General features: G+C 41.8%; 5 protein-coding genes and 2 long non-coding RNA genes across 11 annotated transcripts in view; 5 read left to right on the top strand and 2 right to left on the bottom strand.

The window, feature by feature from the left end:
- LOC138953501 (patched domain-containing protein 3-like) overlaps positions 1-10,707 on the top strand; it is a 74,517-nt gene extending 63,810 nt beyond the window's left edge. The window contains exons 14-16 of the mRNA XM_070325339.1: positions 2,461-2,606; positions 6,216-6,499; positions 7,972-10,707. Of these exons, the coding sequence (XP_070181440.1) occupies positions 2,461-2,606; positions 6,216-6,499; positions 7,972-8,333 (792 nt within the window). The 3' untranslated portion in view covers positions 8,334-10,707. The remainder of the gene's footprint in view (positions 1-2,460; positions 2,607-6,215; positions 6,500-7,971) is intronic.
- Positions 10,708-34,958: 24,251 nt separating this feature from the next.
- Positions 34,959-41,037, bottom strand: LOC138953507 (uncharacterized). Of its 3 annotated transcripts, XR_011451555.1 has the most exons (7): positions 40,246-41,037; positions 39,353-39,801; positions 38,469-38,864; positions 37,854-37,916; positions 37,411-37,508; positions 36,176-36,253; positions 34,959-35,202 (listed from the first exon to the last, which is right to left on the bottom strand). It is a non-coding gene; the product is annotated as an uncharacterized lncRNA (long non-coding RNA). The 3 variants fall into 3 exon arrangements; XR_011451556.1 differs by lacking the exon at positions 40,246-41,037 and having other exon boundaries at positions 34,961-35,202; positions 37,854-37,901; positions 39,353-39,719; XR_011451554.1 differs by lacking the exons at positions 38,469-38,864; positions 39,353-39,801; positions 40,246-41,037 and having other exon boundaries at positions 34,975-35,202; positions 37,854-38,045.
- Positions 41,038-62,501: 21,464 nt separating this feature from the next.
- On the top strand, positions 62,502-67,952 carry LOC138953510 (uncharacterized). Its single transcript, XM_070325343.1, has 3 exons — positions 62,502-62,712; positions 63,904-64,126; positions 65,180-67,952. Exons 1-3 carry the CDS (start codon positions 62,554-62,556, stop codon positions 65,317-65,319), a joined length of 522 nt encoding a protein of 173 aa, XP_070181444.1. The 5' UTR covers positions 62,502-62,553; the 3' UTR covers positions 65,320-67,952.
- Positions 67,953-68,268: 316 nt separating this feature from the next.
- LOC138953511 (large ribosomal subunit protein uL11m-like) lies at positions 68,269-70,926 on the bottom strand. The gene is made up of 4 exons (XM_070325344.1): positions 70,755-70,926; positions 69,738-69,833; positions 69,421-69,514; positions 68,269-69,017 (listed from the first exon to the last, which is right to left on the bottom strand). The coding sequence occupies exons 1-4, from the start codon at positions 70,893-70,895 to the stop codon at positions 68,755-68,757; spliced, it is 594 nt and encodes a 197-aa protein (XP_070181445.1). The 5' UTR covers positions 70,896-70,926; the 3' UTR covers positions 68,269-68,754.
- Positions 70,927-75,368: 4,442 nt separating this feature from the next.
- On the top strand, positions 75,369-104,603 carry LOC138953513 (splicing factor 3B subunit 2-like). Of its 2 annotated transcripts, XM_070325347.1 has the most exons (23): positions 75,370-75,512; positions 77,620-77,670; positions 78,139-78,160; positions 79,515-79,666; positions 80,033-80,230; positions 80,752-80,872; positions 84,653-85,914; positions 86,328-86,457; positions 87,122-87,249; positions 87,701-87,819; positions 88,288-88,366; positions 88,804-88,932; positions 89,585-89,668; positions 89,946-90,020; positions 90,521-90,673; positions 91,089-91,238; positions 92,860-92,949; positions 93,658-93,765; positions 99,807-99,914; positions 100,153-100,286; positions 100,820-101,018; positions 101,656-101,850; positions 102,614-104,603. In XM_070325347.1, the coding sequence occupies exons 2-23, from the start codon at positions 77,665-77,667 to the stop codon at positions 102,677-102,679; spliced, it is 3,708 nt and encodes a 1,235-aa protein (XP_070181448.1). In that variant the 5' UTR covers positions 75,370-75,512; positions 77,620-77,664; the 3' UTR covers positions 102,680-104,603. The 2 variants fall into 2 exon arrangements, with proteins under 2 accessions (XP_070181449.1, XP_070181448.1); XM_070325348.1 differs by lacking the exon at positions 101,656-101,850 and having other exon boundaries at positions 75,369-75,512.
- Positions 104,604-124,170: 19,567 nt separating this feature from the next.
- The window catches only part of LOC138953516 (uncharacterized), a 58,527-nt gene continuing 50,614 nt past the window's right edge, over positions 124,171-132,083 (top strand). Inside the window, exon 1 of the mRNA XM_070325350.1 lies at positions 124,171-124,409. Within this exon, the coding sequence (XP_070181451.1) occupies positions 124,319-124,409 (91 nt within the window). The 5' untranslated portion in view covers positions 124,171-124,318. The remainder of the gene's footprint in view (positions 124,410-132,083) is intronic.
- LOC138953192 (uncharacterized) overlaps positions 127,920-132,083 on the top strand; it is a 5,604-nt gene continuing 1,440 nt past the window's right edge. The window contains exons 1-3 of one of the 2 annotated variants that reach the window (XR_011451506.1): positions 127,920-128,014; positions 128,705-128,797; positions 130,747-130,837. This is a non-coding gene — a long non-coding RNA (uncharacterized lncRNA). Of the gene's footprint in view, positions 128,015-128,704; positions 128,798-130,343; positions 130,407-130,746; positions 130,838-132,083 lie in introns of those variants that run through there. The other variant, XR_011451507.1, reaches the window with a different exon arrangement.

A 132,083-nucleotide genomic window follows, 5' to 3' on the forward strand; every position in this document is an offset into this window, starting at 1 on the left:
AACAGTAAGAATTATACGAATTCATGAAATAAAATTTTCTTTCATTTTGGTCTGTTGTGTGAAGGCTTGCTACCCCGGCTTTGACCGACTCTCTGAGATAGTAAACATTATTCAAATACATTCAAATAAAAATGTCACTTTTCATCTTTTGTGTGAAGGGTACACCAGGCTGATTTCCTGCACCATGGATCTAGAGGAGGCCAGACAGTCTGCTTCTCATTCCAGCTGTGTAGCGTTTTTTTTCTGCTCGTGAAGTGTATCGCCACATTGCCAAAGCCATTGGCCAAGAGAAGTCACCCTGTCTGCCCATTTTGCATAGCCTTACAGGCTGTGACACTATGTCATTCTTCAATGGTATTGGGGAAACAGAAGGCTTGGGAAGTATGGGAAGCATTTGAAGACGTCAGGGGTGTCGTTTGGGTCGGCCCTTCGGCCAATCGCCGATTTTATTTTTACTTTGGCCGAAACTTTCATGTCCCTATCGGCCAAATATCCGAAGAGTATTCGTCTAAATCGGCCAAAGTTTGTCCAGTTTTTTGTATTGGTCAGGCTTTGATTGCTAAAACTGCTTGATTGATTGATTGATTGATTGATTTTACAGACACACAGTCAAGCTTGTAATTTCTCTTTTAGAGATGAATAAAGATTATTGTATTGTATTGTATTGTATTGCCGATGTACTTAGTCAACTGACTGGCGTTTATTTCCTTCGTGAATACCAAAAACGAAACATCAATGTTTTGAACGGAAACCATTGCAAAAAAATATAGATGCCAGAGTGGTTTCCCTTGCGTTCGCCGGTTCGCGATAGTTTATCAGTCAGTCAGTGCTTTCGATTTGGATTTGAACATCATGTCGCAACCGAAAAAGAAATAAACTAAATTGGCCAAGGTTTGCTACCCTTTGCCAAGGTAAGTGATTCCGGACAAAATGACAGGAACACCACGAATGTGGACAGTGTCAGTGTGAGTGGTAGTAGTGTAGCAGACGACATAGCAGACGATAGTCACCGCGAATCAAAATCTGCTGAGCCAGAGAATGAAAAGCATCCTCCAAATCGTGGTTTTCAAGCAAGATGGCTCACCCTACACGGTCTTTTATTGTCATGTTTCCCAAGGTTTGTCAAGATTTGCACAAGATTGGAAGAGGTTTACTTTCAAGAAATTAAAGTTAAAGGTTTGAAAAAGTTTCAGGTGTCTGATGTAATTAAATCAGCAACATATAATCCAGGGGGTGTTACAGGGGTCCCCCCCCCCCCCCCCCCCCCCGAGGCTATCTGAATTTTTTTTCCTTTTTCTGTCTGTAAAGCCGGGGGAAGAGTTAATTGTCTAGTTGTCACAGTATGCGACACGTCTTCCTTCTAACCATACTATATGATGTCGAGAGCGAATATCAGTGAAGATAAATTGCCATTATCTAATACTAACGTTAAAAGAAATAATGAGTGGCTGCTGACACCAGTTGATCATGTTTAAAATCAAGGATAAGCCACAAATTGTTTATAAAATAGCTAACATTCTTCAGCTTCAGGGGAGCTTTGCCCCAAAGACCCCCCAACGGGACCCTGGACCCCAGGTTGTACCCCCCCCCCCCCCCCCCCCCTCTGGCTTAACTGCTCCACCCCTGTAATCTGTGTTCCTAAGACAATGATTGTATGTATTGGTGTTCCCCTCTTGAGTCTTGTGCTACAATGACAATGTTGCGGTGACTTTGTATGAGCCAAAATAATAGCCGAACATTTTCCAAGATGTCCTAAAGCTTTCTGACAGTTTCGGCCAAATGTCCCAACATGAAAATGTTTGGCAACACCCCTGAGACGTCAGTGAAACGTTCTTCAGGTTGTCTGCTCCTCTTTGTAAGCTGAGTACCACTGACAGGGCAGCACAATAGCTTTTTGGTGTACATCTGTAGGACAAAACCAGCAACGTACTGGGTGTGAACAGTGCTAGACGATACCTCTTCAGAAAAAAGAGCTGCCAAATTGACCATAATCCCCTTACAAGTGAGGTGCTGCTGCAGGACATAATTGAGAAGAGCCATCTACCGAGAACTCATGAAGTGTGCCTGCAAGAAGAGGTGTACAACAAAACGCTGCAAATGCTGCAAAGAAGGACTGCAAGGCACTGCTCTCTGCAAATGTGCTTGCATGCCTGTGAAAACTGTCAGCATCTAAACTGTGCAAAAATATTATTGCACTCATTTTCATACCCCAACTCACGGGTAGGAAAAATGTGTAAAGCAGTTCTTAGTGTATGATGTCATTGCTAGGTTTAGCTGAAGGTCAAGGTCATGTAAAGGTCAAGGTCAAGCATGTGAGTCGTATGGGCTTTGCCCTTCTTGTTCCAAATTTGGTGTTTGTTGCGTGATTTGAATGATTTTGCAACATACACGCCACACTATATTGCAGCCAACAAACGTCTCTGAATTTACATTGCTAATGTTCAACATGTTGTTTAACAGACTATAGGGACAGCGGTAGCAGTGATGTTCCTAGTGACGGCGGCGATGTTGCCACAGCTTCTAATGGTGTCCCTCGTCACGCTCAACATCATCTTCATCATCACCTGCGTCTTCGGCTTCATGTACTTTCTCGACCTCACCTTTAGGTGAGTTTTCCTGAGCACTGCTCATCAACGAACAAACCACCCGGTTGGGATGCTATATGTACAGCATAACATATCACAAACAGGGGTTGGGGGGGGGGACCACATACACACTATATTCAATGGCTTGCACTCAGCATTACTAATTGCTATGGAACCTCGATCTCTTCCAAAGCCTCGTGCGATCTTTGACGTCAAGGCAAAGAGACGTCATACTAGAGAGAATATCGTGACGTGTTAGTTCTAAACATTCTTCCAAAGGAAAGGCATACAGGCACGTTTCATGATATTGAGGATTGCAGTTTCCCCCTCACACACAATATTCCAAAATAATAAATAGTCAAACAGGGGCCAAAAAACAGTTTGCACCAAGAGTTCAACTTTTTATCTATCCAAAACAGTAAAAAAAATTATATGAACATTCGTATTTCCAAGATGATTGGCGTTCCAAGACGCTATATCCTAAAAACCCCAAAACATGCTTTTACAACTTCAGTGCATAATAACTGCCCAAAGGTGCTGTTTAAAGCAACCATTGATAATAATTTTTAACATACTCCTTGAACACATTAATAAAAACGGTTAACTTGCAAATAAAGGGACAGTATTGATCAGAACAATGGTAAGATAAAGGACGCTACTTATATTTTGTACATTTTTTTATCTTTATCGTTTCCTGTAGACCTCAGAAGTTCTAACCAGCTTAAGAAATCATTCTAAAATCGAAAAACAAACATCTATACAGTTTGTACGCAAAGTAGATTGATATTTGACACAGTCACACAGACATACGTGGGCTATGGGGCAACCCTACCCCCTAAATTTGAAAACGGGGTCAATTTCTTAACTGCATGCATTCAGCAAAACAATCCCTAAAAATTTATTTTTTTCACAAATGAACTTATGACTTTAGAAAAGCATTCAAAAATGCATATATACAACGCTTTTTCTTTGGTCCCAATTCAAGGGGGTGTGCTATTCTCAGGTAACACTGTGAACGCTCAAATGAGACTTGGTCACATGTCAAAATAGCAATCCCCCCTGTTGTTCATGGTTCGTTGGTGGGATTTTTTTTTATCTGAGCCATTGGCAAGCATGAAATGTCATCAACATTAGGAAAGACATAGTATCTCCCATTGTCTTTTGCGCGCAAACACTTCACACAGATCTCCTCTCGATCTGGCCCATCGGGGAAATGGGTTGACTTGGGGATGATCACCGCCCTGTATCTCTCCACCTTTCCATCCATGCTGACAAAGTCAGCGGTCACAAAGTCCCCAACTTGAATGTCTCACTGTGGGACAAACCTGGTTTTCACGATTGGCACCACGCGGCATCCAGTGGCGTGTTGTGGGTAGACGTCCATTGATTTTGATAATAATTTTTATATTTTTAATTTTCAGACCTTGTTTTTAATCCGAATATAACATATTTATATGTTTTTGGAATCAGAAAATGATGACGAATAAGATGAACGTACATTTAGATCGTTTTATAAAAAAATAATTTTAATTACAATTTTCAGATTTTTAATGACCAAAGTCATAAACTAATATTTACGCCACCAAGCTGAAATGCAATACCGAAGTCCGGCCTTTGTCGAAGATTGCTTGGCCAAAATTTCAATCAATTTGATTGAAAAATGAGGGTGTGACAGTGCCGCCTCAACTTTTTAAAAAAAGCCGGATATGACGTCATGAAAGACATTTATCGAAAAACTGAAAAAAAACGTCCGGGGATATCATACCCAGTAACTCTCATGTCAAATTTCATAAAGATCGGTCCAGTAGTTTACTCTCAATCGCTCTACACACACACACGCACACACACACACACACACACACTCACACACACACACACAGACACACATACACCACGACCCTCGTCTCGATTCCCCCTCTATGTTAAACATTTAGTCAAAACTTGACTAAATGTAAAAAGAAAAAGAAAATTCAAAAAAATGGGATAGCGGCGAAACGGGATTGCGCCAAAATGGGATGCGGTAGTAAAATGACGCTTGGCTTGTTAAATGTCGCCAAAATGGGACGGCGGCAAAACGGGATTGCACGTAAATGGGATATTGCGCGAATTATAAACGAAGGAGTAGGCCCTAAGTTTCTCGTACGAGATGTTTATTGGGAGTAAATATTTGGGGAGTAAAAATTTAGTTCCTTGTGAGTTCTTTTTTCGTACAAGATTTTTACTGGAAGTTTACTCCGTCCGAGTCAATTTTTCGTGGAGTAAAACTTTTGTGTTACATCGGTTCATGACCGTTGTGGTAACGAGCGCACATTGTTGTCTCTATATATTGTGTTCCTACGAATCGAAAGTACGATCGCCAAGCCAGTCTGTCATTGAAGGCAACGTTCGATATTTCCGTCTGTCAGCGTTGCCAACGTTCGACAGATTTTACTACTGTTACTCACAAACTTTCAATTTACACAATGAAATGCCAATAACATGTACACACAAGAATGGGAGACGAAGGGAAAACCTACTAGCGATTGAAATTATGCAAACGAACTCACAAATCCCTCACTTTCCGAATGCAAACGCTGCAAATCCGTATGCGTGCGTCGCTGTGCCGAACGTTGGGTTGACGAACGTTGCTGACAGACGCAACAAAACTTGATCAAAAGGCACTAAAAACGATTAAATGTTTTACTCACTGGGTATCGCATTCCTCTTTTTCTTCCTGCAGACGATATGAAGCGGTTGAAACGTCGTTTCCGATTAAAGGCTCGGTTATTTCCGTTAAAAACGAAGTTTGCCGAACGTGTGATTCAGTCTACAGACACCGGTCGGATCACAACAAAAATGTTCATTCTTTGCGATTTTGTGATACTGTTGATGATTCACCTGCTTTCCAGTGAAGAACATCAATAAAATGATGTTCACAAGCAAGAATAACAGACAAAAGCACGCGATGTGTAAAATTAGGCTTTGCTTTGCAAACAAAGCACGTGTTTTTTTTACTGACAGACACTTTCGGTGGTGATTGAAAATTTTTCCAGAAACGGTTTTATGCTCCCATTTGATATTGTTTCCCTATTTTCTCTAGTCAGAGACTAACCTTGTGTATTAATTGAATTAATAACCCCATTATCATAAGTTTTGTGTGTTATTTTCGTGTCTGTTGAATCACACTTTGAGATGGGGTCATGTGACAGAAGGAAATGGTGTCTGTCAGGATTCACACGTTCGCTTCGAAAAACGCGCTCAAATAATTGCTCAAACACAAACATTTTAGCTTTTATTTATTTTTTTGTATTGCAAATATCATACTTACTCATGCCAAGCAGAAAAAATGATGAAAATCAACACAGTAAGCAAGTAATTTGAAGGCAAAGTTTACACACATCAAAGAGTCTCATTACCGTGAAACATGCCCACAGCAAGCGCAAAAGTGTTTCCTGAATGACGTTTGTCTCGGTGACTTTGACATCATGAGCATTGGAAGAATCAGGCCCCATACCAGCCTAGTTTGACATGACCTCATTTACATGAAATACCCACAAGTGATTGAACAATATCGTTATCTCATGGGTAATCTGTCTCACGAGTGTAGGATTACAATTGTATCCCCCCCCCCCCCCCCCTTATGATTTCCAGCGGCATTTCTATGATCCACATTTTGATGAGCGTGGGATTCTCCGTGGACTTCTCGGCCCACATCTGCGCGGCCTACCTCATGTCCGACGACACCCATCGCGAGGACCGAGCCCGCTACGCCCTCGTGCACGCCTCCGGGCCCATCTTCAACGGCGGGATGTCGTCCCTGGTGGGTGTGTCCATGCTGATGCTCTCCGAGTCCTACTTCTTCATCTCCTTCTTCAAGATCATGAGCATGGTCATCGTGGCTGGGGCCGTCAACTCCGTCTTCTTCATGCCTATAGGTGGGCGAAAAATTATTTTAAAAAATTCGATTTTGATTTTAACGTTGGAAAGTATTTTTAATAGGCAGTTACTAATTAGAGTCATATATAGTTGTGTTAGTGTTAGTTACATATTCACAGAACGCCAGTGTGCATTTTTTTTCTTTTTTTTTCTTCGTAAAATAAAGATTATTTTGAAGTATGTAACGGTATGAGTATTTTTATACGACTTTTCTTATCAAATGACATTTTGTAATACGTATGGATGGATGTGCCTGCATCGTTACTATCGGGTATGTATGGGCTGTGAAAAAGTGAATTAATATTCTTTTTTTTATTGAGACAAACTTTCCACACCTGCTCCTCGTCCACGTCTTTTAAGTCACACCCCTCGCTAGTGACTGGGCTATATAATGTCAAGTGGACAAGACAAGTGTGCCTCAAGAAAAGCAAGAGTATTCACTCTTTCACAACCCATACAAGTAAATTTCTGAACACTGTAAAATCGGTGAGTTTTTGCCGAGTAAGATTTGAAAGGGATAATTTAGAGCTGTTCCAGGCTGTGACACAGGATTTCTTCACTGTAAACATACACATGCAAAAATGAAAAGAAAAAAAAAATCCTGCCCCGCTTCTTGTGGAGAGTGGGATTTTTATTTTATTTTACAAAAATGATGTAGCAGAGTTTCCCCGATACGCTGTCACAAATGTATTATGAATGCATTTCGAATACCTTATGACGCATTTTGTTCCAGTTATCTGCAGAAATATAATTATGCTTAAGTTAAGTTTTCACTCCCCATACCACTTTTGCGGAAATGCAGTGTTGTCATAATTTAACGTTTTTTTAGTCACTTGAGAAAAAGTGACTCTATGTAATCGGTCAGTGTTAGTCTGTCCGGCCGGCCGTCCGGCCGGCCGGCCGGCCGTCCGTAGACACCACCTTAACGTTGGACTTTTCTCGGAAACTATCAAAGCGATCGGGCTCATATTTTGTTTAGTCGTGACCTCCAATGACCTCTACACTTTAACGATGGTTTCGTTGACCTTTGACCTTTTTCAAGGTCACAGGTCAGCGTCAAAGGAAAAATTAGACATTTTATATCTTTGACAAAGTTCATCGGATGTGATTGAAACTTTGTAGGATTATTCTTTACATCAAAGTATTTACATCTGTAGCCTTTTACGAACGTTATCAGAAAAACAAGGGAGATAACTAGCCTTTTCTGTTCGGCAACACACAACTTAACGTTGGGCTTTTCTCGGAAACTATAAAAGTGACCGGGCTCAAATTTTATGTGAACGTGACTCATTGTGTTGTGAATAGCAATTTCTTCCTGTCCATCTGATGCCTCATATAATATTCAGAACTGCAAAAGTGACTCGATCGAGCGTTTGCTCTTCTTGTCTTCAGTTTCGTTTGTGTGTTCTTTTCTTCACGTACCCTCGTAAGATTAATCGAAATAACATTTTGACTTGACTTGCCTATTTAGTGCTGTCTTGGATCGGACCCGAGAATCCCGACCAAGGTTCAAGGAGAGACTCCAGCTGCATCCCTCAACTGCCTCCCAACGTGGAAATCCTCGATCGCGAGGTGGAGAAGAGCGCACAAGAGGAGGAGCAGGAGGAAAAGAAAGGCCCCAAAGAAGATGCTAGCGGGTCGACTGGGAATGCGAAAGGGGACGCAGGGAGTAACAGCGCCGATGCGGGAAGAGGGAAGAAGAACAGAGTAGACGTCGAGGAAGGCGAGCCTGAGCAGCACGATGACTTCCAGCCAGAGAGTAACGACAGTGCTGTGGAAACAGGCTTGACCTCACCAAGGAAACAATCTTCTGGTTCTGCGCCCAGATCCTGAAAACCTCGAGTGTCATTGACTTTGCAAACGGAAAAGACAGCAGTAATGCCCCTTTGAGTATCGTATTCCAACAAGGGTGAATAGCGCTGCAGCTGCAGAAAGAAAAGACAGCAATAACAACGTCTTCCAGTTAATGTGAACTTTACTGCAGTACCAAACAGAAAAACACACCAATGATACCACTTCGCGCAGCGTCTTCCTGCAAGTGTGAACTTTACTGCAGTACCAAACAGACAAGACACCAATGATACCTCTTGGCGCAGCGTCTTGCAACAAGTGTGAACTGAACTGCAGTACCAAACAGAAAAGACACTAATGATACCACTCCGCGCAGCGTCTTTCAGCAAATGTGAACTTTACTGCAGTATCAAACAAAAAAGACACCAATGCTACCTCTTGGCGCAGTGTCTTTCAGCAAGTGTGAACTTAAGGCTGGAGTATACACCTGAGGCCATATTTTAAAGTGGTTAGGCAGTTTTAAAGGTTTGTTTTTATGTTAGTTCAGTGTTTTGTTTATCAGGAAAAAACAAAACAAGTCGCGTAAGGCGAAATAACTACATTTAGTCAAGCTGTGGAACTCACAAAATGAAACTGAACGTAGTCCGCCTCTAGTGCAAAAGGCAGTGAAAGTGACGAGCCTGTTTGGCGTGGTAGCGGTTGCGCTGTGCTTCATAGCACGCTTTACTGTACCTCTTTTCGTTTTAACTTTGTGAGCGTGTTTTTTATCCAAACATATCATATCTATATGTTTTTGGAATCAGGAACCGACAAGGAATAAGATGAAAGTGTTTTTAAATTGATTTCAAAAAAAATTTTGATCATAATTTTTATATCTTTAATTTTCAGAGCTTGTTTTTAATCCAAATATAACATATTTATATGTTTTTGGAATCAGGGAATGATGAAGAATAAGATGAACGTAAATTTGGATCGTTTTATAAAAAAATTTCTTTTTTACAATTTTCCGATTTTTAATGACCAAAGTCATAAATTAATTTTTAAGCCACCAAGCTGAAATGCAATACCGATGTCCAGCCTTCGTCGAAGATTGCTGGGCCAAAATTTCAATCAATTTGATTGAAAACTGAGGGTGTGACAGTGCCGCCTCAACTTTTACAAAAAGCCGGATATGACGTCATCAAAGGTATTTATCGCAAAAAAGAAAAAAACGTCCGGGGATATCATTCCCAGGAACTCTCATGTCAAATTTCATAAAGATCGGTCCAGTAGTTTGGTCTGAATCGCTCTACACGCACGCACGCACACACACACATACACACACACACACACCACGACCCTCGTCTCGATTCCCCCCTCTATGTTAAAATATTTAGTCAAAACTTGACTAAATGTAATGAATAGAGCTTGTCGCGCAAAATTTTGAGATAACGACTGAAGTTTGAGCATAGGTATGAGATGTTTTCACGCAAACCCTACTGAAGAATTAACCATATCCACATATCGAGGCTCTGGGAGTTACTTCCCTTGTTTTAGGAAGCAAGCTTGGGGACAATGTAAAACGGATGATAGGTATCCTGAACGCTGTGTTGGCGTGAAATTCATCCCATTTGTGAAACCGGGAAAGCATCTGTACCATCTAGATCGCTGCCTTCGCTGGATAAAAGCCTGCAATCGCCCAGCTTACCAGTTGAACGTCAACACAATCAAGTCGTACACGTACATTTGCAGCAAGGTCAGATCTCGCACGACTTTGATTCAAGGCCTATTGCTAATTTTTTGATGGTTTGGTCTCAGTGTCACAAAAATATGACGATCTAATCAATCACTGATTTAAAAAATAAGTATGTTGCCCTATATCCATTGACATTCTTAGTGAAATAGATCTATTTGAAATAGTATTTCACTGCCCCGACCGGCGAACTTGTTGCCGGCTGTATTGAGCTTGTGTGTTCGTGTAGGCTTACTCAAAAAGTCAAAATCACAGTCGTCTCCGAAACAAGCAATAATCAGAGTTGGGGGGAAAACATTTCGTTTGTTCAGTTTTGTTTTGTTCTTGATAGTTTGTTTATCTCACACACACACACACACACACACACACACACACACACACACACACACACACACACACACACATACACAAACACACGCACACACATTGCACGTACGCGCACATACACACACCTACTGAGATATGCCTAACATACACGCACGCTTGCAAACACACACATAATACGCAAACGCAGTTTAATTTCCTCAATACAAGGCGAAAGGCACACACACACACCACACAAATAAACACACACACGCAGTCCCACACACACACACACACAACCCTCACACACACAAATAAACACACACACGCAGTCAACCCCCCCCCCCCACACACACACACACACACACAACCCTCACACACACAAATAAACACACACACGCAGTCCACCCCCCCCCACACACACACACACAACCCTCACACACACAAATAAACACACACACGCAGTCCACCCACCCCCCCCACACACACACACACACACAACCCTCTCGGACACACACACCCGCCCAACCCCAGCGTCCAACTCAACTTTCACCAACAACCATACCCTACTCTCACTATCGCTCTCTCTCTCTCTCTCTCTCTCTCTCTCTCTCTCTCTCTCTCTCTCTCTCTCTCTCTCTCTCTCTCTCTCTCACACACACACACACACACACACACACAAGCTCACGCAAGCACAGCCACACACACACACAGCACGCGCATACACACACAATGACACACATCACACACAGCACGCGCATATACACACACACTGACACACATCACACACACACACCCACACACACCTTTCGCAGTTCGCTCACAGTTCTTCTCTTTTCCATCGTCGCCATCTTCGAAGCTTGCTTCGCTTTTCAGGGGAGATAACCCGTTTATCACATTCGCTGCTGACTTGTGGGTCAAGGCTATTTGTGATATTGTATTGTGAATATGTAAACAAAAAAACAATCGGATGATCACAAACTGAAGAAGAGGAATAGGGAAGCAAAATAGAACACCAAACATAGTGATTTTACAGGTGAATTTGGAAAAAACCCACTTATGTATCCATTTTTGAAGCATGGAACACAGTCAAACATAAATTAAAAGTGTTAAAGTGGTTACAGTGTTCAGAAATAGTGTTAAATAACAAGTTGAGTTATCCCTCTTCACCAATTTTAAAAGAAATACACCTCTTGTCGCGCACAATTTTGAACTGTGATGCTTTTACTACCTCCACCCCCTACTCATTTTTGACTCACATGCGAAGCAAAAGTGAGTCTATGTACTCACCCGAGTCGTCCGTCCATCCGTCCGTCCGTCCGGACGTCCGGACGTCCGGAAAACTTTAACGTTGGATATTTCTTGGACACTATTCAGTCTATCAGTACCAAATTTGGCAAGATGGTGTATGATGACAAGGCCCCAAAAAACATACATAGCATCTTGACCTTGCTTCAAGGTCAAGGTCGCAGGGGCCATAAATGTTGCCTAAAAAACAGCTATTTTTCACATTTTCCCCATTTTCTCTGAAGTTTTTGAGATTGAATACCTCACCTACATATGATATATAGGGCAAAGTAAGCCCCATCTTTTGATACCAGTTTGGTTTACCTTGCTTCAAGGTCAAGGTCACAGGAGCTCTTCAAAGTTGGATTGTATACATATTTTGAAGTGACCTTGACCCTGAACTATGGAAGATAACTGTTTCAAACTTAAAAATTATGTGGGGCACATGTTATGCTTTCATCATGAGACACATTTGGTCACATATGATCAAGGTCAAGGTCACTTTGACCCTTATGAAATGTGACCAAAATAAGGTAGTGAACCACTAAAAGTGACCATATCTCATGGTAGAAAGAGCCAATAAGCACCATTGTACTTCCTATGTCTTGAATTAACAGCTTTGTGTTGCATGACCTTGGATGACCTTGACCTTGGGTCAAGGTCACATGTATTTTGGTAGGAAAAATGTGTAAAGCAGTTCTTAGTGTATGATGTCATTGCTAGGTTTAGTTACCCTAAAGGTCGAGGTCAAGCATGTGAGTCGTATGGGCTTTGCCCTTCTTGTTCAGAAAAGAGTGCATATAATCTTCCAAATAGACAAGCAAGGTAGTCAGATGATCATAAACTTCAGAACAGAAATAGGGAAGCAAAAAAGAACATCCAACAGAGTGATTTAACTGTTGAATTCAGAAAAACACACACTTTTTTTCCTCATTTTTGAAGCTGAATTAGAAGTTTGGAAGACAGAACAAATAAATTAAAAGTGCTAAAGTGGTTACAGTGGTTACAGTGTTCAGAAATAGTGTTAGATACCAAGTTGAGTTTTCGCTCTTTATCACAGTTAAAAGAAACACACCTCTTGTCGCGTACAATCTTAAACTGTGATCCTTTTACTACCCCCGCCCCCTACCCATTTGAACACAAAAGAGTGCATATTCTCTTCCAATTAGAAAAATAAGTAATTTTAAGCAACTGGACATTTTTAAAATACATCTTTTCTGTCAGTCCAAGGATTGCTTAGTCCTTTAAAAACAAACAGACTAGGATTTAACGCACCCATTTTCAGAAAAAGTTAACATGATAATTGATATATCAGACTTTTTTTATGCAATTACTACTGAAGATTCCAGACCAGGTAAAACAATCATTTTATATCCTTTGTCACATTTTTTAAATTTGTTTTATAAATCTATCTATAGCGAGTCTTGTCTCTTTGTGTCATTTAGTTATTTTCAAGAATTCTATCCTGGCAAAAAAAATAAAAAAATTGTTTTATTGTTATTATTGCCATTAGCTGTGTCACTCGAATTTCTTTGTCAGACTGAAACTTAGCTGTTGCGAAAAAGTCTGCTGTGTGTGTCTGGGTCCAAAGCAACTTTCACATTCTCAACTTTCACGTTACTCACACAAGTATACAATTCTACCCACAGAGGCGTTCGGGGATGGGGGTCTCGCACTCGGGCGAATCACACCACAAAATACAAAGTATACCGTACACAGACTTTTCTATTGAACCAAAAAGCAAATTAAATCATGAATAAATCAATCAAGCAAAACTTCCACACAATGACACACTCACTCTCGGTTCACACTGCGCCCTGGGCGTGCACACTTGGCAGCACGTATACCGTTCCGACGCCGTTTGTCTTCCTGCAAGTCCAGCACAGGCACACGATTGTCCAAGAATCACAATAATCCTCGTGAATGTCACAGCAGGCATAGTAAGGTTACGTAGAAAAGTCCAAAAGGGTGCGTAAATGGTGGTAATCCGGCACACACACACACACACACACACACACTCCGGTTTGGTAAGTTACCTGATAAATAATGTAGCCTGTAGAGTTTAACGGGGAGACTGATCAGACAGGAAGAGCAATATTTTCACATTTCCGATGTTCAGCGATAAACTTGTTTTCTTTGAGAGTTCGATCTTCGTGCGATTCTGGCGCGTTGTCACCAAGAACGTTAAAAAAAACAGAATATCATCATGATGCCTCTCTAAAAAAAAAAAAAAAAAAACAGGTCTAGGAGCTCTTCATCTAAAGTCAGTCAGTATTAACCTCCTCAACACAATCCTCATCGTCCCATAGGGATTTCTGCCGCCAAAGAACATGTGGTTCTCAACTCACAAGACCGATTTGTCGTCTTCTATTGCGAAATTCAGATCTACCCCAACTACGTGCATTGATCTGAGCAATAAAATGTAGATGCGATCATCTGCAAACATCTCTTCAACACAATCTGCATCTTGTCCCATCGTGATTTCTGTCGGCAAAGAACATGTGGTTCTCAACTCACAAGACCGATTTGTCATCTTCCAGTGTGAAATTCAGATCTGCCCCAAGTACGTGCAATAAAATGTAGAAGCGATAATCTGGAAAAACATCTGTTCGCGTGAACGCTGCCACGTTGTCATCAGTCCGATGTCTTTTATCCAGAGCAGGGATGAACACACTTTTTCATAAGCAGTTTGTTATGTTTATCCGCAGACTGCTTTCCATTTATTTACTTGTCGTCTGTTTTAGATTGACTCGTAGGGTTCTTCAGCCATGCAAGAAGAAGTGCTTGTTTACTGACACGTTCTCACGCACGACATGTCGTAAATGCAAGTTCTAACGATTGTTTTTTTTGTTGCACTGATAGAGAATGTTGATAGTTGTAAACTTCTGCCATTTCCTAATATTTATTTCATTATTTTGCATACGGATATGGCTAATAAGTGGATAATCTGTTACCACACGAAACGCGTTTTAAATCCGGGAAGGGAGGCTACTCCAGCGTACTTTCAGGTGTATCCTACAGCCTTAACTGCAGTATCAAACAGACAAGACACCAATGATACCTCTTGGCGCAGTGTCTTCCAGCAAGTGTGAACTTAATTGCTGTATAAAACAGACAAGACACCAATGATACCTCTTGGTGCAGTGTCTTTCAGCAAGTGTGAACTAAACTGCAGTATCAAACAGAAACAAGTCGCGTAAGGCGAAAATACAACATTTAGTCAAGTAGCTGTCGAACTCACAGAATGAAACGGAACGCAATGCAACGCAACAAGACCGTATAGGTCCAATTCATTCTTCTTACTCGGCGTGACGTTATCAAATGGATCGGCTAGCTTTAGCCCTAAGGGGCACAACTCCGCTCATACTCTCTTCGCGCATATTGGATGCCGTCTTTGTTAGTTTTCTTCATTGCACTCTTGTTCTTTTTGCGTATTTCACTGTGTATGCAGACATGGAAAGGCGCGAGCGCCGTAACCAACAGCGAAAACGGCCACACGACCACTCAGCGAACCAAAACAGAATCCCTAAGCTGCCTAAACGACAATAGTCAATCTATTGTCCCGACCCTACAACCCGGTCTGCCCTCGGGCGGACCACCCTCATCTTCCAAAAAAGGGATGAATTGTCTCGTTGCTAAACCAAACAAACAACTATTACACCCTCCCTCCAATGAACCTGTACGCATAGTACACATACGGGGAATATAACCCGTTAATATACGACCACAGTACATTTAGTACAACATGATACATCCTAGTACACACCATGGAGGAAAAATCCCACCATAAATCATACATAAATGATTATCTTTATTGTTTTTCTCTCAACAAACAAATACACGAATCACCGAGCCTTATATAAGCCTCAGTCACTGTGAGGACATTTGGGTAATAAACCACCAGTACGTGCAAGTACATCCTAAAAAGGGAAATGAATAATAGTCATCTATAAATGATTATTCTCAATTGAGAATCAAAATAATGAGGATATGGGTTTGAATAGTTGTCCCCTGACGAGGCTACCTTTCAGTTTCCCCAGAACACCTCTCTAAAACCACAAAGAAGCTATCCTAGCAATTTGAAACTGTAAATATTGCCGAAAAGTACTACAATTGGGAGAGGTACTTAGGGATCTCTGGGCTGCCTACTGCATTTGCCGGGTTTGGCAGACCCTTGATTTTTACCCCCTATGCCACACAACGTGTCATTTTCACTTTTGTCGAGTCGCCACCCAACGCTCAAGCACTGTCAGAGATCGTGCAAGGCATCCAACATGGCGGCGGATGACCAATTCCAGAGAGTTACGACCCGTGATTCTCATACCGCGCGCGCCGAGTAGAAATGCTGTTGATAACTTGAGTTTCTGCAATGGGCCTATACTCGTAGCATCGTCAGTCCACCGCTCATGGCAAAGGCAGTGAAATTGACAAGAAGAGCGGGGTAGTAGTTGCGCTGAGAAGGATAGCACACTTTTCTACACCTCTCTTCGTTTTAACTTTCTGAGCGTGTTTTTAATCCAAACATATCATATCTATATGTTTTTGGAATCAGGAACCGACAAGGAATAAGATGAAAGTGTTTTTAAATTGATTTTGAAAATTTAATTTTGATAATAATTTTTATATATTTAATTTTCAGAGCTTGTTTTTAATCCAAATATAACATATTTATATGTTTTTGGAATCAGCAAATGATGGAGAATAAGATGAACATAAATTTGGATCGTTTTATAAAAACATTTTTTTTTTTTACAATTTTCAGATTTTTAATGACCAAAGTCATTAATTAATTTTTAAGCCACCAAGCTGAAATGCAATACCGAAGTCCGGGCTTCATCGAACATTACTTGACCAAAATTTCAACCAATTTGGTTGAAAAATGAGAGCGTGACAGTGCCGCCTCAACTTTCACGAAAAGCCGGATATGACGTCATCAAAGACATTTATCAAAAAAACGAAAAAAACGTTCGGGGATATCATACCCAGGAACTCTCATGTCAAATTTCATAAAGATCGGTCCAGTAGTTTAGTATGAATCGCTCTACACACACACACACAGACACACACACACACGCACGCGCGCACGCACATACACAACGACCTTCGTCTCGATTCCCCCCTCTACGTTAAAACATTTTGTCAAAACTTGACTAAATGCAATAAAAACATGAATAAAATAGGTTGTGAAAAATCACTAAAACAAAAAATAACACTACATGTAGCCTACTGATGGACTGAGAAAACAAAATCAGGGGTTGTATTTCTTGAAGAGGTGCTTGAATGCTTGGGGTGACTGAGAGTGGCGGATGCGAAAGGGGAGAGAATTCCATTGTGTGGGTGCGCAGAAAGTAAAAGAGCGTTGTCCGTATGTTTTGGTTTTGGTGTGTGGAATGGTTAAAGCTATGGAAAGCCGTTTGGCTCATAACCATTACGCGTGTAATAAAACATAAATACACGCGTAATAAATGACTGATACACGTGTATTTATTTCTTATTGCACGTGTAATTTATCTTTTTTCTCATGCTATGGAATAGCATAATGATTAAATACACGTGTAATAAATATTTCATACTCGTGTAAGAAATGATTAAATACACGCGTAATTAACATTTCATGCGCGTGTAAGAAATATTTAAATACACGTGTAATTATTTATTACACGTGTATTTAAATATTTTTTACACGCGCATGAAATGATTATTACGCGTGTATTAATTATTTCTTACACGCGCATGAAATATTTCTTACGCGTGTATTAAATATTTCTTACACGCGCATGAAATATTTATTACGCGTGTATTTAATCATTTCGTACACGTGTAAGACATGATTAAATACACGTGTAATACATTTTTCATACACGCGTAAGAAATGAATAAATACGCGTGTAATAAATATTTCATACAAGCATTAAAAATGCAGGAGTCACGTGGTTAAGCGACTTAAAAACTCGGACTGGGAATCCACATGAAAAACACTCTATGCGTCTTCATCGCCTCGCTTTGCACGCTTACAGCTCAAGATGGCGGAAGCGGCAAACGTCAATGTCACCTTAGAAGGTTTGCGAGAACAATTTAACGCCTTTGCCCAGGCTCGCACAGCATTGGAAAGGTAAGTTATTTGTATTAGGCCAAAAAAGAAAAGAGGTCTGTTTACGGTAACATAGACCAAAAAAATAGGGTCGGTAGGTCGGGATTTTTTTTCTTTTTTTTTTCCCCAAAAAACCATATTTTTACGTTATTTTGCCAAAAAAACCAAGACTTTTTTTTTTTTTCCCCCAAATGCCAAAAAAAAGTCTAGGGTCGCGCGAAAAAACTAGGGTCGGTCGGGTTACCGTAAACAGACCTATTTTTTTTTTTGGCCTTATCAGATGAAGTCGGTTGTTGTGCGCGCGAACCGGAAGTAGAATAGACGAGAGTTGTTGCTTTGCATGTCGTATATTTTCCGATTCAAGTTTTAAGTTTATTACGGGTGTATGTAATGATTAAATACACGTGTATTTAAATAATTTCCTACACGTGTATTTAATCATTTCTTACACGCGTATATACTATTTCCTGCACGTGTATTTAATCATTTCTTACACGCGCATGAAATATTTATTACACGCGTATTTAATCATTTCTTACACGCGCATGAACTATTTATTACACGCGTATTTAATCATTTCTTACACGTGTATGAATTATTTATTACACGCGTAAAAATGATTATTACACGTGCATTAATCATTTATTACACGTGTATCAATTATTTATTACACGTGTATTTATGTTTTATTACGCGTGTAATGGTTATGAGCCAAACGGCTTTCCATATAAAGCGGGGCTCACACACGGGCGGAGCAAGAGCGGAGTGGAGCAAGGAAATTGTCTCTAATCTCCACCTGCCCTCTCACACACACGCTCCGATCCTGCTCCGGTAGGGGATTCCCCTATGATATGACATAGTTTCTCTACTCGCGCTGCCCGTTATTTGACACAGACATCAACACGGTGATCGCTGCACTAAATTCACGTGCAAACTGTAGTGACTCCAATGTGTTAGCAAGTGGTGACCCATTTTGTGGTTATTCGGCAAACTTGCACGCAAAAGAGCACGGTTTTAAAACACAGTCTAGTTGAATCGCCGCGCAAGATCTAGATAGGCTTCTTTCGATGCCGAACGATTGTAAAGAAAATTGTACAGCCTGATTCCACAGACATTCATGGTACTCCAGTTGCTCGATGAAATCGAACGTCTCTTCATCGGTCATCGGGGGCGCCATGTTTTCGATCAGTTACCTTGGGGGAACAAGGGAAGCAACCCACATATTATTTCCGGAGAAAGTGATGAGTGCGCTGATTGGCTGCACCGCTGCACCGGAGCCAAAAAATAGAAACGTGTCCTATTCCTTGGCCTTGCTCCGCACCGCACACACCACTTTCTCCACTCCTGCAACGGAAGTTGCGTCATCTCTCCGCCTGGTGCAGCATACTCCACCCTTGCTCCGCTTGCTCCGCCTGTGTGTGAGCCCCCCTTAAGGATGCGACAGTCAGAAGAGGCACGGAGTTGTCTTGCTGGAGAATAGGCGGTGAGGAGTTCAGAGAAGTAAGCAGGAGACGAGCCAGAAAAGAAGTTAAAGCTGTGGTCTATTTATGACTTTCCGGGGCTACGAGGTTAAAAAGACAAGGAGGAAAATCATGTACAGAATTCTGTACAGCAAACGCTACCCGAAACCCCACCTATACGGCGTGTATGACCTTGAGAGCTTCAGTCAACGCTTGAATTTTGCAGGGATAACATCCGGTTTGCTCTCTCAAGGCAGATCACATTTTATCTTCAAGAGAGACCAAGGGGAAAAGTAAACGACCCGGCGAAGATTCGAATTCTCGACCTCGAGACTTTGTGTCTGATGTCCTAATCACTAGGCTACTGCGCCAATTGAGAAAAAGAAGGAAAAACATTGATATGAATTCATGTTATGTTATTCTTGAAGCAGCATGATTTATATATCTATCCGCCCACTGTTCAGAAGTGAATACACGTATAACTATTTCTTTGATGTCTGTTATCAGCTTCACAGAGCTTTGGAGAGATTCAAATACTCTTCTTGTCATTTTTCTTGCATGTTGTAAATAGAGATATCGCAGCTATTTGCAAGGCGCGAATGTCGTGTAGCATGACGATGTAAATATGTATTGCGATTCCGTGAAACATGTTTGCAAATAAAGGCAAATTTGAAGGGCAATTGTTACGTTTTTGCAACGCATGAATTGTAGTTCAAGCGTAGAATAATATAAAAGTATTAATTTTTCCATCTTTGACAACACTGGTGGAGTGGCCTAGCGGTTAAGACATCGACCCCGACATTTCGAGGACCCGAGGCCTTGAGTTCGAATCCCTGCCAAGTCGTTTATTTTTTCTGCTCGATCCTTCTTGACAAGTATGCCCAGCTCTGAGAGAGCAAACCGGATGTTACCACTGCAAAATTCAAGCGGTGACTGAGGCTCTCAAGGTCATACACGCCGTATAGATGGGGTTTCGGGTAGCGTTTGCTGTACAGAATTCTGTAACTGATTTTCACCTTATCTTTTCAAACTCGTTGCCCCGGATAGTCATAAATAGACCACAGCTTTAAAGCAGAGGGTGGACAGTTTGTAGTCAATGCGGGCTTGAATAGGTAACCAGTGCAGTGTGTGAAGAAGTGGTGTTGCGTGATCTCGTTTTCGTGCTTTGAGAATGAGGCGTGCTGCCGAGTTTTTGACTTTGTGTAGTTTATGAAGGAGGTACAGAGGACAGCCAGAGAGAAGAGAGTTGCAGTAGTCAAGTTTAGAAAGAACAAAGGCACAGACAAGAGTGTTAGTTGTTTGAGAAGAGAGTGTGTGGCGAATGGTGCTGATCTTACGAAGCTCAAAATAAGTAAAGCTGCTCTACAGACTAAAGATATATGTTTGTTAAGGGTCATGTCAGATGAAAGGGTGAATCCAAGGTTTCTAGCTGATGGTGAGAAAAGAATGTCGGTGTTGCCTATTTGAACAGAAACAGGTTGGGGAGAGGGAAATGTAGTGTTCTTCTTTTTGCACAGTAAGACTTCAGTCTTATCATCATTCAGCTTAAGTTTGTTATCGACCATCCAAGATTCTCACAACCTTCCTTGAAGACAGCAAATGATAAAACAACAAGCTTACGCCGATACACGCTACTGAGTAAGCAATCTAAACAGATTATGATTGTAATAATTACAAATATCACGATCGGTGGACGGTCGTCATGACAGTGTCGGACAACAATTTTGCCTTGTCACTTCTGAGACTTGCCACAGACAAAAACAAGCCATAAAAACCAGATTTTTCAAAGTTAGAAAACAACTCTGCTGTCCAGTTGCTAGCCGACAAGGACAAATAACCACACAACTGTGTTCACTCCACCAACGCCACCCCCCCCCCCCCTTACCCCATTGCCGTTTCTCCCCCTTCCGTGTAAGGTGCACTCCCCCCCCCCCCCCCCCCCACTCTCTCTATTACAAACACACACGCACTTATAATGATGAAAAAAGAATTCTTTTATGATTAAAGAATGTTGTAACAAGCTGTCAATTTATTATTCAGATATTAAAAGTTAGGTCTAGCGCAAAAACGCACCACGGTCCAAAAACATTCTGATAATCATCGATCCACGGATATCGACAGTTTACATCAATAGAAGGGAAGTAACTCATTTTTGACCTGAGTTCAGGATGGGTCCAAAAAGTGTTCGAGACAATCTGCAAAATTAATTCTTTAAAAATTGCTCGCTCTTTACGTATAGGGCACCTAGGATGTTCCCGTTTGGTGAGCGTTCAAATGGAAGGGTGTTTGTACTGTGTGTAAAAGCCTGACAGTATGTGTGATGGTTTACGGGAGGCTTACTGTCCGGGCGTGATTTCCGGTATCATATTCATAACAGCCGTCCCGGCCAGCATTAAAACGAGGCGCCATTGTTGTTGATGAGAAGTCCACGAAAATAAATTCTTTGAAAATTTCTCAAGCTCGACAGAAAGCAGCCAGGATGTTCCCGTTCGGTGAGCGTTCAAATGGAAGTATGCTTGTACTGTATGTAGACGCTCGGGTAGCTCTGTGATGGTTTACGGGAGGCTTACTGTGCCTTTAATACAACTGATCTTTTGTAAACTAATATTTGATTTGCATCACTGATTTTCTTGTGTGGGTGTTCCACATACACACAAACACACACTAACACACACACACATTAACACACACACATTAACACACACATGCAAATAAGACTAACAAAGAACAACCTTTATTTTAACCCCCCAAAACAGAGGTATCAGACATAAATATTATTAAAGCAACAAACTAAAGACACACGCACATACACACACACTCACCAATGACACACTCTCTCTCTCCCCCTCTCTCTCTCTCTCTCTCTCTCTCTCTCTCTCTCTCTCTCTCTCTCTCTCTCTCTCTCTCTCTCTCTATCTCTGTCAGTATGGTCTAAGGGAACTCTCTCTCTCTCTCTCTCTCTCTCTCTCTCTCTCTCTCTCTCTCTCTCTCTCTCTCTCTCTCTCTCTCTCTCTCTCTCTCACTCTCTGGCTCAGTATGGTTTGAAACAGTTTTGCGTGACTTAACTTTCACACAACCAATGATATTGGTCATGTACAGCCCATACTTTCTAAAGAAGATTCAACATGAAAACTATGCATCTACACAACCCACGCCATCAGAAAAAAGATAAACTCATTGGGCAAAAAAAAAAAAAAAATAGGTGTGGTTACGGTAACATAGCCAAAAAAAATAGGGTAGGTAGGTAGGCAATCACTTTTTTTTTTTTAACTTTTTTTTCTAATGTGTACAAATTAAACCTACTTGACAGGGAAATAAGTGTGCGACTCGGGCGCTTTCGCTTTCATTGCGTTTTTTGCACTCGTTTTTTTTTTGGTTTTTGACTCACATGCGAAGCAAAAGTGAGTCTATGTACTCACCCGAGTCGTCCGTCCGTCCGTCCGGACGTCCGGACGTCCGGAAAACTTTAACGTTGGATATTTCTTGGACACTATTCAGTCTATCAGTACCAAATTTGGCAAGATGGTGTATGATGACAAGGCCCCAAAAAACATACATAGCATCTTGACCTTGCTTCAAGGTCAAGGTCGCAGGGGCCATAAATGTTGCCTAAAAAACAGCTATTTTTCACATTTTTCCCATTTTCTCTGAAGTTTTTGAGATTGAATACCTCACCTACATATGACATATAGGGCAAAGTAAGCCCCATCTTTTGATACCAGTTTGGTTTACCTTGCTTCAAGGTCAAGGTCACAGGAGCTCTTCAAAGTTGGATTGTATACATATTTTGAAGTGACCTTGACCCTGAACTATGGAAGATAACTGTTTCAAACTTAAAAATTATGTGGGGCACATGTTATGCTTTCATCATGAGACACATTTGGTCACATATGATCAAGGTCAAGGTCACTTTGACCCTTATGAAATGTGACCAAAATAAGGTAGTGAACCACTAAAAGTGACCATATCTCATGGTAGAAAGAGCCAATAAGCACCATTGTACTTCCTATGTCTTGAATTAACAGCTTTGTGTTGCATGACCTTGGATGACCTTGACCTTGGGTCAAGGTCACATGTATTTTGGTAGGAAAAATGTGTAAAGCAGTTCTTAGTGTATGATGTCATTGCTAGGTTTAGTTACCCTAAAGGTCGAGGTCAAGCATGTGAGTCGTAAGGGCTTTGCCCTTCTTGTTTTTTTTTTGACAAATGTAATAAAAAGTTATAGGATCGGTCCCTAAAAATAGGGTAGGTCGGGTTACCGTAACCACACCTTTTTTTTTTTTTAGGCCTTACCGCCTCTTTCCAAAGTAAATGACGTACACAGTTTTGCGTCACTTAACCTTCACAGTACCATACTCATGAACGGCCCATACACTGGGCGAAAAGTCTTGTTTTGGCACTATAACGTGGCATATAACATGAAACATGAAGTTAACTGAATTTTGTGGCATTATACCTGTGCGATTCACATCAAGTTAGACAACATACGCCATTTTCGGTGCATTTTCGTCGATTGAACAACAACATTAATTAATTATGCTTAAGTTTGGAGCACGATATTGTGACTTTGTCAGAAACTTGGTTGTGTGACTCGATATCAAACGACAGTTTATGCCTCAAAGGATTTCATCCCCCAGTGCGTCTTGATAGGCCAGATGGATATGGAGGGGTAGCTGTTTATGTGAAAAACGATTTTATTTGCAAACCAAGGCCTGATTTGTTAATTCCAGGCCTTGAAGCAGTCTGGGTAGAAACTAAATTATTGCAAGAAACTGTGCTGGTTGGTTCATTTTACCGACCACCAGACTCTCGGATTGATTATTGGCACTTGGTTGACGAATCTGTAAAGCAAGTAATGAGAACACCACATAAATTTCTAATTCTTGGAGACTTTAACGAAGATTTTTTGAATAATCCATCTCCCCACTTTCTTAATTTAATACAAAAAAACAATCTGCACCAGCTCGTTACTGAACCCACACGTATTACAGAAACTAAATCCTCATGCATCGATCTGATCCTGACCACGAGTATAAACTTAATCAGTGAAGTTGTAGTGTTACCCCCCATTTGTAGTGACCATTCTGTGCCATGTGTAAAATTAACGTCACAGAGATTAAAAAAAGGTCAGTTCAAAAGGACTATATATAATTATGCCAAGTTAGATGTTGATACATTTTTGTTTGAATTGAACAAAATTGATCTTTTGAACACAGTTTTAAATGCGTCCATTGACGAAGCTGCTGCCTTGTTTTCTGAACATTTATTCCGTGTTGCAAAAACATGTATGCCTGTTAAGATAATAACAGTACGTGAAGATGATGCCCCATGGATGACTGAACATATTTTACAATTACGAAACGCAAAAAATTGTATACATTAAGTTGCTAAGCGCTTAAATACACCTGAGCAGTGGGCATTATTCCGCCTGACTAGAAATCAGTATACAGATGAAATTCGTAAAAGAAAAAGAGATTATTTTCTAGAACTTGATGAGAGGATAAATTGTAAACAGAACTTCGGAAGCAAAAATTGGTGGCAACTTGTTAATTCCTTCTTGAAGAAAAAAGGTCTTGCATGTAACGAAATTCCACCGCTAGAAGATAATGGAAAAATTATTGATAACATTTGTGAACAAGAAGGGCAAAGCCCATACGACTCACATGCTTTACACATTTTTCCTACCAAAATACATGTGACCTTGACCCAAGGTCAAGGTCATCCAAGGTCATGCAACACAAAGCTGTTAATTCAAGACATAGGAAGTACAATGGTGCTTATTGGCTCTTTCTACCATGAGATATGGTCACTTTTAGTGGTTCACTACCTTATTTTGGTCACATTTCATAAGGGTCAAAGTGACCTTGACCTTGATCATATGTGACCAAATGTGTCTCATGATGAAAGCATAACATGTGCCCCACATAATTTTTAAGTTTGAAACAGTTATCTTCTATAGTTCAGGGTCAAGGTCACTTCAAAATATGTATACAATCCAACTTTGAAGAGCTCCTGTGACCTTGACCTTGAAGCAAGGTAAACCAAACTGGTATCAAAAGATGGGGCTTACTTTGCCCTATATATCATATATAGGTGAGGTATTCAATCTCAAAAACTTCAGAGAAAATGGGAAAAATGTGAAAAATAGCTGTTTTTTAGGCAACATTTATGGCCCCTGCGACCTTGACCTTGAAGCAAGGTCAAGATGCTATGTATGTTTTTTGGGGCCTTGTCACCATACACCATCTTGCCAAATTTGGTACTGATAGACTGAATAGTGTCCAAGAAATATCCAACGTTAAAGTTTTCCGGACGGACGGACGGACGACTCGGGTGAGTACATAGACTCACTTTTGCTTCGCATGTGAGTCAAAAAACGATTTTGTTTAATAATTATTTTGAAAGCCAGTCTAAAGTTGAAAATCCAGACGATCCCCTGCCCGAGGCAAATTGGTGTAATACATCTTTATCGACTTTTGAATTAACAGAAGCTGAAGTTGTCCAAGTGTTAAGGAATTTAAATTTATCCAAGGCCGTGGGCCCTGACGGAATACATAATAAATTGCTTGTAGATGGATTACCTGTTATCGTTCCACCGCTTACAGTTCTCTTTAACAGATCCTTGTCTGAGGGTGTTTTTCCAGTTGTCTGGAAAACTGCTCACATTACGCCCATGTTTAAGATAGGCGATAGGAGTGCTTGTTCCAACTACCGTCCAATCTCTTTGCTGAGTTGTATTGGGAAGGTGCTTGAAAAATGTATACAAATCCGTGTGTTTGGTTATTTGAAAAATTATGATTTGATTACACACTGCCAATCTGGTTTTATTGCTGGTGATTCGACTGTTTATCAACTATTGAGTATATATGATGATTTTTGTGTTGCACTTGATAAAAACATTATGTCACAGGCAATATTTTTTTATGTATCCAAAGCTTTTGATAAAGTCTGGCATCGCGGTCTGCTCCACAAGCTTGAGGCGATAGGTATAAGAGGTCCCTTGCTTGTTTGGTTTGAACATTACTTGAGCGATCGCAGACAAGCAGTAGTATTGAAAGGAACCAAATCAAGTTATGCTACCCCTTCTGCTGGTGTCCCTCAGGGTTCTGTCTTAGGACCTCTTTTATTTCTCATTTATATTAACGATATTGGTGTTGGTCTTGAATCAGTGTTGAAACTCTTTGCAGACGATACGAGTATGTATTTAAGTTTAGATAACGATGATGTACGAGCAGAGATTTTGAATTCTGATTTGGATAAAATTCGCACATGGGCTTCTAAATGGAAAGTCACTTTTAATTGTCAAAAGACAGAATTGTTGGACATTTGTAGGCAACAAAATGTTTTACTTCCACCATTGTATTTCGAAGATGCACACTTAGTTGATGTTGAAAATCACAAGCACCTTGGCGTCATTCTACAAGGTAATTGTAAATGGGATTCCCACATAAAAAGTCTAATTGCTAAATGTAGAAAGTCAATTGCGTGTTTTGGTTTATTCAAGCATCGTTTAAACAGAAAATCACTTGAAGTTATATATAAATCCTTTATGTTACCATTGTTTGATTATGCGGACGTTATCTGGGATAACTGTACACAGTGTTTGGCAGACGAGTTGGAGACATTGCATCTCGATGCAATCCGAATCATTGTAGGTGCAGTACGTGGCACAAGCCACCAAAAACTGTATAACGAATCGGGTTTCGTGCCCCTGAAAGAAAGGCGACGTCGTCATAAACTTTTGCTGTATTATAAAATTGTAAATCGTTTAACCCCAGAATATTTATATTCCAAACTGCCGGTCCTGGTTTCCGATGTAAATCCTTACCACAGACGACGCCCTCTTGAACGTAAGTTTCCATTGTGCAGAAGTGAGTTATATAAATCTTCATTTTTTCCTTCAACGACAGCTTTGTGGAATAATCTTCCAGAAAATATACAACAAACGCAGTCAGTTGGTGAATTTAAAAGGTATTTGACCGATGGAGATGTTGTTGTTCCACCGTATTATTATTTAGGCAACCGCCAGGGACAGGTACTTCACAGCAGGTTGAGATTAAACATGAGCGATTTGCAACAAGACTTAGTTAACCGACACCTCTCTGATAATTTAGAATGTACGTGTGGAGCATGCCCGGAAGATTCTGAACATTTCTTATTACACTGTCCAAAATTTAAAGAACATAGAACCATTTTATTCAATAGTCTGCCAACACACGTTCTGGACTGCAAAACACTCTTGTTTGGAAATACTGATTTAACTATATCTTTGAACACGAAAATATTCTCTGTTGTACAAGACTATGTTATGTTAACTAATCGCTTCGGCTGATATTATATTAACTGTGCAATTGATGTAGCCAGGCATTCTCTCCCTCCCTCTCTCTCTCTCCCTCTCTCTCTCTCTCTCTCTCTCTCTCTCTCTCTCTCTCTCTCTCTCTCTCTCTCTCTCTCTCTCTCTCTCTCTCTCTCTCTCTCTCTCTCTCTCTCTCTCTCTCTTTACCCTATTTGTATAAAATATAATTAAAGATTATCAAGATAAGTGTTGAAGCTATCACTTGTTCGCCATGTTTTGCTATCTGAATGTGTATTGATTATAAGTTCAAGAACGTGTCCATAAGCAATCTGCTTGTTAACGTTCTCAATGTTGTTATTGTTTGAAACGTGTGTATGAGAATTTGAATAAACACGCTTAAACCAAGTTTGGAGCTCATTCCGTCAATCAATTTCACGACAAATGTTCTTGGGCTTGCTTACATGGACTTGTATCAAAAATAAGTCAAGAATACCACTAGATTCTGAGCGGCTATGATTGAATTTAACAGGCGTGGCCTAGCTACCCGGAACCGGGGTTAGAATGAGAACAGCTAAGCCATGTGAAGAAAATCAACGTAAGTATACGACACTTCTTCCACAAATGAAGCCTCTTACCTAGTCATACAGAAATAAAGTCGAGTACTTCGTCAGCCACAATGTAAAGCTTTCCCCTCTCCACGGGTCACCGTCATGAACTAGCCGGAAGTCGCCTGTGACACGAACGAACGCTGTCTGCAAGGGGTCATTTGATTGGAAATTAATTATTCATGACGCGACTTCCTTCCCTGTTTTGTAAAGTACCTTTTGATTGAGACTAAGTTTCATCCAACACAGTCCCAACACTAAATGTTTTTGTGAAAATTGTTAAGCAAAGGTTTTTGATCGAAAAGTAAAATGCCATTGTAAATGTGGCCATTTCTGCGAAAAGGGACCTTGTTGACAAATTTATCGATTTTGAGTTTTGGATTTTATTTGACAGACTGTTATATTTAGAACGTGATGTGAGAATTTCAGACCTTCAAATTTATTTTTCACGGAGTTATGACCCTTTTTTGGAGAAAAATGACTTAAAATGACCAAACTTTTAAAAACAAACTTTTGCCGGGAAATAGTAAGTTCAATCATCTGCCGTTATTACTGGTATGGTTTTAGGTCAAAATAATGTTTCATTCCAGAGTTATTGCCCTTTTTGTAACGTTACCCTAATTTTTACTTTTTCGTCTTTTTCTATCATTCTCTCCTCCCATGCAGAAGAAACAAGTCGCGTAAGGCGAAATTACTACATTTAGTCAAGCTGTGGAACTCACAGAATGAAACTGAACGCACTGCATTTTTTTCACAATCACCGTAGTCCGCCGCGAGTGCAAAAGGCAGTGAAAGTGACGAGCCTGTTTAGCGCGGTAGCGGTTGCGCTGTGCTGCATTGCACACTTTACTGTACCTCTCTTCGTTTTAACTTTCTGAGCGTGTTTTTAATCCAAACATATCATATCTATATGTTTTTGGAATCAGGAACCGACAAGGAATAAGATAAAATTGTTTTTAAAACGATTTCGTAAACTTAATTTTAATCATAATTTTTATATTTTTAATTTTCAGAGCTTGTTTTTAATCCGAATATAACATATTTATATGTTTTTGGAATCAGAACATGATGAAGAATAAAATAAAAGTAATTTTCAATCGTTGTATAAAAAAATATTTTTAATTACAATTTTCAGATTTTTAATGACCAAAGTCATAAATTAATTTTTAAGCCTCCATGCTGAAATGCAATACTGAAGTCCGGCCTTTGTCGAAGATTGCTTGGCCAAAATTTCAATCAATTTGATTGAAAAATGAAGGTGTGACAGTGCCGCCTCAACTTTTACAAAAAGCCGGATATGACGTCATAAAAGACATTTATCGAAATAAAAAATAAAAAATCTGGGGATTTTATACCCAGGAACTCTCATGTCAAATTTCATAAAGATCGGTCCAGTAGTTTAGTCTGAATCGCTCTACACACACACACACGCACAGACACACACACACATACACCACGACCCTCGTCTCGATTCCCCCTCTATGTAAAAACAATCAGCCATATGATTTTTTTTCTCGAATATTTCTTCTTCTTTCATACTACCTCTCCCCCCGCCATGTTCTATTCTTTCTTCACCCACGCACATACAAACACAAACTATTTGAGGCTGTCTGCTGAAAACAATACACACACACTTGTCGACTTGAAGTTGTGGTACTTCTAAATTTCATAACAAGGATTAATTGTTCAGTTTCCTTGGTAAATACAGCTTCCAGTTGTAGAAAGTAACATATGGTGCTGTGTGTCCTAGCACACGTGGGTCTGTCAGTCTGTCCATCACTTCACTGAATTGAAAATGTCATCCGTGCACTCTGCTATCGAACGTCTCCCTTTACTTTCAACAAACTGAAATGCCAATCAGGGTCGAACTTGATGTGGCCGACGATCAAGACATTTTCAAAATGGATTTGTGCTGTTCATTCACACACAAAACTGCATGCCTAAGTATTGATGCACCATGCCGAAGACTGAAGTTGCTACCCTCCTCTGTACCCCTGCCTCATTCGCAAGGTAGACGATTTGCTTCTCTGAAACAAAGGCAACCACAGAGTTGATCAACATATTATTTACTAACCACTATTTGCACAGCTCAAGTCTGGTTTTGGGTACCTGTCCACTTGCCATTTCTAAGCTGGTATGGTAGGGTGACATTATCGAAAATGTAGTGTGTGTGTGTGTGTGTGCGTGTGTGTGTGTGTGTGTGTGTGTGTGTGTCTGTGTGTGTCTCTGTGTGTCTCTGTGTGTCTGTGTGTCTGTGTGTGTGCTTCTTTGTTGGAGAAAACAGCACATAAACACAAATATAACTGTATTGCTCCCCCTTTTTTTTTTAAAGTACTGACAAATTGTAAAGTATTAATATGTCTTTACCTACTGAGCAAAGTCCCAAGGGTAAACCATGCTGATTTCCTTGGAACTGGAACCGGCTGGACATTGCTGTTGCCCCATTCTGTCGAACACCTGCTTTGTGGCCAGGCACTTCTGTCTTTTGTTGTTGCACTGTCCGGTGAATTGCTGGACTTGTTTGTTGTTCCACGCCAGCAAACTGAGACTGAGAGAAAGAGGAACATTGGTTAAATAAAAAAAAAGAGGAGTTTAAAAACATACTACACGTACACACATACCACCACCATCATCATCATCATCATCATCATCATCATCATCATCATCATCATCATCATCATCAAAATCATCATTGTCATTATCATCTCTCTTCCTCTATCTACCCCTCTTTCTCTCTCTCTCTCTCTCTCTCTCTCTCTCTCTCACACACACACACACACACACACACACACACACACACATACAGAAACCCTCACACAACACACACACACACACAAGCTGCGCGCGCGCGCACACACCAGTGGCGGATCAGTTGATTTTATGGGGGGGGTTTCCAAAAGTATATTGTGAAGATATGGGTGTGAAGGCGCGAAGCGCCGAGCCGACGGCGCGAAGCGCCTAGCTTGCTAGGGGGGTCCGGGGGCATGCCCCCCCGGAAAATTTTGAAAAAAAGGATGCAAAATGGTGCAAGCTGGTGCATTCTGAGGATGATCATTACTAGTTCCAGGCAGCAGATTTTGTCACTGATTAATACCCAACAAATTGAAACTCAACCCAAAAAAACACACAAAAATATTTTTATTTTTTGGCTGGGGGGGGGTTTCCGGAAACCCCAGAAACCCCCCCCTCGTCCGCCCCTGCACACACACACAAAACACACACTGCAGTCTATATGGTAACTTACCTGAAATTGTAGCCTGTCATAGATCTAAGTGGAGACAGCAAACGGTAAGAGCAACAGGTTCTCATTTACGATGTCCGGGCATTCAAACGATCAGGAAGAGGAAGACCTTGCTTCGCAATAGGCCTATGCTCTTGGAGAACTCTTTAACCGATTAGTAGTGTGCGTTGTCATCGTGAACCTTTACAACACCATCGTGATCAAAGTAGATCTGCTTCGACTTCGGAGTCACAAAATAATGTCCGGGCGAAGTGCAACAAAATTATTCTGAATTAACAGCATTGACCTCGTCAACAAAATCGTTGTCTTATCCCAAAGTGACTTCTGTCAGGAGAACATTCCGTGTTCAACTGAGAAGACTGACTTGCCCTTCCACTATCAGAATTCACAGCTGCAAAGAACAGAATGCCCCAGTCAGTAACCACTGATCTAAATATCAGTAACTTTAGCAAGGGAAGCAACTAAAGATGTAAACGGGGAGTAACTGTTCTTCATCGGGCAACTGCATTTGTCGTCTGCTTTTTCGTACAGTGCTACGGTCGCGTGAAAGTCAGATCTACCTGAACTATGCGTATAGATCCGTCTAGTGAAATGTAGCTGTGTGATGATTTGGCTACATCACTTTGCTGAATGTGCTTCCAGATGAAAGTTTATATTAAGCTTACTGTCAAACATTAAAAAAAAAAATAGGTAAGTTGTTTTAACTTGACCAAAACTAGCGACGAAAATTTTTTTCTCGAAGCACAACAAAACACTCTGTCGGCATTTTCGGCATCATCGCAGTCAACTTGTCATCGGTTCGATGTGTTTTTCCTGAGGAGGAATGAACATAAACATTTGTAGAAGTTTGTAATGTTGATCCCAAGACTATTTTCCATTACTTTAAATTGCTGTTCATTGTACTATCGCTGATAATTCATTGAACATTTTAGAAATTCAACTTGAAGTGGGCATCAGTCAGCACAGCAAAGTTTGTTTACATTTTGCTCTAACTTTGACCCCGCGTTTCTTCAATCAGAGGCTTAGCTCAACAAGGTCCCTTTTCGCAGAAATGGCCACAAATAATTATTACGGTAAACTTGCAAAGGATTGGTGCTTATATAGACACTTTTTTCATTGATGCCATAGGATAATTGTATTGATTGATTTCGTATGAACATTTTTGAATGTGATACCCCCTGACCCATTTATTCATAACATGTTATACAGTACTTGTATGCCGATAATTAAACCCCATGTATACTTGGAGGCTAAAGTGTGACCACCGTCCCCACCTACCCTCCCTCCCCTCCCCTCCCCCAACCTCAGCCCCCCCCCCCCCCCCGCCCTCCATTTCCCCTGTCTTTCCAACAACCCACCCTACTGTCTATGTCTGTGTCTTGTCTAGGTATGTGCGTGTGTATGCGCTAAGACAGCCATACGTTATGTTGATAAACTCTGTGTATGCTGTTTGTTATGTTGTGTTTATATATATATAAAAGAAATAAAATTTAAAAAAAAAAAAGTTTCATCCAACTTTATCTGTCGACAGCCAAGACATAGGCCCCGCCCACCTCGTGACGAGTGCCTGTGATGCTTCTCTTCTCACACACGTGCGCGAGCATAATTAATAGTCTTGGTCAGATGCTCGTCACTGATTTTACGCCCAGACTAAATCCTCTGACGTCATCTTAAATATGCCACACATGTGTTACGTCACGTCAAAGTTCTGTCTGGAAGTTTGCTCAATATGGAGTCTATGCGAACAACTTCAGCAGACCTTATTTGTATCAGTTTATTGGCAACATACCGGAGACTACCGGACTATTATTTGTAGAATTAGGACAGGGTATATTTCTGGTTCAAACATGAGCCGACATGGAAGACGTCACCTCCCGAGAAGCCATGTTTTCCCCCTTCTTTGTCTTCTCCACATTTTCACTGCTGCGCAAGGTTACGGTACGGAAAGAAGTTTTGTAGTGTTTGTGCGAAAACGCATTGTAATGTTGCGTCGCCCAAAACAAATAACGGTTTTGGGTGTGACGAAAAAAAGAACAGGGCCGGAGTGCTATGTAAATTATTAGCAATTCTTCCAAATCAATTAAAAAAATATGACACTACCAGACTGTTCCCGCATATTGACTCATTGAGCCAGAATGTTTTGTATATATATGTAAAGTCGTCTCCGCTTAGCTCGTCCCTCTCGGGACCGAAAAATTCGCGACGAGCTAACCGGCCGACGAGCTAAGCAGCGGACGAGGTAAACGGAGTCCAATTTCCCTGGGGGATATGCTGCGACGAGCTATCCGGCGAATTCGTCCAGACCAATATTAAAAGCACATAAACACTTGTAAACGGGTGTATCAGGTTCTGAGATAACTATCAATCTAGTAGATCATCCTCGAATAGCCCTTTGTTCACAACATGACATTTTACCGTGTCTACAAACCAGAAGTAATCCTTTCATCACCATGGAGTAGGAGCTATGATGTGCAATGGTCAAATGACGAATTTCTGTTCATAGACTCGCTAAGATGTTGATAGAGTTTATATTCGTTTTGCATATTGGGTTTGTAACATGTGTTACTATGAAAATAACAGAGAGATAGGCAGAAGAGAGAGAGAGAGAGAGAGAGAGAGAGAGAGAGAGAGAGAGAGAGAGAGAGAGAGAGAGAGAGAGAGAGAGAGAGAGAGAGAGAGATGTAAACCATGAAACAGAAAGCACATTTCTTGGGATTTTTTTTATTAAATCCAAAAATAAGCAGTCCAATGAGAAGAATTTTAAATGAAAAACCAAGTAAACACGGCGCCAGAAAAAAGTTAAACACACACAAACACACACGCAAAAAAGCACTAACTCATTTGCGTGCTTACATACACACACACACAAAACACACACACACCATTTTCAAAAACATGCACATCAACAAAAAATCTGCGCAACAAAACCATAACATTATTCTAATTAGTCATACAAAGAAAGTTTTGTGTGTACATTGTACCTACTAATAAGTAGGAGAAAATTGAAACAAAGTAGCAAAATCAGATAAACAGCGCATGTTTTCTTCTTTGACATTCAATTCGAAAAGTCTGGCAGTTTATGGAACGTTCTTTTGTTACTGTCATCCTGTCAGAAGACGTCATCGCTGACGACACAATGTCGTTATGATGAGCTATCCGGCGTAAATGACGTCACACCATGCCTTGGGACTGGAAAGTTTGGTCGAGCAAAGCGGCGGACGAGCTAACCAGCTTAATTTTACAGATACAAAGAAGGACGTCAGCCCGGGGAAAAAATATGGCGACGAGCTAAACGGCGGACGAGCTAAGCGGGGTCGAGCTAAGTGGAGTCGAGTGTAGTTGGGTCATATCCAAGGATTCCGTGACCGTTGAGAGCAAAGGTCCGTTTCTCGATGGATTTGACTTCTGTGAAGGTTAAATAAAAAATTTAGAATGGGTGTACCTCGCGAAAGTGTGGGCATAACTAAATATAAAAAGGACGATATAGATTGTTAAATAAAAGGATCTGTGCTTTAGCATTCTGTCTCATCGTCATTGTAACTGTTGCACTTCACACACACACACACAAACACACACAAACACACACACACACACACACACACAAACACAAACACACACACACATACACACACACACACACACACACACACACACACACACACACACTTTTGCTCCAGTTACAATCATGTACTTCGTAAGGCTTTATTCAAGTTTGTCTCTTGTTCTTAAACATCCGAATTCAAAGCACACGTCTGAGCTGAGAATATATACTCGAATGTCTGCCGCCATTCAATGTGAAATGATGTTGATTTGTGATCCAAACACTTCCGAAAAATGCTGGTTCGTGTGTCTTCAGTCAACCGGCGCCGCATCATCACAACTCCACCCCTGCCTGCCTGCAAAAATACAAACATAGATGGTGACACACAGTGCACACAAAATTCAACCCAATTTTTGTTTTTATAATTTCTACATCCGTTGACCGAATTAGTTATTATTTGGTGTTTATTAACTACAGCTTATGCATGACGAAGGTCAACACAGTTGTGAGTTTACATGTTAAATGGAGGGGTACTTTGGAACACTTTTGAAAGAAGCTAAAAAATCGAACCATGAAACCTACAAACAGGAAACTTCGTGGAATGGTGATGAACAAAGTGAAATTCATGCACAACAACCATGAAGATATTCGCCGAACACGATTGACCGGAAAAATGACCCCTTCATGGTAGAGTCACACTTGCGCAAAATTAACCGATGACAGGAACGCAATCCTTTATGGGGATGCCCTCCTCCTGCCTGTAATGGCTGTACTCAAGTCACTGATTGTCTAAGGTTGTTTATGGTATACTACGTCCTTCAAATAACCCCAAAAATATCAATCTTGAAGAATTAAATCGGGTTCGTTAGTCTACCGCTCCATTTTAAACCTCGAACTGTTGAGTTCATCCCCGAATTTGGATTCTTTTTCGAAAGACAACCAAAGTCAGACCATTTCACCTACAAAATAGCATCTTTCGGGACTAGTCATGCCGAAGCTGAAATTAATGTACACCAAGTATGAAGTATACGAAATACCCTTACTTTCTTGCAGACACCTCAGTTAGCTAGCATGCATGCAACTGACTCAAGAAGTCTCACTGGGGAGTTGGAAACTGTGTCGTCTTCAGCCGATTAATAAATTACAATATATCAGTAAACACACACACACACACACACACACACACACACACACACACCGACACACACACACAGAATTACAGTCAGCATTGCACAAAATAAAGATGAATTTTCTTATGCATAATGCCAAAGAAGGCAAATTAGTCTGATTTTTGAATTTAAACGAATGATGCAAACAGCGCTACACACCTTGTTCATATCCTGTTCTGCAATGTGGGCTGGCGTATATGTTTAATTAGCCCATTGTACATATCCTAGCGGTAAAAACTGTAAGAGATCAAAATCAGATAACATTAGGAAAATGATACCGCTTGCAGAAACAAATCACAAGAATGCATACTTCTTTCATTTTAGCCAGTCTGAAAAATTCATGTTCGCCAGTGTAAAAACTTACATGACATTTCCACGAACAGCTTCTATACAAAAGTATGCCCTAGCATTGGGAACTTCGTGGGACTCGAGAAAGGAAAAGAAATAATAGCTTAGAAACTATTCGGTGTTGTGTTGTTATCCTGCAATTGAATAGATGAAAAATCCATGCGTCCTTAAAAGGCACAGTCCTTTCCATGCAAACGATTTGGCTCAACCCAAACCTGGCGATGCTTTTACGTAGAATAAGACTTCCCCTTTCCCAAGACACATGACAAAATTCAACAGCCTGAATCAGTGAATGCTTTGTGTGCACCACAAATTGTTATCCTTTATTTTTTTTTGCGAATTCACTTCATTAAAAAAAAACTTGTAAAAAAAAACAAATTCACCAAATTCCAGCTGAGCAGAACTGCTTTCACAATAAGGACTGGGCCTTTAAAGGTACGTTCCTCATCATATTACCCAGTATATCAGACACCACATTGTCATGTTTGTCCAGGTTTTTACATGGAAAAAATAAAACTTTATTTTAACATGGGCACATACGTCTGACTTCTTTTGGTGGAGATTGGAGGATGTGCGATTCATTTCCTACTAGGCACTGGTGTCAACATGTGAAATTCATGAAGCGAAATGTTTTCACTATACACAGAACATAACCAGGCTATCAAATGTGTGGTCTATGTTCAAGTCAGAATGATGCCCTCATTTTTGTTTTAATTTGAGAGATCTGTGATGTCTGACATTTTGGTTCAAAATGTAAGGAATTTATACTTAAGCTCTAATGAGTAAAATTTGTCTTGTCAAAAACCAAAAGCATATTCCTTCCTCTACATGCAAGACTTTCTTTTATCTGTGCATCTTCATTTAGTACAGCAAACAAACAAAAACATCACACTCTGCATAGCGAAACAACTTGCAAAGAAAACCTCACAATCTTTATTGGGAGAAAGCCCCTGACTGTTGCAATGTTTTATGCATTAAAAAAACCACTGAAACTGTGTGTTTGAATTCTTCAGTTTGATCAGCTATATATGTGTTTAAAAAGTTACCTTGATCATTCTGACATGCTGTGGCTCAAATCACATCTCAGACAATGTTGTAGACTCCATAGATCTATAGACGTTGAGGCGCATGGAAGAACTGCATTCTGTGGAAACACAAAACATATACACAGAGGAAGAACAAGTCACAACAACTTTTAGCAGCAGCAACAGTATATATATATGATTTTATTAGTGTGGTGTTCGTGATCTAATGAGTTGGGGGGGGTGGACGGGGGGGGGGGGGGGGGGGGGGGGGCGGTGGGTGGGGGTGGATGTGAGAAGGCTAGTTGGGGAACCGGGGGAGGTTTGATATTAGTCAGCATTGTCATTTAAATGTAATGACTGGTACAATGTTTAATGTATTTGGAAGACAACAACACAGTACACTGCAATGTATAATGTGAACCAACTTCTGCATGACAAAGATCAGGTAAACAAACAAAAGTTACCTGTTTCATTCTGGAAACCTTTTGGTCCCATCACATCTCAGGCGTAAACTATATGGACACATACTGTAGTGATTAAAACAAAAACAGGCATTTTAATGGACAAAACGAATTATGTGGATAGGAAAAACAGTAAGAAGAACAGGCGCAGCAAAAAAGTCAATAATCTTACTCCAAATAACACTATCACAGATTCAGTAACTGAACCCCAGTTAAGTGTTAGTGATTCAAATGACTGAATTTAAAACAGGGAGAGAGAGATTGTGAATATATTTGTGTGTGTGTGTGTGTGTGTGTGTGTGTGTGTGTGTGTGTGTGTGTGTGTGTGTGTGTGTGTGTGTGTGTGTGTGTACAGGGTAAATGCAGAGCCATTGATTGGAAACAAAACCTTGTTACTGTTAAATATCAACAGTTATACAACATAAGAGGCAATGGAAAAGTTGGATATGGATATGAAAATATATGTTGCAGGTGGAAGAGGAGAGGGGTCTTTGTTGCTTGCAGTTAATAAGCAACTAAGGCCAGCTGTTGTTCTGGGTGTAACCTTGTAATGTTTAAGCAAACATGTTTGTGGATCACCTTCTGCATTTAGATCTGTTTGAGCATTTGCAAAGTTACCTTGATCATTGTGGCATCCTCTTGATCCCATCATATCTGAGACTATGGCCTGTAGACTCCATGGTCAAACACTGGAGTGATAACAAGGTCATTCTGAAAAATTGAACATAATTATGCAGAGAGGGGGCAAGGATAGGGGGGTGGGGGCAGGGTTGAAGGTTGGTTACAGTGCTAGTTGGACATGAGAGTGTTATGAGGTGAGGATGGTGCTGATATTAATAAGCATAATCAGTTAAAGTTCACAACTATCTTGATCTTCACAGACATGAATTGCATAATGAATCCACAAGCATGTACCTTTATTTTTGCCCTTGGGTTATAGGTGGAAGGAAATGTTGAGTGGTAAACACAAGTTGTATTGATCACTGTGTCAGCCTGTGGTCAGTCCCCTTTGATCTGCAGATTGCATCAGCATAAACAAACACAACGTCATCATCGTAAACAGCCTGAATGGTCAATCATGAATCTAAGAATACAAACACTGGATCTAATTTGAGAGTCTGCAAACGAGTCAGTTTGAAGATTCAATGAAAATCTGGCAGTCAATGAAGCAGATAGATCTGGCCTTGCGCTTGTGTTTGCAAGCAGATACATCCCTTATCTTAACGTTATCAATCAACAGATTGATATTTTGCCTGACGATTTTCCTGCCGATGAGCAAAACAAACAATGAAAATCACAGAAGTGGTATGATTTTGAAGACGAAATTCAGTCATACAAACAAACTCAACAGAAAGAATCTAGCTAACTACCGTACAGCTTTCGACAAAATCAACGCATTTGCATGCCTTAGTCATTCCTGCTTTGATTCCAATAATTCTACATGATCGTACTGCACAAAAAATACGAAAACGAGCTGATCGAAATGAGTAACACTGCCTCACCTGCTATGATTGTACTGTGAAAGCGAAGGTCGTCTGCGATTCGAGATTTCAAAGTCGAACAGCGGCGTTTCTGCACTCTCAGCGGTTATCTTGCTTGGAAATGTGAAAAGCATGACTTGAAATCGAACGGAAGGCACCATTCTACCTTTTCGTTTGGGCGTTGTTTTTGTAAAATCTCCGAAAATGTCATTTCGAAAAAGGCGGTCGCCATTTTTTTGGGTGCCAACTTCTTTGAGTGGGGCTGCTAGCTAGCTGGTCCAAACGGGAGCCTCCCATTCGGTACGCAACCCTGTGAAAAAAGCTTCGTGCACCCCGACCGGGAGGGAGCGGACCGACTTGGGCAAATCTCCCATTGGTTGTCACCCACTTTGGCTTCGTGCACCTCAGCCCAGCTCACTGTTCCTGTTACCAGTTCAACCTCTTTTCCACATTGCCGACAGATTTTTAATCTGAAAAAGTCATGTAGGCAGGCCTAGATACATGTTTTCAAAATGGGAATTTATAAGTTGTAAACAGTTAACGAAATAGTCCGCTTCTGTCACGTACTCCCCACGAACACCACCATGTGGGGCAGCCAGATCCAGATAGAATCAACAAACAAGTAGATCTAAAACTCAAAGTAAAAACATCAAACTCAAACTCAAACTCAAAGAGAAAAACAACCAGACGGCCCAATGGTCACTGTAATTGTATCAGATTCAGATTCTCACAATGGTATAAACTTTGCAAATCTCAAAAATAGTCGGATACTAGTGACAGTGATAGTGAAAAAGAGTTGTGGCAGCTGTACTCCTCACTCGATAGTCGATGACTTGGCAGTCACAGTTGCAAATCACTCGATAACTCCTGAGCGAATCTGGATACGATAACATGGAAAACTCTTGAAGGCTTACTTCTCAGTCCAGATCCGTCTTCTGCTCTCTGAATTATGGTTAAACTCTCTTGGTGGGTTCCTTTCGTGATGTTGTAGACCGCTTTTTGGCAATCTCCCGTGCTCTTTCTTGTGAGTTCGCTCGTTGAAAATCAGTTACTAGTGCTCTCCCTTGATTTACTTCGGAGTGGTCTCCTCTTCGATTTTTAAGGGACATAACTCTCGTGCGAACCCTTTATTCGTATCGAAAGTAGCCGGCTCAGTTTGTTTTTGTTTTTGTTTGGTCTTGTGTTTGATGACTTTGCTAGTCCAATATTTTATGTATATATACTCAACCTTCGTTTTGCGTTTTTGTTGCAGCTGAGTGCATTTACAGTTCAAAAATCCTCCTATGGTAGTAAAACAAACCCAAAACTACCCAACGACCACATCTGTGAAGCTCGACATTTTCTTGTTCACGCGAGTGCATAAATTAACCTAGTTATTACGTGGTGTTTGGTCGGAGTTCGATTCAACTGAGTGATTCCGGCCTCCATTTTGTTTTACACAAACTCATGATGATGTCTGACATAGTTTGCTAGTGACGTGTCCTTTTGTACATGATGTGGTGATCTACCTGATCTAAATTTAGATCCAAAAATAGGTCAAGACCAGCCGGGTCCGAGTACGAAATTAATTCGTAAAAAAATCGCAGTTCTTGACTCTTTGGGTGCAAGTCAATGAAACTTGGTAGTTCTTCTAACGGATATATAGCTGCCTGAGGTATGACTAAAATCCCCAGGGGCTCCGTGCACCTGGATTTGACAAGTTCAATACTTTTAAATGTTTTTACTAGTTATTTACTTTTATGAGTTACTGTTCCTTTTACGGGTACTGCTCTGTTCATTTCAGCATGTGCATAGATATGCAACGCACACAAGTGTGTGTGTGTGTGTGTGTGTAGGTGGTTTTACCGACAAATGGGGACGATTGTCACTGGAGAGCAGTCAAATGGGGACGCTTCATTTGTCGGCCCGTGCGACCCCATTTGACTGGATTTGAGCAGATTGAGCGACCCCATTTGACTGCTTCCTAGCATCCCTGTGGACAAACGGACTGGATTTTCACACAGATTCATACACATATTTTAGCTCTGCACTTTTTGGTCTGCTCAACTAAACCATGTGATTTTTATCATGTGACTTCAAATGACTTTACAGTAACTGCTTTCATCAGAATTCAGTTTCTATTCAAATGCAGTCAAACTAAAACATTTATTTGAATTAAAAAAAAACAAAAGTTATTGCATTTAATATATTTTATTCAGAATATTTTGAAAGAGTTCTGATTATTTGATCACGGTTTTTTTTGTATTAAAACAAAAACAAACACAGAAACATATACATTCCTGTAAAAAAAAAAATGATTACAATTATTTTGTTATGAGATTTATTTTAGGTTAATTCGAAGTGTTGTGTCTTTGTCATTTGTTGGTTTGTGCAGTGCAGTTGTTTTGTCAGTTATTCTTCTCTTCATTTGTTCTATCGTCTTTCTTCTTCTTTTTTGTGTGTGTATTTTTGTGTTTTTGTGCCTGAAGAAGACCCTTAGGTCGAAACGTCGCTGTTATTCGTTCCGTGTTCGTCATTTTAACGTGAGTACATTGCTTTTTGGTCTCTTTATTGTTCCCTCTCACGTCCAGTCGCCATTGTTTAATACATGTTTTAATGTGTTTTGTATAATCCGGAAGCAGGAGTTTAAAACCTATGTATATATTAAGGGAAAAGTCTGGGTTGTGGCACTCGATCACTAGGTGGGGCACTGCCCTTCGCTCCCTGTTACCCGAGTTCCAATCCTCGTGGTAAGGCGTCCGCCCCGTGATCGGGAGGTCGTGGGTTCGAACCCCGGCCGGGTCATACCTAAGACTTTAAAATTGGCAATCTAGTGGCTGCTCCGCCTGGCGTCTGGCATTATGGGGTTAGTGCTAGGACTGGTTGGTCAGGTGTCAGAATAATGTGACTGGGTGAGACATGAAGCCTGTGCTGCGACTTCTGTCTTGTGTGTGGCGCACGTTATATGTCAAAAGCAGCACCGCCCTGATATGGCCCTTCGTGGTCGGCTGGGCGTTAAGCAAACAAACAAACAAACCCGAGTGCCAACAACAATAGAATGAGCATCAGAAGTGAAGATAAAGAGGGAATTTTTTTCTCTGCGCGCGCGCCAGCAAGCAGGATGTCTCAGAACTGAAGCGGTAATAGTATGATCTAATTACAGGCGATGGGTTTATGGGTCACGTGATTATATATATGAAGTCTTCTATCGCGCACGTATCTCCAGACTCGGACTCAAGGCGCAGGAATCTATTTATGCCGTGTGAGATGGAATTTTTTACACAATACATCATGCATTCACATCGACCAGCAGATCGCAGCCATTTCGGCGCATATCCTACTTTTCACGGCCTATTATTCCAAGTCACACGGGTATTTTGGTGGACATTGTTTTATCTATGCCTATACAATTTTGCCAGGAAAGACCCTTTTGTCAATCGTGGGATCTTTAACGTGCACACCCCAATGTAGTGTACACGAAGGGACCTCGGTTTTTCGTCTCATCCGAAAGACTAGCACTTGAACCCACCACCTAGGTTAGGAAAGGGGGGAGAAAATTGCTAACGCCCTGACCCAGGGTCGAACTCGCAACCTCTCGCTTCCGAGCGCAAGTGCGTTACCACTCGGCCAACCAGTCCACGTGATGTGGGGGCGGAGCCAAACATTGGTTGATACTTACTGTGTTGACATTAGTTCATTGGCCCCGCCCCAACATCATATGACTTACTAATCCATGGGCTATCATTGGTTCATGTTTTTGGCGCTAAACTATCTGACAGGTAAAGAACTATTTTGATGTGACACGTTATTACTTGGTGCAAATACGCGCAGTGTTTAAAACCACTTGGCGGACAGAACTGTGCATTCTCACAATTCGACACTTACTACATCCATAATAACCACACCGTTGATCAATCGCTGAGAAATGGCACAAATGACAGTTGGGGAAAACATTCAGAAGTTGGAATGATCTTACTGAACGGCTGGCAGACTTTTCCAGAAAGAACGATTTGGTGTACGTGGTCAAATACAGTCGTGCTGTTCAACTTGCGAACAAGAATTCAAAACAGCCCTTTCCAGACGAACTGAAGTATGCATACGCAAAACTTGTGTGCAAGTACTCAGGAAAAGGACGACTCACAGGCCGAGGTGCGAAGAGGAGCAATGGGTAAGCGGATTAATATTTAGTTGCTATACTTCTTATGCGTTCTTGTCACAGATAGTAACTTGTATGAATGTTTAATTTTAATATTATTATTTTTTTTTTTTTTAGGTTTACAATGTTTCAACATTCATTCCAGTATCGACTGACATTTTAACGAGTGCGGAAAGTCTGTCTGTCTGTCTGTCTGTCTGTCTGTCTGTCTGTCTCTGTCTCTGTCTCTCTCTCTCTCTCTCTCTCTCTCTCTCTCTCTCTCTCTCTCTCTGCGCGCACTTCTTCTTCTTCTTCTTTGTCGGACAGATTTTTCACACAAATGACCAGGAAACCGGATTACGTAAGCCGTGTCAGCTGTACCCTTTGTAAAAGTCAGCGTAGCTCGAGAACGGCATTGAAATATTTTCGGTGTTCTTTACCTTGCCCAAGAAGCAGAGCATAAGAGTATACGTCACACACTCGAGTCAAGGACGTCGTAAAATGGCCCTCGGTCAAGTTTTCACCGAGAACCATTTTATGATGTCCTTAACAATTATGTGTCAGTCGGCTTAGAATATGCGCGCAGGTTTCAAAGTTTTGATCCATTCGATTATCTCAACAGACATCCTTTGATTGTAAAGTTGAATGCGGGCACATGATGGTTGAAAATACTTAACTTGAAAGTTTCCCGCTGTGGTAGATTTTTATGGTGGTTGTCACACAGGCAGCGACGGCTTTACTGGTCGGACCCAGTTGTGCGTTACCTCGCTTTTGCCTTTAATGACTGACTGACTGGCTGACTTTGGGGATTAACGTCCTCTGAGGTAACTAGGATCTATTTGGGAACATTTACCGTGATACTGTAAGAGGAGCAAGAAAAGAAAAGAAAAATGATGATGATGATGATGATGATGATGATGATGATGATGATGATGATGATGATGATGATGATGATAGAAAGAGAGAAAGAAAGAGAATAGTGAGAGAGAGGGGAGAGAGAGAAAGAGAGGGGGAGAGAGAGGGAGAGAGGGAGAGAGAGAGAGGGGGAGAGAGAGAGAGGAGAGAGAGAGAGAGAGAGAGAGAGAGAGAGAGAGAGAGAGAGAGAGAGAGAGAGAGAGAGAGAGAGATATTTAGAACCGACTCCAGACGATGGGAAATGCTGTAAAGATACATTTGACGTAAAGCGAGTGACGCAATTTCACTAGATTTTTTCGAACTTTGATCATTTAGATTCCAAGTGAGCGGGTCGGCATTGCACACTCAGAGGATGGGCGGTGCTTTGCTATTCCGTGAAGCACCCACCGACAAAACTAGCTTTTCTGTACTTTTTTTTTTAGATAAAGAGAGTATTATCTCGCAGCATTTGAAGTGTCATTCTTTAGAATAAATCACGTTGGTATTGTTGATTTAAATTTGTACTTTGTCTTGTCAATGTTTTTCTTGATAAACAAAAAGGGTCCCTGCTTGAACGTTATAACATTTAGAGGGTCACCTAGAATCCGTCCTGATTGGTCAAAAAGCCATATGAGGCACTGAACTGGTACTAAAATAAAATAATGTGCTGACAAATTTAAGCTTCTTTTTTAATACAGTAACAGGATAGATTTCTCCCCCGAAAACTACAGAAAATTGGCCATTTTGACCTCCATAATGTAACATCTTACAAGTAAGTGTAGTTGGACCTGTCTTTAACGACAGTTTGAAACGAGTTGTTATCGCAATTAAAGAAAGCCGCCGTTGGCTACTCGGGTGGTGTCTTATCGCTTTCAAGAGTATGTCAAGAGGTGTGTATGGGGTGCGCTCAAGCGCAGAAGACAACGTGATTGCATTCGGCTAACTCAGAGCCGTCCCGCCCGCCTGGTACGTTTAGCAGTCGGTATAACGAGATGGTAGTGTATGAATTTTATTTATTGGTGATGTAGAGATAGTACAATGTCATTAAAAAAAATAAATTCAAAACAAACATGAGTTTAAAGGTTGTGAAAGACAGGTTGTGAACGTTAGTTTGACCGAAACTGGCAGCCGCAAACACATAATAACATGACAATATTATGATAGATTCTGGATAAATAATGTATTATAATGTGCATCTTGTAGGTGATTGTGCTTTTAATAATTTTCAGATTTGTTTTCCCTGTTAATGCTGATGCCACAGTACTAGTTGATTTTTATAGGGAGAAAATGGTTTTGTTTTAAAATGTTCATTATGTACATTGCTTTGTAATTTTGTTAACACATTAATTTTGTGAAACGCCCAGAACCATGTCAGGATTTGCAATACATAACAAAACTTTATTATTGTTTTATCTTTTTATATTTAGTCAAGTTTTGACTAAATATTTTAACATCGAGGGGGAATCGAAACGAGGGTCGTGGTGTATGTGCGTGTGTGCATGTGTGTGTGTGTGTAGAGCGATTCAGACTAAACTACTGGACCGATCTTTATGAAATTTGACATGAGAGTTCCTGGGTATGAAATCCCCGAACATTTTTTTCATTTTTTTGATAAATGTCTTTGATGACGTCATATCCGGCTTTTTGTGAAAGTTGAGGCGGCACTGTCACGCCCTCATTTTTCAACCAAATTGGTTGACATTTTGGTCAAGTAATCTTCGACGAAGCCCGGACTTCGGTATTGCATTTCAGCTTGGTGGCTTAAAAATTAATTAATGACTTTGGTCATTAAAAATCGGAAAATTGTAAAAAAAAAATAAAAATGTATAAAACGATCCAAATTAACGTTCATCTTATTTTCCATCATTTGCTGATTCCAAAAACATATAAATATGTTATATTCGGATTAAAAACAAGCTCTGAAAAATAAATATATAAAAATTATTATCAAAATTAAATTGTCCAAATCAAATTAAAAATACTTTCATCTTATTCCTTGTCGGTTCCTGATTCCAAAAACATATAGATATGATATGTTTGGATTAAAAACACGCTCAGAAAGTTAAAACAAAGAGAGGTACAGAAAAGCGTGCTATCTTTCTTAGCGCAACTACTACCCCGCTCTTCTTGTCAATTTCACTGCCTTTGCCATGAGCGGTGGACTGACGATGCTACGAGTATACGGTCTTGCTGAAAAATGGCATTGCGTTTAGTTTCATTCTGTGAGTTCGACAGCTACTCGACTAAATATTGTATTTTCGCCTTACGCGACTTGTTTATGATTACTATTACCATTATCAGTATATAAGAGGGACCACGGTTATACCCAAACTGCAATTTAAACAAAATTAATGTTGAAGAAATCAAAAATACATCGAACACATTTCACGCTTTGATTTAACTTGTGTTTCCAGCTCGTCACAGACACAGCCTAAGTGCGAAGGCCTGTCTTGAAGCAGAAACGCTTTTGGTGTTCTAGTCGCTTCACACTTTAAGTCAAGTGTCATTCAGTCCGTCTCTCACAATATCACACCTATCCGCGAAAATAGGCAATAGGCCATGATGGGCCATATGTCAGGGAACAGAAGTAGCTCGCTGACTGTCTGATTTTTTTCCCGAGATTTTATTACCTCTCTGGGCCATAAGATGTGGACTACCTTGGGATGGGAGAATAAAGTAATCTAATATATTCCTTGACTTTGGGGTAGCGCGACTCTGTTGCAGCTAACTTTCATGTGGGAGAAATAGGCCCTGTCGGAGAACAGAAGTAGCTCGCTGAGTGTCTGATTTTTTCCGAGCTTTTATTACCTCTCTGGGCCATACGATGTGGACTACCTTGTGGTTTGTTTGTTGTTTGTTACGTGTAAGGATTACCCACATGACAAGCAAACAATACATAATTCGTTTGATCTTATCGAGGTTATCGTTCCGAATAAGTTGTTGTATATACTGTAAACATTCCACTTTTAAACACATTTTTAAAACACCTGTTGTGAACACTGAATGAATTACTCTTTTACAAAAATAACACATGAATAACACACACTAAATAATGTTTACCATTTGTGCTACTTTTACCAGTTGAATTAAACAAACTTCACCAACAAAGTATTGCGACAAATTACGCACCCGAATTAAGGCATTAATTCCCATGTCATTTTGTTCAATTTGTCTATGCTACTACCCGTAGTACATGTAGTATGTAGTCAAAATAGTCGGAAAGTTTCAAAGCAAACTAACAAGTCCTTGCTGACATACAGCGCTTTTTCGCATAATGCCCCTCGTAATTAACGCAAAAAACTCCCGTTTTTGACCGCACATACGATCGACACCTGCATCAGAAGGAATAGCATAGAACACAAAATATGCGAGCGTGTGAATTCGTGATTTGTAAAAATGTAAAACAATCGCCCCGCGATTTACAAATCACGTAAATGCGCCGGATATTTTCTTGTCATCTCCAAAGTCAAGGGATCTATTAAATGTTTTCAATAAGGAATCAGAAAGGCCATATACATTCCGCTCCGCGCATATCTATTAAAATCCTTCGGCAACAAATTATTGCGACAAATTACGCACCCAAATTAAGGCATTAATTCCTATGTCATTTCGTTCAATTTGTCTATGTACTACCCGTAGTAGCTTACATGTAGTATGTAGGCAAAATATTCGGAAAGTTTCAAAGCAAACTAACAAGTCCTTGCTGACATACAGCGCTTTTTGGCATAATGCCCTTAGTAATTGACGCAAAAACTCCTGTTTTTGATCGTAAATGCGATCGACACCTGCATCAGAAGGAATCCCGTCGCGATATAACCTTCGTGGTTGAAAACGACGTTAAACACCAAATAAAGAAAGAATCAGAAGGAATAGCATAGAAGACGTAATATGCGAGCGTGTTAACCCGTGATTCGTAAAAATGTAAAACAATCGCCCCGCGATTTACAAATCACGTAAATACGCCCGATATTTTCTTGTCATCTCCAAATTAAGTCAAGGGATCTATTAAATGTTTTGATTCTTATTTCATTACTTTTTTGTCCCATCGCTGGGATATTCGGGTCAATTCCCCCCAATGGAAGGCTAGCAGGAACAAAGTCGCGCTTCCTCCAAGTACAAGCACTTGTTGACGTTTATATTGAGTCTTAACATTTGCAGCTTATTACAAACAAAAACCATGGACAGTTGTATCAAATAGTAAATCAGTGTTTGTGTATTTATTAGGTTGGAGCAAGGGGAGAGCCAGTCCTCCTGTGGTGGCAGCGAGGAGAAAGATTGACCTGGTGGAAAAGTTTGCTAAACCGGAACTACCCTCTTCCACAGCAGAAACATCAGCTTTACCACCTTCTGACCAACCATAAGAAGATACAGCTACTTTGCCAGAAGATACAGATACTTTGCCATCTTCTGACCCATCACAAGCAGACATGGATGCTGGTACTGTGCAACGTCACTCTGCTGACATGTGTTGGGATTTTGTCAACATTGATCAGCTCAATCTATTGCTGAAAGGTCTATTCTGTACTAAATGCTTGTCTGATAGCAATCTGATTATGAAAGAAGGTGATGCATCAGCCCAAGGATTTGCACAGGCCCTGCATCTGGAGTGCATATGAGTGTCCATTCAAGTCTGCACTTGTTTACTCTTCCCCTGGTGTTTGCAACTCGTCGGGTGGTAAAGTTGCATTTAAAATAATCCGCTTATGACCTTGTTGGTACATGAACTTGGAAAGGGACATTCAGCTTTACAGAAAATTGCTGCAGTGTTAGGATTGAGCACAGAAATACTGTAATTAAAATGTTGCAACGTTTGAATGGCTTGATAGCTTTGTTCCATTTGTGTGTATATATGTAATGTTGTTATATATATGTAATGTTGTTGATGATTTGTGAAGCATCATTTCTATGCAATGGAATAAGAAATCGGTGCATCCGTTGGGTTTTTGATGAGTCTGACAGTTTGGTTCTGATCAATATTTTCATATCAGCACAAACACAGATAATTGACTTTTTTAATGTTTTCATATATGATATTTTTTTAATGAAAAAAATCAGATAATTTGATTATCAAATCATTTCCCCTTCATAGTTAAAGTGTTATTCTGATTAAAAAAAACCACCCCATCAATTCAAGCTCTACTGTGGTACTAGTTTACCGAGGTACTAGTGGGACTCTTTTACATGCTGTTTTCTCTACATGTAATTTGAACAAAATGTGGTAATTAAAATGTTGAATGGCTAGATAGATTTGTTCCAATTTTGTATATGTTGTTTATGATTTGTGAAGCACCATTTCTGTGCATGGAATAAGAGTACAGTGGATTCCTTGTGTTTTTATGAGTCTGACAGTTTCGTTTTGATTCATATCTGCACTAACATAGATGAGTTTTCAAATGATGTTTAAAAAAAAGTCCGGATAATTTGATCGTCAAATCATTTCCCAATCATAGTAAAGTTATTATTCTTATAAAAACATATCAATTCAGGCTGCACTGTGCTACTAGTTTATTGAGGTACTGGTTGGAATCTTTCCAATGCTGTTTTCTCTGAATGTAATTTTCAGACAAACATCTGTAATTAAAATGTTGCAACTTTTGAATGGCTTGATGAATTTGTTTCACTTTTGTTTATGTTGTTTATGATTTGTAAAGCGTCAGTTTTGTGTATGGAATAAGAGTTCAGTGCATTGGTTGGGTTTTTATGAGTCTGACAGTTTGGTTCTGATTCATGTTTTCATATCGGTACAAACAAAGATGGTTGTTTTCATATGATGTATATAAAAAAAATCCTGATAATTTGATTGTCAAATCCTTTTCCCTACATAGTTGTCATGGTATCATACATGGCTCGCCGAGACTACAATACGTTTGATCTATTCACGTGTCACGTGTTTCCGCCCAGCACTTCCGGGGAGCTAGCACATGGCGGCTAGAAGACATGTTAGAATCCTGATGAGTTGAAATTAAAGTTCTAAACTTGAACGGACCCGTTTCAGTATTTATGAGTGCATGGACAGCATGACATCATGACATGGTGGCAGCGACGGGATTAATCTTTGAGTGATTAGCGTGCGACATATCACAGAAAGACCAAGATGCCAGGATTCAAACCACCAGAAAATTTTGACTTTCGACAGCCAGCCGGGTGGCAAGCGTGGAGAGAGAGATTTGCTAGATTTCGTCTCGCGTCAAAACTCAACAAGGAGGACGGAGATGTACAGGTTAGCAGTTTTATTTACGCAATGGGGGCACAAGCGGAGAGCATTTTTAAACAATTTGCTCTGACAGCAGAACAACAGAAAAGTTTTGACATTGTGGCGCAACGGTTTGACACCCACTTCACCCCCAAACGAAATCTCATTCACGAGAGAGCGTTGTTCCACCAGAGAAGCCAACAACAAGGTGAAACTATCGAAGAATATGTTCGTGACCTGTTCAAGCTAGCAGAATTCACCGAGTTCCCTGACAGGGATAACACCATACGAGACAGAGTTGTCTTAGGTGTTACAGATCAGAACTTGTCTCAAAAGCTTCAGCTCGAACCAGACCTAGATTTGGACAAGGCAGTGACGATGGCTCGCCAGCACGAGCAAGTAAAGGCACAGATGGCAGAGCAGCGTGGCGTCAGCAGCAACGTGGACGAAGTCAACAAATCCAGTGTTGGCGGCAGCAGTTTCCAGAGAGGAAGAGGCCGTAACCATGGTCACCGAGGCGGCGCTCAAGGTTTCTCCGGCCATCGCGGCAGCAGCTCAAGTCATCGCGGCGGCAGCTCAAGTCAGCGCGGCGGCAGCACAAGTCAGCGCGGCGGCAGACAGTCAGGCCAACGTTCGTGCTACAAGTGTGGTAACAGTCCACACGAAAGAGGTACAGTCTGTCCAGCAATGGGGAAAACTTGTCGAGCCTGTGGTAAATCTAACCATTTTCAGTCTGTGTGCCGGTCCAAGCAAACACTGGACAATCTCACTAACTCTGAACAGGGCGAGAAGTTCTTTTTGGGTAGTCTAGAAACCACAGAAAACGAACCACCATGGAGAGTTTCCCTTAGCATAGGAAATAGGGTGGTCAATTTCAAAATAGACACAGGGGCTGATGTATCTGTCATTTCGGAATCTGAGTTCAAAAAGATGAGTCCAAGACCCAAACTTCACACTAGTCATGCCAAACTAGAGTCCCCGGGAGGTCCTGTTGAGAACATGGGTCAGTTTGTAGCGCAAACAAGCTTTAAGGGAAAGCGTACAACCTTCAGAGTTTACGTTTTGAGAGGGGAAACAGATAGTCTCCTCAGCAGGAGCACAGCTTTGAAGCTAGGTCTAGTTAAGAGGCTAGATGAAATGAACAACTTAGCATTTGGGGACATAGGCGTCCCAGTCAAATGTGATCCAATCAAGATCGTTCTGAATGAAGACGCAGAACCGTACAGCATTTCAGTTCCGAGACGCGTTCCGATTCCGTTGTTACCAAAAGTTGAGAGAGAACTTCAACGCATGCTTTCGGATGGCATCATAGAAAAGGTCACCGAACCGACAGACTGGTGTGCACCGATCGTGCCAGTATTGAAAAAGAATGGAAACGTTCGCATCTGTGTTGATTTGAAGCGTTTGAATCGGTCGGTCAAGCGGGAGCGCTACACACTTCCAACGTTGGAAGACATGACACACAAACTCGCAGGGGCGAAAGTTTTTACAAAACTCGATGCGACTTCCGGTTTCTGGCAAATTCCTCTACAGGAAGAGTCAGCAAAACTGACAACGTTCATGACGCCATTTGGAAGGTTTTACTTCAAACGGTTGCCGTTCGGGATTTCACTTGCACCCGAAATCTTCCAAAGAACCATGGAAGACATGCTTCAAGGCATAGACGGAGTCGTTTGCTTCATGGATGATGTCGTTGTCAGTGGCGACTCTGAGGCAGAGCATGATGAACGTCTCAGGCAGGTTCTAGAGCGCGTAAGACAGGCGGGGCTCAAGCTGAACAAAGAAAAGTGTGAGTTTCGGAAAACGAAGCTTGACTTTCTGGGTCACACGATCAGCCAAGACGGCATTCAACCTGATCTGTCAAAGGTCAAGGCTATCATAGAGATGACAGAGCCTCAAGACGTGAGCGAGTTGCGTCGGTTTCTCGGGATGGTTAACTACCTCGGTCGGTTCATTCCAAACCTCGCGGACATACTTAAGCCACTGAACGCGCTTCTTCACAAAGATACACAGTGGATCTGGGATAGTGAACAGCGACAGGCGTTCGAGCAGGTGAAAAAGAGTATCACAAACGCACCAACGCTGGCGTTCTACGAGTTAGGTCGCGAAACAGTCGTGTGTTCAGATGCAAGCAGCTATGGCTTAGGCGGAGTCCTATACCAAGTGTATGAAGGCGAACTCAAACCTGTCGCGTTTTGTTCGCGAACACTCACATCAGCAGAATGCAAATACGCGCAGATCGAAAAAGAATGTCTTGCTGGGGTCTACGCGTGTGAAAAATTTCAAAGGTATCTTACAGGGTTACCGGAATTCAAGCTGATTACAGATCACAGACCTTTGGTTCCGCTGATTAACAAAAAGGATCTCACAGACACTCCTTTGCGGTGTCAGCGTATGTTGATGCGACTGATGCGTCACAACGTTGTCGCGGAATATGAACCAGGGAAAAATCTGGTTGTCGCCGATGCTCTGTCCAGATCTCCACTGGCAGAGACAGAGAGTCCAGAACAGAACACACTTGAAACAGATGTTCAAGTACATGTAGACGCGGTTCGCGCATCGTGGTCGGTCTCAGATGAAAAGCTAGAAGCTCTCAGAAAAGCAACACAAGAAGACGTTACGCTTCAAACAGCGTTAGAGTACACGCGATCGGGCTGGCCGCAATACAAAGAAGACGTGAAACTTGCGGCTCGTGAGTTTTACAGTGTCAAAGATGAACTGAGCGATCATGATGGATTACTAGTCAGAGGGTCAAGGATAGTAATCCCATTCTCCCACAGAAAAGATATTCTGGGCAAAATTCATGACGGGCATCAGGGCATTCAAAAATGCAGAGAAAGGGCAAACCAGTGTGTTTGGTGGTCAGGCATGGGTCAGGAAATCAAGGAAATGGTGGGGAGGTGTAGACATTGCTTAGAAAGCAAACCAACACAGCGAAAGGAACCTTTGATTACTTCAAAGTTACCTGAGTACCCATTTCAGAAAGTAGGGGTAGATCTACTAGCATTCAGGGGAGAGAACTACCTGTCATACGTAGACTACTACTCTCGCTTCATTGAGATTGAGCAGTTGTCCAGGGAAACAGCAGAAGAAGTGATCGGCAAGCTGAAAGACTTGTTCTCCAGACACGGGGTTCCAGAAATTGTGGTGTCGGACAATGGTACCCAATTCACGTCGGAAAAGTTTCAAGACTTCAGACACTCGTGGGGCTTCACGCACGTGACAAGCAGTCCACGGTATCCCCAGAGCAATGGTGAGGCGGAACGATCTGTGCAGACGTCCAAAACAATCTTGAAACAAAGCGATGTTGCCTTAGCCTTGCTATCCTACAGGGCTACCCCAATCCCATCACTTGGTGCAAGCCCAGCCGAGTTGGCGTTTGGGCGACAGCTTAGAACTCGTCTCCCAAGTCTCCCCAAATCCCTCATACCCCAAACACCTGTGGCGAAGGATTTCAAAGAACGGGACAGACAAGCAAAGCAGCAACAAAAAGAGAACTATGACCGTAGACACGGTGTCCAGTCTCTTCCCACCCTCGAGCCGGGTGAGACTGTCAAAATAAAGATCGACGGCGAAGACGGATGGCGACAGTCCGGACGTGTAGTTGAGCAGTGTGCCACTAGATCGTACGTGGTTCAAACACCGACAGGTAGACTGAGACGAAACAGACGACACCTTCGTCGGGCTCCAACTGGCGAAGAGGTGCAGATTCGAGATGAAACTGTTCCAAAATCTCCTGCGGCAGGTGATTCTGGCGGCGCAGAGACTGTTGAACTTGAACTGCCAGATCCTCCAGATGTTGAAACTTCTCCTGTTCGTACCAGGAGTGGCAGGGAAGTCAAACTTCCACTACGGTTTCAGTGAAAACATTTGTTTCCATACTACGCGAAAGAGTCAGTGTAGTCACTTCTAGTCACATTCACTTTGGTGTGAAGTTCTGGTGCTTTTGTTTAAGTTTTAAGTCAGAGACACTGATGAGAGACTCAGTGCCCTGTTTGAGTCATTGTGTAGTTAAGTGTGCAAAAGGAACTTGCTTACATAACAAGAAATACTTTTAATTTCTGTCGTTAGAAATGTTAAACTTAATTAAAGTAAAAATATTCAACTTAAAAAGAAAAGTGTCCATTTAAAGAAAGGGGGATGTCATGGTATCATACATGGCTCGCCGAGACTACAATACGTTTGATCTATTCACGTGTCACGTGTTTCCGCCCAGCACTTCCGGGGAGCTAGCACATGGCGGCTAGAAGACATGTTAGAATCCTGATGAGTTGAAATTAAAGTTCTAAACTTGAACGGACCCGTTTCAGTATTTATGAGTGCATGGACAGCATGACATCATGACAATAGTAAAGTGGTCATTCTGATAAAAACATATGAATTCAGGGTGCACTGTGCTACTTGTTTTTTTATGTACTTGTTCGAATCTTTAAAATGCTGTTTTCTCTGAATGTAATTTTCAGACAAAACGTTACAATTAAAATGTTGCAACTTTTGACAGATTTGATGGATTTGTTCAGTTTTTGGCTCACGTAAGTGTAGCCTATGCGATGCTAACTTTTGTCTGTCTGTGCGTGCGTGCGTATGTATGTGTGTATGTCTGTGGTAGAAACTTTAACATTTGAAGACGTCATATTACATTGACGTAACATTATGACGTACGAGGGTTAGACGTCACGCGATGGAATTACTGAAAGTCTCGGTGATTGTTATTTTGAGCGGGCCGAGACTATTTGGCAGTCGTGTCCATGTAAGTAGGCTACATGCAGACAGACAGATCTAGATCTAGTGTCTCGCTTTCTTGCACAGTTTCACCTATGCTCTTTCTGTGTGTGTGTGTGTGTGTGTGTGTGTGTGTGTGTGTGTGTGTGTGTGTGTGTGTGTGTGTGTGTGTGTGTGTGTGTGTACTGTGTGTGTGTATGTGTGACGGAGTGATTGAGTTTGTGTTACTGTTTGTCGATTTCTTAGGTGAGCCTTGATGGCTTCGCCTCTTGTTGTATATGTTGTTTATGAGTTGTACAGCATCAGTTCTGTGTATGGAATAAGAGTTCAGTGCATTGGTTGGGTTTTTATGAGTACTGATTCATAATTTCTTATCCGGACTGAACAAATAACTGAAAATGCTAAATCAAAAACATATTTTGCTTTGAATTCATTTTCCATGCACAGAATTATTAAACACACACATGTCGCTGCAAAGAAGAAACATTGGATCAAAACATGCACTGGTTCACAAACTGCAACATTTAAAAAAAATAAGCACATTTTATGATGTTTTTCTCAGTTTTTGGTGAATAAAACCCAAAAAATTTGCTTTTCACTCAAAATTTAAAAGGGTTTCCCTTAATTAAGTTATTATGCTTGCAAAAATCAAACAAGCAGCAAACTGTTTCAAACAGAAAAGAAAAAAAGTGTTTGCCTACCCTGTCTCCCCTTAACGACCGCCTGTCTTAAACGACCACTTCTCGTTGGTCCCTTGGGTGATCGTTATAGACAAGTTCGACTGTGGAATTGTAGCCAAGTGGCGTACCCAGTCTTTTTGTGTAATTATCTCCTGCCCGACCCAGTTGCCTCCCCTGTCTATTATCTTCCCCTGACCCAAGTTGTGTCTCCCGCTAGGATTATTGTGTGTTGTAGGTGTGTAGGAAGGCTGGTTTCTTATTGGTTGATTGTTTGAACGGGTGCGCGCGTGACTCAGAATGATAGCGTGGGCTAGAATAGTACCCGGTGTGATTTCATAGTGAGAGGTCGTGTGTCAGTGTGCGTATCGGCTTGGATTTGTGCTGTTTAACGTTTGATTGAACGATTACTGTGTTAATGTAAGGAGTCTAGCCGAGCCATTATAACGTTTATTTTGCCAAAGGAGTGATTCGAGGATTGTTTAGAGAGACTTTGTGTGTGTGAGAAACGTTTTAGAGCTGGTTTTATATCAGCGAAGTGACTTTCGACCGGGATCGTAATTCAGTTCCGACGAGTTGTGTGCGGCTGTATAGTGAGGAAGGAACTACACTGCTTTCTGATGTGCTTTTTGGTGTACGTTAATTAAAAGTCACGTTATCGCAACCTCTGTCTTGGCGTCTCATTTATGCTTCCTGGCCTATTTCCCCCCCCCCCCTTCCACTCCACCCTATCACAGAATTATAAGCGGGATTATGCTGTACGATTGCACACAACACGTTTATCATTGACCCACCTTATATCTTTCTTTTTGATGAGGCAGAAGTAGACAACGGCAAGGACGATGACCACAACGAAGACGCATCCCACGATGGATGCCACCCAGACCACTAAGTCCGAGCTCTCCTTGGGTACGGCTGGAAAAAAACATCTGATCACAGACATCGCCAGGCTTTTATATACAGTACATACACTCTTCCGTTTGAACCCTTACTGCCAGGGAACACCCTCGGTGATCTCCATAGAGAGCAAGCATTTTTCAAAATGTTATTTCGAGTGGACGTTTATAGATGTGAATCGGAAGACTCGTCATGGCGCGCTGGACCTCACTGTTTATATCTAGAGAATAGACAGATAGGTGTTCAGCTTGTGAGACAAACATTGTTAAAACATGAAAGTCTTCTTCTATCACCAAGACAAAGTCAGTACAATTCGAAGTTTTGAGATGCGTGCTTCGCCGAACTACCATGCACCATTTAACCGTTTGCTTCGAGCTCTTCTCGCATACACCTACGGCATATACAGACATACAGACAGACAGACACACAGGCAGACACACACACACACACACACACACACACACACACACACACACACACACAAATAGGTTGAATCACTTCAGTTCAGTTCCATGGGATAAAAAATCTCCTCTACTAGAATACAAACCAAATATCAACATCATCCGGACCGCTTTTTGTGCTGAGTGGAAATTGCTTGGCTAATGTATTTTGCAGGTTACAAAATCAATTTAGCCCAAAAAAGGAGCAAAAAGTAGAAGAAAAAAGAATGCCTGCTGTCACAAGCGCCTGTTGTATGGGCGAGATGCGGTGAGTCTTTATCCCAGCGAAGCTGGAGGTATCCCACGAACGCCATACTGTAATCGACTTGAGAAATGTTCACACCGATAATACATGACAAAGAAGGATTCGTTGTGCCCGATTATGGGCTACAGTTGGAGATGGAAGTTCACCAAAAATTGGGACCATACTAACAAAAATACGGTGGGTAAAATTGGCGCCCCCATTTTTTGAGCAAACGCCATGCCACCCAAGGCCGCTTTGGACGGGTAGAAATTCTGTACTTTCCAAGTCTATTTCTGTGTGGTTGTTCAAGACTATGGATAAAGCTCGCGTGAGAAGATTACGTCACGGTCAAAAGTTTTTGACGTCAATTAATGCATCATGACGTCATGCCTCCCTGTAGTCTTTTTTCTCTCGCGCGGTGTGTGTGTGTGAATGTGTGTGTGTTCATTTTGTGCACATGTGTTAGTGTGTGTGTGTGTGTGTGTGTGTGCGCGTGCATGAGTCTGTACTCGTGTGTGTGTGTGTGTGTGTGTGTGTGTGTGTGTGTGTGTGTGTGTGTGTGTGTGTGTGTGTAAGAAAGACTGAGAGAGAGGGAGAAAGAGTGTGTGTGTGTGTGTGAATGTGTGTGTGCATGAATTTGTGTGTATGTTTGTGTGTGTATGAGTGTGTATATGTGTTTGTTTGTAAAGGTGTGTGTGTCCGTCTGTCTATGTGCGTATTTGTTCGTTTGTTTGCCTTAACGCCCAGCCGACCACGAAGGGCCATAATTATCAGGGCGGTGCTGCTTTGAGATATAACGTGCGCCACACACAAGGCAGAAGTCACAGGTTTCATGTTTCACCCAGTCACATTATTCTGACACCGGACCAACCAGTCCTAGAATGCACTAACCCCATAATGCCAGATGCCAGGCGGAGCAGCCACTAGATTGCCAATTTTAAAGTCTTAGGTATGACCCGGCCTGGGTTCTAACCCACGACCTCCCGATCACGGGGCGGACGCCTTACCACTAGGCCAACCGTGTGCGTATAAGTGTGTGTTTTGTGTGTATGAGATTTGTGTGAGTCAATGTGTGTGTGTGTGTGTGTCTGTGTGAGTGTGTGAGTGCCTGTTTGTATAAGAGAGAAAGAGAGAGAGTGGGTGGGTGGGAGTGTGTTTGTGCGTGTGCGTAAGTGTATGTGTGTGTGTGTATGTGTGTTTGTTTGTAAAGGTGTGTATGTCCGTCTGTCTATGTGTGCGTATGGGGGTGTGTTTTGTGTGTATGAAGTGTGTGTGAGAGAGTGAGTGAGTGCGTGTGAGTGAGTGTGTATTTTTGTACGTGTGTAACTTGAGGTATGTGTGTGTGTGTGTTCAGTCGTGTGTGTGTGTGTTCAAGTTGAGAGAGAGAGAGAGAGAGAGAGAGAAAGAGAAAGAGAGAGAGGTTTGTCTTTCGCTGGGGTATGCAGTGCCTTGGCGTTGCACATCTACTTAATTTGTAATATATGTATCGGAGTTATAGGAAATAACTTTTGGGACATGTAGTTTGTTACTTTAGTATATGCATACGTCCGAGTCGACCGGCCGTTTGTTTGTTGTTTGTTTGTCTGCAAGTGCAGTATAATGGGTTTCTACTATTGTATACTTGTTGTACTTTGCCTATGATAGTTATGATTATATTTAAGAAATATTGTTAAATCGTGTTTTTATATTGAGACTAGTTGCTAGTTTAAACATTAATTTGAATGTTTAAATGGTTACCAGTATGAGTGATTTGGGTATATGAGTGTGTGAATCAGTATTGCCATTGTCCATTTGTTTGTTTGTTTGTTTGCTTAACGCCCAGCCGACCACGAAGGGCCATATCAGGGCGGTGCTGCTTTGACATAATTATAACGTGCGCCACACACAAGACAGAAGTCGCAGCACAGGCTTCATGTCTCACCCAGTCACATTATTCTGACACCGGACCAACCAGTCCTAGCACTAACCCCATAATGCCAGACGCCAGGCGGAGCAGCCACTAGATTGCCAATTTTAAAGTCTTAGGTATGACCCGGCCGGGGTTCGAACCCACGACCTCCCGATCACGGGGCGGACGCCTTACCACTAGGCCAACCGTGCCGGTGCCATTGTCCATATAATCCTGCTTTGGAGTTATTGGCATTAGACGGGCTGGGTAAAGGGTAAAGGGTAGCGTGATATTGACTATGAAACTAACTCTACGCCTATTCCAGGTCGCCTGTCGTTAACCTGAAGACTGAAAGAACCAAGTTCTGGTGTCAACTTTAACCGGAAGATGACATTTCACCTATATCTACATCTTCATAAGCAGTCTTCTGCTTCACCTTTAACTGTCGTCATTCTATCTTTCTTTCTTTATTTGGTGTTTAACGTCGTTTTCAACCACGAAGGTTATATCGCGACGAGGGAAAGGGGGGAGATGGGATAGGGGAAAGGGGGGAGATGGGATAGAGCCACTTGTCAAGTGTTTCTTGTTCACAAAAGCACTAATCAAAAAATTGCTCCAGGGGCTTGCAACGTAGTACAATATATTACCTTACTGGGAGAATGCAAGTTTCCAGCACTAAGGACTAAACATTTCTTACATACTGCTTGACTAAAATCTTTACAAACATTGACTATATTCTATACAAGAACCACTTAACAAGGGTAATAAGTGAAGAATTTTATGGGTGAGAAAAGGAAAGTAAAAGGACTTTGGGGAGGCAGAAATAAAGAAACAAGAAAAAGATCCTAATTAGGTTCACGGCATCGAGAGTGATGCGACCTTCTCTCAGAAGTTAGTAGAGAAGGCTCCCCCATCCACCACCCGGGGGACGCGCCTCTACGCCAAGTAGGGGGCGCGAGGGTCACTCTATCGTCATTCTATCGTCTACGTCTACATCGTCGGGATTTCTATCTACGGCTGGACTCAGTTGATTATTTGAGTATTACCCTTATTACCTAGCTCGATAAATAAGCCATTTACTCCAGCAGGTCATTAACTTAGAAGTGTGTGTGTGTGTGTGTGTGTGTGTGTGCGTGTGTGTGTGTGTGTGTGTGTGTGATAAATATGTTTATAAGTGAACAATAATATTTCCTCTTATACTACAATTTGTGTTTGTGGAACTTTATTGTGCAAGATTCTTATTGAGTCGGTGGTTGACTGGCTGCGCACGTGTGTGATGCATGTGTGTGTGCGACACCTGCTATGCCCAGCAAGCAGTCAGGATTTAGACTTTAGGTATGTCTCAAAGTGGAAGGAGGCTCCTATTTTATGTAAAGGCCTGGACAGATACGTGTAGATAAAACAAAAATGAGGGCATCATTCTGACTTGAACATAGACCACACCTCTCTTTTTTGTTATATGAAATCTTATATCGCGCGCGTATCTCCAGACTCGGACTCAAGGCGCAGGGATCTATTTTTTGTCCGCTCAGGGCAGCTCGGCCTCTTCTTTGAGAGTCAGGCGTTCAGCGATATCTGCTTCTTGAAGCAGATAGGCAGATCTATTCAAGTCAATGGGGTGATCGCTAGTGTGATAAAAGGGGCCGCTCTTCAAGAGGTGAAGAGACGTACCCCTGTCCCTGCTTGGGATTTGTTTTTGGTTTGGGATTTTTTGCGTTCTTCGGCCTTTGAGCCTTTACAGGCTGCCAGTTTGCTGAATTTAACGCGCAAGACTTTGTTCTTTCTTCTCCTGGCCACTGCTCGTAGGGGCAGTGAAATTCATGCCCTTTCGGGTATGCCAGAGGATATCGCGTTTGAGCGTGATGGTTCGGTGTCGCTGCATTTTTGGCCTGGCTTCCTGGCTAAAAATCAGAAGCCAGGCCAAGCTCCGCCGGTGATTCAAGTCCCCCCTCTTGGGACTATTCTTGCCCCGGGTGATCCTGATTTAGCCAACTGCCCGCTTAGAGCCTTGAGATCCTACCTCTCTCGCACTAGATCGATTAGAGCTAAAAGTCAGAAGCTCATGTTTATATCTCTGAACACAAAGTATGATAAAGATATTTCTAAATTGACGCTCACAAGATGGGTTGCGACTCTCATCCGGCAGGCATATGAGTGGTGGCTCGCTCAAGAAGGGGGGGGGGGGGCGTTCAGTCCTCCCTCTGTCCTCGGCACGGGTCCATGAGTCCAGAGCTCGGGCTTCCTCTATCGCCGTTTTGCATTCTGGTCGCCTTGGCGAAGTCTTGCAAACGGCCTACTGGAGATCTGATGATGTGTTCATCAGCTTTTATCTTCGGGATATCTCCTGCACTCGGCTTGACGGCTCCAGTTCGTTGCCGGCTTTGGTCGCTGCAGGGCAGGTTCTTTCAAGGACATAAGTAAGTTTCAAGTTCCCTCCACCTTTAGGAGGAATCTGCATTTATGAGAATTGGAGTAAGAATATGTAATTTAATGGAAAATTTCTGGAGTAAATTTTCATTTGATTAATATACTTACCTAATTCTCATAGTTAATACCCTCCCATCCATCCCCGCTACTTAATATCCTTGGGGTGTTTGAGTAGTCTTGAATGATTATTCCGGATGCTGGCGCTCACGTGGTGCGCAGGGTGTTATGGGTAACCGAGCAAGGTCAGTGCATAGGAACGGCTATGGCGTCTCTTTTTAGCTTGGTTACCACCCTTCCAAGGGCAGGTAATTTGAGTGGTTTTTCGACATCTAGCATGTGAGACTGAAGTCAATGCATTTATGAGAATTGGGTAAGTATATTAATCAAATGAAAATTTACTTTAGAAATTTTCCATTAACATCAAAGTCTGAAGCAAGAAACAAAACAAAAAACTGAAAGCTATATTTTTTGCAGTGAGAAATACTGTCAAGGTCTGTTACTTTAAACTTAAAACCCACTGAGACACAGTCATCTCTTTTACGGTAATGAACATGTTTTTGATGAAGAACTGAAAGAGATGTAAACAATATGAGGATGTACGTGCCAGGTATGGTGTGTTTATGTACTGTAATGTTCTTCTGTAATGCTCTCATCCTTCAAGAGGATTTGATCCTTATTAAGTTATTGTCCTTTGTTTCCTTGTCACAGCCAAAAGCTACCGGAGGAATGTCATTATTAGCCAAGTCTAAACCAGCCACTTTTGACAGCTGGGGTGAAGATGACTTCATGCCAGAAGACAGTGGGATGACACCTGTCAGTCAGTATGACTGGGGAAGCAACGACGTAGAGGATGAATTCTTTTCGTCTGTAGCCAGCCCTAGAAAGGTGAGACGTTCAGTGGGGGAGGGGCTTAGGTGGGAGGGAGAGAGAGTCTGTCTGTACCTCATTCTTTTTTACATTTAGTCAAGTTTTGACTAAATGTTTTAACATAGAGGGGGGAATCGAGACAAGGGTCGTGGTGTATGTGTGTGTGTGTGTGTGTGTGTGCAGAGCGATTCAGACTAAACTACTGGGCCGATCTTTATGAAATTTGACATGAGAGTTCCTGGGTATGATATCCCCGGACGTTTTTTTCATTTTTTCGATAAATACGAAGGCCGGGGTTTGGTATTGCATTTCAGCTTGGTGGCTTAAAAACTAATGAGTGAGTTTGGTCATTAAAAATCGGAAACTTGTAATTAAAATTATTTTTTTATTAAACGATCCAAAAACAATTTCATTTTATTCTTCGTCATTTTCTGATTCCAAAAACAAATACATATGCTATATTTGGATTAAAAACAATCTCTGAAAATTAAAAATATAAAAATTATGATCAAAATTAAATTTCCAAAATCGATTTAAAAACTATTTCATCTTATTCCTTGTCGGTTCCTGATTCCAAAAACATATAGATATGATATGTTTGGATTAAAAACACGCTCAGAAAGTTAAAACGAAGAGAGGTACAGTAAAGCGTGCAATGAAGCACAGCGCAACCGCTGCCGCGCCAAACAGGCTCGTCACTTTCACTGCCTTTTGCACTAGCGGCGGACTACGTTCAGTTTCATTCTGTGAGTTCCACAGCTTGACTAAATGTAGTAATTTTGCCTTACGCGACTTGTTCTTTCTGTCCCCTGCTCCCCCTGGTTGAATTTTTGTGAAGTCACAGTAGAACTAGGACAACACTTCTACTGAAGACACATGGGCACACTTTTGTGTTTCTAGCTTATATTAGAATGCACTCTGTCATGAACAACCTTTATCATCTTAGTGGCAGATTGGGTGAAACCGTTCACAGCATAAGCCTTGGTCACCCTCTAAAAATCTACCAGTTTACTAGGATATCGCTTCAAAAGAAGACACATTGGCAAATATTCGTGTTCCATGTTTATATTGGAATGCACCTGGTCATGAACAATCTTTTGTCAACTTAGTGGCAGCCGTTCACAACATAAACCTTGGTCACCCTCGTAAAATCTACCAGTTTTCTTACATTTGAGCAGAAATACTTACTGTACTATTTTCATCCTACAGCCACAGTCCAAACAGAACCGTCCCACGCCTCCGAAGTCCACCTCGTCTCGTTCCACTCCGTCCCGCGACAGTCCAGCCAGGTCCACAGCATCGTCAGCATCATCATCGACGACACAAGAGCGCACGAAGCCAGAGGGCATGGGCAGTGCGTCAGGGGCAGGTGGCTGGGACGACGCTGGTGGTGACGGATGGGGCGGTGACGACTGGGGAGCTGTCGACACTGGTGAGATTTTGATACGGAGAGAGATTGAGCCTGAACTTTATTTTACATGGATTCAGATTTAAGGCTTGGCCTCTTCTTACTATCTGTCCTTGGGATGCACAAACACACAGTAAAGCAAATTTAAAAAAGAAAAAGTGTGGGGGGGGGGGGGGGGGGGATGATGATGATACATGTGTGGTATTTCAAAAATATTCAAAATATAAAATGCACAATATAACAATATAGACAGAGAAGGAAGAACAGCTGACAGGATAAAAGTGGGAATTACTGATTTTATTTGTAATGGGGCAGTGCAATAAAAGAGGAGCTATGGATGTTGGAACGACTTCTTGGAGAAAGAGGTGTAGGGTTGCGAGGCTTGAGAGGTTTTGCTATGTAGCATAATGAAATGGAGACAAGTCTTGTTATGTGGCACTTTACGGTTTAGTGGGGGTTGGCTAGCAGTGGAGGGGTGGGAGGGAGAGAGGGCGAATAATTCGGGGTCGGATGAGAGTTGAGAGGCTGGAAAGCAGGGAGAGGTTTTGCTATGTAGCATGATGAGATGTAATGGAGACAAGTCTTGGTATGTGGCACGTTAGATTTAATGGGGTTTGCAGGATGGGGGTCGGAGAGCAGTGAGGGATAGTAGGGAGAGAGGGGGAATAATTTGGGGAGGGATGAGTGGATGGAAGAGGGTTGTCATGTAACATGACACTGTAGAAAGAGATTGTGGAGTTTGGACAGAGCTGTCAGAGGGAAAGAGGGATGAGCATCAATGTATAGACAAAAGTGATTTTGTGTGTGAGTTTCTCTGTTGAAAATGGGAAATCAAATGTCAACATGGAAATGATACTAGGATTAATCTGTGAAGTTTGGAAAAGAAAGGAATAACTTAAAAGAAAGAGAGAGCAGGAGTGAAGAGAATGTGAGAAGAGAAAAATCAAGATATGGCAAATGGACCAATCATTAGTTGATCTAGTTTGCAGTTGATTTAAACCTGCAATATTTATGAAGAAAAAAATATTTAAGAAACAAATCTAGACCTGTTGAATTACATTGTGTGTGTGTTTTTAGGTACAGATGAGTCTGAAGCAGATCGAAAGAAGAGGGAGCGAGAAGAAAAACGAGTGCAACGCCAAAAAGAACTTCAGGAAAAACGAGAAGCAAAGAAAGGCGGAGGAGCCTTAAAACTTGGGGCCAAAAAACTAGGATAATTTGTTTGTTTGTAAATAACAATCGTGAAATCAGCACAGACTTTCCTTTCACAAATGATCAAATCATGTAGTACAGTTGAAGGCTAAAGAGCCTGAAAAAGAGAAAGGGTGATAAGGTAGGACAGAAATAATACAGACAAACATAAACAACTTGCCTTGAAGCATGTGTATTTTTGTTCAATACATTTTCTTAGTTTAAAATCATCAGTAGTAATGGTTAAATGCTTTTCTTATTTATCTCATTTGGTGCTGCATTAGTTTTTGCATCAGATTTAAGGTGTCCGGTAATACAAGTTGCAAGTGTTGAAATCTTTTTGCTTTTAAAATATGCCTGGGGCTTTAAATTTAGGACTTAAATGTTAACATTTTTGCTACATTTTTTGTGGTTTCGCTAATTCAAAGATTTTTTAAAACTTTGTTACATGTACATTCATTTTTTGAGAAGTTTGACTACACTGTGTACATTAGTTTTCTTGGTACATGTTCACCTATATTGAAATGAGAGTCTAAGCCAAGTTAAAAAAAAAAAAAAGACTTATGATGGATAACTTGAATGTAAATAGTCCGTGAAATAGAGTTGGGAGTTCATAGTTTTGGAAATAGGTTGCACATGAGCACATTTTCTGTGTAATTAACAACTAGTGTATCACAATCTCACAAACACAATGTTGTGAAGCTGAATTGTGGGATTTACACAAAGTCTAATGGTATGAACAGTCTATATCATGAAATATGTCTGTAGCTTGCTGGAAAATCCAAGTTTTAAGTATTTATTAGGCTTATGTACTGGTGTGTTCTTTAAGCATCTAACCTCCCATATCAACCCTAATTCAATTGTAAGTTATCGAAACATTCTGTATTTGCTTTGATAAAATTCAAAATACTTTATAAACAGTTGAGGGGTTCAGTGTAGATCATAATTTGTGCAATACATGTACTCTTCAGGTCATGGGTCCACCACCAGGATGCGCTAGAGGTTTCTGCGCAAAGAAAATGTTACAAGCCTTTATGCTGAGAATGGTGCAGTTTACTTTTGTCAACCTCAGAGCTGTTATTTGTATTCAATTGTGCATTGGTGACAAAACCCTTGAATTTTTCACAGTAAGTTTAGAATATTAACCCTTACACTGGTGCAATTCTGTAACACATGTTACATAGCCACTGGTGATTTAACAGAGAGAAAAATAAAGAAAAACGGTCATATAGGTTTTCGCATCCATGGGAGGTAATCGGAACCGACCAAACAGACTGCGCTAGTAGCGCGACATATGTCGTGACAACCAGGTGACAGTATACGTAAAGTAGCGCGACATATGTCGCGACAACCAGCCTAAGGGTCAATAAGAAAAAGGTGTGGTAACGCCTAGATCAAAAGCTTACAATGCGTCTCTGATTCAATTCATACAATAAGAGTAGGTAAATGTCAGTAGTATGACGCAATTGAAAAATCCACTGTACTTATGCTCAAAAAGTGCGGCGCAGACATGTACATGTACATTAAATTGTTTGCTACATATGTTGGCACTGTTGTGGTTTCATATTTCCACAGCTGCTGTTCTTTTGTTTCTTGAATGTTTAAGGAATGTGTCAGCATTTTTAAATGGAACAGCATGCATACAATCAGGTCTTCAGATGTCTGGATCATTGGCCCCTTTGGTTTATATTTGAACACCTTAAGCATACATCTATTATGTTTGCGTATGAATGAAGTAGACGGAATGGGTTGTCACCGATATTTCAACAGCTGTGATGCATATAATCTGAGTGCGAGTAATTTATGTGAGCGTATTAATTGCAGATATATTGTTTGTTAGTGGCAATTGCAGCTGGAATTGTGGTGTCTTAGTTTTTCAGCTGATTTGCTGGTGGTTTTGTTTAAGGTGTAGTCTGGTACTGTTTAGTGCCAAAGTCTTGTACGTATGCATTTGACACTTGGAAAAGAATATGGTTGCAAGTCAGTGCTTGTCATTAGATACACTTCTCTCATCAAAGTTACTTTTGGTTCCATTTGGGAATGAAAAGTCACAAAAGGCAATAAATTTAACCACCCAAAGTATTTGTTAATTTCAATGTGGATTATGGACAATCTATTTTTCACTTATTAATGTATGTATGTGTGAAATGAAAGCACACACACACACACACTTTAACATAACCCACATCATTTGGAATGTGTTTGGAGAGAAGCATTATTGTAGATATGTTTTGATCTTGTTAACTTTGGTAGTTTCGCTTTCAACCACACTTTGTTAATAAGAAATGCGATTTGTTTTACATCTGTCGAATGGTAATTCTCAGAGCTACTAACTTAGCAAGTATCCCTTGTAAAAGTATCATTAAATGCAAGTTACTTAAAAGTACGAGTGGTGAGAAAATGACTGAATGTTACGTTATGTAGCAATGTGCAATAGAAAAAGTATTTATCTTACATCATGATACTTGTACTTTAATTCTTGTGCGGCAGAATGCAACACGTTGAAGCATGTTTGTTCATCACTGTGTATATTACATGTATAAATGTACAGTGCTTGGAAACCATCAGTTACACACCCTCATTTTCCTTATGTACAGATTTCAGCAAATACATTTCATCAAATGCTGTTGAACTGTTGGTGATTAAAAATCAAACATATTCTTGTTTGTTCAAATGGTTAGTGTGTGTGTGTGTGTGTGTGAGAGAGAGAGAGAGAGAAAGAGGAACTGCAATTGTTCATGTATTTGTTCTCTGACATTTGATGGCAGTGTGTGACTCTTGGCTTGAATTGGTAAAACAATCATACTTTACATCTTCCTTTGTTTACAAATAACAAGATCATGGTGCGCACACACACTCTTTCTTTCTTCCTTTTGCTCTGAGCCAAAGGGGAGAGGTTTCTGTAGCTTGGCATATTTGGAAGGTTGAGCATGGGTAATCAAAACACTACAAAACCACATGTATGAGACTAAAAGGATTTTTGGTCAGTGATTTATTTACAACAATTGAAAGTGATCCGAACACATTTTTCAAACACAGACTGTCTCACATTTTGCAAATAGTAGCATAAAAACCAAACACCTTGCATGTAGATGTATTGACCAAATTGCCACACGATAGGTGCAATATCTGTGCATTCACTGTCTCGCATGTCCAGGAAACTTCCAAGGAACATGTCCAGTTTCCAGTTACTGACATGCACATACAGGTTTCTTTGTCCGAAACCTAGTTTTAGAGCAATACTACAGCGTTTTCTGAAAAACTGAAATTTTGTATTTCCATATCATATATTCCAAAATGCATCTCCAGTTTACATCCACAATAAATGCAACACTTGTAAAATGTCAGCTTATTCTATAATTTCATTTACAGCAACAAACAAACACAATATCCTTGCACAACACTCACAAACACAAACGGTTTACTCAGAAAACATTCTTTCACACATAACCGACAAGACTCTACAATCGTAACATCTTGGCTTGCCGCGCTTCCTCCAATTCTTTCTCCTGCTGTTCCATAATTTCTTTCCTTTCTACCAAGAATTGGCCGTAAGTTTCTCCCTCCAAATGAGGCACCACCTCAATCCCACATGTGTGAGCAACGCCTATCACACGCTTACAAACTTCCTGGAGAGAAATGTTCTCAAAGGCTGGGTCCTGAGACTTGATTTGGGCGATTTCGTAGACATGTTTCAAAGACACCCTGCCAGAGATTTCTTGGCCTGAAAACAAGAAAAAATTGTACACAAGCTTTCAAAACACTTCGCCACATCATTTTTGGCCTGGGAATCAAATCCTGGCATTCCTTTCATCGTTTTTCTTTTCCATCAATGAATGTGAATTTTGTTTTTAAAAAAGAACAAACAAACAATAAACAAGCAAACAAGCTTATAGTTCTAGTTTACCAGTAAAGTTGTAACATGCTTCCATCAAACATCTACTGAAAGCATAATATCTAACTAATACTAATCGATCATCCAATTTAATCAATCAATCACCAACAAATTAGAATTAAATATTAGCTCATCGAAGAAGGCTACAAAAAGAAGATCTGAACATCATTTTAGTTTTTACAAAACTAATTGAACAGATTAAACATCACATCAGTTTGAAAAAAAGGAATACCTGGTTTCATTGCTCCTTTTTTGACACCTGCAGCCTGCTTTAGGAAGTATGTGACAGGTGGGTTGTTGATGTGCATATCAAAACTTCTGTCAGGCTGCAATAGATAGCAGAGAGTGGCATTTTATACATTTGAAACGCATTTCTTTGTTTTGACCGGTATGAAATCAGCAACAACAACAGCAAGGATATATATATCGTAATATTTTAAATCAAGGTGAAACAATTTTTGGTTTTGTTACTGAACTAATTTAACAAATCCTGTCAAGTTTCACAAAGAAATCAAATGAAAAGACAACAGATACTGAAAAGCAACTTACATTAACCTTAATACTTGTTGGTAAAGGGATCCCAGGCCTGATGGTGCCGGTCTTCTCATTAAATTCCTTGCAAAATGCTGCAATCTGGATCTGTCGCTGAAACATAGAATTAAAACTTTATGTAAGTGCACAAAATAGGAAGTGTGGGAGGGGGCAGGAGTGTAACAACAGTACTTCTTTTTAACAAGAGCTTCTTTATTAATTTTTTTTTTATTACATGTACCAATATCTATTTTTCTACAGAACCCAACCATATCCCTTTATCTATATATCCTCAGACCTGAATTTGTTCTTGTTTTTTTCCCTACATCCTTGGACTTTTTAAATTGAGTGCAAGACAGGTTTTTTGTGCTGCATCATATTGCTGACTGTCACATGTACAGTGCACTATATGCAGTGTTGTTCCCATAGCACTAGCAGTGACCAAAGACTGGGACCTGAGAACAACACTGAATATGCATCACATAACTGAAATGTTGAAGCTTTAAGCAATCCACTGTGCTAATACAGGATAATATATATATAAAACAATTATCTATCTGACTGACCGACATCAAAGTATATATATATCAAAGATCAGTGACAGTGTGGCAAGTACTGAAGTAGTAAACCACATGACAATATTCGCAATGCACAGCACAACACACAGTGCTACATACAGTTATCAATAAAAAAAAAACACACACACAACTAAAGCCACAATTTTGATCCACTTCTGGGTAATTTTTATCCAGAAAAATGGCAATCTTCTTACATACCTAACCTCCTGAGCAGTTTGTCGCCACAGTAATTAAATCTGAAATCTTCACTCTTCTTTTAGTATGTGATGTCATTTCCACGGAATTATATCAGGAGATAGCCAGATAAAAATGTGTTGGTCTACTCTGATCATAGCAAAATCAGAACACAAGCAAACGGTATTGCTTTTCTCAAAACACGGCCAAAACAGCGTCTGCTAGACTTGGAGGTCACCGGTTTTAGTTTGTTCTCATGTCTGAACGGTAGTATAATACCAACCTGTCCAAGTTGTGGACCAAGAGGAGGAGCAGCTGCTGCCTGTCCCGCGGGAATTGTGACCTTCATATGAGGTGGGTGACTGACTTTCTCAATTGCTTTTTTCACCACTCGGGCACCTCGCCGTGCTCCACGGGCAGCCATGTTGGTTGAGAGCGGTCCGACTAAACTACGCGCCAGCACGCGCTAGCACGCGCTAGCACGCGCCAGCACGCGCCAGCTTGAACCATAGCACTTATATACTTTATTTTTATATTTCTAGTTAGTTCATCGTCCATTCTCACATAATACAAAATTTCAAACTTCAATGATAAAAAATACGGAAGTTATGACGAGTTTAAGGAGAGCTAATGCACTACTCTCAAATCCGACGATTGTCGGACATGGAGCCACGGCCTTAGCTAGGATAGCTCTCCTATAGATAACGCGTCTTAGCTATCGTAAATTTTATCACTGAAGTTTGAAATTTTGTATAATGTAAGAACTGACGATGGAATGACTAGAAACATACAGATAAATTATATAACAGCTATGAATCTCAGTAGCGTCCACTTAAATTTGGTAGCGCGCAGTTTTAGTCCGGATTTTGTCGGATTTGAGAGTAGCGCATTAGCTCGCCTAAAACCCGTCATAACTACTGAAATGTTCAACACTCAAGCTTGAAATTTTGTATTATGTAAGAATGGACAATTAACTATATAGACTATAAAAATAAATTATGTAAGTGTTATGGATCACCGGGTAGCGTCTACTTCAAAGTGGTAGCTTGCAGGCTGTTTAGTCAATGGCGGAAATCGTCGGATTTGAGAGTAGTGCATTAGCTCTCCTTAAACTCGTCATAACTTCCGTATTTTTCATCATTGAAGTTTGAAATTTTGTATTATGTGAGAATGGACGATGAACTAACTAGAAATATAAAAATAAAGTATATAAGTGCTATGGTTCAAGCTGGCGCGTGCTGGCGCCTAGTTTGAAGTAGAGTGATCCATAACACTTACATAATTTATTTTTATAGTCTATATAGTTCATTGTCCATTCTTACATAATACAAAATTTCAAGCTTGAGTGTTGAACATTTCAGTAGTTATGACGTGTTTTAGTCGAGCTAATGCGCTACTCTCAAATCCGACAAAATCCGGCAGTGACTAAAACTGCGCACTACCAATTTTAAGTGGACGCTACTGAGATTCATAGCTGTTATATGATTTATCTGTATGTTTCCAGTCATTCCATCGTCAGTTCTTACATTATACAAAATTTCACACTTCAGTGATTAAAAACAATGTCGGATACGGAGTCATTCGTTCGAACACAGTCAGTCGGATGCAGAGCCACTCATTCCTCTGTGTGTGTGTGTGATCCATAGCACTTACATACTTTATTTTTATATTTTTTGTTAGATCATCGTCCATTCTCACATAATACAAAATGTCAATTTTCAATGATGAAAATTACGGAAGTTATGACAAAACTTCGACATTGACTGAATACAGACATTAATGCATACCAACTGCACAACCACTTTGAAGCAGGCACTGCCTTGACCTGTATCATTTATGTTACTTTATTCTTTAATTATACACAATTTCAGCTCCATAAATCAAAATGGTGATGGTTGTGTTGGATGATAGCAGAACTGCTAGGATAGTCTCAACTTCAAAGAACTTAGGACCAGCATTAGTTATAATTATACAACACGAAGCCGGTGGCGATCTGTCGGCAACTATTTTCAGTGAAGTATTTGAGCAGCAACAATGGAAAGATACGTCAGTCATGTATTTGCCATTATGTCAAAGAAGGGCGTTGTTGGGTTTTTTTTTCGTCGGAAAGGGTTTGAAGTTTTTGAGCATAATTATTATTATTATTTTATCATTATTATTATTATTATTATTATTAATATTAATATTAATATTATTATCATTATCACTATTATTCTCATTACTAATGCACATTAAGTGCGCTCACCCCCCCCCCCCCCCCCCCCCTCCTCCCCCCCCCAAAAAAAAAATCTTTGTTTTCTCCCTCTTGTCTCTGTACCTGTGTCCTTTTTATCTTTCACCATCTCTCACAAATAACACCAACCACACCCCACCCCCACCCCCACACACACACACACAAAGTTAACACACACACATCTCCTCTCTCTCTTCTGGTCTAGTTACTGTGCCGACTGTGTGTATGTCTTCGGTGTTATCTTCGTGGGTTTCTTTGTACGTCTCGTTCTTAACCCTTCATCGAACGATGCACTGTATGTAAGTGCCGTCCTCACAAAGAGGATTTCTAACCTGCAACTCATCGAAATCGTATCCTAGTCACTCTTCTTTACATCTACACCAAGATAAAGGGAGGTAAAGCTAGCTAACTCCTGCACTTTTTGATTGTTTTGCCATGCTATACAACTTATTTTAATTTATTTTTTAATCATTTTTTTAAATTAATTTTACTAGAACGGTAGCATATCAACAACATTCGGCTTAAAAAGGCTTGTTCATCCTGTGAGGACGCAAGACTTCAAGTTTTTCCAAATAAATACATGCTGAAAAGTATGTTGTTTCTTTGCCCTGTGAAGTAATGAACATGTCCATTGTTCTGTGCTGCAAAGTGCAGAATGTCATTTATTTCAAGTTAACTTTGATATGCTACTCGGAACATGGCGATATGCTCATTTGCACCTCGTGTCCATGGGTGTATCGTCGGGGCTTCCATCCCCAACCGAGCGGGTCCCCAGGTGGTGGATAGGGGAACGGCCCCAGGGGGGTCAGCTGCGAATCAGAATAAGCAGCCAAACGGGTAGCGTTCACACACACACACACCGTGGCACACAGAGGAATGACTGGCTCCGCATCCGACTGACTGTTGGAACGAATGACTCCGTATCCGACATTGTCGGACATGGAGCCACGGCCTTAGGATAGCTCTCCTATAACGCGTCTTAGCACTTATATACTTGATTTTTATATTTCTAGTTAGTTCATCGTCAGTTCTTACATTATACAAAATTTCAAACTTCAGTGATAAAATTTACGATAGCTAAGACGCGTTATAGGAGAGCTATCCAAAGGCCGTGGCTCCATGTCCGACAATCGTCGGATTTGAGAGTAGTGCATTAGCTCTCCTTAAACTCGTCATAACTTCCGTATTTTTTATCATTGAAGTTTGAAATTTTGTATTATGTGAGAATGGACGATGAACTAACTAGAAATATAAAAATAAAGTATATAAGTGCTATGGTTCAAGCTGGCGCGTGCTGGCGCGTGCTAGCGCGTGCTAGCGCGTGCTGGCGCGTAGTTTAGGCGGACCCGTTGAGAGTTGTGTCCCTTGCCACCTGCAGGTCTGACTAATTACTGCGTGACCACGCGCGATCCCGCCGCGCGACCTCAAACTAAAGCATTTACATGTAATATAAATGAAAAATAAGGGAGTTGTAATGCATTTTTGAAGAGATAGCGAGCAAAAGTGAAAGCACCGGATTTCTGTCACATCCGACCATGTCCGATTTGGTTTTAGAACACACGCGACCCGCACAAACTAAAGACGGTGTGCACGGCGGCCAGTGCCGAGTGTGTGTGTGTGTGTGTGTCAGTGAGTGTGTGTGTGTGTGTGTGTGTGTGTGTGTGTGTGTGTGTGTGTGTGTGTGTGTGTGTGTGTGTGTGTGTGTGTATTTTAGAATGATTAGCATCAGAAAATGAAGAAGAATGAGATCCTTTTCTTTGGAAGGCATTCAACACAAACCTTCATGACGGTCACGACTCGATTCAGTGAAGACTGAGAGACTGAGAGAGACTGAGTCGAGACTGAGAGAAAGAGAGAGAGAGAGAGAGAGAGAGAGAGAGAGAGAGAGAGAGAGAGAGAGAGAGAGAGAGAGAGAGAGAGAGAGAGAGAGAGACTGAGAGAGAGACTGAGAGAGAGAGAGAGAGACTGACTGAGAGACTGAGACTCGAGAGAGACTCGGAGAGACTGAGACTGAGAGAGACTCGAGAGACTGAGAGAGAGACAATGACAAAGACAATGACAATGCCGGACAATTCTTTATTTTACGAGGGTAACAGAATAAGCATAGGTATACTTTTTTGCATCTGGCCCTCACCCTAAAGATCTTTAGGGACTAAATCTACTATAATAACTAGTATAATTAGTGAAATAGTATAAGTTTATGTACATAAGCGCATTATATAGAAACATTGTAGTTTATAAATGTTTATGACTAGGTGCAAAGCAAAAATTAGCAAATCAAATTAAAGTCTGAATAATGTACATCAACTCTGCAAGACAATGAGTATTGTCTCGGTGCAGAACATCATAATTTCGAGAGAGACAGACAGACAGACAGACAGACAGACAGATAGACAGACAGACCAATTCCCTTATTTTTCATTTCTATGGGTTAAAACTTGGTGCAACGTGAGAAAATACTGTGAAGATATTACACGTGTATGTAAATGCTTTAGTTTGAGGTCGCGCGGAATCGCGCGTGGTTGTGCAGTAGTTAGTCAGACCGCCACCTTTACCATGTTCTCGAAAGACCCGTCAGAAAGAAGTTAACTACAAATGTAAATTATAATAATGAAACTAAATACTTTCATCTTTGAGTGTAACACAAATGTCAACGAAAATATTTGTTTGCTCCTTTATGAAGAATTCATCTGTTTTGGGAACATTTTACCCGAGGTAAGGTAAAGCAACATGGCGGACTTCTCATGCTGAGTCGGCGTACGAAGATCGTCGGACTTGTATTGAGTGTATTGTAGTGATTGAGACAATGTGAGTATGGTTACTGAATTGTGCATTGTGTAAGCAACGTGCAACAGAACACGATGAACCGTAAATGCAATGTCTACCTAGAGATGAACGGAACACTAAATGGCATTGGCAAAGCAGCCGAGCTACTAATAATGTCATGAAGTGTCGCAGTAATCGTAGTCGTAGTTAGTAGAATAACTGAATAAACTGTACACTAAAAATAGGCTAAACATATCACACTCACAGACTGAAAGACTCGAATATATAAGAATATCCAGTAGTTTTTACTGTTTAGAAGTAGAACTGTGAATAAGGTGTTAAATTGCAGCGGAAAGAGTGTACCTCATGTAATGTAACTCTCTATTTCTGTTTCTTGTTGCCTTTTCTCTTTCTTACTAAACCCTTACATGTACTTCTTTTATTTTATTCTCTTCTTCTTCATTCCAAAGCTTTTGAGTGGTTTTTCAAATATCTAAGATCGCAACAACCATCTAGGTCAATCACCACAGTCCCTCGGCCAGTCATCACTGAAGTGAATGCGTCTGCCAACCAAAGTACCATTACCAAGCATGTCAAATTACTAATACATGTAGTACTACTACTAGTCTAGGAACAGCATTTATCAACCAACTGCAATGCATACACGATTAACATGCCAACAAAGTAATAATTTTTCAGTTATGACAAAAGAAAACTCTGCTTTGCATCAAAATGCTTTGACAGTGGTAACAGTGACATTGCAGTACTGAGTTAACTCAGTAACTAACACCTGATCCAGCGATTTGCATTTTGTATTCTCTCGCTTTTGTCGGTCGCTCATGATAAATGCTATCGAAATGATGAATGTCTTTCTTTCTGAAATTACTCAATCTTAGTATGAAGGCTGTGGCTATATATCCACGGGTCCGTGTCTCTAGACTCGATGCTATATATCCACGTTACTGACGTCATCGTACTCAAGGGACGCTACTCTCGCCTTATATTTTCCTGCTTTCGGTTGGGCACTTTAGTTCACTGACTTCAGCTGTCAAATTTTAAAAGTCAAAATTCCCTTTTATTTTTAGATAACGAGTTAGACTCCATGAGTTTGTTTGTTTGTTTGTTTGTTTGCTTAACGCCCAGCCGACCACGAAGGGCCATATCAGGGCGGTGCTGCTTTGACATTTAACGTGCGCCACACACAAGACAGTAGTCGCAGCACAGGCTTCAAGACTCCATGAGTGGAATACAGGGTCCAAAGTTCGATCAGCAGCACTTTGAAGGGGAGGAGAGGGGTGTTTATGTGATAAAATGTAAACAAAGCCGGCTGCCGTCCTACCGTTGTGACCGGTGAAAATTGCAGGAGTGCATTTTTGTTGCAATCTCGGCTTTATCAACGAAATGCTTTGTAGAAAAGAAGAGTAGAGCAAAATAAAAGAAAGGAAAGTTAAGAGGGGAAAATAAAAGTGAACAAATTTAAAAAAAAAAAAGACTGAGGCCAGGCTCGAACTGGAGGTCTCACGGACTGTTTGGCAAATCACTATCGTCTGAGCTACGGAGACAACGTGTCCGTTAAGGGAAAAATAGGAATCTATATTTTGTGCGATACTCCTGATGATTGCTTTTGATCTCGACGAACTTTTTGAAAGTTGCACATTAGTGCACTCCTGTAAGGCTTTCAGTTTAGTTTGCAGGTTGTCAAAAGAGTTGATTGTTTTGTGGTAAGAACAAAATGGTGCTTGATAAGAGTGCCAACGCGAGGCTTTTCGTGCGACGATGACGTCAGTAACGTGGATATAGCTTGGGGACTAGAGACACAGACCCGTGGATATAGCCACAACCTAGTATGAAATTGATATCTAGAATTAAAAACCTTTCTGGAAAATAAAGTCAGACCACAGTTCTTTGTATAACTTGAAAACATGTATCTTTTAGAACGACTCATCGGTTCTCGGAAAAAGAGATCTCTGTTTGAGTGTTTCTAGAGTTTGCAGTTAGTGCCAGTTCTCGAGCCTTGGCCATGGCCATTTTCTGTTGGTGGAAAAGGAACCTCATAGTCTTACTAGTAGTACTAATTTTACAAGTCATAATCGTTTGATTCCTTTTACATTCACTGATTCTGTCAATATTTGATTTTTATTGTCGACAGTTGGGAGTTTGCAAGGTTGAAACAAGAGAGCTGGTCAAGCTTGAAATGTCGGTAAGTATTGCAAAATGTCACAAACAGGCACACGCGCGCACAAGCACACCCTTGTACACACACACACACCCACACTTGTAGTTGTAGGTTTGTATAAATGTGTTCGATCACACTCTTTTAAAAAAATGTGCTTTTTTTTAATTTATTTTTTATTGTCTGAAATGTTAATGAGGAAGTATCCTTGAAATAGAGTTTATTAATATTTAGAGTAATTTGAATCTCGTTCTGTATTTTTAAGAGCTCACACATGAAAATAATGTAAGCAGACTTGATTTTGTCTTAAAAGTTAAATGTAAAATAAATACAAATTTTAACAATTGTTTTAGCAGGGAATCACAGCAGGCTTATATTTATAGTTTATTTATGTTTTTTAAGAACAGAGTGTCTATTCACCGCCACTGAATAAGTGAATGCTTAGAAACTATATGAGATGGATTCATCTTTTCTTCTTTATTTTTTTTTATCTAGGCACCTACAGAACAAGATGAAGGTAAGTTGAAAGAAAACTTTATTTGTTTTGAAGATTTTGCATTAGATTATGTGTTTAGTAAAGTAGATGTTACTAGCAATGACACATGAAATTTTGAAATTAATGGTTGAATGACAAGAAACACACCATTTTAAAGAGATCAAAATTCTGAGCACATAGCAATTTGTTTTATTTAAATCGGTGCAGTAGTTCGCGAGATATGGTCATTTTAGTTCGAAATCGCTTTGCTTTGAGCGAGCCGAGATCGCAACCTCTTCAGGCTTTTGATCGGCCGAGTTTCGCATTTTTCGGGTCCAGTTTTGCGCAGCATAATCGCTGGGATTAAGTCATTTCTCGCTCGATTCTTTTGATTTTTGGCTTAAATGAAACAGAAGTTCATGTTTTATAAACTGCATTTGAACCGTGTATGCCGATGGAAGTTTTCAGACCAAATTTTAGTGAAACTCACACGAGTAATGTTCACCGTCATGCTGACGGAGATGTAGCTTCCGGTGGGTCGCGTTTTTTTGTATGGGAAAGATGTAAGGCTTTCTCTGATTGGTTGCAAAATATCACAGCCCTCCAATGAAAATTACGGTATTCCGAGCAGTTTGAAATGAACTGGTCGTCTGCTAAGAGTGACGCGAAAATGGCCGCGAGAGGCAGTGAAGACGAACACGTACTTTCACACTCAAAATATTCCAAAACACATCTTTTATTAATTTCATACAGTAAGCTTTGTTTTTGAATCATTTCTTTATTCATTCCTTTTTCATTTGATACATAATTTGTGACTCACAAACATCAATTATGCCAATTATTTTTCACTCAAAGTGAGAAGAAAAAAAGCCTTTTCACTGTGTCCTCAGTTGACGCTGGGCGATGTGGCAATGCTAATGTTACTGATTTGATACTTTGTTCCTAGTTTAAGACTACGTTTAAAAAAAAAAATGAACTGGCTTTGTCTTATAAATTATATACATGTACATTTCATTAAATCATTTACCCGTTGGCTTTTTTATACCATAGCTTGTCACATGGATGTATTTTCCACACACAACTGTGAAGTACCTATTCACACAAACTCTTATCTTTCTATCCGCTTTGGTGAGAAACACATGTCTTGTCCACCTGATTAAAAAGGAGATGTACTTGTGCCGAGCAGTGATTAGCCAAATCTTTCAAATCACCACACGCTGTATGATGCTGTTTTAGATTTTAGAACAGGTTGTATTCGCAAGATGGCTGATCAGTATTGGAGAAAAAGAAGCTAATTATTTGTGCATATGCCACACGCCCTCCAATTTCATTAACAGCGAGTTTTCAAATGCGTCAAATATGCGAAAATCGTGCTTGCATGGAATCCCTTTCTCAGATTTTGCAGGCGATGGGGACGCTAAGGCCAACCTGGACCAGGAGTTGGCCCGCAAGGTGGCGCTGCAACAGCAGATGTTGGAGAGTGAACGTGACCGCCAGAAAGAGGCTCTGGGTTACCAGCAGTCGTTACTGCTGCAGCAACAACAGCAGGTTTGTACAATTTTAGCGTCTTCTTTTCTTAACATTTATACAGTCCAAGAAAATCCTCTTGGTTACTTATAATTCAGTTTGTTGATGTATTTATGTTGTTCTTCATATGTAAAGCAGACACCCTGTACAAATGCTAGTTGGAAACAAAATGATTCAGAAATTGTAATAGGCCTTTATAACACTAGTACATGATTAACAAAGAGAGGGGGGGGGGGGGGGGGGGGGGTGTTGCAGAATTTGATCATGCTTCTAGATCCCCTAGCCTGCTTGAGGATTCACGCCTTCTACCATGTCTAATCAGATGACCCTCATTCTTTTTCTCCCAAGCTGAACCCTGTGTATGATTGGTAAATGTTATCTTAACAGATGACGCAGCCGGTACCCCCACCACCACCTCAGATGACACAGCCCGTGGCACCACCACCAACACAACCACCCATACAGCCTCCACCCCAACCCATCGCTGTGGCACCCCCACAGCCGCAGCAGACAGACCTGATGATGAAGGCGCTGCAGCAGCAGCAGATGCTGGAGGCAGAGAAACAGCGTGAAGCACAACAAAAGGTACTGGTTGCTACTTTTCTGTGTGCTTTGGTGATGGAGACCTGGGGTTTCTAAAAGCTTGCTGCCCAACCTGAGTCAAGCCGAAGCAGGGATCAAAGTTCCCATTCCAAAATCAAAAATTCCTGATGATTTCATGGTGGTTTTATTGATTTTCAGACTGTATTGGGTGTCCAAATGACATTGCAATACTTGAAAAAGTCAGTTACTTAGTCTCTAGGCAGATTTTCCTGCTTTCGAACGTTATTAACTTTGATATGAATTCACCTGCACTGATACGCTGCTAAGAATAAGTGGGAAAATACCTTCTGGTACATGTTTGATGTAAACAGGATGTTGTTTATCAGGTAGTTTGAGAGATAAGTAAATCCATAAGAAACGGTTAACATTTTGATGTAAAATTTGTATTTTGACCAGACAATTACACAAGCAATTATGTTAACTGAAACATCAAAAAGAGGCAAAGACATATACATTTAAAATCATGACAGTGATGCTGACAAGTGTTTTATTTCTTTTTACAGTTGATGCAGCAGCAGCAGCTAGCCCTGTTGGAGGCCCAGCGCTCTGAGCAGCAGAAACGTATGATGATGGAACAACAACAGCAGCAGCAGCAGCAAGTTCCACCATCTTCAACACCACAACGTGAGTTTAACTGAAACTTTTGATAAAGTTAAATCCCACCTTGGGGTTATTTCCAAGTACATGTAACAAATAAATGAAGATAGAAAAGTGGAAAAAAGGGGATGAGTAATGCAGAAGAGTTTTTGCAAAACCCAAATAGATTTTAGGGGTCAATTGTTGAATATGGTGTATCACTGATGCAGCAACGTTTAAAAAAACCTGACAGAAACGGTTGATTAAATTACATATCTTATCCCAATTCACATTGAGCAATTTACTTCAGTTTAGTGCTAGGACGCTGAAAACTACGCTCACCCTGGTAAGGTGGGGAAGTAACCCTAAAAATAGAACGGCCTTGACGGTCACATGACAACGTCAGGTCAAGGCTACCTCCCAGCATGCTATGCTCACGCGTGCTCTCGCCGCCATGTTTGTAGTCATTCTACTCTTCAGCGACGTTGGTTGGGGACGTGTTTTGGTTTACACTCGGGCTATTCTTTAGCCCACTGCTTCTTGGCAATACCAACCCTGGTCACACGTCTGTATCTTAGCTTTTGTGTGAGATTTTTGCAGTTTTTGACTCACAAGGCTTCAGGGGGCAGGCGCCCAGTTTTAGACTTGTCTCCTGTGAACAGATTTCTGAGACAAATCAAGTTCACAATGGAGACGCCAGCGTCAGTCAGAGACGCACTCAGGCCGGGAGACTGGGTGACGTTGATCGATCTGACAGACGCATACTTTCACATTCTCATGCACTTATCAGACCGGAAATGGCTGAGATTTCGGTGGGGAGAGAGAGTGTTTCAATTCAAGGCCCTTCCCTTCGGCCTATCTCTTGCGCCTTGGATTTTCACGATGGTGGTACGCCAGCTGTGCGCCCTAGTCAGGCAGCAGGGCGTACGACTCGGGGCTTACCTCGACGACTGGCTTATCCTCAATCAGGATCGAGAAGCATGCAGTGCCCATACGCGGCTCATCCTGTGTCAGGCTAACGAGTTGGGTTTCTCGGTAAACCAAGCCAAGTCGGAACTTACGCCATCCCAGACCTTCACGTACCTGGGAATGAGGTTCGATACGGTAGATTGGGCAGTCCGCCCCTCACAGAGGAGGATAGACAAACTGCAAAATCTAGTGAAATCTTTAGCGTCACAGAAGCAAGCTCCGGTCAAGGTGCTGGCATCAGTGCTTGGTCAAATGGAATCCATGGCCACACTTGTCCCTCTGGGGGAGTGCACAAGAGGCCGTTTCAGGCAGCTTTGAGTTCGGTTTGGAACCCCTCCTCCCAGGGATGGCAGGTCTCGGTTCAGCTAGAAAGCTGGTTTCAGCAGACCACAGATCAGTGGCTAAAACCATGGGTCTCACAGGGAGTTCTCATCACTCCCCCTCCCCCAGAGGAGGATTTGTTCACAGACGCTTCCCTATCAGGCTGGGGTGCTCATCTCTCTCACCACACAGCCCCAGGCACGTGGACAACAGGCCAAGCCCTCTCACACATCAATGTTCTCGAGATAGAGGCTGTAGCCCACGGTCTTCAGAGCTTTCTGTCACTGGTGGCAGGCAAGCATGTTTGTCTTCATACAGACAATACAACAGTTGCAGTCTACATCAACAGGCAGGGCGATTCTCGCTCTCACACACTGTCTCTCAAGGCATGCCAAATTCTGAAGTGGTGTCACCAGCATCAGATAAGGTTGTCAGCAAAACATCTGCCGGGGAAACTGAATGTTTTGGCAGACTCTCTCAGTCGATCCTCGAAAGTACTCCATACGGAGTGGACGATCACCCACCACGCTCTCCAGTGGCTATGGGTTCAGGTGGACAAACCAATGGTCAATCTTTTCGCAACCCGGTTTTCAAGGAGATTACCAGTGTTCATATCCCCGTTTCCGGACCCGGAAGCCTGGAAAGTGAATGCACTGGAAGTCGACTGGACAGGACTCACGGCTTACGCTTTCCCACCATTCCAACTTCTCGGAAAAGTGCTGAGGAAAGCAGAGTTGGAGCAACCATCCCTGGTTCTGGTCGCGCTGATGTGGACGAGTCAGCACTGGTTTCCGGATCTCCTCCGCTTAGCAGAAGGTCCTCCCATTCCTCTAAACCTGGAAAAGGGAGAATTACTGCAACCACGCACCGGCATTCAGCATGAGAACCCACAGTCCCTGCTCCTTCACGCATGGAGACTGTGAGAAGATCCCTGCTCCGGTCGGGTGCCTCGGAAAGTACCTTTGATTTGGTTCGTAAAGCGCACAGGGATTCTACGAGCTCAGTGTACGCTTCATATTGGACGGCTTGGGTTAAATGTTGTGCAGAGAATCAGGTCAATTCTGTATCCCCACGTTCTATGCAGGTAGCTAACCACTTGTCATGGTTAGCAGCTCAGGGCAGCTCCCCCTCGTCTCTTCGAGTCAGGCGTTCTGCTATTTCGGCTACGTTGAGGCAGTTAGATCACAACATTAATCTCAGCGGCGTTATTGCTAGTGTCCTAAAAGGTGCGTCAATAGGTTTTGCTGGAACCAGAGCCCCAGTTCCTGCATGGGATCTCTTCCTTGTTCTAGAATTCTTAAGATCGCAAGATTTTGAACCATTGCAATCAGCTAGTCTAGCTAATCTTACTCGTAAGACACTTTTGCTCGTTCTTTTGGCCACCGCAAGGAGAGGTAGCGAAATTCATGCTCTCTCAGGCTCATCCAGAGACATAGCTTTTGAAAAAGATGGTTCTATCACTTTACGTTTTAGGCCGGAATTTCTAGCCAAAAACCAGAGGCCTGATCAAATTTCCCCCATAATCAGAATTCTTCCTCTTTACAAAATTCTGGCTCCAGGGGACCCCGATATGTCTAACTGCCCAGTTCGGGCTCTTACCAGTTATCTGTCTCGCACGGAGCCTATCAGAGCTAAACAGCAGAGGCTGCTTTTCCTATCTCTGAACACGGCATAAAGACATATCTAAGGTAACTCTTTCTAAATGGATCTCAACTCTGATCAGACAGGCATATGAGTGGTGGCACAGAAAGAAAGGGGGGGGGGGGGGCAGACAGTTCTCCCTCTAACGTCGGCGAGGACGCACGAGGCAAGAGCCTGGGCATCCTCCTTAGCTGTGCTAAGGTCAGGAAGATTGTCTGAAGTCCTTGATTCTGCCTACTAGAGATCTGAGGATGTTTTTATCAACTTTTACCTGCACGACATTTCCAGTGCGCGGCAGGACGGTACCAAGGCTCTACCAGCGTTGGTAGCAGCAGGGCAATTGTTGCCTAGCTCATAGGTGAGCATCCCACCACCTTAATTAGCAATCTGCTATATGTGAATTGGGATAAGATATGTAATTTAATCGAAAATTTTAATAATAAATTTTCATTTGATTAATATACTTGCCCAATTCACATAGTGAAGTCCCTCCCGCCTGCCCCGCTTTAGTTCCCCTAAAAATTAGAGGGCGCTTCGAGCGAATGACCACAAACATGGCTGGGAGGTAGCCTTGACCTGACGTTGTCATGTGACCGTCAAGGCCGTTCTATTTTTAGGGTTACTTCCCCCCCTTACCAGGGTGAGCGTAGTTTTCAGCGTCCTAGCACTAAACTGAAGTAAATTGCTATATGTGAATTGGGTAAGTATATTAATCAAATAAAAATTTACTATTAAAATTTTGGATTTATCTACCTGCACGCTTTTTCACTGACCCATTGTATAGTTGGAGGCAGAGAAAGCCCAGCGAAAGGTACTGGTTACTACTTTACTGTGTGATTTCTCAAAGCTTGCTGTCCATACGGAAATATTAATGCCCCTGAATGTGTCTGCTTTCAGCTGGAGGGCCCCCTGCTCCACCTCACATGCTGCCCAGCATGAGCGGCGGACCTCCACAGCCCCCTCCCTCCCAGCCCATGGTCGCCCCACCCCAATCTCACCCGGGCATGCCAGGCGGCCAACCACCCCAAGTTGCCCCGCCCATGCACATGGTTCCACCCCCCATGTCCCAAGCCCCACCCCCCATGTCCCAGCCTCAGCCAGGAGGTCCCCCACCCAGTCAGATGCAGCAGGTGATGGCGCCTGGACACATGCCGCCTGGTCAGGGGCCACCTCCGCCTCAGCAGAATCAGCAACAGGGCCAGCCTCCCCACATGATGTTCCCGCCGGGCCAGGGACCGCCCCCAGGGCAGGGCCCACCCCCTGGCGGCCCCCCTGTCTCTCACCCAAACCTGGGCCCGCCAGGAACACAGCCACCCATGTCTCAGTCCTCGGGGATGCCGCCCCACATGGGGCCGGGCCCGGACCACGGCATGAGGGGTGGACCACCTGGGCCACCCATGGATCGCGGGCCACACCCTGGAGGCCCTGGAAGCGACATGGACGGCAGGGGGATGGGTCACATGGACCAAGACATGAGGCGAGGGCCCATAGACCAGGACATGAGACGGGGAGACCAGGACATGCGCAGAGGTGACCCTGACATGAGGAGACCGGACCAGGACATGAGGCGGCCAGACCAGGACATGAGACGAGGTCCTATGGACCACGACATGCGCAGAGGTCCGATGGACCACGACATGCGAAGAGGACCCATGGACCGTGGACCTGACAGAGGACCGATGGGAATGGATCGAGGACCAATGGGAATGGATCGAGGCCCGGACAGAGGTCCGATGGGGATGGATAGAGGTCCCGACAGGGGACACATGGGAATGGACAGAGGCCCGGACAGGGGACCAATGGGAATCGACCGAGGCCCGGACAGAGGACCAATGGGAATGGACCGAGGCCCGGACAGGGGACCAATGGGAATGGATCGAGGTCCGGATAGAGGACACATGGGGATGGATCGTGGTCCAGACAGGGGACGCATGGGGATGGATAGAGGTCCGGATAGAGGACACATGGGGATGGACCGAGGCCCTATGGGAGATGACCGTGGTCCTAAGGACATGGACCGAGGCCAAGGGGGCAACTTTGGACCACCAGGCAGGGGTATGATGGGAAGACCTGGACCAGGCAGAGGAGGACCGCCTCCCCCCATGCAGCATGGACCCAGGGGACAGGGACCTCCAGGAATGGAGCCCAGGCCACCACAGGTAATGCTCTTGTTTTCCAAACACCTTTTTTAAGCAGGTGCATCGATGCGTGTGTCTATGTCTTGAGCTGGAATTATGGTAATGTGCCGGAAATAAATGAAACTAATAGAAGAGAAACCAACCATGGAATGCCTTTTGTGGTTCTGGAAAAGATTTCAGGCAAAATATTGCTATATTGCTGGAACTGTCTGACTTGTGAGGAGAATCAGCATTGAGTTTATGGAAAGAAAAGGCCATTGTTGCAGAGTGGAAATCGTAATCCTTGAATTCAAATCTTGCATCAATCATAGCATCACCATGGAATTCCAAAATATTGAAATTTAGCAATAAGTTTGTGTTTTCTTTGTGAATGTCACAGACATGTTGTTGCAGGCTAAGCTTGGCTCATTTGTTATTTTATGTTTTACGTACAGCATTCAGGTCCCCCTGGGCCCCGTGAAATCCGTCTGCCTCAGGCACTGGAGAAAGTTCTGGAGTTCAAATCGGTGCGCGCTCAGGAGATGGGGCTGGACGCAGAAGATCCTGAGGATGCTGAAAATGAAGGTGGAAACTGTCTTGATTTCTGTCTTGCTTTAATTTACTCCTTCCTTTCTTTCTGTGTTATGTTTGTTGTGTTTGAACAGGTGTTCATTTTCTAACTGATTTGCCTTGACTTTCGCATATCAACACCTCATGTCCCAAATAGTCACAAGAACTTAGGACAAAAATACCAATTAGTCAGTCTTGACTTTCGGTACTTAACACTTTCTACCCCAGCTATGTTGGCCAAGTTTTTTTTAGCCGAGACCAGCTGTACTGCAGCAGGTCACTCAGAATTGTAGTAACTGTGTATCAACACGCTGGAATGCAGACGTTAAATGGATGTTACAGGAAGCGACTGAAGCTAACAGTCTGAGCGGATATATTCGTACCTGGTCAGATAGAGCCATATGAGTGGGTACGGATATATCCGTACCTGGGAGACAATGAGTTAACTTGATGAACTTCTTTTCATTGCCACCTTTTGTTCTGATTAAAGGAAAGGAGGGGGGGGGGGGGCGGCAGAAACAAGATAACAGATTTTCAATGCAATGATGTCTTTCTTTCTTTCTGCAGAGGAAGGAGGTTTATAGGTCCTCAAGGACGTTTAGTGGTACAAATTAACAATGTACACTGTTGTACTCCTCAGTGCTTTTGAAACTCAAATTTGTGTTCAATTCTTTTGCAGAGAGTCAGAGGAAAAGCCGAGAAGTAGAGGTGGAAGAGGAAGACGAGGATTTCCCAGGGGAGGATGATGCTGTCATGGAAGAGGAAGAAGGGGAAAAGGAAACTCCGGTCAAACCTGCTGGCAAAGAGGTGATTTTTGTCATGCTTCCAGTCATAGTCATACACACACGGTACAATGCAATACAAATATATTGTCTGATTGATACAAACAGAACATTTTATTTTGGATCGTCACACAATGTAAATAACAGTCAATTAAATTACATGGCATACAGAAAATACAGCTTAGTACTCAAATCTCATTTAGTCACGTTACATGTACATTTTGCACGGAAGTAAAGTTAACTGATTTAGAGTAAGTCCTGAAAAAGCTGTTTCACCCTTCAGCAAGTTTCGCTGTGATTCGCAGCAGGAGTCTGTAACTTTTATCTGGGACAAATCATGTTGTAAAGAGAACTACAAATGAAACTTTCACTGTAGTGCAGCGTTTTGCATGAATGACTTCATGTGCTTGCCACTTTCAGCAGCAACCTCTCCCGTGTTTGTCTTACCCAACTGTGAAGCTTTTTGTCTGTCACAGTCTAAAAGCAAGAAGAAGAAAAAGAAGAAGAAGGCCAAGAAGAACCGCCAGGAGCAGCAGAAACAGGCACAGCAAAACAAGGAGCCTGAGAAGAATCCGGAAGAAGATGTTCAGATTGAGTGAGTGTTTGATTTTTCTTGCCATCTTTTTCACTGCTTGGATTTTATTATGCTATTATTGTTGCACTGAGCTGTGTTGTCTAGTTGTTTCACTGAAATTTGTAGAGAAACTGTTGTTCTCTGATTTTCTGATCTGAACAGCTGAGAGCGTAAAGTCCTTAAAAATAGGAAGTCTAAAAATGGAGGCTTAACCCTTTCACTACCTGTAGGACGTCGGCTGACATCCTGGGTAACTTGCTTGAACGGGCAACAAACCATTCAATAAACAACAACAGAAAAAGAAGAAAAAGAAAATGTGTGTGTGTAAAGTGTATTCATTTATGCATCAAGGGCACACTGTAAGTTGTCAATTTATGTCAAGGTAATGCTTTGGATACAAATATTTCTGGGCAGCAAACAGCGGTTTCCTTGCATCCTGTAGCAAATACATGGAAATTGTGATGTTTGATTCCTGTGTGGTGTTTGCAGGTATGTGCAGGAGCAGTTGGAGCTGGATCCATCAGACCCCAACTATCACACCTTTGCAAAAATCTTTGAGACTTTCAAGGTAAGTCCTCGTTAGGCAGCAAGATTAAGGTAGCCCGCCATATACATTACCGGAATATTAAGGTGAATCAGTATTTAAGATGCATTTTCAAGCTTAAAACTTGATATTTGGTGCAACTTGAAGGTGGGTGTACTGATGATGTATCTGAAAGTGAGGGTAGCCTGAGAAAAGTGTGTGTGTGTGTGCATCTTCTGTGACTCCTGACCATTTACAACAAAGCATGGTGCGCTGTTATGGGCTCACTTTCTGGTGAAGCTGGCACAAGAACTGTTATTCCTTAGTTATTTTGATCATTGACATATGTTGATGAAGTACTTGCTGCAGTGTTTACTTTGTTGACAGGAAGCTGCATGTTTGAACAATGTCAGACGACTTTATTTGTTTTGCCTTTATGCTCTTGATGTTACTACATGTTTTCATCATATTGCTCCCTGCAGATCACAGAAGCTGAAAAACCCAAGGACAAGCTGGATGAGAAACGTGAAGCAGAGAAACTGGCAGAGAAGGCCCCAGCCAAACCCAAAGCCTCCGAGGATATGGATTCTGATGATGACGATATGGATGAGGTATTATGTTCTTTTTTTTAGGGGTACCTTCGTTCCTTCCAAACACCATACACAAGGGACAATAATAAGTAAATGAGATTTGACAGCTTTTGTTTGGAGCCTCGTAAAGAATCAAACTGAGGTTTTCATTTTCAGCTCTCATGTATCCAACTCAACTCAACTCAACTCAAATTTATTAATCCATATGGAAATTAAATTGTAACAATACTCATTTCCAATCAAAAGAATAAGAATACATAATAAAAAAATAAATAAAAACATCATAAGTGAGTATGATTATTATGAGTATGATCACAGTCTCACTAACGCAGTCATCCGTCAAGTCAAGTCTGCCATCACACAACTCACTCACACAACAACAACAGCAACAGCAATACAATTTAACAAAAACCATAATTCCAATAACAAAAAGACGTCCAAGAGTCCACCTCCACATTCACGCACACACAAGGTATACAAAGCACCACATGTCGACTAGACATTATTATTGTAAGTTATTTGTGTTGTTTGTTCACTTTAAAGGCCTGCAGAATGAGGTACTTATCAACATTCTGTGTTGTATTTTGTTAAACGTTCCATTCGTTAAGGTTCTTGTTTTTGGAGGGGTCTTGTAATATTTGTAGTAGAACTTACCCTTTGTTCCCTGTTGCAGAACAAGGATGAGGATGATGCCAATAAAATCTCTAAGAAAAAGCTGAAAAAGTTGACTCGACTCAGCGTTGCACAGCTCAAACAGGTGAGCCAGTGTTTCTGAAGGTGTGCTTGTATGTTAGTCTTCATATGTGCGTGTGCCTGTATACGGGCATGTCTGTGTGCATGTGTAAGTGTCTGCATGTGTATGTGAGCACATGAGTGTGTGTGTCCGTGCTGTTTGTGTGTGTGTGTTGTTGGTTGCTTTTTATCAGAGTTCTTTTTCATCCTACATGTTTTTGTGAACTGATTGTTGTAACATATCTCATTGATTAACCGGTGATACATTAAATGGTTTTCTGTGTGTGTGTGTGTGACTGTAGTTGGTGACGAGGCCGGACGTTGTTGAGATGCATGATGTCACAGCCAAGGATCCACGTTTGCTGGTGCATCTCAAGGTATGTAGCTTTTCATATGAATCTTTGTATAAGGTGTGAAGTACAGTCAAACCTGTCTGTAGCAACCACCCAAGGGACAATACAAAAGTGGTCGTTATGGGCAGATTGTTGTTTTCGAGAGGTGGTCGCCAGGGCAGGTTCGACTCTACCTGTGTAGGTTCAAAATGAAAAGTAAAACGGTTAAAAGGGATGAAATACAATAGCACAGAGAAACATACGGTAGACTTTCACAAACTGTAGACGTGTACACACTGTAGACTTTTACAGTGTCCCATAATCTGCTGAATGCTACCTGACATGCTGTTATCATTGCAGGGACCATCTTGTAGCCAAGAATCTGTCCCAGTGCCTTAAAAATGTTGTCAGACATAAGTTGCCTCTTGAAGTTTATATCAGAAATATCTTTGACATATCTTACCTCTTGAATTTTATGTTAGGAAGTACCTCAACTCTCTGAGTGATATCCATTGTATAGTAACGTGCTTGTTGTGAATGTTCAGGCCACTCGCAACACAGTTCCGGTGCCACGCCACTGGTCGTACAAGCGTAAATACCTCCAGGGGAAGCGTGGTATTGAAAAGGCTCCCTTTGAGCTGCCCGACTTCATCCGTGCCACTGGTATTGAGGACATGCGGGCTGCTTTACAAGAAAAGGTGGGTTGACAGGAGGAAGAGTGCTAAATATGTGTAAAAGGTTTGTTTTTATAGCAGGGGGGGGGGGGGGGGGGGGGGAGGAGGAGGAGTATAACAAACTGTGGAAAAGTGTTTGTATTTTGGGTAGTGTATTTACACCATTTATTTGATTAAATTTTTGTTGTTGTTGCTTGTACAATTATCTGGTTGGTTTTCTTTTATTGGGGTGAGGGGGGTGCGCAAAATACACATCCAAACACTTGTGCAGATCACATAAGTGTATGGACAGGCCGACTTGTGCATGCACAATACCTGTCTCCAATGAGCACTGCAGTACTGTATAGCAGCTGACTTTGCCCAGGTAGAAAGCAAGCCAAATATTCATGTGAGAAACTTGACAGGACTGTGAAAATGACTGAATGACCTTCTCATACAGGAGGAGGCGAAGAACCTGAAAGCTAAGATGAGGGAAAAGGTGCGTCCCAAGCTGGGCAAGATCGACATCGACTACCAGAAACTGCACGACGCCTTCTTCAGGTTCCAGACCAAGCCCAAGATGACCATTCATGGCGACCTCTACTATGAGGTAAATTGTTCACTTTGGATGTTCTTGTCTAGAGTGTTTATATTTATAATGAAAACTGAAGTCGTTGGTGTGTGCTTTAATGCTATGTCCACATATGCATTGCTTGTTAGGATATATTTTGAACCTGTGGGATAGAAAAAAACTGTCACATTATTATATGCATATCCTGAATGCCCAAGGATCCTAAATCTGAGGAATTTGTACAGTTACCGTATTTGACGGATTACAAGACGCACCGTTTTATAAGCCGCACCCCCGACTTTAAAAAAAACAACATTGGGACGAGCCACGTATAGGCCGCGTCACTATATAAGCCGCCGTCGAATAAAATATAATCACATCGTGTCAATCAATCAAAACAACCAGGCAAACGAAAGTAAGGTATTTAGCGAAATCGGCTCCGAGAATAAACAAGTGAAACAAAGAAGAAAAGTGAAAAAGTTTGAAGAAAAATATCACACACACAATTTGTAACTAACACACACATGTACAAAGGTGTCCACCGTTCAGTCAGCCTGGTCGGAACCATCAGATTCTGCTGCGGAGAAGCCAGAAAAGTCACTTTCCTTGCTGTCGGACACAAACAGCGACATGATCGCTTCATCCAGAACTGAAGAAGTCGAATGATCACTCGTGTGGGGAGACGTTGCCACGCATCCACGACCCATTGACAGACACGCGAAATCGTAGCTCGCCGCATTCGCCCAGTGTTGGTGAATGAGTGCGATCCCTCCGACATCCATTGCTCCCACAGCAGGCGCATGTGTGTTTTGAAGGAACGGTTCACTGTGATGTCGAGGGGTTGTAGGAACTTGGTAGTCCCGCCCGGAATAATCGCTAGCACGGCGTTGAGTGATTTGATGGTCTCCTTAATGGCAGTTTAGTTCATTGGGAGAATGGTATTCAAGTTTAGGTGAGTTTGTTTCATTAGGTGAATGCTATTCAAGTTTAGGTAATGTTTTAGCCGCAGCTTTTTATAAGCCGCAATGCGATTTAAAAAAAAAAAAAGTCGCGGCTTGTAGTCCGTCAAATACGGTAAGTGTCTTTTCGCTCACCGTGTTAAAAATTGCCTTTGCAGGCACATATCAGGTTGAAACGTTCATTACATTTTTAACAAAGACCCTGTGATGACCAAAGTCTGCACTGTACTGTTTGGTTGGTTGTGGTCCCATAGCAATGCTGAATTGGTCATAAGAAATCTGTTTGTATTTCCAGATGTATGATTTAGGTAGATTATATTAAACACAAATAAACACTAAACACAAATAAACACTAAATGTGCATACAGTTTTCCCTCATGTGTATGGGAAGAAAATAATGTGTATGCATTGGGTTTTTTCAGTCCAATAATGTGCTTGCATTGTTTGTTTCAGTCCAATAATGTGCATGCATTGTTTGTTTCAGTCCAATAATGTGCATGCATTGTTTGTTTCAGTCCAATAATGTGCATGCATTGTTTGTTTCAGTCCAATAATGTGCATGCATTGTTTGTTTCAGTCCAATAATGTGCATGCATTGTTTGTTTCAGTCCAATAATGTGCATGCATTGTTTGTTTCAGTCCAATAATGTGCATGCATTGTTTGTTTCAGTCCAATAATGTGCATGCATTGTTTGTTTCAGTCCAAAGAGTTTGAGACACGGCTGAAGGAGAAGAAACCGGGTAACCTGACAGACGATTTGAGAGTGGCCCTTGGTATGCCTGTTGGTGCTGTAAGTGTTTGTTCTTCTTCTTCCATTAGACGCCCAGGGTCAACATTCTGACTATTAATGGCGCTTGAGTAGGCATGCTGGGTATTTTCGTGTTTCTATAACCCACCGAACTCTGACATGGATTACAGGATCTTTTCTGTGCGCACTTGGTCTTGTGCTTGCAATACACACTCGAAGGGGGTTGAGTCACTAGCAGGTCTGCACTTTTAACCCACCAAGCGGCAGCGACCGGGATTCGAACTCACGACCTTCTGATTAGGAGGCCGACGTCTTACCACCACGCCACTGCGCCCTGTTTATTCTCTGCCTGCAGTTATTCATTTGGGGGGTCTCTTTTCTTTTGTAAATGATGTGATAAAACTCGCTGTGTTTACCAGTTGAAGGCTTTTGTAAGCAATGTGCGCTTGACAAAGAGATTTTTTAGTAAGTGATTTGAAGATTGCCAATGATTATTTTCCTCATATCTTAACCACCATCTGTTGTGGACTTTCTTTTTGAAATTGTACTGTTTCACTTTGTGCATTTGTGTTATTTTCCTTTATAATTTTCTCATGTTTGTTTTGTTTGGAATCCTGAAATGCATCGGATGCATGTGAGAGAATGAACATGCTTATGTTCCTAAATTAGGATGACAGTGTTTTGTTCTCATCTCTTATTTCATATTCGTATAATGACAGCGTTGGTATAACTGTGTAATGTTTCTTACAGAATGCAGAGCGGATACCTCCCCCCTGGTTGATTGCTATGCAGCGTTACGGACCTCCACCCTCCTACCCTAACCTTAAAATTCCTGGTCTTAATGCCGCCATTCCTGAGGTAAGAAAATTATGGAGGTAGAAATTTGTTTCTCTCACTTCACAAAGCATGCTTTATGTTGTAAGACAGGCCTGCGTGTCTTCAAATTAGTTTACACAGCAAAAAGTGTAAGAAAGAGAGAAGGCATGGTGATGGGAACAAACAACAAACCCATTTGGCTATTGATTGTAACAGGTGATAAATGCAGCCAAAACATTTGATGACAGTGCCACTCTTTGTGCGTGTGACGTAAATTAAATTACATAACTTATCCCGACTCACATATAGCATTAACCTTTTGGTTTAAGTGCAGAGACGCTGAACTACGGTTCACCCCTTAAGGGGAAGTAACCCTAAAAAAGAACAGCCCTGACCCTATAAGCTGGGTCACAGGTCAAGGCCATACCGTCACGTGATTGACCACGCGAGACCGCCGCCGCCATATTGGAATACTTCACTCTTACCTCAGCGGTCTTATCGCTAAGACGTTGTCTCTTGAGCTACGCTATTGGCTTTACAGCCTGCTGCCTGGTTGGCAGTTATCCCGGTCATTCTTCACAGTTCTCTGCTTCTTATGCTGTATTGGTGAGGTCGTTCTTTGTTTTCGTTTTACTCAGACTTTGCCTTGTGTCCGCCAGCCTTGTTGTTTGTTGTTCTGCTCTCAGACTGAGTTGTTTCCAACATGGCGGACAAGGAGAAGAAGAAGCCTACTACTAGACTGTTAGTTGCTGATTCTCCCCCTGCTAGCGTTCAGAAAAAAGACAAACCTAAAGCGGCAACAGTTACTGTGTTAGACCCTTTAACTCAGACTTCGTTCTCTGTCAATATTTCTGATAATTCAAGTCCTCTCATGCCTGTACTTAAAGAAGTTAAAGGTAAGGGTAAGGCTTCTTCAGCCAAACCAAAAATGAGCAGCGATTAGCAAGACATCTCCTCTCTCTTTTCCTATTTTTCCACGCAAATGAATGCTATGTTCTCGCAGCAGCAGAAGCTTGCCGCGGACATACAAGCCACACGTGACGAGTTGCGTTCCCTCCCGAAGGGGGTTGGCGATGTTTCCTCCCTGTCTCGCGTAAGGATTCCACCCTCAGCCACGATCACGTCTGCAGACGTGCGAGCAGGCGAACTGGCTTACGCCAGCTACGGAGAGATGGTCCCTCGGGACTCTGTAGCTTCTGTACAGAAGTCACTCTCCTCAGGTATGTTGGGTTCGCCGGTAGCCAGGCTCTTTTGCGAAAGCGTTCCGCATAGACCGCAACTAGTAGCTCCCCCGCCTCTACATAGGTCAGGGAGTGAAAGTTCGACGTACCCGGGGCATACGACTCACACGAAGCGGAGCTCACGGGATGTTGACGCGGGAATGCAATCGATGTTACATCGATTTGGAGACCTAAGTGCACACGGGCAGTCTACGACTTCCCCCGTTGCTGTGCTTGTGTCACCACTTCCGCCTGGGCAGGAAGTTGTCTCCATGCAGGCTCTGCACCGAAGTTCTACTTCCGGTTTGCAGTCAGCCTCACTTCCGGTTGATCACGTCCAAGACTCTGTGAGTCACGCGGACTTTTCGACACATACGGAAGCGGATTCGGAGCTCGACGATCATCTCTCATTCAATGAGGACGACGCTGAGTTCCACTTACCGTCAAAGCTGAAGCCAACCTTAGCTATTGCAGCACAGGTGGCTTACAAATATTTTCATGACGGCGTTGTTTCATCGGCTGGACTTGTCTTACCCCCACCATCAGCGGTGGGCGACTTCCGCCCAGCACCAACAGCAGCTGAAGGTTTTCAGTTCTCTGAATCTCCTTCAGTGGCTTATGAGCTTTCTAAACTTTTAGCAAGAGTTCCAGGCACGGCGAGCTCCCTGCCTGTCGGCACGGTGCCTCTCCTCTCTGCTCATGGTCAGGCGCCAGACACTGCTAAGCCTTGGCTTGCCACTGACCAACTTCCACAGGCTAGTGTCTCTGCCCTTGCGCGCAGGTTTTCCTTTACTCCCATGCCGTGTTTACACGCAGGGACTCTTTTCTGTCGGGCTCAAGGATTCAGGAGAAAGCAACTTTGGATGCTCTTAAGTCTTTTCTGTTCACTGAGGGAGCCCTTCTCGGGCAGCCCTCCCTTGACGCCCTAGACAAGCAAACATAGAACGCCAAAGATTTGGCAATTGCTCGGTTAGCACAACATGGCTTAGCTAAGCCACAAGCAAAGCAGCAGGGTCAGCCTAAGGCTTTGTTCTCGGCAGCTAACCACGGCCACAACACCCAGCAGTCTCAGTCTTCGTCTAGGGGAAGGGGCAGGGGCGCCCCTTATCCTAAGCGGAAACCATCGTTCAGGAACTCCAGGGGGAATGGGCGTAAGCCCAACCCCCAATGATGCCCCCCTGAACCACTCATCCCTACAACCCCCACCCCTTCGGTGGCGGGTGGCCCCTCCCGGGCTCTTCCCTGCTGGATACAGCGCGTAGACAGTCAGTGGATTGTAGGGATAGTGCGTTCGGGGTTCCGTCTACTCTGGAAAAGGGAAAAAGCTCCCCTAACCAGAGTAGCTCCGGCATTCAGGTTTCCAACAAGATCAGAGGCAAAGGCGACGATCCAGTCGAAAATCGCCTCTCTCCTTGTAAAGGAAGCAATAGAGGAGGTTTTGGACCTCCGGTCTCCGGGCTTTTATGGCAGACTTTCCGTAGTCCCGAAGAACTCAGGGGGTTGGAGGCCTGTTCTAGATCTGTCACCTCTCAACAGGTACCTCAGAGAAATAAAGTTCACAATGGAAACTCCAACCTCTATCAGGGAGTCTCTCAGGCCATCCGATTGGGCAACGTCCATCGACCTAACAGATGCCTACTTTCCTGTTCTGATCCACCCCTCGGACCGGAAGTGGCTCAGATTCCGGTGGGTAGAGAAGGCTTTTCAATTCAGAGCCCTTCCCTTCGGGTTGTCTCTGGCGCCCTGGATATTCACAATGGTCACTCGTCAGCTGTGCTCTCTCGTCAGACAGAAAGGCATTCGCCTCCGTGCATATCTGGACGATTGGGTAATTCTGCACCAAGATCGACTGACTTGCAGTCTTCACACACAGTTTGTCTTGAGTCAGTCAGCAGACCTAGGTTTCTGTGTCAATCAGGACAAGTCGGAGTTGACTCCTTCACAGACGTTCACGTATCTAGGTATGATTTTCGATACCGTGGCCTGGACGGTCAGACCTTCTCCCAGGAGAGTCGACAGGCTTCAGACCCTCCTAACATCTCTGAGATCTCAGAAGCAGGCCCCAGTCAGGACTCTGGCCTCAGCTTTAGGCCAGATGGAGTCGATGGTTACACTCGTTCCCCTGGGGAGAGTGTTCAAGAGGCCTTTTCAGGCAGCCTTCGGCTCAGTATGGGAAGCAGCCTCTCAGGGTTGGGACGTCTCCGTCCCTATTCAAGGCTGGATCAGGCAGACCACAGAACAATGGCTTCAGGCCCAGTTCTTTCTCGGCGTCCCCATTGTCCTACCTCCGCCGGACCAGGACATGTTCACAGACGCCTCCATGGTGGGCTGGGGCGCTCACCTAGCCCACCTGACGGCCTCGGGTGTGTGGTCAGCGACACAATCGCTGTTGCACATCAACAGGCTAGAGCTGGAGGCCGTATTCCTTGCCCTTCAGAGCTTTCTTCCCACTGTGATGGGAAAGCACGTGAGGTTACACACGGACAACACTACAGTAGCCGCTTACGTGAACAGACAGGGCGGCTCACGTTCCCACTCGTTGTCTCTCAGGACTTGTCAAATTCTGGTGTGGTGCCAGCAGCATCATATCATTCTTTCGGCCAAGTTTCTGCCAGGATCTCTCAATGTCCTGGCAGACTCTCTCAGCCGCTCGTCCAGCGTCATCCACACAGAGTGGACGATCACTCACCAGGCCCTACAACGTCTGTGGGTCCAGATGGACAAGCCGCTTGTCGACTTGTTCACCACAAGATTCTCAAGAAGACTTCCTGTGTTCGTTTCCCCTTTTCCGGACCCGGAAGCCTGGAAAACAAACGCGCTGGAGATAGACTGGTCGGAACTGGCGGCCTACGCCTTCCCACCTGTCAAACTCCTAGGCAAGGTGCTCAGAAAGGTGGAGATGGAACGCCCGTCTCTCATTCTGGTGGCACCGATGTGGCCCTCTCAGCACTGGTTCCCGGACCTACTCCGTCTCGCAGTAGGTCCACCCATTCCGCTAAATCTTCGGAAAGGGGAACTACTTCAGCCATGCACGGGCGTCCTGCACGACAACCCGCAGTCTCTACGCCTTCATGGCTGGAGACTGTGAGGATCTCTCTGCGCCGTGCAGGTGCATCGGACAGGACCCTCGACTTAGTGCAAAAGGCTCACAGACAGTCCACAAGCTCTGTTTATGCCTCGCATTGGGCAGCCTGGTCCAAGTGGTGCACAGACAACGGAGTGAATTCCACTTCCCCCCGTTCCATGCAGGTGGCCAATCACTTGTCCTGGTTGGCATCACAGGGCCGATCACCTTCTTCTCTGAAGGTCAGGAGATCTGCAATTTCTTCTACACTCAGGCAGTTGGGCCGCGCAATTTCGCTTAGTGGTGTCATAGCGAGCGTCCTCAGGGGTGCGTCCTTAGGCTTTGCGAAGACTAGGTCACCAGTCCCAGCTTGGGATCTGTTTCTGGTTCTCGAGTTTCTCAGGTCACGGGATTTTGAACCTTTGCATGCAGCAAGTCTCCACAATCTGACCCGTAAAACGCTTTTTCTTACGTTACTTGCCACTGCTAGAAGAAGCAGCGAGATTCATGCTTTATCTGGTCACGCTAAAGACATCTCGTTTGAAAGGGACGGCTCTGTCAGACTTCGTTTCCGACCAGATTTTCTAGCCAAGAATCAAAGGCCAGACCAGCCTTCACCCTTAATCAAAATCCCACCGCTATCCACAATTTTAGCACCAGGGGACCCAGATATCTTAAACTGTCCTGTCAGAGCAATCAGCAGCTATCTGTCTCGTACGGCTCCTATTTGTTCAAAAGATCAGAGACTCCTTTTCATATCAATCAATACAGCCCGGAGCAGGGACCTGTCTAGGGTCACCCTGGCCAGATGGGTATCTACTCTGATCAGACAAGCGTACATCTGGTGGCAAGAAGGAAAAAGGGGGGGGGGGGGGGGGGGGGGGAGGCAGTCAGTTCTTCCCCTGTTGTCTGCTAAGACTCATGAAACCAGAGCCTGGGCCTCCTCGGTTGCTGTTCTCAAGTCTGGAAGGCTGGCAGAAGTTTTGGATTCTGCCTACTGGAGATCCGAGGATGTGTTTATAAATTCTACTTGCGTGACATCGCAAGTACTCGTCAGGACGGGACCAGCACCCTACCGGCTATGGTAGCCGCAGGGCAGGTTCTCTCCAGCTTGTAGAGTGAGTTTCTTTCCCACCACCTACATTAGCAATCTGCTATATGTGAGTCGGGATAAGTTATGTAATTTAATAGAAAATTTTAAAAATAAATTTTGATTTGATTAATATACTTACCCGACTCACATCGTTAATACCCTCCCGCCTACCCCGCTTTAATTTACCCTAAAAATGAATGTTTTGCTTCGTTTCGAGTGAAGTATTCCAATATGGCGGCGGTCTCGCGTGGTCAGTCACGTGACGGTATGGCCTTGACCTGTGACCCAGCTTATAGGGTCAGGGCTGTTCTTTTTTTAGGGTTACTTCCCCTTAAGGGGTGAAGCGTAGTTCAGCGTCTCGGCACTTAAACCAGAAGGTTAATGCTATATGTGAGTTGGGTAAGTATATTAATCAAATCAAAATTTATTTTTAAAATTTTCGATTTCAGTGCAAGGTACCATGTTTAGCACGACTTATACATTTGGCTACTCTTCATGAAAAAGTGTCCGTGCTGTGACTTAATGTTTCAGTACAAAGTTTTGGAAGGCTTTTTCATTTGGCTAGTTTTCATAAAAGTGCGTGTCTTTGTGCATTTGGCTTAACGTTTCAGTACAGTTTAGCAGGGCTTTTTCATTTGGCTACTTTTCGTGAAACTGTTTCTCTTCATATGACTCACATTTCAGTGCAGTTTTTCATGTTTTGCAGGGCTGTTCATTTGGCTACCATGCCGGAGGTTGGGGCAAACCCCCGGTGGATGAAAACGGAAAACCTCTGTATGGTGACGTCTTTGGTACACAAGGTGCTGATTTACAGGTAAGCGTGATTGTATCAGTGCGTTCGTTTTGCTGAATCTGTTTTTTACAGTCATTAGAGCTGTGTATGCATGTGTATGTGTGTGTGCGTGTGTGTGTTTCTGCATGTGTGTGTGTGTATGTGTGTGGCTGGATGCGTCAATGCTTTTTTTTTTTTTCCTCCAGTAAGAGAATCACACAGAAAATTCCTGACAAGAAAAGTATTTTATAACACAGTGTGTATTTTGTTGTCTGTGCAGGAAGCAGCAGAGGAGGAAGAGCTTGACAAGTCTCACTGGGGAGAGCTGGAGTCAGAATCAGAGTCAGAAGAGGAATCGGAAGAAGAGGATGATGAGGAGCCTGATGACGCTGGACTGGTCACTCCTGCTGAGGGGTTAGTGAACTGTCTGTCTGTCAGTGGATGCATGGATGGGTGCTTACATATGGTGTAGACAGATGAACATGGTAGGTTGCAAGGAGGCAATCTTTTGAACAGTGAAAAGATTTACTCAATTTAGTCAATGCCGTCTGCTTGGCAAAAACTGGCAGCCCCTGCTTTCTATCCTTACTGCCTGCTGCTTTCTTCAGCTGTCAGGAAAATTTGTTACGCTATGCATGTAAGCATCATGTGTTTCACGTAAATTTAAAGTTATTTGCAAATTACAAGTTTCTGTTGTAAGTTAATAGAAAGGGAACAAGTATGAATATGAAGTTGTTGTTGAGTGTACCCGTGCTAAACATTCACAAGACCACTTGGTACAGAGGAGGTGACTGTCATTTAAATGGGAAGATAACAAGCATGGCCATTTTCAATCACCCCTACCTTATAGGCAGCCATATGCCATCTTCAGAGGAATGAAAATAGAGAAACAAGAATGGCTACCATGCACAAAATGTTAATGTTCTCCTTCTTTACCGATTACTCAGCCTTGTGACGCCCAGCGGCCTGACGTCAATACCAGTGGGAGTGGAGACGCCGGACATGATTGAGCTGCGAAAACGACGTATCGAGGACGCCATGGACCAGGGAGGAGACACGCCCGCCCTCTACACCGTCCTGCCGGAGAAAAAGACGGCCGTCGGCCAGGCTATGATGGGCTCTGCTCACATTTACGACCTGACCGGGGTAAGTTTTTTTGGGGGAAGGGATATTGTGTTGTGTGGTGCGATTTTTTGTTCTTTTCAAAGAGAATGTTGCAGTGCAAATTCGAAGACCTGTGTCGAACTTACCAGTTTATATCGTCAGCAGGCCTCGGGCTTAGAGAGACATAGCCATCGAACGCTGGTGAAGAAAAACAATAAGTGTTTAAATTTTGTTCCTGTATTGAGACTTTAACTCTTCTTGTTCATTGAACTTGAGATTTTATTTTAAAGGGCAGCAAGTCTGAAAGAGCAATTATGTGGCTTTTGACAATGTTGTGTTACAATGGATGTAAGGGGACAGAATACATACATTTGTCATAGACCTATCCTGTATTTATTAGATCAAGAAGGTATACCAGAATCCTCTAACTTCAGTGTCAGTCTAGAAAGGCATTATTTCGTGTGGGTAAGGTTTTGGAGAAATTACAGAAATCAGCAGGTTTGTGTGCATTGGAGAACAGGATGAGAGGATTCTTCTGAGTCCCTTACCATTTTACTCTCAGAATCACCTAATGGTGAGAGTTTTGTGTGCGGCAGCATTGTTTACCCGGCCATAGCATGATAGGATCCATTGTCATCCTTCTATCAGAGGCTAAATCCTTAACTGCACCCTGTTACAGGTTCAACCAGGCAAGAAAGGAGGAGAGAAGGGCGGTACGGCAGAGGGCGTGGAGGTGACCTTGAACCCTGAGGAGCTTGACCTTGACACAGCCGCCATGCAGGCAAAGTACGACGAAACAATGCGAGAACAGCAGTCACAGCTCGAGAAAGAAGATCTGTCGGACATGGTGGCCGCTCATGCTGCAAAACAACGGGTGAGTAAGAAAGTTCTGTGCGTGTTTGTGTGTGTGTGTGTGTGTGTCTCTGTTTCTGTGTCTGTGTCTGTGTGTGGAAAAGGGTCAATAGTTGTATGTGTCATGTGGTTGCTCTGGTATTTGCTTGTGAAGGTTTTGGCTTTTTTTAAGCTCTTTCTGTTGCAGGATCTTCATATATTTTTCTCTTTCTTTATTTTTGAATCGAGGAAGCAAAGAGGGGAGGGTGCTGGAAGAGATAGAGAACTTGCATGCATTTTTGTCTGTAACAGTTGTGTCAAAGAGAGTGGTTCTCAGAATGGATGTAGATTGAAGGCTTTGTGAAGAAGAAGAACATGATCTGTGACATAAACTCACAAAAGAGAGAAAGCTTTAAATCAAAGGATCCGGACCATTGTATATGTTATTAATACTCTGACGCGAGTGTTTCATTGTTACCTTAAGGCCAAATAAAAATATATGTTGGTTTAGGGTAACCCGACCGACCCTATTTTTTCCTGCCGACCCTAAAACTTTTTTTTCATTTATCAAAAATACTCAAACTTTTGGCACATTTTGCAAACCATACCGAGACTAAGGGAAGTAACATCCTTTAAAATCACCTTTAAAAAAAAAAATTTTAAAAGCCGACCTACCGACATTATCTTTTGGTCACGTTACCCTAAACCAACATATATTTTTGTTTTGTCTGAGTGTTCTTGATTGAACACGTTCGTGTCTTTGGTCATGTCCACACACTTGTGACGGTTTTCTCCCTTTGTTACAGAAACGGAAGAAGCAACAGGCAGACAGTGGAAAAACATCAAAGAGATACAAGGATTTCAAGTTCTAACTTTTTTTTACCCCAATTTGTTGTCTATTATAAATGTTTTGTCAGGGTTGAAGAAGGATTCTTGTGCAATTGAACCGTCATTTACGAAAATCAGTACTGATAGTGTTGCATTGGCGCCCAAGTTTCAGCCTTTTATTAAATCATCTCAGATTCTGTTCCATAAAGACTGCCCAGTGAGTAAGTAGCATTTACATTAGGAGTAAAGTGTGAACATATGATAAACAAGGGGAAGAAAGCGATCTAAATGCATACCGCATGTGTAATAGAGTAAGTGAGAGTTATGGGGAACCAGTCTCCGGGCACCTTCGAGAATAACAAGCATTGACGTGAACAAATGACTTTCATCCTCAAAAGTGTGAACAGTTTCAAATGAGCATTCCATGGTTGGGAGAAATTTGCACAGTAAGGAGGGATTGCTTACCATACATGTGCAAGTTGTCAGATTAAGTTGCAAAGTGATTGTCTTTTCTAGATGTAAAAAATAAACAAATAAGAATATGCAAGTGAGTGATGCACAGGCTAAACAAATGTTGGTCTTTGTTGGTTTTGGGTACATGCAAAATTTACATAGGATCTTTGTTTCGATTTTAATACATTGAATATCACTCGCCAAAGTCAGACCTGCCTACCCTTTTTTTGGGCGTAATTTACTACGAATTTTATTCCAAACTACGCCACCACGCTTTCCGCGATAGAAATACGATTTTCAAGAAACCGAAAGTACGATTTTTCACATTTCGTCCCGATATAAATCCGATCCGTATTTTTGCTCTCGCCGAGCTTTGCGAGCGCACATGCGCATTTTCGGTCTGTTCACATTATATGCAAGCAAGGTAGACGACGTCTTTTGCTGTGCAATGAAGTGACGCGCGAAAAATCCGCATGAGACGGACGAAGAGTCTCAGTCAGAGTCTGACAAGGAAACTGTTTTACAGTGGTGGTCTGATATCAGCGAAAAGGAAGAAAGCCGCTCAACAGAAGTACAAAACTAGCTACTCAGAATTTTGGCCATGCCTAAGACCTTCTTCTTCTTCTTCCGTGGAGGACTGGGTTCTTGCGAACGTCCCGGAGTCCTGCGGTTGAGTCACTGTTACCGAGAGTGGCTAGCTACGGCAAACACCTCTATCGAAAGGACCAAGCCACGTGTTGTGTTCGCTTTGCCACAGTGATTTTTCATGTGCACACGGAGGAAAGAATGACTGTGAAGCATATCAGGACAAACAGCCACATCATCCTAGATCGTTCCAATCAGTGTAGTTTCCCAGAGCGGTGTTCTAGGGTCGTTTTTGACTGACTTCACAATTTGATAAAATCAATGACATTTTATTTTTGCAAAGCAACTGAATATGAACAGAAAGTGTGCAGAGGAATGTTTGTGTCATGCAAGACTTTATGAACAACTATTTCTCCGTTGGGAGAAAAATGAGGATGTCTACAGGCAAGGCAGTGTCAAATTCTTTATTTGGGTTCTCCTTTTAGTCACACCCACCGATGGCCGTTACTTTTGGCAACGAAAAACTACTCTTTCTACCACCAGATTACTCTTTTTGGCTAGGCTCATTACTCCTTGTAATTTTTGGGGTAGGCAGGTCTGCAAAGTGGATTTTTGAGTATCTATGGTAGAAACTTTATTTGGGGAGATTGTTAAGTTAAATATTGTTTATGCTCCGTTTCAAAGGATTATCTTAGACAGTGACTACTGTGCTAATCTTCATGTTATGTCCAATTGAAAAGTAAAACAGTTTTAAGTTCAGAATTCACTGTGTGACAATTCATGGATTAAATCATTTTGAGCTTTATTTCTTTCCCTTTTATTGAAATGTTGATGCGTTCACGGGAAAAACGCATGTTCTTGATTACGAATGTGTTTTTGTCATTCTTCTTTATGTCAGAAAACGAGTGAAATTAAATGATTGTAAGATGAGATATCTTTTTTTTGTGTGTGACATTGTGTGTTCGTGTGTGTGTGTTTGTGTGTTACAGTGTGTGTGTGTTTTTTAGAGAAACACACATGGAGATCACTACACTGAATGAATGATTAGTGAAAAGGGCACCATTATTGCAGGTTTCCCCACAAGTTGTTGAGCTGTGACTGTCTTAGCAGCCAAGCAAGAGAAATAGAATACACTTATAACTACTTGAATTTTCAAAATTCATGCTATCACAACATGCGTGGACACACACACACATGCACACACACACACACATATATATATACACACACACCACACACACACACCAACAACTGAGTATAGAGTGAACATTTATTGTGGTAACCATACATTGGCCAAAGAACAAATACAAGTGAACAGAATGAACTGAACGAGGGTTAAAGCACACACCATTCGGTGTCTGGCGTGGTCAAGTCAGGAACATTATGCATTTTTGTGTGTACAGCGGTACCTGCTATGTGAGGCGCCTCTAATAAGAGAACACCTCCAAAGAGAAGACATTTTCTGTTCTGTTTGCCTATTGCAGTCTATCAAACCACTTCGAAGGATCCCAGACCAGATTTTTTTCTATGTACATGTACTTTACTTTCCAATAGCGATCACAGGTTCAAGTGTATCGAGACCAATCGGGCCACCTGCTACGTAGGGACACTTTCAGCTGATTCCAAGGTGGTTCTTTGGTCGCCGGTACATGTACAACTGTACTCATGGGAGAATACCGGAAGCAACCCAGTTTGAGTTGCATTTTGAAATAGACGAATTCAAAAAAAAAAAATATTGGGTTTGTGTTAGTTGTGAAAGAGGTAATACCCTTGCTTTTACTCAGGACAAACATCAGAGGGGCCGATTACCAGCGAGGGGTGTGTCAGAAACACGTGGACATGAGGACGTGTGAATTTATTTGGCCGAGGAAAAGCAAGGGTATTCACTCTTCCACAGCCCATACAAACCCGACGGGGGTTATTTCTGAAAATCGTCTATTGCCTCATGGTATCGTTATCTCATATGGGCCTTCTTTCTCTCTCAGCCGGCGTCTCGCCTCGGCACATAAAGGGTTCGAACAGTAGAATACTGAAATATATGGTTAAACTTTGATTGGAAAAGGGTGTTGATCAGTACGATTGAATACTCGTGGAAATATATTTCCTCTTCGCTGGCGCTTCAAGGATGTGAACAGGATTACGATACATCACCCAAAACAAGCTACATGAATTTAAAGACACGCATTCTTCCTCCATGCTGACACCATAAAAAATACATGTACTTAGATAATGTTTCAATACAAACTCGCGACCAAGTGGATACGTGGATAGGTACGCACATGTACTGGCAAATACCTTATCAGTATCCATTCCGCACATGTTTTGCTATCCATATAATATTAACAGTGTCCGTACAGAGCAAAGATAACTGTCTGAAAATGTGCGTGTATCAGTATCCACTTGGTCAAATACACACATACACAGGCAGATATCTTTGTGCTGTGCCGACACTGCCAATATCCATCGTAGATACGAGCACTGACTTTGGTTTTTTGGACTCTAAACCCAAAACAAATGGATACTAGACACATTCTGTTGGCTTGCAGTTGATGCATAAGGTTAGGCGTTTTACACAGACGAGCACAAAGACTTACAAGACTTTTCAATCACCAAGGAGTCACAAAGTGTTATACAAATATTTACTACACATACGATTTCCCGTAGAAGAATATACACAAGAGTGGACACGAGATACATCAAGTCAATTGCAAGATCGGCAAAGTGGGATTTAGACAAAGTGTCTGTAATGTGAGTATACGTAAATGCAATGTGCTACAATTTGGGAGGTGGGGGTTGAAACTGTTAATACGTTCCTGATTTAGACAGATTTGACAACAGATTTTTGAAATATTTGATTGATAGAAGTTCACAAAATCAGACGTGATCAACAATTTACAATAATTTGATATTCCAACTGAAAAGCGAAGAAAGGAATTCTCGAGTAAGTGAACAATGAAGATGTTACGAAGTCATTTTCTTCGTTCACTTACTTCATACTGCATCCAAACCGCGCGCACACACACACGCACGCACACACACACACACACATACACACACACACACACCTGCACACACACACCTGCACACACACAATAACGAAAATGACATGTCCGTGAGAATACCCGAATGAAAGCTCTTTAAGGCACAGTCCTTCCCGTGTAAACGACTCGGCTGACCATCTCAGACCTGGTCAGGCCTTTACATGGGATAAGGCCATCCATCTCAGACCTGGTCAGACCTTTACATGGGATAAGGCCATCCATCTCAGACCTGGTCAGGCCTTTACATGGGATAAGGCCATCCATCTCAGACCTGGTCAGGCCTTTACATGGGATAAGGCCATCCATCTCAGACCTGGTCAGGCCTTTACATGGGATAAGGCCATCCATTTCAGACCTGGTCAGGCCTTTACATGGGATAAGGCCATCCTTCTCAGACCTGGTCAGGCCTTTACATGGGATAAGGCCATCCATCTCAGACCTGGTCAGGCCTTTACATGGAATAAGGCCATCCATCTCAGACCTGGTCAGGCCTTTACATGGGATAAGGCCATCCTTCTCAGACCTGGTCAGGCCTTTACATGGGATAAGGCCATCCATCTCAGACCTGGTCAGGCCTTTACATGGGATAAGGCCATCCAATCTCAGACCTGGTCAGGCCTTTACATGGGATAAGGCCATCCCTCCACTTGGACACCGATATCAAAAATCAACAGCCTGCTGGCGCTTTTTATGAAGATATTTCTTAAAAGGCAAAAAAAAAAAACAAGCCTGGGCAGATCCCAGATAGCGAGCTGAGTTGGGTTTTTAACGAGAAGGAATGTGCCTTTAACATAAATTATAAACAAAAGACATGTATAGATATATTCAAATTATGACCATAATTAAAGACAAATTAAGATGGTCAGTGGAGTCCTTGGTGTCAAGGTATGGCAACATTCTGTGGAGAAAAAAGACGGTGAACGTATAATCTCTTTACATGATCATAGATATTAGACACATACCTATAGACTTATTTCAATCATGGATATATTTAGTAAGAAGATCAAATGATCAGTGTATCGATCAATACTAGCCACCATCCACACGCACGCACGCACGCACGCACGCACGCACGCACGCACGCACGCACGCACGTCAGTTGCCTTGCAATGATGAATATGTTCGGCATACACACATGAACACATAAACATGTATACTAATTAAACAAAAAGCACAAACGTGACACTCATTCACGTACGCACTGACACACACGCACTGTCATACAAACACACACACACGCACGCACGCACCCACGTACGTACGTACGCACAAACTGAACACACACACACACACACACACACACACACACATACATACATACACACACCGTCACACCCACACACACACACACACACACACACACGCACGCACACGCAGTCTTCCTTCATGTACTGGTATATATCAGCGATGAGTGAATGGGTTGCAGTGAATGATTGTTTAGTCAGGAGGGAATTGTGGAATAGAATACCTGCTGAAAAATCACACAACATAAATCTCTAACATAATTATTGTACACATGTCATGATCAGTACAATGATATCACTCTTAAATAATGGTCAAATGGAAATCTATGCCAACTAGGAATCCAAAAACAAAGAGACTGCCAACTACGAATTTGTATATTTTAAACGTAACGGGTTGCAATGATTGTCCAGTGAAACTGATAACAACTACATGTCATATATATTCTACAATTATATGTCAAAGGTTAAAATGCCGTTTGGCTCATAACCATTACGCGTGTAATAAAACATAAATACACGCGTAATAAATGACTGATACACGTGTATTTATTTCTTATTGCACGTGTAATTTATCTTTTTTCTCATGCTATGGAATAGCATAATGATTAAATACACGTGTAATAAATATTTCATACTCGTGTAAGAAATGATTAAATACACGCGTAATTAACATTTCATGCGCGTGTAAGAAATATTTAAATACACGTGTAATTATTTATTACACGTGTATTTAAATATTTTTTACACGCGCATGAAATGATTATTACGCGTGTATTAATTATTTCTTACACGCGCATGAAATATTTCTTACGCGTGTATTAAATATTTCTTACACGCGCATGAAATATTTATTACGCGTGTATTTAATCATTTCGTACACGTGTAAGACATGATTAAATACACGTGTAATACATTTTTCATACACGCGTAAGAAATGAATAAATACGCGTGTAATAAATATTTCATACAAGCATTAAAAATGCAGGAGTCACGTGGTTAAGCGACTTAAAAACTCGGACTGGGAATCCACATGAAAAACACTCTATGCGTCTTCATCGCCTCGCTTTGCACGCTTACAGCTCAAGATGGCGGAAGCGGCAAACGTCAATGTCACCTTAGAAGGTTTGCGAGAACAATTTAACGCCTTTGCCCAGGCTCGCACAGCATTGGAAAGGTAAGTTACTTGTTTTATCAGATGAAGTCGGTTGTTGTGCGCGCGAACCGGAAGTAGAATAGACGAGAGTTGTTGCTTTGCATGTCGTATATTTTCCGATTCAAGTTTTAAGTTTATTACGGGTGTATGTAATGATTAAATACACGTGTATTTAAATAATTTCCTACACGTGTATTTAATCATTTCTTACACGCGTATATACTATTTCCTGCACGTGTATTTAATCATTTCTTACACGCGCATGAAATATTTATTACACGCGTATTTAATCATTTCTTACACGCGCATGAACTATTTATTACACGCGTATTTAATCATTTCTTACACGTGTATGAATTATTTATTACACGCGTAAAAATGATTATTACACGTGCATTAATCATTTATTACACGTGTATCAATTATTTATTACACGTGTATTTATGTTTTATTACGCGTGTAATGGTTATGAGCCAAACGGCTTTCCATATAAAGCGGGGCTCACACACGGGCGGAGCAAGAGCGGAGTGGAGCAAGGAAATTGTCTCTAATCTCCACCTGCCCTCTCACACACACGCTCCGATCCTGCTCCGGTAGGGGATTCCCCTATGATATGACATAGTTTCTCTACTCGCGCTGCCCGTTATTTGACACAGACATCAACACGGTGATCGCTGCACTAAATTCACGTGCAAACTGTAGTGACTCCAATGTGTTAGCAAGTGGTGACCCATTTTGTGGTTATTCGGCAAACTTGCACGCAAAAGAGCACGGTTTTAAAACACAGTCTAGTTGAATCGCCGCGCAAGATCTAGACAGGCTTCTTTCGATGCTGAACGATTGTAAAGAAAATTGTACAGCCTGATTCCACAGACATTCATGGTACTCCAGTTGCTCGATGAAATCGAACGTCTCTTCATCGGTCATCGGGGGCGCCATGTTTTCGATCAGTTACCTTGGGGGAACAAGGGAAGCAACCCACATATTATTTCCGGAGAAAGTGATGAGTGCGCTGATTGGCTGCACCGCTGCACCGGAGCCAAAAAATAGAAACGTGTCCTATTCCTTGCTCCGCACCGCACACACCACTTTCTCCACTCCTGCAACGGAAGTTGCGTCATCTCTCCGCCTGGTGCAGCATACTCCACCCTTGCTCCGCTTGCTCCGCCTGTGTGTGAGCCCCCCTTAAGGATGCGACAGTCAGAAGAGGCACGGAGTTGTCTTGCTGGAGAATAGGCGGTGAGGAGTTCAGAGAAGTAAGCAGGAGACGAGCCAGAAAAGAAGTTAAAGCTGTGGTCTATTTATGACTTTCCGGGGCTACGAGGTTAAAAAGACAAGGAGGAAAATCATGTACAGAATTCTGTACAGCAAACGCTACCCGAAACCCCACCTATACGGCGTGTATGACCTTGAGAGCTTCAGTCAACGCTTGAATTTTGCAGGGATAACATCCGGTTTGCTCTCTCAAGGCAGATCACATTTTATCTTCAAGAGAGACCAAGGGGAAAAATAAACGACCCGGCGAAGATTCGAATTCTCGACCTCGAGACTTTGTGTCTGATGTCCTAATCACTAGGCTACTGCGCCAATTGAGAAAAAGAAGGAAAAACATTGATATGAATTCATGTTATGTTATTCTTGAAGCAGCATGATTTATATATCTATCCGCCCACTGTTCAGAAGTGAATACACGTATAACTATTTCTTTGATGTCTGTTATCAGCTTCACAGAGCTTTGGAGAGATTCAAATACTCTTCTTGTCATTTTTCTTGCATGTTGTAAATAGAGATATCGCAGCTATTTGCAAGGCGCGAATGTCGTGTAGCATGACGATGTAAATATGTATTGCGATTCCGTGAAACATGTTTGCAAATAAAGGCAAATTTGAAGGGCAATTGTTACGTTTTTGCAACGCATGAATTGTAGTTCAAGCGTAGAATAATATAAAAGTATTAATTTTTCCATCTTTGACAACACTGGTGGAGTGGCCTAGCGGTTAAGACATCGACCCCGACATTTCGAGGACCCGAGGCCTTGAGTTCGAATCCCTGCCAAGTCGTTTATTTTTTCTGCTCGATCCTTCTTGACAAGTATGCCCAGCTCTGAGAGAGCAAACCGGATGTTACCACTGCAAAATTCAAGCGGTGACTGAGGCTCTCAAGGTCATACACGCCGTATAGATGGGGTTTCGGGTAGCGTTTGCTGTACAGAATTCTGTAACTGATTTTCACCTTATCTTTTCAAACTCGTTGCCCCGGATAGTCATAAATAGACCACAGCTTTAAAGCAGAGGGTGGACAGTTTGTAGTCAATGCGGGCTTGAATAGGTAACCAGTGCAGTGTGTGAAGAAGTGGTGTTGCGTGATCTCGTTTTCGTGCTTTGAGAATGAGGCGTGCTGCCGAGTTTTTGACTTTGTGTAGTTTATGAAGGAGGTACAGAGGACAGCCAGAGAGAAGAGAGTTGCAGTAGTCAAGTTTAGAAAGAACAAAGGCACAGACAAGAGTGTTAGTTGTTTGAGAAGAGAGTGTGTGGCGAATGGTGCTGATCTTACGAAGCTCAAAATAAGTAAAGCTGCTCTACAGACTAAAGATATATGTTTGTTAAGGGTCATGTCAGATGAAAGGGTGAATCCAAGGTTTCTAGCTGATGGTGAGAAAAGAATGTCGGTGTTGCCTATTTGAACAGAAACAGGTTGGGGAGAGGGAAATGTAGTGTTCTTCTTTTTGCACAGTAAGACTTCAGTCTTATCATCATTCAGCTTAAGTTTGTTATCGACCATCCAAGATTCTCACAACCTTCCTTGAAGACAGCAAATGATAAAACAACAAGCTTACGCCGATACACGCTACTGAGTAAGCAATCTAAACAGATTATGATTGTAATAATTACAAATATCACGATCGGTGGACGGTCGTCATGACAGTGTCGGACAACAATTTTGCCTTGTCACTTCTGAGACTTGCCACAGACAAAAACAAGCCATAAAAACCAGATTTTTCAAAGTTAGAAAACAACTCTGCTGTCCAGTTGCTAGCCGACAAGGACAAATATTAACCACACAACTGTGTTCACTCCACCAACGCCACCCCCCCCCCTTACCCCATTGCCGTTTCTCCCCCTTCCGTGTAAGGTGCACTCCCCCCCCCCCCCCCCCCCACTCTCTCTATTACAAACACACACGCACTTATAATGATGAAAAAAGAATTCTTTTATGATTAAAGAATGTTGTAACAAGCTGTCAATTTATTATTTAGATATTAAAAGTTAGGTCTAGCGCAAAAACGCACCACGGTCCAAAAACATTCTGATAATCATCGATCCACGGATATCGACAGTTTACATCAATAGAAGGGAAGTAACTCATTTTTTACCTGAGTTCAGGATGGGTCTAAAAAGTGTTCGAGACAATCTGCAAAATTAATTCTTTAAAAATTGCTCGCTCTTTACGTATAGGGCACCTAGGATGTTCCCGTTTGGTGAGCGTTCAAATGGAAGGGTGTTTGTACTGTGTGTAAAAGCCTGACAGTATGTGTGATGGTTTACGGGAGGCTTACTGTCCGGGCGTGATTTCCGGTATCATATTCATAACAGCCGTCCCGGCCAGCATTAAAACGAGGCGCCATTGTTGTTGATGAGAAGTCCACGAAAATAAATTCTTTGAAAATTTCTCAAGCTCGACAGAAAGCAGCCAGGATGTTCCCGTTCGGTGAGCGTTCAAATGGAAGTATGCTTGTACTGTATGTAGACGCTCGGGTAGCTCTGTGATGGTTTACGGGAGGCTTACTGTGCCTTTAATACAACTGATCTTTTGTAAACTAATATTTGATTTGCATCACTGATTTTCTTGTGTGGGTGTTCCACATACACACAAACACACACTAACACACACACACATTAACACACACACATTAACACACACATGCAAATAAGACTAACAAAGAACAACCTTTATTTTAACCCCCCAAAACAGAGGTATCAGACATAAATATTATTAAAGCAACAAACTAAAGACACACGCACATACACACACACTCACCAATGACACACTCTCTCTCTCTCCCTCTCTCTCTCTCTCTCTCTCTCTCTCTCTCTCTCTCTCTCTCTCTCTCTCTCTCTCTCTCTCTATCTCTGTCAGTATGGTCTAAGGGAACTCTCTTTCTCTCTTTCTCTCTCTCTCTCTCTCTCTCTCTCTCTATCTCTCTCTCTCTCTCTCTCTCTCTCACTCTCACTCTCTGGCTCAGTATGGTTTGAAACAGTTTTGCGTGACTTAACTTTCACACAACCAATGATATTGGTCATGTACAGCCCATACTTTCTAAAGAAGATTCAACATGAAAACTATGCATCTACACAACCCACGCCATCAGAAAAAAGATAAACTCATTGGGCAAAAAAAAAAAAAAAATAGGTGTGGTTACGGTAACATAGCCAAACAAAATAGGGTAGGAAGGTAGGCAATCCTTTTTTTTCCACTTTTTTTTCTAATGTGTACAAATTAAACCTACTTGACAGGGAAATAAGTGTGCGACTCGGGCGCTTTCGCTTTCATTGGGTTTTCTGCACTCGGTTTATTTTGGTTTTTTGACTCACATGCGAAGCAAAAGTGAGTCTATGTACTCACCCGAGTCGTCCGTCCGTCCGTCCGGACGTCCGGACGTCCGGAAAACTTTAACGTTGGATATTTCTTGGACACTATTCAGTCTATCAGTACCAAATTTGGCAAGATGGTGTATGATGACAAGGCCCCAAAAAACATACATAGCATCTTGACCTTGCTTCAAGGTCAAGGTCGCAGGGGCCATAAATGTTGCCTAAAAAACAGCTATTTTTCACATTTTTCCCATTTTCTCTGAAGTTTTTGAGATTGAATACCTCACCTACATATGACATATAGGGCAAAGTAAGCCCCATCTTTTGATACCAGTTTGGTTTACCTTGCTTCAAGGTCAAGGTCACAGGAGCTCTTCAAAGTTGGATTGTATACATATTTTGAAGTGACCTTGACCCTGAACTATGGAAGATAACTGTTTCAAACTTAAAAATTATGTGGGGCACATGTTATGCTTTCATCATGAGACACATTTGGTCACATATGATCAAGGTCAAGGTCACTTTGACCCTTATGAAATGTGACCAAAATAAGGTAGTGAACCACTAAAAGTGACCATATCTCATGGTAGAAAGAGCCAATAAGCACCATTGTACTTCCTATGTCTTGAATTAACAGCTTTGTGTTGCATGACCTTGGATGACCTTGACCTTGGGTCAAGGTCACATGTATTTTGGTAGGAAAAATGTGTAAAGCAGTTCTTAGTGTATGATGTCATTGCTAGGTTTAGTTACCCTAAAGGTCGAGGTCAAGCATGTGAGTCGTAAGGGCTTTGCCCTTCTTGTTTTTTTTTTGACAAATGTAATAAAAAGTTATAGGATCGGTCCCTAAAAATAGGGTAGGTCGGGTTACCGTAACCACACCTTTTTTTTTTTTTTTAGGCCTTACCGCCTCTTTCCAAAGTAAATGACGTACACAGTTTTGCGTCACTTAACCTTCACAGTACCATACTCATGAACGGCCCATACACTGGGCGAAAAGTCTTGTTTTGGCACTATAACGTGGCATATAACATGAAACATGAAGTTAACTGAATTTTGTGGCATTATACCTGTGCGATTCACATCAAGTTAGACAACATACGCCATTTTCGGTGCATTTTCGTCGATTGAACAACAACATTAATTAATTATGCTTAAGTTTGGAGCACGATATTGTGACTTTGTCAGAAACTTGGTTGTGTGACTCGATATCAAACGACAGTTTATGCCTCAAAGGATTTCATCCCCCAGTGCGTCTTGATAGGCCAGATGGATATGGAGGGGTAGCTGTTTATGTGAAAAACGATTTTATTTGCAAACCAAGGCCTGATTTGTTAATTCCAGGCCTTGAAGCAGTCTGGGTAGAAACTAAATTATTGCAAGAAACTGTGCTGGTTGGTTCATTTTACCGACCACCAGACTCTCGGATTGATTATTGGCACTTGGTTGACGAATCTGTAAAGCAAGTAATGAGAACACCACATAAATTTCTAATTCTTGGAGACTTTAACGAAGATTTTTTGAATAATCCATCTCCCCACTTTCTTAATTTAATACAAAAAAACAATCTGCACCAGCTCGTTACTGAACCCACACGTATTACAGAAACTAAATCCTCATGCATCGATCTGATCCTGACCACGAGTATAAACTTAATCAGTGAAGTTGTAGTGTTACCCCCCATTTGTAGTGACCATTCTGTGCCATGTGTAAAATTAACGTCACAGAGATTAAAAAAAGGTCAGTTCAAAAGGACTATATATAATTATGCCAAGTTAGATGTTGATACATTTTTGTTTGAATTGAACAAAATTGATCTTTTGAACACAGTTTTAAATGCGTCCATTGACGAAGCTGCTGCCTTGTTTTCTGAACATTTATTCCGTGTTGCAAAAACATGTATGCCTGTTAAGATAATAACAGTACGTGAAGATGATGCCCCATGGATGACTGAACATATTTTACAATTACGAAACGCAAAAAATTGTATACATTAAGTTGCTAAGCGCTTAAATACACCTGAGCAGTGGGCATTATTCCGCCTGACTAGAAATCAGTATACAGATGAAATTCGTAAAAGAAAAAGAGATTATTTTCTAGAACTTGATGAGAGGATAAATTGTAAACAGAACTTCGGAAGCAAAAATTGGTGGCAACTTGTTAATTCCTTCTTGAAGAAAAAAGGTCTTGCATGTAACGAAATTCCACCGCTAGAAGATAATGGAAAAATTATTGATAACATTTGTGAACAAGAAGGGCAAAGCCCATACGACTCACATGCTTTACACATTTTTCCTACCAAAATACATGTGACCTTGACCCAAGGTCAAGGTCATCCAAGGTCATGCAACACAAAGCTGTTAATTCAAGACATAGGAAGTACAATGGTGCTTATTGGCTCTTTCTACCATGAGATATGGTCACTTTTAGTGGTTCACTACCTTATTTTGGTCACATTTCATAAGGGTCAAAGTGACCTTGACCTTGATCATATGTGACCAAATGTGTCTCATGATGAAAGCATAACATGTGCCCCACATAATTTTTAAGTTTGAAACAGTTATCTTCTATAGTTCAGGGTCAAGGTCACTTCAAAATATGTATACAATCCAACTTTGAAGAGCTCCTGTGACCTTGACCTTGAAGCAAGGTAAACCAAACTGGTATCAAAAGATGGGGCTTACTTTGCCCTATATATCATATATAGGTGAGGTATTCAATCTCAAAAACTTCAGAGAAAATGGGAAAAATGTGAAAAATAGCTGTTTTTTAGGCAACATTTATGGCCCCTGCGACCTTGACCTTGAAGCAAGGTCAAGATGCTATGTATGTTTTTTGGGGCCTTGTCACCATACACCATCTTGCCAAATTTGGTACTGATAGACTGAATAGTGTCCAAGAAATATCCAACGTTAAAGTTTTCCGGACGGACGGACGGACGACTCGGGTGAGTACATAGACTCACTTTTGCTTCGCATGTGAGTCAAAAAACGATTTTGTTTAATAATTATTTTGAAAGCCAGTCTAAAGTTGAAAATCCAGACGATCCCCTGCCCGAGGCAAATTGGTGTAATACATCTTTATCGACTTTTGAATTAACAGAAGCTGAAGTTGTCCAAGTGTTAAGGAATTTAAATTTATCCAAGGCCGTGGGCCCTGACGGAATACATAATAAATTGCTTGTAGATGGATTACCTGTTATCGTTCCACCGCTTACAGTTCTCTTTAACAGATCCTTGTCTGAGGGTGTTTTTCCAGTTGTCTGGAAAACTGCTCACATTACGCCCATGTTTAAGATAGGCGATAGGAGTGCTTGTTCCAACTACCGTCCAATCTCTTTGCTGAGTTGTATTGGGAAGGTGCTTGAAAAATGTATACAAATCCGTGTGTTTGGTTATTTGAAAAATTATGATTTGATTACACACTGCCAATCTGGTTTTATTGCTGGTGATTCGACTGTTTATCAACTATTGAGTATATATGATGATTTTTGTGTTGCACTTGATAAAAACATTATGTCACAGGCAATATTTTTTTATGTATCCAAAGCTTTTGATAAAGTCTGGCATCGCGGTCTGCTCCACAAGCTTGAGGCGATAGGTATAAGAGGTCCCTTGCTTGTTTGGTTTGAACATTACTTGAGCGATCGCAGACAAGCAGTAGTATTGAAAGGAACCAAATCAAGTTATGCTACCCCTTCTGCTGGTGTCCCTCAGGGTTCTGTCTTAGGACCTCTTTTATTTCTCATTTATATTAACGATATTGGTGTTGGTCTTGAATCAGTGTTGAAACTCTTTGCAGACGATACGAGTATGTATTTAAGTTTAGATAACGATGATGTACGAGCAGAGATTTTGAATTCTGATTTGGATAAAATTCGCACATGGGCTTCTAAATGGAAAGTCACTTTTAATTGTCAAAAGACAGAATTGTTGGACATTTGTAGGCAACAAAATGTTTTACTTCCACCATTGTATTTCGAAGATGCACACTTAGTTGATGTTGAAAATCACAAGCACCTTGGCGTCATTCTACAAGGTAATTGTAAATGGGATTCCCACATAAAAAGTCTAATTGCTAAATGTAGAAAGTCAATTGCGTGTTTTGGTTTATTCAAGCATCGTTTAAACAGAAAATCACTTGAAGTTATATATAAATCCTTTATGTTACCATTGTTTGATTATGCGGACGTTATCTGGGATAACTGTACACAGTGTTTGGCAGACGAGTTGGAGACATTGCATCTCGATGCAATCCGAATCATTGTAGGTGCAGTACGTGGCACAAGCCACCAAAAACTGTATAACGAATCGGGTCTCGTGCCCCTGAAAGAAAGGCGACGTCGTCATAAACTTTTGCTGTATTATAAAATTGTAAATCGTTTAACCCCAGAATATTTATATTCCAAACTGCCGGTCCTGGTTTCCGATGTAAATCCTTACCACAGACGACGCCCTCTTGAACGTAAGTTTCCATTGTGCAGAAGTGAGTTATATAAATCTTCATTTTTTCCTTCAACGACAGCTTTGTGGAATAATCTTCCAGAAAATATACAACAAACGCAGTCAGTTGGTGAATTTAAAAGGTATTTGACCGATGGAGATGTTGTTGTTCCACCGTATTATTATTTAGGCAACCGCCAGGGACAGGTACTTCACAGCAGGTTGAGATTAAACATGAGCGATTTGCAACAAGACTTAGTTAACCGACACCTCTCTGATAATTTAGAATGTACGTGTGGAGCATGCCCGGAAGATTCTGAACATTTCTTATTACACTGTCCAAAATTTAAAGAACATAGAACCATTTTATTCAATAGTCTGCCAACACACGTTCTGGACTGCAAAACACTCTTGTTTGGAAATACTGATTTAACTATATCTTTGAACACGAAAATATTCTCTGTTGTACAAGACTATGTTATGTTAACTAATCGCTTCGGCTGATATTATATTAACTGTGCAATTGATGTAGCCAGGCATTCTCTCCCTCCCTCTCTCTCTCTCCCTCTCTCTCTCTCTCTCTCTCTCTCTCTCTCTCTCTCTCTCTCTCTCTCTCTCTCTCTCTCTCTCTCTCTCTCTCTCTCTCTCTCTCTCTCTCTCTCTCTCTTTACCCTATTTGTATAAAATATAATTAAAGATTATCAAGATAAGTGTTGAAGCTATCACTTGTTCGCCATGTTTTGCTATCTGAATGTGTATTGATTATAAGTTCAAGAACGTGTCCATAAGCAATCTGCTTGTTAACGTTCTCAATGTTGTTATTGTTTGAAACGTGTGTATGAGAATTTGAATAAACACGCTTAAACCAAGTTTGGAGCTCATTCCGTCAATCAATTTCACGACAAATGTTCTTGGGCTTGCTTACATGGACTTGTATCAAAAATAAGTCAAGAATACCACTAGATTCTGAGCGGCTATGATTGAATTTAACAGGCGTGGCCTAGCTACCCGGAACCGGGGTTAGAATGAGAACAGCTAAGCCATGTGAAGAAAATCAACGTAAGTATACGACACTTCTTCCACAAATGAAGCCTCTTACCTAGTCATACAGAAATAAAGTCGAGTACTTCGTCAGCCACAATGTAAAGCTTTCCCCTCTCCACGGGTCACCGTCATGAACTAGCCGGAAGTCGCCTGTGACACGAACGAACGCTGTCTGCAAGGGGTCATTTGATTGGAAATTAATTATTCATGACGCGACTTCCTTCCCTGTTTTGTAAAGTACCTTTTGATTGAGACTAAGTTTCATCCAACACAGTCCCAACACTAAATGTTTTTGTGAAAATTGTTAAGCAAAGGTTTTTGATCGAAAAGTAAAATGCCATTGTAAATGTGGCCATTTCTGCGAAAAGGGACCTTGTTGACAAATTTATCGATTTTGAGTTTTGGATTTTATTTGACAGACTGTTATATTTAGAACGTGATGTGAGAATTTCAGACCTTCAAATTTATTTTTCACGGAGTTATGACCCTTTTTTGGAGAAAAATGACTTAAAATGACCAAACTTTTAAAAACAAACTTTTGCCGGGAAATAGTAAGTTCAATCATCTGCCGTTATTACTGGTATGGTTTTAGGTCAAAATAATGTTTCATTCCAGAGTTATTGCCCTTTTTGTAACGTTACCCTAATTTTTACTTTTTCGTCTTTTTCTATCATTCTCTCCTCCCATGCAGAAGAAACAAGTCGCGTAAGGCGAAATTACTACATTTAGTCAAGCTGTGGAACTCACAGAATGAAACTGAACGCACTGCATTTTTTTCACAATCACCGTAGTCCGCCGCGAGTGCAAAAGGCAGTGAAAGTGACGAGCCTGTTTAGCGCGGTAGCGGTTGCGCTGTGCTGCATTGCACACTTTACTGTACCTCTCTTCGTTTTAACTTTCTGAGCGTGTTTTTAATCCAAACATATCATATCTATATGTTTTTGGAATCAGGAACCGACAAGGAATAAGATAAAATTGTTTTTAAAACGATTTCGTAAACTTAATTTTAATCATAATTTTTATATTTTTAATTTTCAGAGCTTGTTTTTAATCCGAATATAACATATTTATATGTTTTTGGAATCAGAACATGATGAAGAATAAAATAAAAGTAATTTTCAATCGTTGTATAAAAAAATATTTTTAATTACAATTTTCAGATTTTTAATGACCAAAGTCATAAATTAATTTTTAAGCCTCCATGCTGAAATGCAATACTGAAGTCCGGCCTTTGTCGAAGATTGCTTGGCCAAAATTTCAATCAATTTGATTGAAAAATGAAGGTGTGACAGTGCCGCCTCAACTTTTACAAAAAGCCGGATATGACGTCATAAAAGACATTTATCGAAATAAAAAATAAAAAATCTGGGGATTTTATACCCAGGAACTCTCATGTCAAATTTCATAAAGATCGGTCCAGTAGTTTAGTCTGAATCGCTCTACACACACACACACGCACAGACACACACACACATACACCACGACCCTCGTCTCGATTCCCCCTCTATGTAAAAACAATCAGCCATATGATTTTTTTTCTCGAATATTTCTTCTTCTTTCATACTACCTCTCCCCCCGCCATGTTCTATTCTTTCTTCACCCACGCACATACAAACACAAACTATTTGAGGCTGTCTGCTGAAAACAATACACACACACTTGTCGACTTGAAGTTGTGGTACTTCTAAATTTCATAACAAGGATTAATTGTTCAGTTTCCTTGGTAAATACAGCTTCCAGTTGTAGAAAGTAACATATGGTGCTGTGTGTCCTAGCACACGTGGGTCTGTCAGTCTGTCCATCACTTCACTGAATTGAAAATGTCATCCGTGCACTCTGCTATCGAACGTCTCCCTTTACTTTCAACAAACTGAAATGCCAATCAGGGTCGAACTTGATGTGGCCGACGATCAAGACATTTTCAAAATGGATTTGTGCTGTTCATTCACACACAAAACTGCATGCCTAAGTATTGATGCACCATGCCGAAGACTGAAGTTGCTACCCTCCTCTGTACCCCTGCCTCATTCGCAAGGTAGACGATTTGCTTCTCTGAAACAAAGGCAACCACAGAGTTGATCAACATATTATTTACTAACCACTATTTGCACAGCTCAAGTCTGGTTTTGGGTACCTGTCCACTTGCCATTTCTAAGCTGGTATGGTAGGGTGACATTATCGAAAATGTAGTGTGTGTGTGTGTGTGTGCGTGTGTGTGTGTGTGTGTGTGTGTGTGTGTCTGTGTGTGTCTGTGTGTGTCTCTGTGTGTCTCTGTGTGTCTGTGTGTCTGTGTGTGTGCTTCTTTGTTGGAGAAAACAGCACATAAACACAAATATAACTGTATTGCTCCCCCCCTTTTTTTTTTTTTTAAAAGTACTGACAAATTGTAAAGTATTAATATGTCTTTACCTGCTGAGCAAAGTCCCAAGGGTAAACCATGCTGATTTCCTTGGAACTGGAACCGGCTGGACATTGCTGTTGCCCCATTCTGTCGAACACCTGCTTTGTGGCCAGGCACTTCTGTCTTTTGTTGTTGCACTGTCCGGTGAATTGCTGGACTTGTTTGTTGTTCCACGCCAGCAAACTGAGACTGAGAGAAAGAGGAACATTGGTTAAATAAAAAAAAAGAGGAGTTTAAAAACATACTACACGTACACACATACCACCACCATCATCATCATCATCATCATCATCATCATCATCATCATCATCATCATCATCAAAATCATCATTGTCATTATCATCTCTCTTCCTCTATCTACCCCTCTTTCTCTCTCTCTCTCTCTCTCTCTCTCTCTCTCTCTCACACACACACACACACACACACACACACACACACACATACAGAAACCCTCACACAACACACACACACACACAAGCTGCGCGCGCGCGCACACACCAGGGGCGGATCAGTTCATTTTATGGGGGGGGTTTCCAAAAGTATATTGTGAAGATATGGGTGTGAAGGCGCGAAGCGCCGAGCCGACGGCGCGAAGCGCCTAGCTTGCTAGGGGGGTCCGGGGCATGCCCCCCCGGAAAATTTTGAAAAAAAGGATGCAAAATGGTGCAAGCTGGTGCATTCTGAGGATGATCATTACTAGTTCCAGGCAGCAGATTTTGTCACTGATTAATACCCAACAAATTGAAACTCAACCCAAAAAAACACACAAAAATATTTTTATTTTTTGGCTGGGGGGGGGTTTCCGGAAACCCCAGAAACCCCCCCTCGTCCGCCCCTGCACACACGGGACACAAAACACACACTGCAGTCTATATGGTAACTTACCTGAAATTGTAGCCTGTCATAGATCTAAGTGGAGACAGCAAACGGTAAGAGCAACAGGTTCTCATTTACGATGTCCGGGCATTCAAACGATCAGGAAGAGGAAGACCTTGCTTCGCAATAGGCCTATGCTCTTGGAGAACTCTTTAACCGATTAGTAGTGTGCGTTGTCATCGTGAACCTTTACAACACCATCGTGATCAAAGTAGATCTGCTTCGACTTCGGAGTCACAAAATAATGTCCGGGCGAAGTGCAACAAAATTATTCTGAATTAACAGCATTGACCTCGTCAACAAAATCGTTGTCTTATCCCAAAGTGACTTCTGTCAGGAGAACATTCCGTGTTCAACTGAGAAGACTGACTTGCCCTTCCACTATCAGAATTCACAGCTGCAAAGAACAGAATGCCCCAGTCAGTAACCACTGATCTAAATATCAGTAACTTTAGCAAGGGAAGCAACTAAAGATGTAAACGGGGAGTAACTGTTCTTCATCGGGCAACTGCATTTGTCGTCTGCTTTTTCGTACAGTGCTACGGTCGCGTGAAAGTCAGATCTACCTGAACTATGCGTATAGATCCGTCTAGTGAAATGTAGCTGTGTGATGATTTGGCTACATCACTTTGCTGAATGTGCTTCCAGATGAAAGTTTATATTAAGCTTACTGTCAAACATTAAAAAAAAAAATAGGTAAGTTGTTTTAACTTGACCAAAACTAGCGACGAAAATTTTTTTCTCGAAGCACAACAAAACACTCTGTCGGCATTTTCGGCATCATCGCAGTCAACTTGTCATCGGTTCGATGTGTTTTTCCTGAGGAGGAATGAACATAAACATTTGTAGAAGTTTGTAATGTTGATCCCAAGACTATTTTCCATTACTTTAAATTGCTGTTCATTGTACTATCGCTGATAATTCATTGAACATTTTAGAAATTCAACTTGAAGTGGGCATCAGTCAGCACAGCAAAGTTTGTTTACATTTTGCTCTAACTTTGACCCCGCGTTTCTTCAATCAGAGGCTTAGCTCAACAAGGTCCCTTTTCGCAGAAATGGCCACAAATAATTATTACGGTAAACTTGCAAAGGATTGGTGCTTATATAGACACTTTTTTCATTGATGCCATAGGATAATTGTATTGATTGATTTCGTATGAACATTTTTGAATGTGATACCCCCTGACCCATTTATTCATAACATGTTATACAGTACTTGTATGCCGATAATTAAACCCCATGTATACTTGGAGGCTAAAGTGTGACCACCGTCCCCACCTACCCTCCCTCCCCTCCCCTCCCCCAACCTCAGCCCCCCCCCCCCCCCGCCCTCCATTTCCCCTGTCTTTCCAACAACCCACCCTACTGTCTATGTCTGTGTCTTGTCTAGGTATGTGCGTGTGTATGCGCTAAGACAGCCATACGTTATGTTGATAAACTCTGTGTATGCTGTTTGTTATGTTGTGTTTATATATATATAAAAGAAATAAAATTTAAAAAAAAAAAAGTTTCATCCAACTTTATCTGTCGACAGCCAAGACATAGGCCCCGCCCACCTCGTGACGAGTGCCTGTGATGCTTCTCTTCTCACACACGTGCGCGCGCATAATTAATAGTCTTGGTCAGATGCTCGTCACTGATTTTACGCCCAGACTAAATCCTCTGACGTCATCTTAAATATGCCACACATGTGTTACGTCACGTCAAAGTTCTGTCTGGAAGTTTGCTCAATATGGAGTCTATGCGAACAACTTCAGCAGACCTTATTTGTATCAGTTTATTGGCAACATACCGGAGACGACCGGACTATTATTTGTAGAATTAGGACAGGGTATATTTCTGGTTCAAACATGAGCCGACATGGAAGACGTCACCTCCCGAGAAGCCATGTTTTCCCCCTTCTTTGTCTTCTCCACATTTTCACTGCTGCGCAAGGTTACGGTACGGAAAGAAGTTTTGCAGTGTTTGTGCGAAAACGCATTGTAATGTTGCGTCGCCCAAAACAAATAACGGTTTTGGGTGTGACGAAAAAAAGAACAGGGCCGGAGTGCTATGTAAATTATTAGCAATTCTTCCAAATCAATTAAAAAAATATGACACTACCAGACTGTTCCCGCATATTGACTCATTGAGCCAGAATGTTTTGTATATATATGTAAAGTCGTCTCCGCTTAGCTCGTCCCTCTCGGGACCGAAAAATTCGCGACGAGCTAACCGGCCGACGAGCTAAGCAGCGGACGAGGTAAACGGAGTCCAATTTCCCTGGGGGATATGCTGCGACGAGCTATCCGGCGAATTCGTCCAGACCAATATTAAAAGCACATAAACACTTGTAAACGGGTGTATCAGGTTCTGAGATAACTATCAATCTAGTAGATCATCCTCGAATAGCCCTTTGTTCACAACATGACATTTTACCGTGTCTACAAACCAGAAGTAATCCTTTCATCACCATGGAGTAGGAGCTATGATGTGCAATGGTCAAATGACGAATTTCTGTTCATAGACTCGCTAAGATGTTGATAGAGTTTATATTCGTTTTGCATATTGGGTTTGTAACATGTGTTACTATGAAAATAACAGAGAGATAGGCAGAAGAGAGAGAGAGAGAGAGAGAGAGAGAGAGAGAGAGAGAGAGAGAGAGAGAGAGAGAGAGAGAGAGAGAGAGAGAGAGAGAGAGAGAGAGATGTAAACCATGAAACAGAAAGCACATTTCTTGGGATTTTTTTTATTAAATCCAAAAATAAGCAGTCCAATGAGAAGAATTTTAAATGAAAAACCAAGTAAACACGGCGCCAGAAAAAAGTTAAACACACACAAACACACACGCAAAAAAGCACTAACTCATTTGCGTGCTTACATACACACACACACAAAACACACACACACCATTTTCAAAAACATGCACATCAACAAAAAATCTGCGCAACAAAACCATAACATTATTCTAATTAGTCATACAAAGAAAGTTTTGTGTGTACATTGTACCTACTAATAAGTAGGAGAAAATTGAAACAAAGTAGCAAAATCAGATAAACAGCGCATGTTTTCTTCTTTGACATTCAATTCGAAAAGTCTGGCAGTTTATGGAACGTTCTTTTGTTACTGTCATCCTGTCAGAAGACGTCATCGCTGACGACACAATGTCGTTATGATGAGCTATCCGGCGTAAATGACGTCACACCATGCCTTGGGACTGGAAAGTTTGGTCGAGCAAAGCGGCGGACGAGCTAACCAGCTTAATTTTACAGATACAAAGAAGGACGTCAGCCCGGGGAAAAAATATGGCGACGAGCTAAACGGCGGACGAGCTAAGCGGGGTCGAGCTAAGTGGAGTCGAGTGTAGTTGGGTCATATCCAAGGATTCCGTGACCGTTGAGAGCAAAGGTCCGTTTCTCGATGGATTTGACTTCTGTGAAGGTTAAATAAAAAATTTAGAATGGGTGTACCTCGCGAAAGTGTGGGCATAACTTTTGAGAGCCCCAAATTCAAAATGGCCACCAACGGCCAGTATGAAAATTAACTTTTTACTGGTTTGGCTTAGAATGCTGCACAAAACATGTTTTCTAGGATAGTTTGGCATGGGGAATTCATATTTGGTATTATTTATATGATTTGGCCTATTTTTGATGTCCAAAACCAAGATGGCCGCCAATTTTCATGTCCGAACGGTCACTTTTGCAAAGTCTTGAAAGGTCCTTCCTAGTAGGCTGTAATGTCCGTTTCTCAGTTGATTTGGCTTCCTTGAAGGTTAAATAATGTTTTTATCCTCGGAAAGGCAGTAGAGGGCTTGTCATCAGCTTTCTCTAAATGGATTGCTTGAGGGCTAATAAGGAAGGGATACTGCTATATCAGTGGTGGTTGTTGACATCTTGTATATATACAGCTTGCTGAATCCTAATGCATGGGCCAAAGAAGGAAACTCGGCTCGACTGATTTGATATGTTGCAGTTCCGGAGCTAATGACCAACATTTCTTTGCGAATTTGCGTTCAAACGTGTTTTTCCCATAATATAACAATGCACAGCTCGAAAATATGGCCAAGAACAAATCTACGGTACTTCGAAGAAAGAAGAATAACAACATTCTTGTCCATTACGACTTGCAAACACCAGTTAACAGTTTCGGCACTTACATGGTACAAAGAAGGAAAACTCACGTGATACCCAAAGCATTTCTGGTTGGACGAGAAATTTCGACGAGCAACCGCTGCATCGTCTGCTCAACGTGATGGAAGCTACGTTATAACAAAAACCTCACGTTACATCCAAATTAGCGATGGCGTCAACATGCTGTGTTATTGGTTGCAGTAATGGGAGTAACCGACTTAAAAAATGGTGGTCGGAAGATTGCAAAATTCATTACGTGCCTCGACGGTCGTTAGACTAGTGTGTGGTTGCGAACCACCATTCAGGTGCCTCAGGTGGGCATTTGTTATCGCCTGTACTTTTAGTACGACTGATGTGAGCCGAATTTATTGGGGAAAGTTCAATGAATGCAAAAAGGTAATAGGTATGCCAAATAGTAGTGTGTCATGTTTCCTTTGCGTTGGGTTGTGGTCAAATACACAGCGGTTATCTGGGCTGAGGTGCACGAAGCAAAAGTGGGTGACAACCAATGGGAGATCTGCCCAAGTCGGCCCGCTCCCTCCCGGGGTGCACGAAGCTTTTTTCTCAGGGTTGCGTACCGAATGGGAGGCTCCCGTTTGGACCAGCTAGCTAGCAGCCCCACTCAAAGAAGTTGGCACCCAAAAAAATGGCGACCGCCTTTTCGAAATGACATTTTCGAATATTTTACAAAAACAACGCCCGAACGAAAAGGTAGATGCAAGTCATGCTTTTCACATTTTCAAGCAAGATAACCGCTGAGAGTACAGAAACGCCGCTGTTCGACTTTGAAATCTCGAATCGCAGACGACCTTCGCTTTCACAGTACAATCATAGCAGGTGAGGCAGTGTAACTCATTTCGATCAGCTCGTTTTCGTATTTTTTGTGCATTACGATCATGTAGAATTATTGGAATCAAAGCAGGAATGACTAAGGCATGCAAATGCGTTGATTTGGTCGAAAGCTGTACAGTGGTTAGCTAGATTCTTTCTGTTGAGTTTGTTTGTATGACTAAATTTCGTCTTCAAAATCTTACCACTTCTGTGATTTTCATTGTTTGTTTAGCTCATCGGCAGGAAAATCGTCAGGCAAAATATCAATCTGTTGAATGATAACATTAAGATAAGGGATGTTCAAACATGTATCTGCTTGCAAACACAAGCGCAAGGCCAGATCTATCTGCTTCATTGACTGCCAGATTTTCATTGAATTTTCAAACTTATGACTCCTTTGCAGACTCTCAAATTAGATCCAGTGTTTGTATTATTAGATTCATGATTGACCATGCAGGCTGTTAACGATGATGACGTTGTGTTTGTTTATGCTGATGCAATCTGCAGATCGAAGGGGACTGACCGCAGGCTAACCAAGTGATCAATAAGGCTTGTGTTTACCACTCAACATTTCCTTCCACCTATAACTCAAGGGCAAAAATAAAGGTACATGCTTGTGGATTCATTTATAATGCAATTCATGTCTATGAAGATCAAGATAGTTGTGAGCTTTAACTGATTATGCTTACTAATACCAGCACCATCCTCACCCCATAATAATAATAATAATAATACGAATATTTATAACGCGCACATATCTCACCAACAGGCGACTCAAGGCGCACATACACTCGTTCACACACACGGAGACTTAAAGTCACTAGCACACACACACACCATCAAACATTAAAATATGTACAGTTATTCAGGGTGGGATGGGGTGGGCAGTGTAGAATGCATGGATTATTTGGAAAAAAGGAATGTCTTGAGTGCAGATTTGAATGATTCGAGGGACTGTTGTTGGCGGAGGGGGAGAGGTAGTGTGTTCCATTGGCTAGGTGCTTGGAAAGAAAATGAGCGTTGACCTGCTGTTTTGAGTTTGGTGTGGGGGATGTTGAGCTTGAGGGAGTCGGCAGATGATCTGAGTGTTCGTGAAGGGACATAGAGAGAAAGAGAGTCGGAGAGATAGGCAGGGGCGAGACCATGGAGGCATTTGTAGGTGAGAGTGTTGATTTTGTAGGTGATACGGGCAGGAACGGGCAACCAGTGGAGCATAACACTCTCATGTCCAACTAGCACTCTAACCAACCTTCATCACTGCCCCCTCTCTGCATAATTATGTTCAATTTTTTTCAGAATGACCTTGTTATCACTCCAGCGTCTGACCATGGAGTCTACAGACCATAGTCTCAGATGTGATGGGATCAAGAGGATGCCACAATGATCAAGGTAACTTTGCAAATACTCAAACAGATCTAAATGCAGAAGGTGATCCACAAACATGTTTGCTTAAACATTACAACACCCAGAACAACAGCTGGCCTTAGTTGCTTATTAACTGCAAGCAACAAAGACCCTCTCCCCCTCCCCTCTTCCACCGGCAACATATATTTTCATATCCATATCCAAATGTTGTATAACTGTTGATATTTAACAGTAACAATTTTTTATTTCCAATCAATGGCTCTGCATTTATGGCCCTGTACACACACACACACACACACACACACACACACACACACACACACACACACACACACACATACACCCACACACATACACACACATACACACACACACACACACACACATACGGGGGGGGGGGGGGGGGTAAGAGTGAAATGTTGACGTCTGTTTACTTTGTATGATGGGGGGGGGGGGGGGGTTATGATGTAATGTAATGTATGATGATGTACTATGTGTTGATTGCGTATGTATGGGGGTTATGATGTAATGTATATGTATGATGATGTATTCTGTGTCGATTGTGAATGTATGGTGGGGTGGGGGGGTATGATGTAATTTAATGTACGATGATATATTTGGTGTTTGATAGTGTATGATTGTTTGTTAGTTGTAGATTATCGTACGATGTTTGATGTTGTAATGTTTGTGCGTGTGTTATAATGCAATATGTTATGATGTAATGTGTGATGATGTATTCGGTGTTTGATAGTGGATGTATGCTTGTTAGTTGTAGATCAAGTACGATGTTTGAGGCTGTAATGTTTGTGCGGGTGTCATATGTAGCCGTACGAGGGTTCCAGTGTGTGAGTTGTGCATGGCCGGTCGCTAGAGTGCTACATGAATGAGTAAGTGCATGTGGAGTTGTATGGCTGGGTGAATTGTGGGTTGCGTACGTCCGAGGGGCACATGTAGCCTGTGTGTCTGAAGTAGTGGGAATCAGAATCAGAATCAGAATCAGAATTTATTGTCATTAAAGCACATAGCCTATTGACACATTCAAGATACATAAGTACAGGAAAAAATAGCAATATAAACATAACATACATGTAATACAAAACCAAGTGGAACAGGGTGAACAAAGAGGACCTGAAGATGAGCATAGGTTATTGAGGACAGTCGGAAGACGCATTGCATCTGCGTAGTTGAAAACAATCGTACACATATTTTGCCAATTGCCTTTGGATGTCGCTGTCAGTAAACAGTGTGTATGTGTGCGTAAGGGTGTGTTGATATTGAACTTCAGTTGTTGCTTTGTAAATGTCTATGTATCAGTGTATTATGTCTTGCCACACACATGCCAAATTTCCTTGTATTGATGAGGACAATAAAATTTCTTGTATCTTGTATCTTAATTTCAGTCATTTGAATCACTAACACTTAACTGGGGTTCAGTTACTGAATCTGTGATAGTGTTATTTGGAGTAAGATTATTGACTTTTTTTGATGCTCCTGTTCTTCTTACTGTTTTTCGAATCCACATAATTCGTTTTGTCCATTAAAATACTGGTTTTTGTTTTAATCACTTCAGTATGTGTCCATATAGTCTACGCCTGAGATGTGATGGGACCAAAAGGTTTCCAGAATGAAACAGGTAACTTTTTTTTACCTGATCTTTGTCATGCAGAAGTTGGTTCACATTATACGTTGCACTGTTGTTGTCTTCCAAATACATTAAACATTGTACCAGTCATTACATTTAAATGACAATGCTGATTAATATCAAAACCTCCCCCAGTTCCCCAACTAGCCTTCTCACGCCCCCTCCCCCCCCCCCCCCCCCCACCCCCGGTCAACCCGCCCCCCCCCCCCCCAACTCATTAGATCACGAACACCACACTAATAAAATCATATATACTGTTGCTGCTGCTAAAAGTTGTTGTGACTTCTTCTTCCTCCGTGTAGATTTTTTTGTGTTTCCACAGAATATGCAGTTCTTCCATGCACCTCAACGTCTATAGATCTATGGAGTCTACAACATTGTCTGAGATGTGATTTGAGCCACATCATGTCAGAATGATCAAGGTAACTTTTTAAACACATATAGCTTAGAATTCAAACACACAGTGTCAGTGGTTTTTTTTAATGCATAAACAATTGCAACAGTCGGGGGCTTTCTCCCAATACAGATTGTGAGGTTTTCTTTGCAAGTTGTTTCGCTATGCAGAGTGTGATGTTTTTGTTTGTTTGCTGTACTAAATGAAGATGCACAGATGAAAGAAAGTCTTGCATGTAGAGGAAGGAATATGCTTTTGGTTTTTGACAAGACAAATTTTACTCATTAGAGCTTAAGTATAAATTCCTTAAATTTTGAACCAATATGTCAGACATCACAGATCTCTCAAATTAAAACAAATTAGGGCATCATTCTGACTTGAACATATACCACACATTTGATAGCCTGGTTATGTTCTGTGTATAGTGAAAACATTTCGCTTAATGAATTTGACATGTTGACACCAGTGCCTAGTAGGAAATTAATCGCACATCCTCCAATCTCCACCAAAAAAAGTCAGACGTATGTGCCCATGTTAAAATAAAGTTTTATTTTTCCCATGTAAAAACCTAGACAAACATGTGGTGTCTGATATACTGGGTAATATGACGAGGAACGTACCTTTAAAGGCCCAGTCCTTATTGTGAAAGCAGTTATGCTCAGCTGGAATTTGGTGAATTTGTTTTTTTTACAAGTTTTTTTGTTAAAGGTACTGAACTTGTCAAATCCAGGTGCACGGAGCCCCTGGGGCTTTTAGTCATACCTCAGGCAGCTATCCGTTAGAAGAACTACCAAGTTTCATTGACTTGCACCCAAAGAGTCAAGAACTGCGATTTTTTTACGAATTAATTTCGGACTCTGTCCCGGCTGGTCTTGACCTATTTTTGGATCTAAATTTAGATCAGGTAGATCACCACATCATGCACAAAAAGACACGTCACTAGCAAACTATGTCAGACATCATCATGAGTTTGTGTAAAACAAAATGGAGGCCGGAATCACTCAGTTGAATCGAACTCCGACCAAACACCACGTAATAACTAGGTTAATTTATGCACTCGCGGGAACAAGCCAACTGTCGAGCTTCACAGATGTCGTCGTTGGGTAGTTTTGGGTTTGTTTTACTACCATAGGAGGATTTTTGAACTGTAAATGCACTCAGCTGCAACAAAAACGCAAAACGAAGGCTGTGAGCTGCACTGTGCCTTTAATGAAGTGAAGTCGCAAAAAAAAAAAAAAAAAAAAATAACAATTTGTTGTGCACATAAAGCATTT

Source organism: Littorina saxatilis, linkage group LG17, assembly GCF_037325665.1.
Source record: "Littorina saxatilis isolate snail1 linkage group LG17, US_GU_Lsax_2.0, whole genome shotgun sequence".
Lineage (NCBI taxonomy): Eukaryota > Metazoa > Mollusca > Gastropoda > Littorinimorpha > Littorinidae > Littorina > Littorina saxatilis.

Bases quoted from the DNA above. Each gene is read 5' to 3' on its own strand.
- LOC138953513 (XM_070325347.1), top strand. The intron at 91,239-92,859 runs GTAAATTGTTCA...TGTTTGTTTCAG, and splicing joins ATGGCGACCTCTACTATGAG to TCCAAAGAGTTTGAGACACG. The intron at 93,766-99,806 runs GTAAGAAAATTA...CATGTTTTGCAG, and splicing joins TTAATGCCGCCATTCCTGAG to GGCTGTTCATTTGGCTACCA.
- LOC138953511 (XM_070325344.1), bottom strand. From the start codon at position 70,895: ATGGCTGCCCGTGGAGCACGGCGAGGTGCCCGAGTGGTGAAAAAAGCA. The intron at 69,834-70,754 runs GTTGGTATTATA...TCTATGTTTCAG, and splicing joins TTGGTCCACAACTTGGACAG to CGACAGATCCAGATTGCAGC. The intron at 69,515-69,737 runs GTAAGTTGCTTT...TATCTATTGCAG, and splicing joins CAACAAGTATTAAGGTTAAT to CCTGACAGAAGTTTTGATAT.
- LOC138953510 (XM_070325343.1), top strand. From the start codon at position 62,554: ATGTCATTATTAGCCAAGTCTAAACCAGCCACTTTTGACAGCTGGGGT. The intron at 62,713-63,903 runs GTGAGACGTTCA...TTCATCCTACAG, and splicing joins CTGTAGCCAGCCCTAGAAAG to CCACAGTCCAAACAGAACCG. The intron at 64,127-65,179 runs GTGAGATTTTGA...GTGTGTTTTTAG, and splicing joins CTGGGGAGCTGTCGACACTG to GTACAGATGAGTCTGAAGCA.